At 41.7% G+C, this 141,390-nt stretch overlaps 11 protein-coding genes across 15 annotated transcripts in view; 7 read left to right on the forward strand and 4 right to left on the reverse strand.

Annotated features, from left to right (window-relative positions):
- Nucleotides 1–406, forward strand: part of LOC134882070 (plastin-1-like) — a 7,971-nt gene extending 7,565 nt beyond the window's left edge. The window contains 1 exon segment of the mRNA XM_063909742.1: nt 1–406. This exon segment is cut by the window's left edge and continues 185 nt beyond it. The gene's annotated coding sequence lies outside the window, so the exon portion shown is untranslated.
- Nucleotides 407–1,131: 725 nt separating this feature from the next.
- Nucleotides 1,132–21,185, forward strand: atr (ATR serine/threonine kinase). The gene is made up of 48 exons (XM_063909740.1): nt 1,132–1,288; nt 2,847–2,938; nt 3,617–3,769; nt 4,168–5,075; nt 5,153–5,295; nt 5,470–5,640; nt 5,779–5,942; nt 6,167–6,319; nt 6,491–6,689; nt 6,810–7,066; nt 7,208–7,404; nt 7,558–7,658; nt 7,810–7,981; nt 8,382–8,537; nt 8,610–8,804; nt 8,931–9,026; nt 9,127–9,216; nt 9,320–9,415; nt 9,584–9,714; nt 10,137–10,280; nt 10,980–11,073; nt 11,201–11,326; nt 11,712–11,918; nt 12,051–12,164; nt 12,275–12,390; nt 12,547–12,667; nt 12,751–12,888; nt 12,969–13,140; nt 13,249–13,415; nt 13,767–13,931; nt 14,198–14,289; nt 14,529–14,620; nt 14,952–15,129; nt 15,216–15,389; nt 15,728–15,887; nt 16,074–16,253; nt 16,597–16,739; nt 16,864–16,961; nt 17,263–17,492; nt 17,937–18,071; nt 18,527–18,727; nt 18,953–19,096; nt 19,373–19,523; nt 19,631–19,787; nt 19,926–20,079; nt 20,217–20,368; nt 20,534–20,642; nt 20,781–21,185. Exons 1-48 carry the CDS (start codon nt 1,236–1,238, stop codon nt 20,952–20,954), a joined length of 7,815 nt encoding a protein of 2,604 aa, XP_063765810.1. The 5' UTR covers nt 1,132–1,235; the 3' UTR covers nt 20,955–21,185.
- A 574-nt stretch (nt 21,186–21,759) lies between these two features.
- Nucleotides 21,760–28,423, forward strand: LOC134881076 (endophilin-B1-like). 3 transcript variants are annotated; one of them, XM_063908203.1, is made up of 11 exons: nt 21,760–22,456; nt 22,634–22,775; nt 24,110–24,238; nt 24,351–24,484; nt 24,987–25,079; nt 25,249–25,332; nt 25,437–25,460; nt 25,946–26,035; nt 26,148–26,248; nt 26,797–26,840; nt 28,100–28,423. In XM_063908203.1, exons 1-11 carry the CDS (start codon nt 22,400–22,402, stop codon nt 28,138–28,140), a joined length of 939 nt encoding a protein of 312 aa, XP_063764273.1. In that variant the 5' UTR covers nt 21,760–22,399; the 3' UTR covers nt 28,141–28,423. The 3 variants fall into 3 exon arrangements, 2 of the variants coding, with proteins under 2 accessions (XP_063764273.1, XP_063764272.1); XR_010167992.1 differs by lacking the exon at nt 28,100–28,423 and having other exon boundaries at nt 25,249–25,348; nt 26,797–27,034; XM_063908202.1 differs by having other exon boundaries at nt 26,797–28,423.
- Nucleotides 28,424–32,934: 4,511 nt separating this feature from the next.
- On the forward strand, nt 32,935–34,639 carry LOC134881972 (uncharacterized). Its single transcript, XM_063909591.1, has 2 exons — nt 32,935–33,129; nt 33,858–34,639. The coding sequence occupies exons 1-2, from the start codon at nt 32,994–32,996 to the stop codon at nt 34,484–34,486; spliced, it is 765 nt and encodes a 254-aa protein (XP_063765661.1). The 5' UTR covers nt 32,935–32,993; the 3' UTR covers nt 34,487–34,639.
- A 1,898-nt stretch (nt 34,640–36,537) lies between these two features.
- slc35g2a (solute carrier family 35 member G2a) lies at nt 36,538–41,111 on the reverse strand. Its single transcript, XM_063909395.1, has 2 exons — nt 40,782–41,111; nt 36,538–38,081 (listed from the first exon to the last, which is right to left on the reverse strand). The coding sequence occupies exon 2, from the start codon at nt 38,053–38,055 to the stop codon at nt 36,700–36,702; it is 1,356 nt and encodes a 451-aa protein (XP_063765465.1). The 5' UTR covers nt 38,056–38,081; nt 40,782–41,111; the 3' UTR covers nt 36,538–36,699.
- An 8,772-nt stretch (nt 41,112–49,883) lies between these two features.
- On the forward strand, nt 49,884–91,369 carry stag1a (STAG1 cohesin complex component a). Of its 2 annotated transcripts, none has more exons than XM_063909668.1 (32): nt 49,884–50,035; nt 76,260–76,484; nt 76,777–76,897; nt 77,120–77,275; nt 77,457–77,553; nt 77,679–77,755; nt 79,032–79,236; nt 79,412–79,563; nt 79,780–79,853; nt 80,214–80,337; nt 80,494–80,592; nt 80,712–80,791; nt 81,196–81,303; nt 81,496–81,610; nt 81,864–81,981; nt 82,212–82,315; nt 82,707–82,799; nt 83,526–83,819; nt 83,938–84,008; nt 84,114–84,282; nt 85,184–85,276; nt 85,617–85,791; nt 85,928–86,067; nt 86,489–86,590; nt 86,696–86,844; nt 87,671–87,799; nt 87,892–88,094; nt 88,208–88,376; nt 89,047–89,163; nt 89,297–89,411; nt 89,542–89,622; nt 89,914–91,369. In XM_063909668.1, exons 2-32 carry the CDS (start codon nt 76,456–76,458, stop codon nt 89,935–89,937), a joined length of 3,783 nt encoding a protein of 1,260 aa, XP_063765738.1. In that variant the 5' UTR covers nt 49,884–50,035; nt 76,260–76,455; the 3' UTR covers nt 89,938–91,369. The 2 variants fall into 2 exon arrangements, with proteins under 2 accessions (XP_063765738.1, XP_063765740.1); XM_063909670.1 differs by having other exon boundaries at nt 88,211–88,376.
- A 760-nt stretch (nt 91,370–92,129) lies between these two features.
- On the reverse strand, nt 92,130–98,031 carry pccb (propionyl-CoA carboxylase subunit beta). Of its 2 annotated transcripts, XM_063909544.1 has the most exons (15): nt 97,768–98,031; nt 96,745–96,864; nt 96,584–96,652; nt 96,428–96,484; nt 96,130–96,243; nt 95,691–95,801; nt 95,334–95,442; nt 95,127–95,247; nt 94,948–95,029; nt 94,724–94,847; nt 94,519–94,626; nt 93,947–94,047; nt 93,353–93,451; nt 93,159–93,258; nt 92,130–93,033 (listed from the first exon to the last, which is right to left on the reverse strand). In XM_063909544.1, the coding sequence occupies exons 1-15, from the start codon at nt 98,008–98,010 to the stop codon at nt 92,912–92,914; spliced, it is 1,680 nt and encodes a 559-aa protein (XP_063765614.1). In that variant the 5' UTR covers nt 98,011–98,031; the 3' UTR covers nt 92,130–92,911. The 2 variants fall into 2 exon arrangements, with proteins under 2 accessions (XP_063765614.1, XP_063765613.1); XM_063909543.1 differs by having other exon boundaries at nt 96,428–96,652.
- A 2,463-nt stretch (nt 98,032–100,494) lies between these two features.
- msl2a (MSL complex subunit 2a) lies at nt 100,495–106,199 on the forward strand. The gene is made up of 3 exons (XM_063908344.1): nt 100,495–101,505; nt 102,573–103,981; nt 104,262–106,199. Exons 1-3 carry the CDS (start codon nt 101,364–101,366, stop codon nt 104,562–104,564), a joined length of 1,854 nt encoding a protein of 617 aa, XP_063764414.1. The 5' UTR covers nt 100,495–101,363; the 3' UTR covers nt 104,565–106,199.
- A 275-nt stretch (nt 106,200–106,474) lies between these two features.
- On the reverse strand, nt 106,475–114,815 carry LOC134881187 (tumor necrosis factor ligand superfamily member 10-like). The gene is made up of 6 exons (XM_063908346.1): nt 110,924–114,815; nt 109,674–109,814; nt 109,211–109,256; nt 108,991–109,098; nt 107,722–107,951; nt 106,475–107,450 (listed from the first exon to the last, which is right to left on the reverse strand). Exons 1-6 carry the CDS (start codon nt 111,035–111,037, stop codon nt 107,241–107,243), a joined length of 849 nt encoding a protein of 282 aa, XP_063764416.1. The 5' UTR covers nt 111,038–114,815; the 3' UTR covers nt 106,475–107,240.
- Nucleotides 114,816–114,964: 149 nt separating this feature from the next.
- On the reverse strand, nt 114,965–120,082 carry LOC134881186 (neutral cholesterol ester hydrolase 1-like). The gene is made up of 5 exons (XM_063908345.1): nt 119,825–120,082; nt 117,739–117,994; nt 117,264–117,333; nt 116,913–117,084; nt 114,965–116,448 (listed from the first exon to the last, which is right to left on the reverse strand). The coding sequence occupies exons 1-5, from the start codon at nt 119,963–119,965 to the stop codon at nt 115,828–115,830; spliced, it is 1,260 nt and encodes a 419-aa protein (XP_063764415.1). The 5' UTR covers nt 119,966–120,082; the 3' UTR covers nt 114,965–115,827.
- A 9,045-nt stretch (nt 120,083–129,127) lies between these two features.
- The window catches only part of ppp2r3a (protein phosphatase 2, regulatory subunit B'', alpha), a 55,377-nt gene continuing 43,114 nt past the window's right edge, over nt 129,128–141,390 (forward strand). The window contains exon 1 of the mRNA XM_063909171.1: nt 129,128–129,351. The gene's annotated coding sequence lies outside the window, so the exon portion shown is untranslated. The remainder of the gene's footprint in view (nt 129,352–141,390) is intronic.

A 141,390-nucleotide genomic window follows, 5' to 3' on the forward strand; every position in this document is an offset into this window, starting at 1 on the left:
ATCCATTTTATGTCTATGCGCTTTCATATTTTTTCCCATCTTTTCCTCCATTGTGATTTCTTCACTTTGACCTTTAAGCTTTTTTTAAATCAGAGCAAGACATTCTCCTTCTGTTTCTCTTTTCATGCAAACAATAAGCCTCCCTAAAGTTGGAAATCACTTCTCATCAGCAAAGCCTCTTCATTTGTTTGCTATCTGTGATTTCTATAGGACAATCTTTTATTTGTTCTTCTTTATATATTTAATAACGCATTACATATATTTACTTTTTTGCTATATGAACAGAAAATAAGACTCAGCAGAAAAGAAAAAAAACGGAATCATGAACATACATATCATTTTTGTCTGTAAATGTTGTGCATTGAATATTGCTATTTAATTATTAAAGAAAATCTATTGAAATATATTGAGCAGCTTGTGTTTGTTTGTGTATTGTCTAGTTAAAGATGAACATAACAACATGTTGATTTAAAGATACTGAGCTACTTTGTATATATACATGTATATTTTTCAAATATACTACACTTCCCAGCTTCTCTTACCAGCATCCTAATTTAAAATTGGCCTTTATTTTAAATAACATTATATGTTTTCTCTGTATCACTTTGTCAATTAAGCCTTGATAACTTTCTAATTTCAAAAAAGTGTCATGCACAGGATTGAAATATGTATGTTTGTCTATATATTGGCAATATTGGACTGCACACTGATATAACGGGCCAAAATGATGAGTTGTAAACATATTTATCCTCAAATAGAATGGGCTAAGCCCGTAAAAATATTATTTTAAATGCATATTATTGTTTTTTGCACAATCCTATGACCTGTGACATACTCAAAATATGGTAACTTCTTGAGATTTACTAACAAAAAGCCAGACTCTTGTAGTACTTTGCGAATTAGTATTAATGTTACTAAACCAAATCGTATACATTTATTTTATTCCAAGGAAAGTCTTTCTATTTTTCCACTTTATTCGTCTTTACAGTGAGCAGTTCACATATGCATCGCCAGGGGGAGCAGTTTGGAATTCGACTCTAAATAAAAAGGTGTAAATGACCCTCGATGGCTGCCGTACCAACAAAAACAAAGTCATTTTGGAGCGAAAGTTTTCGAAGGATCTGTCAGGATGAACCGGACATGTGGGAGGGTGCTGGTTAAAACTACATTAGTAACATTTGATATTATATCTTGAAGAATTCGTGCCAAAACTGTCACACCAAGCTGCTGTAGAAATGGAGGGACTGGAGATGTCTGCGATGATACCGGCTCTCCAGGAGCTAGCGAGGCGAGTAAAGCGGCTAAAGTTGGTCAAGCTAACTCTAAACAGTACGTCAGACACGACGCTGAAGTTAGCATCCGATTTAGAGCTTCCGATTCGGCAGTTAAGGGGAAAGTTAAGGGATACTTAATGTACAGCGCTGAGCGACCAACCCTCCGTTTTTTGATCCTCTTAAATCGCTGCATAGCCGATTTATTTGGACTGGATTATCCCAGAGAGTCTAAACATTCTTTATAACACAGTTTTGGATTTGTGATAGCTTTATACTATTTGTGAAAATGCAAAAAAAGGGAGATTTCGCTGCTTTTTTCACATCCAGACCACCTTAGACCTGGTCCTGATCTAAAACCACTATACATACCTAAACTCATCGAATCTGGACTAGATTATCCCAGAGAGTCTTAATATTCTTTATAATACTGTTTCAGATTAGTGAAACATTTATTCTATTTGTGAAAATACAAAAAAGGGAGATTTCGCTGGGGTTTTTTTTTAGACCACATTGGACCTGGTCCTGGAATATTAACTAGGTAAAGCACTCCTCACATTGTTCTTTCAAAATAAAATGAAAAACTGCAGCCCAACAGTCCGCCGAGTGGCTGCAGTCTGACAGAAGTCTGACTTTATAGTCAGAATTCTGGGATGTAAAAAAAAAAGTGAGTTTTTGTTCATGTGGCCCTAATCCTCTTCTGTAGAATCCAGATGTGTTATCATTTAATTTACCTATTTTGAATCAACGTGTAGTGACATGGCCACTAGGCAATGCCTCCACGCAAACTCCGCCTATGGGGTCTGTCTGCAGGCACTCTGCACAACGATTTGAAGAGTGCTTTACCTAGTTAATATATATCAGGACCTGGTCCAATGTGGTGTAGATAAAAAATAATCCCGCTTTTTTTGCATTATCACAAATAGAATAAAGCTTTCACAAATCCTAAACCGTCTAGGTATAGTGGTTTTAGATCAGGACCAGGTCTAATGTGGTCTAGATGCGAAAAAAGCAGCGAAATCTCCCTTTACAGCATTTTCACAAATAGAATAGAGCTTTCACAAATCCAAAACTGTGTTATAAAGAATGTTAAGACTCTCTGGGATAATCTAGTCCAGATTTCTTAGTGTAGGCATAGTGGTTCTAGATCAGGACCAGGTCTAAGGTGGTCTGGATGTGAAAAAAAGCAGCGAAATCTCCCTTTTTAATATTTTTTACAAATAGAATAAAGTTTTCACAAATCCAAAACTGTTATAAGAATGTTTAGACTCTCTGGGATAATCTAGTCCAAATAAATCGGCTAGGCAGCGATTTAAGAGGTTCAACAAACTGAGAATTGGTTGCTCAGCGCAAAGTTAAGGGATGCTGTAAATTAAGTATCCTTAACTTTCCCCTTAACTGCCGAATTGGAAGCTCTGAATCGGATGCTAACTTCAGCCTCGTATGTCAGACTCTGAAACTGTTGTAAATCAAACTGAGCATTATTTTTGTATGGTTGCCACTTTAAGTTGTTAAAAAGCGTTCACCTGAAGCAAATAGTTCTGTAAATAACGTTTCACCTTGTTGTTTTTTCAGTGCCAATGCTGCTGAATACGACCAGGCTGTGCAGAAACCTCGACAGATCCTGTGTCAGTTCATTGACAGGATACTGACCGATGTGGATGTCGGTAAGGTTCACTGAATCTGAAGCACATACAGGAGGCAAACACAATAATAGAAACCCCTCACAGCACAGTAAAGACCTATAGTAGTAAATAACACCTTTTTTAAAGCTGTACAAGTCTTCAGTTTTTTGTGGAGACTGTCAAATGTTTTTGCAAAGTCTATTCCTCTATATTGCCTTTAATGTTATCTTTGAAATATTAGAAGCCTGCTGTACATACTGTTCACTTTCCATATCATTTCTTAACATAATTAATCTCCTAATGAATGTTAAAACTTTTCCCTCTTGCCCCAATTTTGCCATTTTTTGCAAAAAACAAACAAACAAAATAATGACATATGGATATATAACACCACATGTTATTGAAACAAAGGATGGACATTCTTTAAAAAGGCCAGTTGTAATTGGGCCGCACAAGGGCTATTTGGAATTACAGAGAGTGAAAGTGTCCGACATTGAGCAGTTCAATTAAAGAGAGGCTTTTCTATTCAGAGATTTACAGGTCTGCAGAGGAACAGTAGCAAGACATTCACACAAAGAGTAGTATCAATATGGGGTTGATTCTTTCTAACACTTTTATCATACTGTAACTTTTCAGATTAATCTTGCAACCAGGGAGGTTCCTGATCCTTAGATGGTGAATCAGTTCAATTAATCAAATCTGTTGTCTTTTCCCATCCAGTCGCTCTAGGACTGAATAAGAAGTCCAGTTCAGAGCCGGCCTGTGTGATGCTGCTGGACTTTGTGCAGCATATCATCCGATCTTCCTCTCTGATGTTTGCTAACCCTGCCTGCCGGCCCGCTGAGTATCCGGACACCACACAGAGCTGTACTGGTAAGCGCCTCTTTAAAAAAAGCAGCAATTTTGACTTACAGCTGCATTAACTTGGAATCAGGTGGATAACAGACAATGATACTCATGAATGAAACTAAAGAAACAAACACAGTTATACAAAGAAATGATCAACTTCTCATTGTTCATTTTTTATCTTTGTGTGGGAGGATTGCAAAAACGTATAAACTTTGTACGACAGTAATGTCTCCCATGATCGTTGCCAGTATTCTCTGAGTCTCATTTAGTTTCAATGTCCTGCTCTCATTCACTTCCTACTGTCTGCTTGAATCCATGTAAATAGAACATAGGAAACGACTAAAAATATTCCTATGTTTTGTTTTATCCTGCTTTTCTTTTCCCCTCCATCTCTGATTTTTCGTTATCACTCTCTCCATCAGACTTCAGTAAGTGGGTAGCAGTGCGTTTGCTTCGCGTGGCAGCTGCTCCAGACTGTGACATCATCCACGGCCGGGTTTCTGCTGTGTTATGCTCTCTGCTCCACACTCTGAGAGTCAGGGCGCCTTTCATCTGCAGCCGCCTCACTCAGAACCTCATCTTCTTGTCCCAGGAACTCAGCAACATCCTGTACGCTCACATTTCCACACTGTCAGGACACGGACACACTCTGGGCATTCACACACCGAAGCCATGGCCTGTAACACTCGAGTGCTTCACTATCTCCCCCATTTGTGCCACCTCCTACCTCACCCCCTCTCCTCTCGTACTGTCCTCGCCTGCCGCCTTGGAGTCGCTGACTGCGGTCACGATCGGTGTCGTTACTGACTCCCTGCGGGGAGTCTTCTCTCCTCAGGACATCAGCGTTGCCTGGGAGACGGCTTGTTCCTTCCTGGCTAATGGCAACACCAGGTTGAGGAAGATCTCCATGGTGATGTTGAGTCAACTGGCGGAGCTGGGAGGGTTTTCCGAAATGCACGGCCATGAGTTCTTCACGGCTTACCTTCACCTGCTAGAAACACACTCCTACACGCGCACAGCGAACTCCGAGGAGGAGGATCCGTACGCGGGAGAGCTGCTGCAGCTGACTCGCTCTGTGTTTCAGTCGTCCCCCGTCTCTCACACACACTTTGAGCCCATCTATCTCTCGCAGATGTTCGAGTGTGTTTGTACTCTTGGAGGGTCAGATGTCAAGTTGGGGGTAGAGGTTACCGAATCGCTCTGCTTGCTCTTCAGCTTCCTGCTGTCTGGTGCAGTGGTTTATGAAAGTGCTGCGTTGTTACGACGGCAGCGCATCACAGAGGTCTGCAGGACGCTGGCACGCACCGTTGGCACAGAAAATCAAGCTGAAGTAGGATTCTTTTTTCCTTTTTTTAATGTTGTCACATCATTAAAATTCCACCTTCCTCACAGTATGTGTATTTGCAGTGTGCAGAGGGATTTCTGAAAGAAGCACTGAAGGATGAGACCGCTGTGGTCGTGCAGAAGACCGGAGATGGAGAGACTGCAGCCAAAAAACCCCGCAAATCTACCACCAAGTCAACAAGCAAGACAACAAAAACATCAGCAACGTGAGTTCCTGATCATTCCCTACTGTGTGCATACTAAGTTATTTACATTTTTTAATATGCAAGTCTATTCTCCTCACTTTATCTGCACTTCCTGCTTTTCTCACAACGTACACCTCCCCGTCGCGGGACAGATAAAGAGTTTCTGATTCTGATAGCGTGTCTCTGTTTCTGAAGCGAGGTGGACATGCGTGTCGGCAGTGAGGTGTGGGCTGTGGTGAACAGTCGTCTGGAGGAGCTTCTCACCCTTTTGATCTCCGACGGCCCCGAAACCAAGCAGACTCTTTGCGCTCTCGAAGGTCTGGCCCTAATCCTCCACCTGGCCGCCCTCTGCTCCTCGCCCACCAGGTAAAACACAAACACTTACACCTGCTGTCCCTGAAGAGATCGTTCTATATCTTTTTTTCACGTCTTACACACAGTATTATTTGTTCTGCCTATCAAACACTTACTACTTTACTAAGGGCTCTTTCTTGTCGTTGACAGCACTTCTCCTCTCCTCTGGTTGCCCACTGAGACTCTGGGCAGGTCCCTCAAGAGCTGTCAGGCGGTTTTAGAAAGAGGTCCTCTACCTGCCTCCAACCAGGACTATTTTCACTCTGCTGTCCGGGCCACTGTTAGGGTCCTGGACTCTGTTATCTACCTGACAAGTAGGTATACACTCAAAGAAACCAACTTTACAGATGTTTTTCCTCTCAGTTTATTTGTTTTCTGTGTTTATTTCATTACAAAAGCTAATTGTCAGTTTTTTTTGCTGTAATTCCACATTAATGAGTGTGAAAACAGGAAGTTAATGGTAGAATCCCGCAGCACATCCTTCAGAGTACAGATCACTTTCGTCACTACTTCTGTGTGTGTATGTGTGTGTGTGTAGTGAGCTGCCACAGTGCGGATGGCCTCCAGCGGCGAGTGTGTGCTCTGCTGTCTCTTCCCTGGGTGTCCGACAACAAGACCGTTTCAGCCTATAAGAGTTCAGGATTCCCCTCCACGCTGCCCGCCTTCGCTCAGAGACTCAGCCTCTGTTACTGTGAGTATCTAACCTGCATACCATCTTAGGAACATCACGCCTAAATCAAATTTAGATGGTCACCTGTATCTGATTCTTTTTGTTGCTATAGAATAATTTGAAGTCATTTTACCAGGCCTTTTTCCATCATAACAACTTTGTATTTATGTCAAACTGTGTGTGTCTTCCCAGCGTCTGAGATCACAGCACACTGTGTGTCGCTGCTGGCCCTTCTGCGCCGCGGTGTGTGCGACACATGGCGCGTGTACGTGTTCTCCAAGACGTTGCAGAGTCAAGACGAGGTGGTGAGAGCAGAGGCCGTCAGGGCCTTCCCTCTTCTTCTTCACCACCTCGGAAGCGCACACCACAACCTCATCGACACTACTCTGCTGTAAGCACCTGTAAATGTATAAACAAGGAAATGTTCTCTTCAGCTTTAATGTCATTGTTTCATCATTCTTTTATGGTTTTATTGGGCTAATTTTAAGAGGTGAACTTTGACCGTTTGCAGTCCTATGCTGGAGGACAGTTCGGAGCAGGTGAAGAAGGAGCTTGCGAGGATCATCGGTGATCTGAGCTGTATCCAGTCAGAGCTCTCCCAGCTCAGTGGCACCCAAACAAATTCCACTCCTGGTCCTGAGATCATCTGCCACAAACTCAGCCTAGCAGCAGAGCATGCTGGCTACACTTTGCCATCCCTCAAGGCGACTTTTGTCAGACCTTTCCTGCCACTGCTCAAACCTCAGGCTCCAAGTAGTGTTAAGCAAGGTAATTTGGGTTTTCTGTGGGATGTTTTCTTCCATATGAGCTTTCAAAACATGCACAAAGCTCGATAAATGAATATTATACATGCGTACACTGCTGTGATTTCCTCCAGCTCATTTGCTTATTTCTCTTTCCTCTTCTCAGCTTTCCTACAAGCTCTGCCTCACCTCTGCCAGCATGTGAATCTGGTTGGTGGAGACAGCGGCTCCAAGGTAATTCTCTGTGCTCTGATTGGTCTAATGGAAGACTCGGATCCAGTGGTCAGAATACGCTTCAGCCAATCGGTGCGTTTCCTGCTAACAGAGACCACCAGAAACTCAGCACAGGGGTCCCTGAGTGAGGTGAGCACTTTCCAATAGTGTGACACAGAAGCCTTTTTTCTAATTTTGTGAAATAGCTTAACATTTTCTTGGTTTAGAGCTTTTTGGGGGTTGTGAGCTGCTTTTTTTGTGAGAAAATGAAGGAGATGTCTGTGTTTCTTCCCCCTATGCAAGCTCCTAGTGGCCCGTCTTAACGAGGCTTTCAGCAACGCTAAACTCAAGAGGGACGACGACCTGCGCAACACACTCATCCTCACCACCGGAGAGATTGGCCGGTAAAGAATAGCTACACTTGACATGTCACTCAAAGTGTGACTGATGAATAAGGCAGCGAGATGACTGTATATACTCTGTAAATTCATAATGTAGTATTTCTCCTTGATAATATTTCCTACATCGACTTTTATCCCTCTCCTCTCCTGTCAGAGCGTCTCAGGGGAGTTTGGTGTCGTTCTCTCTGCTGCGTCTGCTCCACTGTCTGCTGTCCAAGTCGTCCCCGGTGTCTGTCGCTGCTTACGCTCAGATCAGAGCTCTGGCCGCCGCCAAAGGACTCAAACTACAGACCCTCTTCAGTCAGTACAAGAACCCTATTTGCCAGGTATAAAATCTGTAATGCTGCTTAAATAAACTTGCGCTGTTAGCCGACGCTGATGGAGACTTTCATCGATCCTCAGGCCGTAATATTAATAATTTCACAACAAAACAATGATAATATTTTTGGGGGGACTGTTGCTAGGATTTTGGAGGTTTGAACCATTATCCCTTGTGTTTTTACACCATTTAAAATGCACACAGTCAGTATGGTATTAGTGGTTGTGGAGTAACAAGGCCTCCAAATGATTGTGTGTATTTGTTGTCGGAGAATAATTTAAGAAATATATTTTTTCCTCCAGATTTTAACTCTGAAAGGTATTGATTTAAAATACAATCAGAGCTGTGTGCAGCGATTCAAAGGCATTCTGTCTCTAATTTGTTCTTCCCCCCCCCCATGTGCTTAGTTCCTGGTGGAGTCGCTGCACTCGCGCCACGTGTCGGCCCTGCGGAGCACACCGGATCAGGGCAGCGAATCGGCCAATCAGAGAGAGCTCGCCCTGGACATCCTGGCTCAGATCGCACATGCTTTCGATTTCCCGGACCTCCACCGCTTCCTCACTGTAAGTCATATCCCAACACTTCACAAAATGAACACAGTGTACAATATACTGAATGCATTCTTTTGTGTACAGAGGACCCTCCAGGTGCTCCTACCCTACCTGGCAGCCAAAGCCAGCTCTACAGGCTCCGCCCTCATCCGTACGCTGGCCAATGAGCTGAAGGCAAACAGGAGAGAGATCCTGATCAACAACTTCAAATACATCTTCAGCCATCTGGTCTGCTCCTGCACTAAAGAAGAGCTGGAGAGGGCTTTCCACTACCTAAAGGTATTATAAATGTGACTAAAACGAGTAATATCTGTTGAAATGACGTCGGGAAAGGAATAAATAAACGATACAAAAGACAGATTTCATCATTAAAAGTCACTCACACTATAACTCATATCCTCCCAGAGTGAGACAGAGATTGAACTGGGCTCTCTGTTAAGGCAAGACTTCCAGGGTCTTCACAACGAGCTGCTGCTGCGCCTGGGAGAACACTACCAACAGGTCCACACACACAAATCATAAATCAATATTAGTCACATTTCAGTGTTTAATCCACTAATTTAATCCAAATTATGGTTGAATGGTTTAAATTTTTACGTAGGTATTTAATGGTCTGGCAATCCTGGCTTCCTTTGCCTCGAATGACGACCCGTACCAGGGTCCCCGAGACATCACCACTCCAGAGCACATGGTAAGAGTGTGCTGACTTTTTGTTGTTGGTATCCTCATGCATGTCTTTTTTTTTATAGCCTCCCTTTTTTCCCCTAACTTTTCTTGCTTCGATTGTGTGATAGGCGGACTACCTGCAGCCGAAGCTTCTGGGAATTCTTGCCTTCTTCAACATGCAGCTGCTCAGCTCCAGCGCAGGAGAGAAAGACCGCAAGAAGTTGGTGTGTGATCCACTACTGAAAAATAATTTGATATTTGAGAATGTTCTCAGTGAAAGAGTTCAGAGTTGATGCAGTCAATTCTGTTCACAGCAATATTGTGTCTTCTTCTGTCCACGGTAAATTACCCTTACTCGTTTAAGGTTAATGTTCTGGCTGTTTCCTGTGCAGGCTTTGACGAGTGTGATGGCTCTGATGCGGCTGATGGGCTCCAAACACATCAGCTCTGTCCGGGTGAAGATGATGACGACACTCCGCACAAGCCTCCGATACAGAGAGGACTTCCCTCTGCTCTGCTGCCAGTCAGTACACACTCACACACACCCCTTAAACAATTCAGCAAAATTATTCTACTTTCAGACTCCTGTGTCATTAGCTTGAAGCCCTGTGTGGCAGCGGGGTGTGGTTAGGGCGCCGGCTGCTGGAGTGGTAGGAGTGGCTCAGCCGGAGGCCAGACAGCTGATCGGGATCAGGTAATCAGGCACTGATTAAAGTCATGGTCGTAACCTGGTTCTGGGTTCTGTTGCTGTAGACTGGGTCCTGAGGAAGAACTGTCTCCACCTCCTACGCCAGACGAGAGCGACTAGCCAGCAAGAACGTTGTCAACGAGCTGTTCGGATATAAATATATTTTGTCTCAAAGTACCAGTGGTCCTTCCATCATTGGGAACCCAGGGGTGAGCCCGAACGCTCACACCCTGCCTCTGATTTGTGTTTTGATTCAGGACATGGGAGTGTTTTGTGAAAAGCGTGGAGCCGGCACAATTAGGCCCCCTGCTGAGTCATGTCATTGTTGCACTCTTGCCCCTGATCCCCCTGCAGCCCAAAGAAACTGCAGCTATCATCCGCTTCCTGATACTGGACAACAGGTAACACTCTCAAAGAAAAGTTTTAAAATGACCTCACTGTGCGTGTGCTGAAGTGCCAAATCTAATTCATTCTTGCTGGTTTCCAATGTTCACTCCAACATTTTATAACCTCAAAAGTAGCGTTTTGTTGGGGTTCTTTGTAGGGCTGAATGATTTTGGAAAATAATCTAATTGCGATTTTTTTCCTCAATATTGCAATTGCGATTTAATATGCGATTATTTTTTCAAGGTCCTCTTCTCATGTATTTTTCAACAAACACAAGCAATAAATCAATCGTGATTACAATGTTGAACCTCGTGAGGTAGCAACAGTAGCGAGGCACGTTCTGCACAATACCTGACGTTGTGCAGCATCTTCCTTTTTAAAGCCAAAATAATTCCACACAACTGACGTGCCGCCCCTCTTTGGTACCAAACTTCCAGCCGTGCACTCTTCTGACGAGCCTGAGGCCATTGTGCAACAGGTTCAAGCGCAGCGTTGACTTATTTCCCTGCCTGCTCGGCTTCGCTCGGCTCGCTTTCAAGTCACGTGACCAGTCAAATCGCAGCCTTTGCGGTTGGAAAATCTCATTTTGTCATATCGCGATATTATCGCAAACGCAATTAATCGTTCAGCCCTAGTTCTTTGGCACAGACAGAAAAAAGTACTCTAGTGATTCCAGACTCTGCAGTAATCTGGTTCACACAAATCCCCCACAGGGACGAAGTCAACGACTACCTCCATGAGATTTACTTTCTTCCAGACTACCCTGAGCTGAAAGACATCCACACTGTTCTGCAGAACTACAAGAAGGTCAGTATGGACAAGAGGATTAATACAATAATGAAGGATGCGGATGATGACGAGGATTATTAGTAAATGTCAAGGGTCTTAAGGTTGAAAATAAACACTAAGCAGTAATTCACACTGTCTGATCCAGCTGACAGCCAGCAGCAGTGACCTGGCCGCAGCGCTGCAGCTCTCCATGAGAGCCGTCCAACATGAGAACGTCGACGTCAGGATTCATGCGCTGACCAGCCTCCGTGACATGATGCACAGCAAGCAGGTACACAAAAACACACGGTCATGGAAAACCTGGAAGGGTCATGGAATTGTATACAAATCTTATATTTCTCTGTTTGTCGCTCCATGTTTGAAAAATGCTTGGCTAGTGGACAAATATGTTGTGCTTCTCTAATCATCAAAACTTGTTGTGTTTGTTTACTTTTATGTTGTGAATGATGATGGGAAATGTCTTATTGGTCTTCAAATCATTGAAAAGTTGGATTTTTGAGTGGCTTCTTGTCTGCACGTTCTAATATAATTGTCTACTATTTAATTACTGAATAGCGGAACTCCTACAGTTACATGTCGAGTAACTTTTATTATGTCCACTGTACCAGAATGATTCTTACTGTAGCTTAAATGTGTTTTGTCTCCTGTTACTGCAGGAGTGGCTGCTGCGTCATGTGTGTGCGAGTGAGGCGGTGGAGCCGGTTATCTCCAGCCTGGTCTCCGTGCTGCTGAAGGGCTGCCAGGACTCGTCCCCCGAGGCCAGGCTCCTCTGTGGGGAGTGTCTGGGGGAGCTGGGGGCTGTGGACCCTGGACGTCTGGACCTGTCACACACACACACGCATGGAGACCGCAACACCTTTGTGGTAATTTGTGGTGGAAGAAGCACTCAGATATAAGTGAAAGTAGAAAGGCAGAGTTTTGAATGTTTGACAGAGGATAATCTCCACCATATTGGAAAATATCTGTCAGAAACCAAATGTATTTTCTTTGCACAGAGTGGAGTTGATGATCCCAACTTCGCCTACGACCTGCTGACCGAGCTGACCAGAACATTTCTGGCTTACGCTGATGACGTGCGAGCTCAGGACTCTGCTGCGTATGCAATTCAGGTACTCGCACTTATACAAGCCCTGACTTCATGCTCCTACATTTGAGGGTGTCTCCTTTTTTTTTTAATGAATTGTCTGTAATATGTGCTTGTGTTGTTCCTGCACTGTAGGAGCTGCTGTCAATCTTTGAGTGTCGCGAGGGTCGAACCGACTCACCGGGGCGCCGTCTGTGGAGGAGATTCCCAGAGCAGATTCAGGAAATACTGGAACCACACCTCAACAGCAGGTCCACACACACACACACACACACACACACACACACACACACACACACACACACACTTAAATCACATATACACTCTGCTCTTTTCTACTAATTGACTCATACAGTTATTCATAAACTCAAATCCTGACATTATCTCTCCTCCCTCCCTATCTCCAGGTATAAAAGCAGTCAGAAGGAGGTCAACTGGTCCAAACTGAAGATGCCGGTGTATTTAAGTAAGAGAGGCAGCAAGTTCTCTGATTGGTCAGCCACCTGGGCCGGATACCTCATCAGCAAGGTTGCCAAACGGATCTAAAAAAAAAAAGTAGGGAAAAGCACTTATTTTTTGTATCTATGACAGCATAGTTTGATCTGTTATAGGTGAGACACGAGCTGGCCGGCCGAGTGTTCACCTGCTGCAGCTTCATCATCAAGCACGACTACAAAGTCACGATCTACCTGCTGCCTCATATTCTGCTCTACATGCTGCTGGGCTGCACCACTGCAGAGCAACAGGAGGTGAGGCAGATCAACAGAAAGGAATCCAGCTTTTGTCTCTTTTTTAAATGTGTAGATAATAATAACAAACCTCCTTCCAGGTAACACAGGAGATGCTGGCCGTGCTGACAGCAGGAGATGGGCAAGGAGAGGGCTGTGGTCAGGTGACGGCCTCCAGCCTATCACAGCTCAGCACTCAGACTGTTTTCAGTATGATATCTCACCTCACGCAGTGGAGCCGCTTTATCCTCTACTCCAGACCCAAACCCAATGGTAAGTAACGCCCAACATACACACAAGTCCCTCTGTTGAGTTTTCACTGCACACATCAGTGAGAGGGAAAAAGTGTTTGATTTAAAACCCTAAACCGTCTTGTTGCAGAGAGCGTGGAGTATCAGCGCGTGGTGGACTTCCTGAGAGGAATCCCTCAGGACGTTCTGGCCAAGGCCTCGCTGCGATCCAAGGCGTACACTCGGGCCCTCATGCACTTCGAAGCATACATCTTAGAAAACAAAGAGAACATTCAGGATCATCTCACCTTCCTGCAGGTCAGACAACACGCGTACACTCATTCAAATGGTTTTCTCTAGTGTCCTCATTTCCTCTTCTTTTTAAGTACGTTTTTTATATATATGTATTGTCATGGTACTGTTTAGAAACAATATGAATAAAGGTCAAGTTAATTGAACAATTTGAGTTACGAGCAGTCATGTGTTTCAGTAGTTAGACCTTCTTTGACTTATCAAGTTTATCAGTGTAAGCATAACCATTTCTGGTATTCTATAAAACTCAGTTTGAGACTGAAATGAGGACTAAGATAACAAACTTTTTCAAATCCTTTCTGAGAGGTAATGATCGTTAACCACTTTTTTTCCTTCTCGTATGATTGGCTGTTCCAGACCCTGTACGCTGCGATGCATGAGCCGGATGGAGTGAGGGGGGTCAACGCCCTGAGGAGGGAGGAGCCGTCGCTACGGGAACAGATTCTAGAGCACGAGAGCATCGGCCTGCTGAGAGATGCCACCGCCTGCTATGACCGGGCCATACAGCTGGAGTCAGACCAGGTGTGTACACACACACACACACACACACACACACACACACACACACACACACACACACACACACACACACACAGTACCTTATGTTACTGCCTTGCAATTTCTGCCTGCACTTTATAAATGATTGCTGATATTAGGATGAAAGCCTTTAAACACTAACCTAAAATACTACACTTAAACGAAGTGCGGTCAGCTTTTGTGTGTTATAGTATTACATCTGTCTCTAATTATTTCCCTTTTTCATAATTTATTTTGTCCCTTCTGTACAGATTGGTCACTATCACGGGGTGATGACCTCTATGCTCGGCCTGGGACAGCTGTCAACAGTCATCACTCAGGTCAATGGAGTCCTGGCTAACAAGTAAGACACACACACACACACACACACACTCGCACACATACTTTACACAGTGGCCCATATCACTCTTATGTTTTTGCTTTTAATTGGCTCATTTCTCCACCACTAATTAACCCGCAGGCTGTGTTTTATGTTCAATATCCTCTTGAGGTTTTCTTTAATAATGCACAAATGTATTTTATTCTTATAATATGTATGTCAATTAAGAGCCACTTAACTGATCTATTTATGTACACATTAAGGCACCAGTGGAAGTCTGAGCTGAACACCTACAGAGTGGAGGCAGCCTGGAAGCTGGGAAAGTGGGACCTGCTGGAAGATTATCTGAGTTCAGGTAAAGAAACACACAGACTGTCCTGAAAGCTGCAACATAGTGAAGCTTCTGTTGTAGGGCTAGAGAATCAAGCAGACTATTATCCTGTCAGCAACATACACAATATCTAATATCGCAGGAGGAGCAACATTTGATGAGGAGAAATGTGTGTCAAAAAATACTTGAATTTAGTATTTAAAGCAGCCTACAAATTGTATTCAACAGACTTTAAAAAACGTTGGCTTGGTTGAGATCCTCCAAATAAATATTCTTCCAAGGAAATGAAAACAAGGATTCAAAATAGACAGACAGACAGACAATCTTTTTTTTTTCATTACCATTGTGTCTCCAGACCTTCAGTCCAATACCTGGGGTGTGCGGCTCGGCCAGTTACTGCTGTCTGCGAAGAAGCAGGATGGCGAGACTTTCTATGAGAAGCTGAAGATGGTGAGGAAGGAGCAGGTGGTCCCTCTGTCGGCAGCCAGCTATGAGTGTGGAACCTACCAGAGAGGATACGAGTACATCGTCAGGTCTGTGGGACAACGTAATCTTCAAATCATTTTCGAGTCGATTCCTGGTTGTCAGAGATAATAACTGTGTGTGTGTGTGTGTGTAGGCTTCACATGCTCAGTGAGTTGGAGCACAGCTTTACGGAGCTGCAGAGGGAGAGCTCCTCCCTCAGCCAGCTTCCTCCTTATTTCACTGACCGCCTGGAGATGACCCAGAACTCCTTCAGGGCCAAGGAGCCGATCCTGGCCCTCCGCCGTGCCCTGCTCAGCCTCGGACCTCAGTAAGGATTTAGAAACACTTGTATTAAGATGTCGCTCCAACTTTCTCTGAGCTATTGCTCTTTACTCATTTACCACTTTTTATGGCTCCTCACCTGTAACTCATGTTAAGTTATTAAAATGAATAACCTATAAACATTATAGTGCCTTGACATCAGGGACAGTGCAAATGTCATCTCCCTGCATTATTTCAAGCTTCTGTGACTTTTTTGTTTACCGTTTAGAGCCATCAAAGGGCCAATAAAAGCTGTCCAAACGCCAAGTGTTAATCTAAAACAATCTGTGTAAATTTGTCAAGTCAAGGCCACTTCATAAATCACTCCCTGTGTTTGCTGCAAAGGCCTAGGAGCAAGGGGCTGGTGGGGGAGTGCTGGCTGCAAAGTGCCCGCGTGGCCCGAAAGGCCGGACATCACCAGACGGCCTTCAACGCTCTCCTGAACGCAGAGAACACAAACCTGGCCGAGCTGGTCACCGAGAAGGCAAAGTGGCTTTGGTCCAAGGTGTGATTCACTTAAAAATCCAACCAATATACAATAAGAAGCCAGTTGTCCTAAGGACTGTATACCATATCAAGCAGTTTGTTCTGCCTCGTGTGACTCGTTTTTGCATCTCCTTGTCTTAATAAAAATGTAGATATCTCTGCACAAAACTTCACTTATAAAACGTCTGCATTGATGTGTGGTCAGGGCGATGTACACGAGGCGCTGATCGTGCTGCAGAAAGGTGTGGCCCAGTGTTTCCCTGGCGATCAGCCGCTCACGGACCCTCGCAGCCTGCAGACTAAAAGCAGGGCCATGCTGCTGGTGGGACGCTTCATGGAGGAGACGGCCAACTTCGAGTCCAATGCCATCATGAAGGCATACAAGGTAACAGGCAGGATGTGAGATGTAGAGGGAATTAACAACTGAGGTCGTAATGCAAATATAATACTTTTACATTCATTATTTTAATGCAAACTAACCCAAACCTACCCTTTTCCACCTATTAAATTGTTAGAATTTCCCGCTTTTCTTTGCCTTGTGTGGAAATAAATGTAATTTCTTCAAGGCTCTTTCTGATGGGTGTTGATTTTTACAATTTTCTGACTTTCTTTTAGCCTAAGTAATGAACTAAATAATAAATAAAATGGTTTCTAAATGAGGCAATAACTCAAAAAACGTATTACTGTAGTTGCAACCCAGCTATAAAGTGTTTGTCGTTTTTTTTAAGGATGTGACAAACCTTCTGCCTGAGTGGGAGGATGGCAACTTCCACTTGGCCAAGTACTACGACAAAGTGATGCCAATGGTGACTGATAATAAGCTGGAGAAACAGGGGAACCTCATCCGGTACATTGTGACGTACTTTGGAAAGTAAGTTATTGTCTGAGACCCAGTCCTTTGGCCTGTGATAAAGCTGAGAAAATACTGTTACACCTGTCTTTCACCAACAACTCATTCATTTTGGGAATTGAAATCTGTGTCGTTTCCCTCGCAGAGCCTTGCAGTTTGGAAACCAGTACATCTACCAGGCCATGCCTCGCATGCTTTCTCTCTGGCTCGATTTTGGAGCCAAAGTGTGTGAGTGTGAGAAAGGTGGGTGGTCAGAAGCTACTGTAAAAGTGAAATAAAGATACACTCAGGGCAAAGGCATTCTTCCAGTGCCTGGCTGATTCACTAGCAGTTCCTACACCGTCAACGTGTAAGTTAAAATGTCCAATTAAAAGCAGTAGTAAAGAAGGAAATAATTCAGTTGTATATATTATTGATATTTATATTCAAAGCTCAATCAAGAACTAATCTGAACCTTCTTAAAATGATTCATTGTGAGCTCCAAATATGTTAGCGCATGTAAATAGTATCTACTCATCCCTCCCCCCCCCCCCCCCCCCTACAGCTGGCCGATCAGACAGGCAGATGCGACAAGAGCTGGGGAAGATCAACGCCGCGGTGAGCGAGCACTGCAACAACTTAGCGCCGTACCAGTTCCTGACGGCCTTCTCCCAGCTCATCTCCAGAGTCTGCCACTCCAGTGACGAGGTCTTCACCGTCCTCATGACCATCGTGGCCAAAGTCTTCCTGAAGTACCCCCAACAGGCCATGTGGCTAATGACTGCTGTCTCCAAGGTGTGTGTGTGTGTGTGTGTGTGTGTGTGTGTGTGTGTGTGTGTGTGTGTGTGTGTGTGTGTGTGTGTGTGTGTGTGTGTGTGTGTGTGTGTGTGTGTGTGTGTGTGTGTGTGTGTGTGTGTGTGTGTGTGTGTGTGTGTGTGTGTGTGTGTGTGTGTGTGTGTGTGTGTGTGTGTGTGTGTGTGTGTGTGTGTGTGTGTGTGTGTGTGTGTGTGTGTGTGTGTGTGTCATGAAGAACGTTTTTTTCCTTACCTACTCTCCTTAACTTGTTTTTTTATATCGTTTACAGTTGTACACATTCAAAACTCTTAGACTATATTTTGTGTGATTGATTGTCCAGATGTTTTAGCACTAGCATCAACTCGCATAACTACTTCCTTGCTTTTCTAAAAAATATGGCCTCATATTCACTCCTCTGTCGGTGTGGTGGTTGTTTTTTTTCAGTCTTCCTACCCCATGCGTATGAACCGCTGTAACCAGATCCTTAAGAAAGCAATAAGTCTCAAACAATCTCTGGACAAATTCATTGGAGACGCTAACAGGCTGACTGACAAGCTGCTGGAGCTCTGCAACAAGCCGGTACACACACACACACACACACACACACGTTTTATATGCATTCACATTGCACTATAAAGTGGCCTCGTTTAGTTTCAGCCCTTTGAAGGTTATCTAAACTATAGTCAATGAATGCAACATTTTGTTTTATAATGGAGTAATAAAACATGTGTTCACACTATGGCTTGTACTCTAGTGTAAGTTACTATTGATCTGATAAATGCATCTTGTTTAATAATACGTTTCAATGTATTGTTGAGCCTCAGCATGAAAATATAGCTGTTTACATTTTTCTAAAGCTCGCTATAAAATCTCTCAAGTGAATATTGACCAGCACATTTTATGGGATGATAAGATGAACATTTATTGATCTCCTTCAGGAATGGGTTTGCTTGCAGCAGTCAGTTAAAGTAGGCCAACAATACACAGATATAAAGGTTGCTGTAAATACATAGATCTGTGAATGTGTCCTACAGGTGGATGGTAACAGTACCACCCTCAGCATGAGCGTTCACTTCAAGCAGCTAAAGCGTCTGGTGGAGGAGCCCACCTTCAGCCAGATCCTGATCCCACTGCAGTCAGTCCTCATCCCAACACTGCCCTCTACTGGCGGGGCAAACCCAGAGCACGACGCCTTCCCCGGACACTGGGCCTACCTGGACAGCTTTGAGGACACTGTAAGAGACGGGGAAAGACGGGGGTGGTTGTTGTCATAAATATATTAGGAAGACGGTACCTGGTGATAAAAAGGGTTATTTTGAAACACGGTTATAAAGATCAATTTCAGGCACAGAGCAGAGCAGAGTCATAAAGCAACATTATCTGATTTTATTATCACAGAAATCTTCTTGAGGTTGTTTATGCCACATGTCTCTAACCTGTGTGTGTGTGTGTGTGTGAAGGTGGAGATCTTGGCCTCCTTACAGAAACCTAAGAAGATAAGTCTGAAGGGTTCAGATGGGCGGAGCTACACCATGATGTGTAAACCTAAAGATGACCTGAGGAAGGACTGCAGACTCATGGAGTTCAACTGCCTCATCAACAAGGTGCGGGATACTGTAGAACTGTACAATTTGTTACATCGGGAGTCATTGTAACATTTCTAAATAATGACTTGGTATCTTAAAAATGAAACAAAAAAAAGCGAGTATATTGGGAAAGTTTGTCATCAAGAAGAAAAAGAAGAGCAGCCTTTATTTTATCCCCCATCCCTTCAAAAGTTGATTTCTCCTTAGATTTTTCTAGATTTATTTTCTACCCAATACATTGGTAACTCAGCAGTGTTTATAGTGTGTGTACTTGCTCTGTGTGTGTGTGTGTAGTGCCTTCGTAAAGATGCAGAGTCGAGGCGGAGGGAGCTACATATCCGTACCTACGCTGTGATTCCTCTCAACGAGGAGTGCGGCATCATCGAATGGGTCAACAACACGGCCGGTCTTCGACACATTCTCACCAAGCTGTACAAAGAGAGAGGTACACTAGCACATCAAACACCTGCCAGCAAAATGCGCGTCGTGAAAATAAATACATTTGGTCGTGTGTGTGTGTGTGTGTGTGTGTGTGTGTTTGTGTTTTTCCAGATATTTACTTATCAGGCAAAGAGCTCAGGAAGCTTATTCTGCCAAAGACGGCCTCCTTTGAAGAGAAGCTACGAATCCACAAGGAGGTGCTTTGTGTTCGACACATTCCTGTATTCCACGAGTGGTTCCTCCGGACCTTCCCCGACCCCACATCATGGTACGACCCTACATGCAACAATTCACCGTTTCAGTTTTGGTACTGATTCGAAGTTTATGGGTGAAAAGGGTCCAGATCAATTTAAAAGATGCATTTAAGGTAAGGTTTATATTTGAACAATGTTATATGTTTGTACAGGTACAGCAGTCGCTCTGCGTACTGCCGTTCCACTGCTGTGATGTCCATGGTGGGCTACATCCTGGGTCTGGGGGATCGTCACGGAGAAAACATCCTCTTTGACTCCTTCACTGGCGAATGTGTTCACGTCGACTTCAACTGCCTCTTCAACAAGGTTTGTGTTTGCCTCAAATGGTCTCAAAATATTAACGTTAGCTTAAAATTGTAGAAATTTTTTGTATACATTCATTTTTCTGTTTGTCTCATCTTTCCCTGTATTTTTGTACTGCTGCTTCTGCCTTTCTCCATTAGGGGGAGACGTTTGACGTGCCTGAAGTGGTTCCCTTCCGTCTGACACAGAATATGGTCCACGCCATGGGGCCCATGGGCACAGAGGGTCTCTTCAGACAGGCCTGTGAGGTCACCCTGAAGCTAATGAGGGACCAGAGAGAACCACTCATGAGGTACATGCAAATAAATAAAGTACAAAGAAAAAACAGTTTTGAAACCCAGGGTTCGAAGCATAAACATACTTTTTAATTGAGGGTTTAAGGTTTTTATCTGTTCTAAACCTTTACACAGTGACTCCCTTTCAAATTAAACATTTCAATTTTTTATTTTCCTCCAAGTGTGCTCAAGACCTTCCTTCATGACCCCCTGGTGGAGTGGAGTAAACCAGCCAAAGGAGGACTTTCTAAAGCGCAGGCCAACGAGACAGGAGAGATCGTTAATGAAAAGGTGAGTGCAGTTTATGCCTTTCTCTTCAAATATGTTGACACGCCTTTAGAGCAGCATACATACTATAACATATACATGCCATATTTTGCCATAACTATAACTGTGTTGTCTATCTTTCACCCCCTTCTTCTCTGTCAGGCGAAAACCCACGTGTGTGACATCGACCAGCGCCTGCAGGGAGTCATAAAGAGCAGGAACAAAGTGCTGGGTCTACCTCTGTCTATAGAGGGACACGTCCACTACCTCATACAGGAGGCCACTGATGACAAACTGCTCTGTCAGATGTATCTGGGCTGGGGACCCTACCTGTAAAACATGCCTTAGTTTACAAATGAAAGGAAAGCATTTGGAATTCAGTCAGGAGAATTTAGGTCATTTTTTGTTGACTCCAATCATCAACGACTGTTTGTTGAAGACCTCGTTATAATGCAACCTTGTTTGTTCTAGTACTTTCTAGTACTTCCATTATTGTTAAATTTCCTGTTTCTGGAAGAAGAAAAAAAAGTATTTATTTCGATTCTAATAAAGAATGTGTTTTTCAGATTTCATGTTGTAGGTAAATGTGTCTTCTAATCTCTTAACCCTCCTTAGATTCTCTTTAGCAGTCAGATTGTTTTAATCCTCTGTGTGTGTGTGTGCGTGCATGCATGTGTGTTTGTGTCCTCTTTAGCATACCCAATCGTCCAATCAGCTGATCTTTTAGACAAGAGCACCAATTACAGTGAAGTGTTTGCTCTTGAAAGCCTTAAGAGGCTGGGAAAGCCTTTGTGAGTTTAACAGTGTGGGGTGAATAATGTGGAGTTTCTCTATGCAAGCAAGATTTGTGTTGTCTAGTCATGAGGTCAGATACTCAAACGCTCACTGTATTTTTTGTCATTACTTTTCTTATTTTTGTAAATGCCTGGCTGCTGTTTCAGCTTTCTTTTGGATAAGTCTTTGATGTTGTTTTTCTAAATGAGGAGCTTTTACCTGGATATATGGGCTATTTTTTTTAAGGATTTTAATGATTGACTGTTGTCTTTATACATGATGGCATATTGTTGTCGTGTCTCTTGGAACAGAAGTTGCATTGTGTAGATATATCACTTTTTAATGTATATTTTGTTGGGTCGCGTAGGCGCGTAGAGATTATGCTTTTATTTTGACAGGCTGTACCGGAAACTTGGCGGAATCTTTTTTGTGGTCATTATCGGAGATTTGAAATCATATTTCTGTCTTAATTTCACCCAGTTAAAGACATTTGTCAAATCCTACACTTTCATTAATTTTCTGCCAAACGCACTGGTATTCTAAGACAAAAACACGCAGCGGTGACGCTAGCATTTAAAGCAGCAAATTAAAAGCCCTACAAGGGAACTGAGATGACGGTACAGATAAACACCACGGATGTATAACGACTACATAATGTCTGTTGATGTAACTAAACAAAAAAAATCAGCCGATACAGCCAAACAGAAGCTGTAAACAAACAAACAAACACAGCCAACTCGTCAAAAAAGGAAGAAGTACTCCGCATGTCTCGAGGATAAACCCAGGATAACACGCAGGTGCCTGCTGCTGCACTTTGCGCCGTCTTCATGGGTTCGGTTGCTCGGTGATAACGGACCGTAATCTGACTGGAGGCTAGACGGTTGTTGCCATGGCGAGGTCAGCTGCTTGTTGCTGTTGTGGCTCTCTCGGCTTTTTATAGTCCTGCTGGACCGCTAACGTTCTGTAGGACAAACCAAAGACAGCGCGCGACCTTGAAGGACGTTGTCATGGATTTAACGCGGCTGGCTGTGGATGCGGGTCAGTTCATCAACCGGGCTGTTCAGGTAATACATGATCGGTAACGTAAAAAATAACTAATGTCACTCGTTATGATCGCTGTCAATTGTAATCTCACCCTAAAGGACGGTGTTAGGACACCAAATTACTGATAGCAGGTCCGTAAAACGATACTTTGAAACGTGAGTCTTAAGTGTCTTTGTTTTTCTGTGATTCCGACCCAGTACACGGAGGAGAGTCTTGGACAGGCGGAGAAAACGGGGTTGAACCCCGGGCTGGAGGAGCGCTTGGCCCTGGTAGAGTCCACCAAGACATGGACAGACCAGATCATCTCCCAGACTGAGGTTTTACTGCAGCCTAATGCAGGTGAAACACTGTAAAATATTATTGTTTTTATTCGTGGTATTCATTTTGTCAGCAGGTCCTGAAAGTATATGATGCATGAGAGAGGTTGGTTATTCCACAGAAATTCAGAGGCTGGTTAGCTCATATGTAAACCCTAATTTAAAAGGACCATAAAATACATCTATTTTTTAATTCATCTGTGCTAGCTTTGCCATATTAATGAAAGTTATGCTAACAAATATTTTACATTTAAAAAACATGTGTGTTATGTGAGAAACGTTTGATTACTGAGGTCTTATGAATTGATTAAACAATATATATTTTAATAGTAGATCTCAGATTTCATTTTATATCAACAGTATACATGTCATGCACACCGGTAAATATAAATCCATACCAGATGTTATTTCTACACTGGAAAAATAAATTGTTTTTATTATTTTCGAATATTTGTGTTACCATTTAGTGTTATCTAGTCTAAGTTATTTTTAAAAGCCGTAATGTGAATCTAAATAACCACAGAACTGTATTTTTAAACTGGACAAGTTGGACACACCTTATTTAATTTGAGTGTTTTTTATTATCATATTAACCTAAAAAAGTATGTATTGCACGTACATATGCCAAACATTTTGTTCTGATGAACACATCCTTATGGCTGCACCAAACTAAAACCAGTTTGAGACAAAGACGTGGGCTGTATTTCCAACAAATTGGTACTATACATTTACATTCTACTTTAAACCACTGAATGATGACTGTGCTGTTTGCCTCTGTTTGCCTTCCTACATTAGATACATCCCCTGTGTGCCCTTCTGTTTGCTTTGACTGTGATTGGCCTGTTCAGATGAATAGGGATGGTTGTTATTTGCCTCCATTTACCTCCGCTAATGGAATTATGAGTGGCTGTGGTCTGCAGTCTATCAAATAAGGGGGGCACTCAGATGCCGTAAAGTCAATTCATATGTTTGTTCAGCATCGGGGATATATTTGAAGATCGACCGAGGGGCTTTTAGTCTCTATGAACAATAATCTTTGTTTACTTTAGGATATACCTCATGGGCCTATTGCGAAGACCGGCAATTTGCATGCTGCCCACTGTTTCAGATTATATCAGATGTCAATGCTTAGCCCAGTAGAATATAGAAGCATGTTTAATTCATGCCTTGACAATATGTGTTTACAAGTGATTGGTATTTTAATTAACAGTGTTTTTTTAATCTTTCCATTATGTTTTTGACTTTTGCAGTTATTTCTTTCTTAATTGGTTCATTGTGCACAAAATATAAAAACAAATTCTCATTATTATTTAGAAAAGATTAAGCTAAATTAAGCTCCTGATCCTTGATGAACAGGAGCCCGGTTAGAGGACCGGCTGTATGAGCAGCTGGATTGGAGCGTGCCACCTCGGCCTCGTGCACATGAGGTACTGGGGGACCAAATGACCCAGGCTGGGCTGGAGATTGGATCCAACACACCCTATGGTGAGAACCCAGTAATGGGGAGGGTATTGTTCTCAATAATACATTTAATATGTCATCAGTAATAGCCAGTGTGTGTTCTTTAAGTAAGAACAGCAGTGTGTTTTGTGTTCAGGGACTGCACTGCTCAGGGTTGGAGAGACTCAAAAACGGTTTGGTGAGACAGAGAGGAATTTTGTCCAAAGCACTAACATCCACTTTCTCACCCCTCTGAGGAGTTTCACTGAGGGAGAATACAGAGCCATGCAGGTAACAGATACACACTCACACACATATACTCATTACCATTCTGATGGTTGGCATGTTATTCTGGGTAATTGCTTCTCTAATCTCTTCCTTTGTTCTATTGTTATTCATAGTTTACAAATTGTGTGTATATTTAATGGCACAATGAGTAGGATTTGCTTTAAAAAACAAACAATTTAAAGTCTCACACAAAAATAATCCCTCTCAATAAGCAGCTATGGCCCAATAGAAGTGTGTGGCGGTGTCTGCCTTTCCCTTTTCCTTTTTATTTGCTGTGTTCCTGACATTTCTGGGCTTCGCCCTCTATAAAAACATAGTCGCCTCATTGTAAACATTCATCAAATGGAAATCTAGGAGAATGACAGACGCATGCAAATTGCAGAGGAGACAAAATGAGAAGAATCTGAGGTAGACATTTCACCTGCTGTCGAAAACTGTTACACCCTGTTTGCAAACCACAGCCACCAAATCCTACTAATTGTGCCTTGGTGTGTGTTTATTATAGGATGAGCGCAAGATGTTGGTGAATAAGCGTTTGGACTTGGATATAGCTAAGACCAGACTGAGAAAAGCCCATGAAGCCGACAGAGAGGGCAGAGTGAGTAACCAGTCTTGACCTTCAATTTTACAGAAACCTTTAAGTTAATGAGTTTTCTTCAATACATTTATTATACTTGAATCAATTTAAAAACACACCAAATTCCTTCGGTTTTTTTCTGTCATACAGTAATTTTCTCATTCCACATTCCTGCTCTTCTCTTTGTCAGAACCTGAATGCAAACCCGTTGGAGGAGGACTACATGTCGCATGTCTCTTACATGTTCAGCTTCCTGCGGGTCAAATGGCTCAAGGTCAGCGAAGCTAAAGGTAACACGAACATTGACAGGCATGGCCGAAATTGCTGTTTGGTCACCGAGTGAGTCACTTTTCCTTCTCTGTCTCTCTCGCTCACCAGATGTGGGCTCAGGAAATCTCTCAGGTGAGTCCATGCTTATCGTTTCATGCACACAGGACCTGATACAAATATTCTTCATGCTGTAATAGGGTGACACTTTTTTAATAACACATTCAGGACATAAGCCCTTCTGGGAATTAGCTTTTGCTACAAAATTGGACATATCAGGAAATATATAAGTGGTTTTGTGTGTGTGTGTGTGTGTGTGTGTGTGTGTGTGTGTGTGTGTGTGTGTGTGTGTGTGTGTGTGTGTGTGTGTGTGTGTGTGTGTGTGTGTGTGTGTGTGTGTGTGTGTGTGTGTGTGTGTGTGTGTGTGTGTGTGTGTGTGTGTGTGTGTGTGTGTGTGTGTGTGTGTGTGTGTGTGTGTGTGTGTGTGTGTGTGTGTGTGTGTGTGTGTGTGTGTGTGTGTGTGTGTGTGTGTGTGTGTGTGTGTGTGTGTGTGTGTGTGTGTGTGTGTGTGTGTGTGTGTGTGTGTGTGTGTGTGTGTGTGTGTGTGTGTGTGTGTGTAGGCACAGATGGAGCTCAGTATCTGCCAGAGTCTGTTCGATCGACAGACAGAAATTACAGGACGAGTTGTGGAAGGAATCAGCAACACTCACGTATGTGCACACAAACACATACAGAATTCTGTCATATCTATAGTCTCTGTCATTCAATATCCCATCTATCTTGTGTTTTATGTGTCGTGTATGTTGGTTTCCCTTTTTTAAGACCAACCACATGCGGAGCCTGACTGACTTTGTGGAGGCTCAGTCCTGTTACTTCGACCAGTGCAACCAACATGCTCATGAGCTTCAGAAGCAGCTGGCCAGGTCTGTATTTATCTGCTTTACAACACCTACAGTTTTATATGAAGAAAAGTATAGGCTGCCTCCTTATTCTATTTCAATATAATGTCTGAATGAGAGTCCCGTTTTTTCCTAACTAGCAACCATTTGTAGACGTACAGGGGAAATGGTGATTTTGAAGCATCTCAATTTTCTGAACCCTTTGAGAAAACTCTACAATTTCTTCATCTCTAAAAAAAAGTAAGGTCACAAAACTGAACCTCATAAAAGTGTATTATTTGGGGTTTTTACAGGACACTGACGAAATGTCCTGCTAATGAGCTCTCAAGGAGTTAACAGACTTTTAGCCCATGAAAATAGGAACATGGTTTAAACTGTTCAATTCAGAAGCCAAACACCACTTCAAGATCTATGTAGTATGGCATGGGATCCACCTTTTTTTTTTTTAATTCTAAGCTATAACTCTGGACATCTGGTCTCCGAAAGAACACAAGACTACTGAGAGCAGTTTTAAAAGCAAATGAATGTATTTCGCAATAATGACTTGGTTATGATTTTGTTTTTTCTTGCAGCATCCCAGCAGTCCTCTGCTCCAATAACTGGCAGTTAGCAATTGGTAATGAAGTAACACAGCCGTCTACAAACAACCATGTAGCCAATGAGCCTGTCAGGTTAAATCAGGTCAATTCAGTTTCCATAGAAGTTCACAAAAACCCAGACTTCAGCCAGGATTCATGGACTGCAAATCCAGCAGCCTCGACTGAAAAAACTACAGCTTCCATTGTAACCACACAGCAAAATAACAATTACAACAACAACAACTTATTTTCTGATGGGCAAGCGACCAGCCACTGTTCAGCCATCAATCAAGAACTTCATCATGTCACTTCAGCTAAAATAACAAATGATGGAGGTACTGGGACTGCAACAGTACCCCCTCATCTCACTGGAAATGAGACTCACAATGTGAATGCAGTAGACAGTGAGACCGCAACAACTGCTGACATGACAACTGAGACTTTAACCACCAATGGCATGACAGCTGAGCCTCAAACCGCCAATGAAATTGCAAGGGAGCAACCCACCATTAACGGAGAAGATGTCCAGGAGCCATCAGCCATTCAGGATGTGGATCAGTAGCTGGGACTGACTTTAGACTGAACCTTGAGCTGATTTGAATCGGTTATAATTAGCAATCTTCTCCCAACAATCCGAGATTACAGTACAGATAGACTATCATTCAACAACATTAATTAATCCCATAGGGAAGATCACGTGGACTGGTTGTAAACGTGCTTCTTTTTCTAAACGTGAGATAGTGCCACAATCATTTTAGCCTTTAACCATGTTCATATATTATTCATGTTGTATGCAAACGATGACTGTTGTGTATCAGTCACCTCTCGTGGCAATGGCTTTGCTATTCTGGACTGAAAAAGTTGTTTTCAGACTCTTATTTTTTAGATAAATAACCAAACTAATGAAGCTTTGTGCCAAGTGTAGATTATCATTGTGAAAACATTGATTCTAAGTGAATCTGTGTGTTTGTTTCCATGTCCATCAGTGACCCATGTGCACACTGTCGCTTGTGTTTACAGCTTTTGCAAATCTCTTACACATTTAAGGAGAAGTGTGGTGTATCTGTACGTGACTCTGCCACCTCTTAGCTCTTGTTACTGCCAGTTGAGCTCATTTTCCATCTGAAACATGTTACTTACATGTGTTTGTGACTCTGGGGAGGCGCCAAACACCACGCTGAACTGGACCTTTATGCTGCAGCATGGGTTAAAATATGTTGCCTCATGCACAGTCTGGGTGTTTCCCCTCACACACAGTCAAATCAAAATACTCTCTTTTCCCCTTTTACCCCTTTAGGTGAAGTTTCCAAGTCCAGATGTTGTTCATTTTCTTTGTGAGGGCAGCAGGGCTCTACTGTGGTGTGAGTTCGCTCTGGGGACCCGGGATGGAAACGCACACATTAATGTAGCAATGACCCTACTGATGTAATCATGAATCAGCTCTTTGCTCTTTGTCGCAATACATTATAGATGTGTGTGTGTGTGTGTGTGTGAATGCATACTCACAGTTGTAGTTGCTGCCAGTTCTAAAACTGCGTGTCCATGCAGTCATGTTGTACGTTGAGCTGATGTCAGCGTAAGGTTTGATTCATGTAAAGATGTGGAAATAAATATGCAAACAGTGAGGTCATTATAATCCAAGGCAAGTGTGGATCTTTTTCTCTCCGGTCGAGGCGTTTCTGTCATTTCCTCGCCTTTAACTAGTGCTATTTCTTACACACACACACACACACACACAATCATTTCCCTGTTGAAGTCTTGATCATGCTTCCCGGACCAAGACCAAGTTATATTTGAAAAATATTTCTGACACTGTAATGCTCGGCTTCTTTCATTGATTGCATTATTACTAACATTGTATCAACCGGATAATTGGGTCAGATGGTGTGTGACATTCACCACAACCTTTGCACACACACTGAAACACTAATCCCATGTGTGTGTGTCATGTATTTAGCTCCCATTTCACCACCGCTTTCCTGTCTGTGGCTGTATAAACGGATTAGATCAATCCAGCAGCAGTTATGTGATATTGATCCGAGTACGGTCAGCAGACTCTCGGTTCAATAATGCCTTTATCACGTCGCTATATCAGCGATACATTTCAGAGTGGCCTCACAGGGGGCACAGCCAGACCTTAAAGAACAGATTCAATAGTGTTTCATTCCTGTGACTGTCCTCTTACTCAAAACCATTTTTTTCATTTTTTTTAATATCCGGTACAAATCCTGTCTGTCAGCAGATGCTGCAGCTGTCTCTCTCGCTCTCTGTCTCTGGTCTTGTTGTGGTTTCCTTCTCATCTGTGATACAGGAAGGAAGAGAAAGCAGAAATCATGGTTGAGTGAGTTATGAATGCAGAAGGGAATTGGGAAATTTGTAATTATATTTGGCTTTGTCGTTTCCTCTACCTGACGAGCAAAGACACAGACTGAGAACATTTCTATGTATAGGTAGACATATGTAGTTATTTCTTATTCAGGTAACATTAACCTGGTAATTCTCAGTGATGTTAGGAAGTGAACGGTTTTGCTTTGGTTAGAAATCTCCATCTGTGACAATATCCAGACTCCAAAATAGGTAAACACTGTGCCACTGCATTCATATTCAACAAATCCCTATATTTTTAATAATACATTTTATTTATGAGCGCCTTTCAAAGGACACCTTACAGAGCATAATTAGGAACAAGCAACAACAAAGGTCAAACAGTAATTCCAGACTTAAAAAAAACTCTAGAGTAATTATGGTTCAGAGTAGGCCAGTTTAAAAAGCTGGGTTTTCAGTCAGGATTTGAAGATTGAGAATGAGTCCATATTGCGGGATGTGTTGTGGGAGAGAGTTCCAGAGACGGGCGGCAGAGTGGCTGAAGGCTCTTGACCCCATGGTGGTCAATCGGGCAGAAGGTACAGTGAGTTGGAAGGCAGAGGAGGATCGGAGAGCACGAGAGGGAGTGTAGGTGTGGAGGAGTTCAGAGAGATATGGAGTTACAAGAGTATGAAGGGCCTTGAAGGCGAGTAGAATTTTTTTTAAGTCGATGCGGTATTTAACGGGGAGCCAATGGAGTTGTTGAAGAACCGGAGTGATATGATCCATGGAAGGAGTTCTGGTGATGATATAGGAGGCTGAGTTTTGGACCAGTTGGAGCTTACGCAGAGATTTTTTGAGGAAGACCAGAGAGGATGGAGTTGCAATAATCAATACGGGATGTAACGAAGGCGTGGATGAGAATGGCGGTGCTGTTGGGTGTGAGTGACGGGCGGGGACGGTTAATATTGCGGAGGTGGAAGTAGGAAGATCGAGTAATGTTGGAGGATTTAATACATTCCTCAAACTAAATGCCTTGATATTTGTCTCAAGTAATTTATCTGGTCTTTCCCTGACCTGTAATAATATCTTTATGCTTCCTTCAAACATTAGACACAACGTTGGTTTGGATTTATGTGCATTTAGCAAAAGTTTGAGATGGGTGACTGCTAAATACAAAAGGCTGAAGTTAATGTGTTGCATCTATGCAACAAGACCCCTAGGGATACAAAACTGTATCATCTGAAAAATAATGTATATTATTATATATTAATTCCATTTTCTTTAAAGGCTAGTATATTTATTCAAAGAGGTACAAATGAGGTACTCCGTTCAGTACAGTAAGCCAGTTTATACTGAGCCCATTGACTTTGACATATATACAATTCTACCTGAGAGATAATTGCCAAACCTGCAGTACAAAGCTATTCTTAGCTCAGATACCTACTATTTTGAATCCTAACGGAGCTCCCACTACACTGTTATAATAACATAGCAACCAATGAATGCACCATTTTAACATCATTAGACACCATTAGAAGTCTGCTATATTCTTACAGTATGCTGTATTTCGATCATGTCTCCATGGTTTCTTCCCCTTACCTACATATTGCGGCAATAAAAGGGATACACCCAGTTCTCATTAAAACCGGCCCGTGTTGGCAGACTTTGCTGTGTTAATGTTAGTTTGCGGTTTATTCATCAGTAAAGTCCTGTTGCTGTTTTTAGCCAATGAGGTTTTGCAACACCCAGTGTCCTAGCTCAAGAATCTGTGTTTACGTCAGAAGAAAACAGGCGACGGCATCTTTTTTCTTTTCTAATCCTCTCAGGTTTGAATTTAATGAGAGCTAATACACTAGAAATAGTCTCCCTTAATCCACATTTTTTCCTCTGTCTGTGTCTTTTAGCCTCTCCATCTTCCTCTCTCAGCTATGCTTTGCCAATCCTTCATCAATCATCACTCCTCCTCCTCCTCCTCCTCCTCCGCCTCCTCCTCCTCCTCACTGCCAGCTGGGAGTGTTATTTCTGACAGCTACAATGTAGGTATGGTGTGCAGACCTGGGTGGTAAAAAGTGTCTGGTGGCTGCTGATAAATGTGGTGTCTTATGGAGTCATGATCCTGACCCAAATAGAAAAAAACATGCCTCAGATGGGCACCAATGAGAACATGAGGAGTTTTAGCAACTATTTCTAACATGCAAACACTGAATTTTATATAACACCTACAAGTTATATTATATAAAAAAGTATTGCTTTCCTAAGGGGAATTATTGCATTTCCTAGTTTCCTTATTTCTCCTAATAATTGCATGTTATGGAAGTGGGCCAGGGAACACACACAGGTGCTGAGAGTGAGGTACTTTTGCTGCCACAATAAAATAAAAAATCTATTTTTCCTTCCTTAACTTTCCTCACCAACTATCCTTTCTTTTTCCAACACACTTTATGCCATTACGTCCCCTGCAGGTGCTCTCTTTTCCTGAGATAAACCTGCCAGTTTCCACTAGAATAAGTCCCTCTGCTCCAATTACAACCAGCAAACAGGTAAAAACAAACATAGTTACTGCAGACATGCTGGCATCTGCAGGGGAAGCTCAGTCTGGGGGTCTGCAGAGAGTACAAAGGTCAAGGCTTTTCCTCTAACCTTGATACGTCCTACTTCTGCTACATAGCGCTAACACCTGTTGACCAGAGCCCTTTGTCCATAAGGAAGGATAAGGTCATTTGGCCTCACTGAGAATTCAATAACCCTTACTTCTTCCGTGTTGAGTACCTAATCGACCAGGCCAGGCCACCAAATACAATCACATCCAGAAAAAATAAAACGTTTTCCAGAGTTGCTTTGCAACCAAATGTCATTTCAATTGCTAAAAACATACTTCATATTGGGAGCTTAAATTACAATCAAGTCTGAAATGTTGCAATTTATTTTGGTAAAGGGATCTGGTGCAGAGCACAGGGAGGGACACTGACTCACCAGCTAAAGGTTGAAAAGGCAGACACACCTAGAAAGAGTGTGTGGATTTAAATGTCCTGTGAACATCATGTAAACTATGACGGACTCTGACTCCGTAATACATTACACAACAATGGTATGCTTCTAGCCATAACTTAAATTTGGAGAGGTCATTAGAGTTTGGGCCATTTATATTAAAGAAGCAAATAAGTGTTGTTGTATATAACATCTATTGTGTATTTCTATATAGTTGAGCTTCATAAATAACTGTTAATTTTTCAAGTATTTAAGTACTTTTTCCTTTACTTCTACTACTGCTGAAGTATGTTTTTTATCTGTGATGTTTTCATTTTAAAACAAGTATTTTATTTTGTAGAAAGGTGTAGAAAAGTCATTAAACCCTGTTATATCAATTGTGAAGCAATATCTATCTAAAGTTTGATACCTTTAGCTAACGTTATGCACCATAAGCTCCTGAACAAATGAGGCTGTGCAGTAGAATGAAATGTTTCTACTTAAAAATGTGACTTAGTGTTGCTTCAAAGGGTTAGGGTTCTCCCCGTGTTAGGTTTATTTCGTCCTACCTGGTGGGTATTTTCTCCCTCCATGTTTTTCCACTTTTTCTGTTTCCTCTCCCCCATCATCCCATTTCATCCCCCCAAGCTTTCACTGTGTCACTGCAATGCACCCTCTCTTTCCTCATAATGCCCCTATTTCCCACTCAGTTGACTTTTGACATATTACCTCCACTGAAGCATTACTCACCCAACCTCCCCAGCACCCCCTCCTCCGTCACACCCTCCTTAACTTCCCTCCTTCTGAGTTTATAAGTCAGCAGCAACAGTTGGCTCAGTGTAAAGAGCTGTACATATAGTGAAGGGGGAGAAACTGGGTGACATCTGATATAAACTCTTCACACTCAGAGCTTCATCATGCTTGTGTTCGGGATGTGGCGTGTGCTGTGTGTGCTTGGGTTTGTTGGTGCATCCTTGTGTGTGAATGAAGTAGAGTTTGAAGGAAACTTTGCAGACAACTACGACAACGAGATCTCTCAGGATCAGCATGAGGGTGAGTTTTGTTTATTTGTCCTTTTGTGCAATATCTTTGTCTGCTTGTTTCAACAAATGGCTCATTGTGAATAATTTGTCCTCATCCGCCATGCCTGTTTTCATTCAGACGATAAAATAAATCTTATGTGCTTTGAAAAAGAATTCATGAACACACTTTGATTTATTAACTTTGGGTATAAGTAACAGGGTCCCGCAGGGGCCTATACTTGGTCCTCTTTTAATCACTCAATACGTTTTTATTAAATCATCTTAGCCAGTCCACATTGTCATGTATATTCTCATGCAGATGAAACCATCTTAAGCCTTTATAGAAGAGACTTGCGTTGTATATTATTTATGTGAAAACCTTTAATGGTAAAACACTATTTGCTCTCTCTCATATCAACTGAAAAAAGACTACATCCAACGTCATGTCGGGGGTTGATTTGATTTTAGATCCAAAGGAGAACCATTTTAAATATTACTATTTGTAATAAATTACAAAAAGGGAAATGCATTGCTAAATTAAAATGCTTTTATTTCTACAAACTTTGTTACTCATTCCATTTTAAAGTATTTAACACCCCTCCCTTAGCTTTTTAAAAACTTACATACAACTAAAGTTAAAATGATCTGAAACCTGACATTAAATGTACTCTATATTGATGTTTTCTTAAAGTGCATTTAAAATACATGTATTATATTATGGGAATGTATAACTGATGTATCCCTATTGTTGTTGTACAGGACAAACTCCAGCAACACCATGCCAGCTTGCAGATTTCTCCCGCTGGGACAAGCTCTTCATTTCTCTGGAAGACTCCCACATGAGACAGAACATGCTGCTGGAGTCTCTGGAGCAGTGCTGTGGAGGGATGGTCTCTCTCAGGACCCAGGTGGACAAACTGGCTAAGGGGACATGTCATCAGTGTGTACCAAGCCTGGAGTCAGTCTGCGGGGCGCAAGCCGATCAGACAAGTGTTAAGCTCCAACAAGGCTTGCTGAAACTCCACAATGAGGAAGCAGAGAGGGAGAGGAGGTTAAACACTACCTTGCACCAACTCATGCACATCGGCCATGACAGTAATGCCCGGCTGAAGCGACTTGAGGAAAGTAGAAGCGTCTCAGGAGCTGCAGGCAGCAGGATGGGGCACCAACCAACACCGAGACCCGGGGGTTTAGGGGCATTAATCGGCCTGGGGATGAAGCCATTCACATCTGGAGTGCAAGAGCAGGAAGTGACTTCTCCAATGGACATGGCCACGATGGAAAGGGCCCTGGTTGCCATAGCAACAGAGCTTCAGAAAGTTCACCTGCAGCTGAGCAGTGTAATCGAGCAGGCGGGATCACTCAGGAATAAAAGAGGGGACACATGATTCGCCCAGAGGGGAAAAATGAAATTAGAAATATGACTGGGGACCCTCCAGTGGTAATGTTTTTGCACATGCTTGTTTTATTAATGTTGTTTTTAAACTCTTATTATGTAAGCTTGTTTTTGTCTGATGATAATGAATCTAAATGTACCATAAATGTAGTGGGTTTACTATAAAGAATAAAAGCTAATTAAACAATCTAATCAGCCTCATGGAAAGGTTTCCTCCCTCCTCCCACTCAGTCATTTTTAGAACCAAAGGCTCGTGCGCACGCCCAACACTTTAATTTGTCAGTGCATGTGTTTTTATCCTTTCGTGCACGTGCCAGAGTTTACACCACTGCCTCACTGTCAGCGTAGATGTGCCTCAATGCAGGGCTTGTCTTCCTCTCATTAGTTGCTTTAAGAGTGTCTGAATGCAAAGAAACCACAATTTACAATGCTCAGGGTGTTTATGATTTGTGAAACCCTGCCAAAGCTATTCCTGGCACAACACACACACACACACACACACACACACACACACACACACACACACACACACACATTAAGTGTTCTAATTTCTTGCGGACTGGAGGTTCTTGCTATGTATTTAGCAGTTTCTGTGTGGTGGTCGTTGGTCCCAGATCGCCTCGATCGAGTTATTTTTTGGTTTTGAGGAGTTTTATTAGAGCTAGAGAGGAAATGATTACATGAGAAAGCAGCAAAAGGAGGAAAATGTGTTTAAAACTGAGGGGGGAGAATATTATATGTGAGAATATTAGTTTGTAGCTGGTCAGGAAAGTACTGATTTGAAATGTATAAAGTGGCCACAGGTTTGTTATGTCAGAGTTTAACCTGCAGAGTTACTTGTTACTACAGCAGTCAGATAGATATAGAGGGCTTAAATAGTATTGAGTAAATTATAACACATAAAGATTGAGTGACTGAATGTACATATTGCACAAGTTGGAAAAATGGAGCAATAAAGAGTTTTTGAATTCGGCTAGCCGTCTGACATCACTCCAGTATATTCACTAATGAAAGGCTTACAACCATGGCATTAATGTATACTTGAGCCCATGTGTGTGTGTGTGTGTGTGTGTGTGTGTGTGTGTGTGTGTGTGTGTACCTTTTCTTATAAATGTGCAGCTGAGCTGAGACATACGGCCTAGATCTGAAGGTTTTTTTCTGGCCTTTTTCTTAAATGTCACACCTAACAAGATGCAGTAACAAGCTGTCTCATGTCAAGACTTCCTACAACCCCTGTGTCATCCTGGTATCCAGCATGCACACACCGTACACTTCTCTGTTCAATGCGGGGGCAATTGTGTTCATGAGCCGTCTCCATCTGTGCAGTTTGTGTGAGGATTTTAGTGAATGGAGGCTTAGTCATGTCCTCTCATTCATTTTTTAGCAAAGAAAAAGAAAGCGGGAGGCTAATGCTGAGGGAAAATAGACGAGAAGAGGCAGAGAAAATAAGAATGACAGTGCTTCTGTGTCTGACAGGTAGTTATCAGAGGTAATGACTGCTCCCCACACACGTTTTTATCTGCCAGCTGGCCAGAAGCAGCACAATACCCAACCAACGTCAGCCTCCCTTTCTGCCCTGGCTTCCTCCTCTTTCATCTCTGTCATCTGCCATCTCTCCTTTTTCTCTCCGGCTTCTTATCTGTATGCCAATCCCATCATCTTCCCTCTCTCTCCCCCCATTTATCTTCCCTCTGATTATGTGTCTTGCTTCTCTCTCTTGCCTCCCATCTCCTGTGTTTTCTCTTCCTTGCCAGCTTCTAAATAGATGTCGTCTGTACTTGGCCAAACCTCAGCTGGCTGGTTAAAGTGATTGACATTACAGTGTTGTGAAATGTAGCCAATATATTACACATACAACAGAAACACACACACACACACACACACACACACACACACACACACACACACACACACACACACACACACACACACACACACACACACACACACACACACACACACACACACACACTCATCAGGAGGTGAGGGACTGATAGAAAAGTGCATTGTATTCATCAGAGAGTTTTAATGTCACGTCACATAGTCACTATAACACACAGCACAATATCGGCACTTTCTCAAAAGCAAAGAAGACAATACAAAATAGATTAAGCTCCAATAAACATTTAGCAGTCTCTTATTTACACTTGAATGATCTCATGAAGAGGGGGAGATAAGGAGGAGTTGTGAAGAGGTGAGATATGTCTATTTGATGGGTGAGTCCAGAATCTCCTCATACTCCTCCCTTTGACGCCGTCCTCCCCCACGAGCCGGGAGCAGCTTTATCGCCACAAGCCAACCGACGCTCAGAATGACCATCACGTTCCCGACGACCTCCGGCGCAGTGGGAGCCAAAGGCAGCACGGCCAGATGCAGCAGCATGGCCACAGGTACCTCCAGACTCTGAGAGGCAGACACCAGAGCCGGATGGAGCCGGGTGAGGGCGTGTGTCATCCCCAGGAAGGCTGCGACCGAGCAAGCAACCAGGCCCAGCACCAGACCCCAGGCTTCAGCACTCATGGGCCAGGACCAGCCCTCCTGAAGCAGAAACAAGGAGGCCGGGGCGAGCAGGCAGCCCGTCCAGCTCACTGCGAACAAAGCTGTGCCCACTCCCACCCTCTCCTTCAAGGAGCGATACCCCACCAGGGCCAGAGCCATCCACAGCCCCGCAAGAGCCGAGAGAGACCAGCCGAAAGCACCCCTCCAGAACGTAACCGGGTCAGTCTGTGAATCTGAATTGCTCTCGTCTGCCGTGGGAAGTAACACTAGCCCCAAACCACAGAGTCCTGCCACTATGGTGATCCCATCAGCCAATCCCAGCCTCTCCTCCAGGAGCAGGAAGGCCAGGATCACCGACAGCGCGGTGGTCGCCAGGCGCCAGGTCGTCGTACCATCACCAGGGGAGACGAAGGTTAGGGAGGCGTACGCGCAGCAGAGGGAGAGAGAGTAGGAGACGCCATAACAGAGAAGGCGGATTCGGTAGCCCTGCGGTCCCAATGGGTTCTCCCCCCTGTGCAGCGGTACCGCCACTGAGACAAGCTGCACGATGGACCGAACCAAAAGCAGAAACAGGGGGCCCAGGCTGAAGCTTTCAGAAGCCACGCGGGTCAGAACAATCAAACAGCCGTGAGCCAGTGCCGCGCCCAGCAGCCCCACCCAGGTGAGTCGGGATGCAGACACAGATGCCTCCCCGAAACTTGCCAGCTGTTCCCCAACGCCTTTCCCAGACACCTTTGCTGCTTTGGCTCCCCCCTCACTCCCTTCTGCTCCCCCAAGAGTTTGAAGTTTGTTACTCGTGTCCTTTTCTTTGGAGCCGAACAAAGTCAGACGCCACTTCCTGCTCTCCGTCAGCTGCTTCTTGTCTGACGTCTCCTCTAGGAAGGAGCCAAAGTCCTCAAAAGAGGGCGCGTCATCGTAGCCCTCGTCCCCCGGTTGAGGGAAGTGTGTGTGTACTCCAGGTTGAGGGGAGTATGGGGCGTGTGTGGCGTATTTGGCTGTGACGGTGTGAGGGTGGATCTTTACTCTCTTCTTGGAGCTGTTCAAGAGGTGAGTGGACTCCATTTTAAAGCTGCAGCGACGGCAGGCACCTGCGAGGAAGGAGGAAGGACACTTTTAGAGCCACATACAGGATATATTTTAAACTCCTGCAAATCCTTTCTCCGCTTTCTCCATCACGCTGTCCCTCTCTGGGATGCTGCATCATATCTCATATATCTTTAATATCCAGGATAATAATAGCAGTGACTCACATCTTTCCATGGGCCTGCGTGTTTGGTACAGATTGTGCGCAAGCTCTGCCCGTCACCAGTGTAATTGTTTTTCTCTGTTTAATGAGAGTTCGCATTAAGTTCATATTAGCAGAATCATGCAGAGCCATAATGGCAGGAAACCAACTCTATTATCACACCCTTAGTCTTAATGGATAACCTGACCTTCAAGGGTTGTCAGAGACTGTTTGCAATGTCAGTTACGTAAGCAAGAGCTTCCTGCCTCATTTGGCTGTTATCTCCCTCTGTCTCTGCCAATATATTTCTCCCCTTTTCTCTTGCCTGAGGCTGTATATTTAAGCAAGGAGTATCAGAGGAAGAAGAAGTGGTATTGAAAATTTCAGAACATTAGATATGTCCGTTTTCACATAAATAGCATTTATATGAAACCTATGTGCACATTATGTCTAATCTAATAACTCCCTTCTCCTTTATCTCCCTCCCCGTCTGTAATTCATTTCTCCATCTCTTTAACTTTTCCCTTCAAGGTGATGCTCCACGGATGACTAACTTTTAACTGATGTAGTAACAGCTCTCTGCAGCAGACTAATACGGCGATGCAGGTGCTGTATACGGCCCACACCCACTGCTGCATTTCAGGTTGTAAAACCCTCAACACAGCACTGGTTTCTCTGGGAAAGGGGAATACTTTCCAATTGCGCAATGTTTATTCATGCAAAGGCACATGAAGCTAAGTGCTCAGTTATTAGCTTGGTATACCTGAATTCACACACTCAATCTAGCATGTTCACAATGGCAATGCTTACATGCTGATGCAGGTATGTTCACTATTTTCCTATACTAGAACGATGGTGTAAGATATTTAACACAAAGTACTGCTGAGGCTGATGGTATAAATGGATAATAAAATGAGTTTTGAAGGTATTTGTTTACAAAGTATTGAACGCAAGGGGGGAAAAGGGAAAATGGATATCTATTTCATTGCAACATGTCCAATAGTTTAACACACACTCAAAACCGCAAAAGTCAACCCCATGATGGCACTATAAGAAACGATTATCAGAGTATGACTGCAGGCTGAGCAGAAAGCAGGTATAGTTGTGACAGCTCACTGCTGTCTCTCACTTCGTTGGTGGTGCAGTCCTTTTTGATTAGGTATAGGAAACGGGGAAAGCTGTGATTTAGTGGCTACATGTGTGGCCTTTACTCTCTCTGGAAGTGTGAAGTTGCTCCTTTAATCAGCCTGAATTGCCCTGTTACAAGTCACAAAGCGAGAAGGGTCATGCTGTGAGTGCTGCTTAGCAAATAGCTCATGAACTATTACAATAATGTTTTAAAGGACATTGTGCTGATTTTCAATTGACTCCATGCTAAAATGAAGCATGAATCAGGGTTGAATGAAAAATGTGTCAAACTTTCATCCTTGCACAGCTCGCTGAATAAAATGAATGAGTTTACACAGATGACATTTGAGAGGATCTAGTCATTTACTACCACCAACGGTTGGATGACACCCAATCTGCGGCTCTGTGAAAAACACAAAGAGTATAAAGAGGCCCGGATGTTCCAGTCCGACTCCTCTCAGTCGTAGTATTTACTGATCAGGATTGATGCAGCTTGCCTCTGCAATGCTGCTGCTACTGCTAGTTCCACAATGCTGCTCTCAAAAGCTTGCACACCTTACACAACATTAAAAAAGAACCACTATATCCAAACCTAGACAATGTGAAGAGCTTGTCTTTTCAGATCATGCTCTTCAGAAATATTATAACCTGCACACTTTCCACCTTGTTTATTGACATTTATCTTCTTGTATTTCTAAATTGAAAATAAATACATGTTTTTTGGCTGTTTGAAGGCAAGTATCTTTATAAATAGAACTCCTTTACTGTGTGTGTGTGTGTGTGTGTGTGTGTGTGTGTGTGTGTGTGTGTGTGTGTGTGTGTGTGTGTGTGTGTGTGTGTGTGTGTGTGTGTGTGTGTGTGTGTGTGTGTGTGTGTGTGTGTTAAATAGTGGGCGTCTGTATGAGAAGGGAGATTTTATTGTCAAAGTTATCAAAATTCCTCACTGATAACACCAGAGGGTTGACGAACACACACACACACACACACACACACACACACACACACACACACACACACACACACACACACACACACACACACACACACACACACACACAATTAATTGTCATTCATTCATAAAGCACCAAATATCTGCTGGTCCTAATACTGTATGGCACCTGCACGGTTAATGGTTCGATACCCGCCCCTGCTACGTATAGAGTCTTTTTAAGCGTCCACCAACAGCATGTTTGCGTATGATTGTTTAGTCTACAGTGACAGCCCGACCCGTGACCCAAGATGAATTCTTGAATGGACATACGCGCGCGCTCGCTCACGGCACACGGGAGCTCAATCAATGAGCCCCGGTTGAGTCCTTCCCAATTAATGACCTGCTTTAATTTGGTGTTATTGCATTAAGTCGTTGAATCAATAAATCGACGTGTGGGTTATGTATAGCTTGTGTTTAAAAAAAAAAAACCTGATCTCAATTTACCTGCTTTCGAGCGGAAGGTTGAACTTCACTCTCGGTCAGTTTCAGTCATTTACCGAGCATCTCCAAATATCCATCACCTCTTATTGGCCATATGTTCTTCTCCGTCCTCTGCTGCTCTCCTCCTCTTTCTCCTGCGACAATCGATAGTCTCCTCAAGGGCACCGCGACACGCCTCAGGCCGGCGGACCCCTGCGGTCACCTCACTTCACTCTGCGGGGAGAAGACTTGTGTTTTATAGCGTCCTGCTGCCCGTCCATCACGCTCTGAGCGCTGATACAGATGCTCCTCCTCAGCTTGATCAAAAAAGAGAGATCTAGAGAAAGTGAGGCGAGGAGGGAGGGCTAATCATAACGTCTGAGCATGCGTGACATCACTGTGCACCAGCATGTATCATTGCATGTTGTCTGTCAGAACAAAATAAAAGCCCACACTTGTAATGATGGTGAGTGCGTTTGCCACATTGCATACTTTATTCTGATGTTAGAAATTAATTTTTTTTTCTCTCTCTTCTTCGGTTTTTGCTATGGTAAACGTATCGGTTGTGATGTATAACCCATGGCTTGTACTGATTTGATTTATTGCAAATTAGTTTGGTAATATGCGACATTAAGTTACAAACTTGAACCCTGCATTTTTACGTGGGACAAATGTTCAATACAGTTATTATGAAAGACTTTCCTGTGCTCTTATGGTAAAATTGTCCATACAAATCTCCTTAATGTGTTCACTTGTGACAGGATAATCAATGTAGAGAGAGGGTTGTTGCTGAAGGAGTTTCAATAGATTGAGACAATCTTTCTTGCACATTTAGAGTACAGAAAGGGAAACATTTGGTCTGCACATTATTATAACATAGAAAATCATAACATCATAAATAAGTACTTGCACACAAGTTGCAAAAGAAATACCTGCCTACATTATTTTCTGTGTGCTCCATTGATGTTTTTCATGGTTTGGGCCAGACCGCGTATTTCCAATTAAGAATATTGTTATTGATAAACCATTATTGATGTACATGCTTTTTGAGACATTCGAGTGCTTCCTACTTGGTGGTCACAGTCAGGGTCTTTCTTGTTTCAAAATGACATTCACAGTTTAGTGTGGAACAACTTGACTGTCCTTCACAGAGCCCTGACTTCAACTACATCCAAAACATTCAAGATAAAATAGGACAATGACTTGAAGCCAGGCCTTGAAGACCAACCCCACTGGCCAACCAGATTAATGAATGAAAGAAAGCCTGTGTCTAACATCTTGAGGAACGTCTTGAAAAGATGAGTTATAGAAACATGTAAGTGTCAACAATTATAGCTGGGTGTTTGTGACGACCACACACTTTTATTCATGTAATGTAATGGTAAAAGCAGTGGATGGTAGGGGGGGGGGGTTTGATATAGGAGAGGCAGATATTGACAGAGTTTTTCCTCTATGGGTTGACTCATAAACACTGCACGACCCCACACACTTTCATCTTTTTGCAACCTGACAGTAATTGCTTTGACATTATTTTTCGCCATAGCGCTCGTGTGCCCTGCCCTGTCTCCAGCTGTATTAACCTTTGCCAAATGCTGCAGGGTTCAGCGTTGTTAGACTGGACCAATAAATATCAGCAACACTTCCTGGAACAACCCGTCTCTGCAATCTTTTTAGATATCTGTGGTGTCTAAATGAGAGAGTGGGCAGGTTTCCTTGCCAACTAATTTCACTTAGTGATTTCTCTAAATACCTCTTCAGGGATGAGGGTATGTCAAAGTAGTTATCACTGTCAACAGAACGGTTCTAAACTTGGAAACAATTATATATGATCTGCGCTGTAGACTGTTATCGAGTATTGACTATTGCTTTAATTAGGCAACTGTAGCAGCAAGCAAACACTTCCCTAATTGAACACTAGGCAGACACAAAACAATATTAGTATCTACTTGAAATTATGTCTCTGGCCACTAAACAAATGTAACTCCAATTTTAATTTGCCTTCAAGTTCTGGTTTAATCTTTTATAACAGCTTAGGGGAATGTTATGTCCCTTGAGCTGCTATATTTTTTACCATGTTGCTAGCAGCTTAGTTTTTCTGTCTGCTGTTTGGTGCTGAGCAGGAAGGTGTGGTTTATTTAAGGATGTACATCCTAAAACAGCTAAAAAAAAAACTGGTAGAAAATAATTAATTTTGCAGACGCTGAAATTGCAGCTATTTGTTGCTAAATTACTTTTTTATGCACGGCGGCTCGAAACTTAAAACCTCCAACTCTCTCAATAATGATCCTTTAAATCAAGCCACCCATTTAAAACCCATTATCTGCAAGTAATGTATTGCTCTGCAACGATGCATTCAAAATCTGGTGTCTAGCTCGAACATGCTGAAATACAACAGGAATAATGGATTTGAATTTTTTTCAGTTTGAGCTGAAAAAAAACCTTGCTCTTCCAGAATTAGATGTTAGTCTTGGGAGAACAGCACTGTGTAAATCAGTGAAGCCAGACTGTACGTTTGTACTGTTTATTTATTCAACACAACGGGGGTGATGTTCTCACATAATTATCCTGGAAATGGAGCCAAAATTAGCTGTTGAAAATCAGTTCAATATGGTCAAAATTGAGCACTAATAGAAAAAAAAAAGTACATTTCGTCATTTACTTTCCCTCAGGCTATTTTTATGGTGGCCTTGCTCGAAAAAAATGCACTTTGCTCGAGAATTCAACTGTCTACGTCTTTCTTCCTTTCTCTCTTTTTCTCACCCATACAATTGCTTTATGCTATGTCTCTGAGGATAAGGGGGAATATCTAGTGTTTCCATGGTTACGGTGAATAAGAGTGCATCCGACCCATCTATTTAGGGTGCCTCTTAAATCCCATCGTCTACTGTGCAGGCCGGCTTTTTTGGTAACAGGTTCATCATATCCAGACGGCAAGGAGGAGTTGGTGACTTGCTGTGATGAGAATATGCTAAAGGAAGCAGAGATGACAGCGGGGGAGAAGACGGGAGGCAAATGGGTCTGAGAAGGGTGATGTAGTGGAGAGAAGAGGGGGACGATGGATTCATAGAGAGAGGCAGAGAGGTTTTAAAATAAATTCAAGCGCATGTGAGAAGCAGAATTCAGAGGCTTGTATCCCTCGCTGCATCTCTTGGCACGATGAGATGAATTATAGAGTATGTTGAAGTCGCAGCTAAACTTGGGGTTTTCTTTAAGTATCGTTCACTGTCTGCTGCATCTGTGTTCTCAAGAGTTAAAGGGGCCCTATTATGCTAATTTTCAGGTTCATAATTGTATTTTGAGCATTTACTGGGACATGTTTACATGCTTTATGTTCAAAACATGCTTTATTTTTCACAGACTGCCTATCTGTTTTCACCCTGTGTCTGAAACCAGAGCCCAGTCTGCTCAGATTGGTTAGCTGGCCAGCTCTATTTTGATTAGTCAACCACTTAGAGATGTCCCGCCCTTTAGTCTATCACATACAATGTGTTGGAGATCTAGCCAATAGAAACACAAGTGTTACATAGTGATGTCATTATGTCACAGAAGCAAACAAAGGAGTCCAAGGGAGGGGTTTCAGTCAGGGATTTGGGACTTTAGCCTTTGCCAACCCTACATTCTCCAAAGCCTATATAACACACTACAGGAAAGGGAAAACCCAAGGAAGCGTAATCGAACCCCTTCAATCATTCTTCCTCAATCTGCGTCTCGAATACACACTATCTATGTCTGTTTCTCACTTATTCTCAAACACATTAGCACATGTAGGTTGGGTAATTTCTCTGCCAATTTCACACCTTTTTGACGCAGGAGGTTTGATGAATCTCAATCTGTCAGTCACATATTACCATTCATGAACATTTGCATTTAAACAGTTTCATCAACTGTGGGTGATTTCTATAATGAAGGAAACGAAGGTATTGACTCATTTCCATCCATTACTATTCCTCTCACTGTCACAGGGTCATTAAAAAAGGTCTGTTCTGGGCGTTCAGTGTTTATGAACTATAACAGGATATCATCATTCAAAGCGCCGGTCCTTGGATGTCTGAGCGCATGTTCTCATTACAGCAGGAGCTGATGAGAGCAGAAATAAGTGAACCGCAGCCTCAGACAGGACACATTCATCACCGAGTCTCTGCAGTGGAGGGGAGGAACAAGGGGGTTTAAAACAAAAAAGTGGAAAAAAAATCTCTGTAGAGAAGAATATGGGGATAGGTTGAGGATATGCTAGGAAAATTGAGAGCCTGTGCTGGTGGTGCTTGACACACAGCAAGAAAACACAAATAAAAACCTTGGCTATGTCGACTACCATCTGCGTGTGTTCCAGTGTAGGAGGCGGATGTGACGGACGATGACTGTCTGGTTCACAAAGTGGAGTTGTGATAGACTGTGATGCTGCTAATATAGCACTGCACCTCTCATACATGTTGAATTTTTGTAAAGTAAAGGTAGAGAGGTTAGGGAGAGAGAGCAAGCTAAAAAAAAACATGAGATAGACATGTGGAAAGAGTCAGAGATGGGGTGTCAGAGAGGTTGAGAGCAAAACATACAACAAAATCTGGAGTGAAAACGCTGCAAGCAAGGTCAGAGTGTAAAAATAGAACAGGCGTAGAACAACCACGCAATGCCTCACTGTAAGTCAACAGCCCCAGAGAGAAATAAAACAGACCTTCACTGCATAACTCTGAGTACGTCAAATGAGTGTGTTTTCAAAGCACCTCAATGCCCTCCCCCCGCCCACCCCACCCTTCCCTGGGCCTGTGTTTACCCACAGATTTAGATGTTTGTCACTGCTCTTGACTTTTTGAGTGATAACCTGCAATTACATCGACAGTATAAAAGGGTTTGCTTCGCCGATGCCGTGCCAGACATACTCTGTTGCCATGGTTACAGCCCCAGGAAAACTTTTAATATTATAGTGGATGCTTTGATTTATTGCGTTATGTCTGTGCAGCCGTGCATGGCCATGTTTGTGTGTGTGTAAACACAGTTTCTGACAAATTTGCATCAAAACTCTCAATACCGTGGCATTGCTATATGGATCCAGATGATGCAGACACCATGGAAGTCTACTGGTTATGTAACTCAATACTGCACCATGCATACTTAAGAGTAATGTGTAGTCTCAAAGAAATGCTGAACTCAAAACTGAGTGGGTTTAAGAGGGACTAACCTTGGCAAGTGTGTACAGGACGTGTATGATAGTTCATGTTGAGGATGTTGGCTCAAAGGAAGGGTGAAAAGCTTTAAAACCTAGAGCAAAACTCTGCAATATGATGCAACACCCTGCACAAACAGCCCCCTTTGTTTGAGTTTTACTGAATAATGTTGAAAACAAGAGGATAAACAGCCCGACAGTATCATAAACGGTGGTGTGTAGTGTGTGTTGTTTGTTTTACTGCCTCTGGGCTTGATTGTGTAATGGCGTGGAAGTGAGGAGAGAATTTCAATCCACGTTGTGGGAGGTTGAATAACCAGAGTAATAAATTATGTATCTGTTTATGAATGTATGTTTATTGCAGCCGACATAACTGCAGTGAGTCAATGTGTGTGTATGAGATCAATAACAGCCATAAAGTCGCACATTTAAGACATAGTATATAAATTACTGCATTATGAGGGTCAACAGCGAGAAATATAGCACGGCAATAGCTTGGCTCAAACACGTCTATTAGTCATAGTGGAAAGTGTTTTTAAATAACGTGCGGGCAGACATAAAATGACTTTTCAGGGACGTGAAACAGGTCCTGTAAATAAAAAATGGTACTGTACACATACCAGACAGAATTGTGTACAAAATATTGCTGCAGGCACTGATGATACACATGAGTAATACTCTGACAGGCACCAGATCCTGTTCCTCTATTGAGAAATAGTTATATTTCTGGTACTGGTGTAATTCAGTGTATTTTCTGTCTGGAGAAATATATGATGTTAATCTGTGAATGCTGCTGTTCTGAGCCAATTTCTTGCATATTTAATACTGGTGATCTATATTGACTATTGCACACATCACAGTTTGCTTTGAGAAGACATTTTCTCAACAGGACCATCTAGAAATTAGAGAAGGAACTCCAGTCTTAGTGTTAATTAAGGTTTATTGTTAAGGTTGAGAAAACAATCTGGAGAAACACTGAATTCCTCATTCCCTATTTTGCTTTTTCTGCATCTGACCTCGGACATCACAAAACAATCAAAGGAAAGAGAATGTGTTTTATTATGGAGATGCAAAATGGATCTCAAACGGAAATGTGAATTATTATCCCTCTGGTTTGGATGTCTTTTTAGCAACTGAAGATGGTGCTCAAGGTGAAGCCCTTCACTGAAGAGGCCTTCAGCACAGCGCTTCACCAAATGGCTCCAGAGAATTATGTATGTATGAAAATACCTTCTGTACTCGTGTAAAAATAGAAAATGATGATTATTACGATCACATTTTATTCACATTCTGAAAATCTTTGAGTGTTTCTCAATGAATGCATAGGGAGAAAAAAACTCAAAATAATACCACATTTATACATATTTGTGTGTGTGTGTGTGTGTGTGTGTGTGTGTGTGTGTGTGCGTGCGTGTGTGTGTGTGCGTGTCTCTGTTTTTGTGAAACAATCCTAAGGGGAGTGTCTGGTGGCCGCTTTTTTGGGGAGGACGTGCTGTTGCCATGGCGAACAACAATGCGTCCATCATTTAAAACACCACCAAGTACATTTAAGTGTGTGTGTGTGTGTGTGTGTGTGTGTGTGTGTGTGTGTGTGTGTGTGTGTGTGTGTGTGTGTGTGTGTGTGTGTGTGTGTGTGTGTGTGTGTGTGTGTGTGCACATCACTGCTTTACATAGTATAGATTATTTTTTTTTAGTACACAACATAATTTTCTTTTGTTTTGTGCTCTCTCACTCACACACGTAATGCAGGAGTTTGATTTCCTCCTAATGACTCTCAAGTGGGGCAAATGTAATTTGTTAGAACCATTTCTTTTTTTTGTGTCTCTATCTCTATCTCCTGGCAGTAGTGAGCAGGAGTGAGTAATGTGAGCACACCCAGGCTCTGTAATTGCGTTTATGCAAGTCCAATTTCAGCCAAAGGAACTTATGGAGACAAATGGCATAGGAGTTTGTCCGATTGCACACACTCACTCTTCTCTTCCTCTTACTCTGTGTAAGGTAGAGAGCCATAGATTATTTATGTTTTAAACGGGCAAGAAAGAGGCAGAAAAGCAGTAAAAATCAAAGGTCATTAATGATGTTCAGGCTATGTGATGTTAAGTGTTGTTAATTTTGGAAATATTATTCTAAATATTTACATTTCTATGCAGACATGCGCTTCACACTGAGTTTATTAAGAGCTAGTTGATTGAAATAAAGTTTTGATAATCAAGCAACAATATCCAACATGTACTGGTTTCAGCTTCTCCAATGTGAGGTCGTGTTGCTTTTCTTTGTCATGTAAGATAGTAAATAAAATTGATTTGGGTTTTTTGACTGTTTGTTGGAATAAACAAAAGATCTTTAAAAATAATGCAAAATTTGATATGTTTGTTTTTCAACTACTTTTTGACATTTCATAGATTAAATGTTTAATTGATGAAATAATTAGGAAACAAACAAGATAAAAACGTGGTGTAAATGTTAATATTTATAAAACCTGTAATGATTAAGAAATACAACAAGAAATAAGCATTTAAATATTTTAAATAGCAATGTATATTTTAAACTCCTAGGATATTGCTTAAGGATTTTGTTGTGTACTTTAACTGATAGTGGTTGCATTATATCTTAATATACTGCTGTGTTTAAAGTGTGAAATAATGTGTTTAGTTTTTCAAAAGTTAGTATTTTATATGTTGTTATTTCTATTCTCTTTTAAAGATATTTATTAAAAGTAAATAATGCTGATAAATGTTTTTATGTATCCTCATAGGTTGGTCAGCTAGTGTATTCAATATCTAATGTTGACATGTATATTTTCTTTATATATTTTATTACATTTTTAAGTCATGTGCAAGTCCAAGTTAACATGCTGCTGTGACAAAAAACATTTCTAAATTTGGGATCCAAAAAGTAAATCTAGTATAATCAAATGTAAGTATAATGAGTACATGGTTTTATTCACATTTGCAGACGAGAAAGGGAATACGGAGTTAGTATACCGTGCAATATTAATATGTTCTATTGCAAAGTAAATTCAACGCCATGCAGTTCATGTATTTAATTAGACAGTCTTGAAAAAATAATAATTGAACTGAGAGAAGGGGGGTGTCGACGTGGCACATTTCGGTTGTCATCATCAATATCTTTATTAATGATTTTAAATGACTATAAATATTGTAATTTACACATTTCAACAGATTTATTGTTTTTATATTTTTAGTGCAACATGAACATTTGACCTAACTGCATAATTTAATATAACTATTTGTATTCTATTTTTATATCTTCTTTTTGCAGGTGAAAACAGCAAAGAGCTGATAAAAGGCTAAATTAAACATTAAAATATGTTTATGTATAACACATAGAGTATTTACACATACAAAGATGCAATAAAGGTTAACAAAAATACACATAAAGTACACATGTCATCCATGGTAAGCAGCAGCATTGAAATAGTCAGTGAACATATAAAAGGATTGAAGTACCATTAACAAATTGTAAATTCATTGTAAAAATAAAGTGTGATGCGGTCTGTATTTTTGTTGGTTTACCAGGGACTTTGTTTGTTGTAGAGTTATTGTGTTCATATGAATATTATTATTCTAAGCACATTTTTACTGAAACATGAACATCTGCATCAAAAATCCTTTATGTCTCCTGTAGCTGGGACATTTGCAGGGTTGATTACATGAATATTTGTATCATACTTATTATTATTATTTGTTTTAATGTATTCTCAAAAGGAGCAGCTGTCAATAAACCTAATTAACCCCCAGAATAAATAAAGTATTTTGATTCTGATTATCTCTGCTCCTGTGCGCGTCCCCGTGAGTGTTGTGCTGGCGGGGTCTTGCGGTCCCTCCCTTGCCACGCTCGCCCCCCGAGGCGCGTGTCCGCCTCTACCCTCCGTGTCCGCCAGGGGGCGCTGTGTGTCGGTCTGAGGCTGCGCCGCTCGCGCTGCATCACGGAGAGGAAAATACCACCAGATGGCGGTTTAGGATTGCTGCTCTTCTCTCAAGGCGCGGTTCCGCTCGCACGGCCAATTTTCAATATTAAAATACGAACGATATTAAAACGATAATCGATTTATTATTTTGGAAGGTGATAATCGATTCGGCGATGTTCGTTAGAGGTGAGTGTCTTGTGTTTTTGTCGTGTTTTGTGCGGTGGGGAAGGGAGCACAGATTAAAGATGGTGGACACAGACAGGGAAGACTGGTTGGATGGGGGGATGGGCGTTAGCGGCTAACGGAGGTGCTTTCTCTCTCTTCCTCACTCACACTGTAGCCTAGCAGTGCCATTAGCTTTGTGAGCTAGCACCAAAAAATTTGCCAAGACAACTTGCTACAGAGGGCAAGTGGTTGTCGCAGCTCCAGCCTTCAATTTCCATCCGGCTCTTGAGTTTGGCTTGTCAACAAATAAAGAGCCATGCGGTGTGACGTATTTTTTTGCTCTTTGCAAGACAAGAATCAGAGCATCACCTTCTCTCATTTGCACAGCCGTATTATGATACAGTGCCATCCTGCCAGCTGTGCTTTCTTTGGTTTGTCATTTATGCAAATTCCACGTTGACTTTGTTGTAATCATCCCCTGGCAGTTTTTCTTTTTTCTTTTATCTACAATGTGATATGGGAACCTAGTAGCTACTTTTCCCCCTGTGTCAACATCGCCATCCCTTTCAAGTTTCTTAAGAGTAGTGGTGACTTTTGACACGGCTAATAAACGTGTTGCTTTTCCTAATGAATGACAGCTGGTGGATGCTTTTTAATATGCTTGCAAGGATCGACTCCATGCATGATAAACAATGTTATTATGGCGCTCCTTTCCCCATCTCCGCCCCCTTCTGTGCGGGAAGCAGGCAACGCTGAGCGGGGAAACATGAGTCACATTAGGGGGGATGGGCTCCACCATCTCTAAACAGGCATCAGTCCTGGCTGTCACTCCTGTCTCTGACCTATGTGCAGCTCACCCTGTGCAGGCTAGTGAGGGATAGTCGACAGTGGGTCAGAGAGCCTCCTGCCAGTGTGCATGAATCTCAGATTGTTGCATAACCGCTTTGTTTACAGTCAGCCATGTGATTTTTCATGCAGGCTGTCTTGGATTGCAATCTGCAGCTCGCTTGCCTGCCAGCTTATCTTCCATTATCACTCACTGTTTCCACTTCATCATGCACAAGCCATATATTTATTATATATCCCTCAGAAGCTAGGCAATACATGTTTAACATTGTTATAATTACAGTTGTATTGATTAAAATGTGGACGGCTTTCAAGAGATCTTATTAATCTAATTGAGCTGTTGACTTTTTTAGGGAATGGCAGCTGAAATTGAATTATTTGTAAGTATTATTTGTTGGGTAGAATATTTAGCCAAATTAAGGAACAACATTCCCATAACCATATTTTGAAAGCAGATGAAAAACGAAGCTTCTTTCTATTAAATGCACCAGAAAATATTCATTGTACATGCACATCATTTTCTATCACATTATCTGAAAAGAATGGTAATATGCCAATTATTTTCCCTCATTAAGAACATTTTAATTGATAGAATAAAAACACATATTAAAGTCTGCTCCAGGCAATGCTGAAATAATTGACATGTTGAGTACATGATGCAAATATCATATACAATTATATTTTTGCTCATTGATTGGCTAGCTACTCTTACATCATTGGCACATATGGTCTTTTAATTGTACATTAAATTGAGTTTAGTTTCCATGCCCGCATCATTTTATTCATTTATTCCACACATAAATGTCATTTACACTAACAAATGGCTACAGTCCGCTGCAGTGGAGCCACTACTGTTTTGCATGATTGTTAAAACTGATCCTGTTTTATTGCCGCCTGGTGTTTTTTTTATGGGAGTGTTATGTAAAAAGTTAAGAGCATGCAGTGTTTAACCGTTCCATACATTACCATTTTTGGTGACCTGCCAAAAGAGATCTTTCCTCTCCAAAAACACGTTTTCTGGGTTATTATGTCTCTCAAAATGTAGTGTGGGAACAAAATTGAAGGTGTGAATTAATTAAAAACTGCTGGAAGTGTCATCATGTTTGACTGGAAAATATCACGTGTGAACGCATTTCTGTTTGGGCATCTTCGAGTACACCCACACATACACTCGGTAACTGCTAATCTCTAGTGTGCTCTTTTATTACAGTGTATTGGATCGTAGTCTATGTGTAATGTTATTTGATTACTCCCACACACATAGTGACCTTTTGTTTGAATCCCAGAGCACACTTACAGGTATATTATAGACATCCACCATCAAGGAACGCACAGGATATTTAGCTTTAAATAGTTGGTTTGGATTGGTACAGCTAAAGAAGAATGTATATAGTTAGTCTGACACCCAACAGAATCGCTCTGTACCGTATAAATCTGTCTTTGGACCAGAAAGTCCACTTTATTGTCCAAGTTTCCACATGTGTTATACATAAAGACAAATTGAAATACCGTTTCTGCCAGTCCCACAGTGCAAATATGAAAGAACATATAACATAAAAAGATGAGAGCCTAGAAAAAAAAAGGGTGGGTGAAAAGGGGTATACTAAACAAGAATTAAGTCATATATACATATGTTAGACACAATCAACACAGTTTGACGGTAGTGCAAGTAGTTCTTTAGTGCAGAAAATACTTTGTGCAAAGTACATTTTCAGTAGCAGAGAGAAGAAGAAGTGTTCAGTGATATACCAGACTGTACTGACTTGGTGATGAAACCGGTTGAAGCTGACATGCAGTGCCAATCCTTTTTCTACAACATTTAAGGGTTAACAGAACTGGTGAATAATCGCCCTGCTTCTTCTGTCCATTAAATTGCTTGGCTCTTTGCCCTGGCTCTTCCCATAATAAGCCAATAAAGGGCTGAGAATCACAAAATGTATCGTATAAGCAGTGCACATGCTGCAGTGTGTTGTAATTTGAAGGTGGTAATGGATATATAATGGTGGTTTGTTTAAGGTAAATGCTTTCAGGCCGTTAAGCAAATGGCCTGTCCACATGTTAGATAGTATTGTTTGACGATGAATCCAATATCAAAGAGCAGACCCTGACTTAACTGGAGGCTCTTTCCGTTCAAGTGCAGTGGGCTTTTGTTCGAGCCATATGCTTATAATGATACAGCTCAAGAGATTATGTAATGTTGTTTGACATTGTGTCAAAGCCCATTACACGGCAACACTTGATTCAAGATGTTGGCCGTAGAAAGACCAATATTTCCTGGTCGTATTGTTGTCCTGCCTTTAGCTCTTTGCACCACAGTGAGAGGAGTGTCAAAGCAAAAGTCAATATGCCACCATTAGTTTGTTTTAACGTCTGTTTATCTATGTATAAAGTATTCAACACATCCCAAAACAACAAAACTCACTTAAGAAAAGCAGATTGATCAGAGATAATTCCACTCCCTAGTAATTATGTTCTGAATAAAGCCGATATAAATGGTTGCATTCAGTCAAATCTTCTAAAGGCATTTGGCATACCAGCAATCCTAGCATCTCCCTTTTAATATATTGGTCTTATTGAGCTGTATAATGTGTATACTTTTTGCTAAAATGACTGAAGTATATGGATTTCTCCCTATTTCATTTGTGATACATCGTAAAACAATGGTCCAATTATTATAGGTTGTTCTTCTTCAGGATAGCCCACAAGCCTGCTCGTATTAATATGCAGAGAGAGAGAGAGAGTGCGTACCACTTTCTAAAATAGTTTTGTCACCCTTGGCTGAGTTTAGGCTTTCATTGTGATGTGGTTTCCTCTTATGTATTTAGCTACATAGCTGGTGTCAGAGCTGTCACAGGGCAGCCCAGAGCAAGTAGGGAGTCAGACAGCCAAGTGGATTTAGCTTGTTTTTCTTAAGCCAGTAGAGATGAGGTCCATCCGTTGTTCTGAGCCTTTCTGTAATACTGTGTACAACAGGTGTAAACAAGATGCACTGTAGGCAAAATGAACAAACACAATACAAACATGATTTTAAGACACAGTTAAACTATAAAACATGTCAACATTCCCGACGTTAAAAGCTGGGCATATCGATTGCTGACAAAGCTCTTCTTTTGAAAGTTTTTATGACTTAAAGATTTTACACAAACAGAAAACTCCGACACCAGGAAGTTAAATATTGATTGTGTAGATGCGATGCCTTCTGGTCGATGAGTAACTTTCATCTATTATGAAAAGTGCATATTTAAGGGGAGATGTTGTCACTGACTGTAACTGACACTGACTACAAGACTGTCGCTGTTGAGTTTTTATCCAAGTAATACCATACATTGCCCTTAATTGTTCATACAAACCGTCACAGTTGTCAATAGTTTCTGAGTGCTCAAGTTGATGGTGGCAGCATTAAAGAAAAAACTTGATAAATATAGATTTTCTGATTTAAATGCAATTACCAAGGCTCAAAAAGGCTCACAGTATCAGCTGTTGATCGAGCACTGGCTTGGAGGTAAATGTTTGCACACATTTCACAACAGATTACATGATTTCCTGCCATACTGCAAGAGCTTGATTTGTATGTGCTAAAGCATGCATGCTAGCTGGTGGTTTGCTCTCATTTTTCACCACATAGCTAACATTATGAGTGGTGTAACGATGCAAATCTAGGTTGAGTATGTTGGAAATTGAAAGTAAAACTGCATGTTGTCAGATAACAAAGTAAAGCTTTGTTGACACAAAGATGGGTCAGACAACAAAACGACTCTCAATGAGGGAAAGATTTGTGCTGTAGGTGGGTATTAGTTGAAGTAGCCTAATGAGATTCAGCTGTCAGGCGGAGCAATAATGAGACTAGGTGTGTGTGTGTGTGTTTCAGAGGTTTGTAATCTCTCCCTGGTACTCCTTCACGGCTCAGTGTTTTCTCAGCTGAACCAGTGCTCTACCTGCAGCTGACGCACACGTGTGTTTTGCTGACACTGCGCTAACAACTGGCCTAGCCTCTTATAAAGAGTCAGAGATGGAAAGACGAACCAAAGCCTATGACTTTCTGAAGTAAAAACACATTTTCTTTAGCCTACTGCCTCCAGTTAACCAAACCATGTTGCTTCTCTAGTGTGATTATGACCCTTAGCTTCTTGAGCCAATCATTGGTTGCTTGTACTGCTTTACAAGTGAAATATGGCAAACTGAAATACTGACTGAAACGAGGCGGATTGAACTCCTCTAGCCTTGAAAAGGTGGCGTGTGCTCGTTTTCCACAGATCTCTCTGAAAAGATTTTAAAAGTATCAGTCTAACTGAAATGAAATTGATTTATTTTGCTCAAACATGATCATAGATCATCCTGTCTACGGTTGCAGCGGTATACCAGTTTGAAGATATGCAGGTGTCTGAAAGTGGACAATTATTACACCGTAAACATTTGCTTTTCCTCTGAGATTGATGTCGTACCTTGTAATATATCATTCTGTTACATCCCAAATCCTTTTAGGTACATTTCTTTGAAAAACAAAGGTTTTGCTTTCATGATCAGGGGTCTCAACAACACAGACTATTACACCAACACCCGTTAGCTTACCTTCTGAAGTCTCCCTCTTATCTAACTTATAAACACAAACACGCCTATTGTCTTGCACCCTCTCGCAACCACGTTTTATTATAAATGAATACATTTTACAGGACTTAAATACCAGGCAATTTTAGTATTTTGTGGGGAAAAACACAAATGATTATGCAAGTATTATAATGCGTCACTCACATGCATGGATGGATTTCATTTTTAATTCTGCACAATTAATCCAGTATTTTTCTTGTGCCTCTTTATGTTTTCCACCGTTGCCTGTGCACTCCTAGACACATGTACTGAATTATCAATCTCAACCACACAATGGCTCAATGGGATGTGAATCCATAGTGATGCAAGAGACAGAAAATGATATTGTGTGTTCACATTTTTCAAGTTGAATGCAACCAGCAACTTTTCTCTCACCGGGAGAACAATAAGTGAAACATTACGGAGTTTGTAATTCCTCCTTTTAACAGTCAGCCAATTCAAATGACAAGGCGCTAGTATTTCTTCACTCAACAATTCTGTTTAGAAAGGAATGAAATCACTTCTAAAATAAGCTCAGTTGCATCATAAATGTGATGGTATTTGGATGTGTTACTCTCAATGAAAGGAACAGCCAGTATTTTGTTAAAAAGTTATAAAAAATGTAATTAAATGATTGAAAATTGTGAGTTTTTGGCATTTATTGAAGAAAACCTGTAGTTCCCCACCTGGAGTTTTTCGATGGATGGTTTGTTTTCCCTCAGCTGTTGGGTCAGTGAGGAAGGCTTGCACTGCCCTGGTGTTACTGTCAGCGGTTCATTTCTTTTTTAACATCAGTACTTGAAAGTGGAGCTTTGTAGACAAGAACACCTTTTTATTAAAGACTGCACCTCGGAGAGACAGCTCAAAGGAAAGACTGCCACCAGGGCTTCTCTCAAATGAATCGCAGGGGAGAGCTTAAGGTGGTCCGAGCAGCAAGCCGCATCCTCTGTATATTATCCACAAATCAAGCAGTCGGTAAAATATGCTCTGGAAAAGACTTCTGAGACTGTGAGTAAAACATTTTGTTGTCTAACACTTCAGTTAATCATCCAACCCCACTGTACACTGATTGTTTATGACACACTGTCATTTGTTGTCTCCAGCAATTAGTGCTTATTGTCTTAACACGATAACTCCACCTGTGAGGCATCCATAAGTGTGTGCTGGTGTTTAACAAGTAATGAATGATAATATACTTTAATTATGTCTTCATGCTATAGTTGCTGATGAATACTTTTAATATAAGTGTTTAGAACATGTTCTTTTATAAGCATACAGTTGGATTATAGGGTGATGAACTCCTTATTAAGTGATTTTAAAGGTTAGCAAAATGACATAAACACTCAAATGATTTGAGATCTGGCCAACAAGAAGTTAAATTGACTAAAACAATGGCACTAAAATAATCAAATAGAACAATTAATGGCTAGATAACATTGTATTACAACAGGAATGCTCAGGAGGTAGTTTTTATAACTGTACATTTATTTCTCAGTGTTGAAATTATCATTTTTCTTGGAGCATTGGCTAACGGTACGTCTTTGTTTTTAATGAGATGTGTGAATTGTATGTGTATTCACCAAAAGTGCCGTCTAAGAGTCTTGTAAGGATGGAAAGTAGACATTATGATACATTATTGATGTATTTTGGGGGCAGTGAAGAGTTGCCTCCAGTTTCAGTTCCTGCTTATCGAGTCTCCAGGGTTTGATGTCTGCGGGATAAGTAAATCCTCACCTCGGCTTCGGAGGGGTTTTGACTTGTTTGGTGATTTAGGTGCTTTCAGAGCGGCATGATCTAAATTTGGCACAAGGCCAGCAAGTCCTTCAGGTGTCATTTATACAGGCGCGGTTAACAAACCGCTTCAAGCATCCGCTGTGGCAGTGTGTGTGTGTTGGCGGTCAGTGTTATTTGTACACACTCCTTACTTAATATTGATTTACTGCCCTGTGCCAAGTCAATTCTGTGGCTGTATACAGAGTGGAAATGAAGTAAGTGGTCGCCAAAGGAGGGAAACATATGCACATGTCTTGAAGTGTAAGTGTTAAATATGTATTGGTTCTGGAAATAAATGTTTTAGCATGTCAAAAAGTCCAATGAGAAGAAGTCTCTGCACGAAAATGGAGGGCTCGGAAAGCATTTTAGAGCCTGGAAATGTTGCTGTGACATTGGCTGCGTTATCTATGTTTCCATGGATTTCAGTTTAATCCCATCGAGGTACACTACAAGTGGAGATGTGGCGGGATAGATTTGCTCGCTGCCCTGAGACCTCATTAGTTTGTATCACTCGTACCCCATCTGCTCCTTCGGCCAGTGCGGAGAGGATTAAAGGGTTTCCCTGCCCGCACTGTCTAACTCCAGTGGATTATTTCCCCTGTAAACCTCTCTCCTTATCCCTTGCTGACTGCGTATTATCATGCCAGTGTTATCCACATGTAAACAAAACAGTCCAACACAGTGTCAGACAATCCCTCGGCTTACAGCTGCGGAAAACTGTCAACTGTTGAAGTCAAGGTTAGACGGACATTTATTGAGCACTTTTATCCTGCATAGACAGAATGAACGTTGGGATACATCATCAAACCATGTACTGTACTGCTATTGTGTTTCATTGATTTGATTCAGCAAGAGAAAATGTCCTTCATTCAACACAAATAATATAAACAGTTTTGCTTGGGAACCATGATACGTGTCGCCCACATACGGTGTCTTGGTTCATTTAGCTGAGTGTGGATATTGCTTTCCTGAGACTGAAAACATAACATAAGCTAGGAGCTAACAAGTACTTATCAATTATTCAAGTGAAATATCCAATATTGAGGAGACATGGCAACAGCCTGAATGCTTTCCAACATTTAAAGTTATTTCATTTGAAGTTATAAACAAACCAAAAACAACACACAAGCCCGCAGTGTTGCCGTCGGAAAGCTGGTGGCAGACATGCTTGATTTAACAACTCTAACTCATCCTCAAAATGATTAGAATGATAGCGTGTTTTGGTGATTCACATCCCTAATCTGCAGTCATTATTCACCTGTCTGTTGATTTCCGCTCTTGCGCTGGCTTGGAGTTGTACCGACTGAAGAGTCTCAAGACCAGCAAGGCTTACAACTTCCACAATCCACCCAAGAGTCAATAATATCAATGTCTTTCTTCATCGATCAGTCGGTTCAATAAAAGTCCTTTGTACAGCTCAAGTTGATGTTTACAAAGGTCTTGTTTTTGTCCTATCAGCTCTCTAAAACCCAAAGTATATTCAATAAACTATCGAATAATAGGAAGAAAAGCAGCAAATACTCACATTTGAGAGGCTGTAAAGTCAACATAAGATCAGAACATAACATAAGATTTGTGAGCAAAGGTGACGAAAGAGACCCGAACGTTAGAAGTGATGGAACAATCAAAACGTCATTCATTGCATTTTCAGAAAGCTCTCTAATTGCTTAATCAAATTTGTAATGATCTGTGGTCTGAAACACTCGAACAGTCCCCATTAGACAACACCGTGTTGTGTCCCACAGCAGGAGAGATTTCAACACATCAAAGATTCCAGCATTTCTTAAATCTTCTCTTTGTCTTGCCGTTTGTTGCGGACACCTGGCTGGGATTCAAATTCACTTCCTCTTTGAAGCACAGTTTTAAATCAACCATCTGCTCCAGTCGCAGCTCACCAGCCTCTTCTTCTGATTCCCTCAGCATCACTTTATATCCGGGCAGTCATTACTCCCCTCAGCTTTTTGTACATCATTGCTACACGTAACATCATTTCACTTTTGACATCTGCCTACACGGATAAGACGGCTTCTCTCGTGAAGTCTTTGACGTGCCGCTAGATCATTAGGAAGCAATAACGGCTGTTAGGAGTAATGGCCTCTGCAAGGGGTTGTGTGTCAGTCTCGTGTGTGTGCTCTTTCTCCCCCGTTATTAGGAGTGAGTGTGAGGCAGACTGAAAATGTGGGCCAAGGTGAGAGAAGGAGCCCCGACAGATGAGAGAAGAACAAATGAGTCTCCTTTTCTGCCCCACTCCCTCTCCTGCTGCTCTCCCCCTCTGTGCTGCTGTCACACTTTCTCCCCCTTCGTTCCCCCTCCTTACCCCTCCTCCCATTTACCCACCACCACCTCTTCTCTCGGCTCCATTTTGCGTAAGCCGAGCAGGCAGCCATTGCACAGAGAGAGGAGAGACATGGCTTGTTCCCTGCTTTATTCAGCCTCATTTACGCCCCTCCACAGCCTTGCCCTTTTTTCTTATGATCTATTTATCCCCTTCTTCACAGAGGTAGTTCTCAAGAGATTAGGAAATAAATCTATTTTTCAAAGGAAATCTTATCAGTTTGTGCAGTTCACACACAAGCATCTTTCCCCCTCCCCTCCTCTTCCCTAAGATCAGGCTTTGTGCTGCAGAGACTTCAGCGTACAGTAGTTTGTGGCAATAACAGATGGCTGTGTGTGTGTGTGTGTGTGTGTGTGTGTGTGTGTGTGTGTGTGTGTGTGTGTGTGTGTGTGTGTGTGTGTGTGTGTGTGTGTGTGTGTGTGTGTGTGTGTGTGTGTGTGTGTGTGTGTGTGTGTGTGTGTGCAGGAACATGACCGACTGACTCTCTCTGTCAGTGGGGTAATCTCCCGTGTGACATAATCATAATCTTGTTAAACCAGACGACCACAGTTGGCCTCGGGCTGTTCCACGTCGCACGGCCGAGGCTCTTCGGTCTTAGTTCGTGTGGAAGCTGGCAGCTTGATGAGGTGCAATTATTGTCTCGGTGGTTCTGCTCGTAGAGACGGCCCAGAGCGACCAATTGTGGTCCAAGCTCACAAGTTAGGCTCTGCGCGGCCTCACAGCGGGGCGGTTTGAAATGTGTCAGATTCCTGTTGTTCGGTCTTCACCGTTGTTCACAGTGTTTACAAGTTCCAGCTTTTTGTTTGGACTTCTATTATAAGTCAGGGTGTATGGTTGCTAACTCCTTGGAAGCAAAACGTTGTACATTTGTTTGCTTAAAAAACACACCAATTAAATGATTGTGTTTTTATAAAAATAATTTGCTTTAATAAAAAATAAACCTTAGCATTAGTTAGCAGCTTTTTGTTAGGAAGTAAATGAAGTTGTTAGCATGTCATAATTCACTTCCTATTGCCGCCACAACAACTTTATTTGCGTTTCATCGCCACAGATGACCTTTTACAGAATTACAAACAAACACATCATGATAACTTTTTTAGATTAAACTAAATAAAGCTTGAAAAAATCAAAATGAGTCCCAAAGGAAACGCGCTCTGTTAGCATTAGGTGTCCTTTTTTTCCCCAGCAAAGCAGGACTGAGCTGCACACAGAACGCTAACAGCTAATGCTAACTAGCTCTCCTCCTGTCAGTTCAAACACAGACCTGTTGTTTAAATGTAGCATTATCAGGTAATAAACTGTGTGGCCCCCCCCAGGTTTTCTAGTGCTACTTTTTTTGACTCTGGTCCAAAACAAAGTAAAACATGACACAGCATGCACGGGGAGTTATGTTATTGTGCATGTAGTATCAATGTTGCCAAAAACAACAGAAACGCCTTTTCCTTTTTCTTACTCTTACACCATGCTTTTCCAGAAGATTATACCAGGTGACAAACTTAATTGCGTAAACGTTAGGATCTAAACACAGGTGATTTGATTATTATTTAGCCGACACATTGTGCAAACACAGTGTCTCGTTCCTCTTTCACTGAAGCTCTGCAGCCACTGGTATACACATACCAATTTGGGTCTGCAACAATATTCCGGTGCTTGTTAAGTGATCAAACACTTTTTTTCCTGGTGGAAGTCAGACACCTTTTATATCAGTAACGACACATTCTCCACCTCCGGCGTCTCACCTCTGGCTGCAAGCAAATTCAGTGTTACATATGCCAGGGATGAATAAAGAGAGCGCACAGTGAAAGATATGAGAAGCAGAATACACTACTCTTTATGTGAAGGCTGTCGAGTCGAATGAGCCACCCGTATGCCTCTGCCGTGCTCGTGGAGATCAGTAAAGTGCACACAATATAATTTAATTAGCAGCGAATGAGTGATCATCACCCATGGCTGATATATCACCCGTCCTAATGCCTGCCTTCTGACTTAACTACATGTTCCTGAATTGTGCCGAGGTGAAGGGCACGTATTTCATATATTAGTAGTCCTGGATGGCAAAGCCGTTGACATCACTTTATTGCCTTTTTAATTTGAGCCGACAGGTGCTGTATTGAATGCTAAATGGGATTCAACTCCCAGATCTACCTTTCTGCAACACTTTATTCAACCTACAGTAGAAGCCTGATAAGAAAGCATGCAATTGATATGGCTGGGACGCCTACATTTCCTGTTGTTTTGTACGAGTGCATTATGTATAGATCATGCAGGTTACTGCCTGTCGTCATCCTCTGTTCACACACAGATCCGCTCTGTATACTCTTCCAGTGAATCATTATTTCTTGGGTTTGCATCTGTCTTGATATTTCTTCCCTCACCGCCTCTTTGTCTCAAATGTCTCCCTCTAACTAGCAGTGATTTCACGTGAGAACCATTTTCCGTTCGTAATTCACACATTGACAGACGTGAGTGGCCATCAGATTATTTTAAAGGCTGCAGCAGCTCAAGATAAAGCGGACAGAGAGAGAAGGAGAGAGACTAAACGCAATTGAATAAACTTAGAAAGCCGGTGAAGGAGCCAATTTTAAGGCAATCTTCTCGTATTAGATGAGTGTAAAAAACGATTTCCCCCTCACAGTGCAACCAGGGCAAGATAAGCAACAAATCTTCTCATAATACAAAGATTTAGAGTCTCTCCGTGTTTTACACATGCCTGCCTGGATGTTTAAATGAATAGCCAGCATGCCGCTTTACATACCGCATGTGAGCAACACGAATGATCTCCACTGTAATTCAATGCTGGTGCACAGTTGTTCTGCTTTTGTAAAACAGGAATCCACAACACACCAGTCGTCTCAATAACAAAATGCCACCAGTTTAACGGATACACAATCAATGACAGCTTGGCTTGAACTTTAGAAGACTTGTTAGTGAATATCTCCCTGTTTGCTTTATTTAAAGTCAAACATTTATTCTACTTTTATTTAAAGCTCTACCCTGGCTGCTGTTGTTGTTAGCGGTGCACCCTATCTTTGCTTCATCATTTGATGAAACTAACATTTCCACAGTCAGTTGTTTCTGTTTCAGGCTTCAAGCAACACTTTTTATTATCCGTTCATTTGCAGATTACTTTCACTTTGTCATTTGGTTTATTCAAAGTACAAGGTTATGTTTAAAAGTCTTCATTTATCGAAATCCAAGGTTGAATCTAATATCACACCAGCCAAAAACAGATAATCTCCGTATTTGAGAGGCTGATATGTTTTCTCTAAAGTCTTTTAATCTGTTATTTGTTATTTTCCTGCCACTCAACTTATCTATTAATCTGAGTTTAATTATTGAGTTTGAATTTACAGAAAATGCTCCCGACGGGTCTTTTCTTCTCAATCCACGTAATGGATGTAATACCCTGTCTTACTGAATATCATAAAAAAATGATGGAGATTTCTAGCGGTCTGCCATGCCTTTCAGACATAATCAAGTATAGTAATGAAATAAAAAGTCTTTAATCTCATGTTGTTCTGTTCTTCTCTGTAGCGGGGTGTATTTAACACACTGCTTGAAGGATTGAGTCATCAGTTTTTGTTCCTCTTTATGATTTGTTCATCTCCTCTGATGTATTTTGCAGAACTGATCTGTCACGGTCAACCAAATGCAAGCATGTAGAACAAGTACTACCCACTATCTCCTGGCTGAAGTTTTATTCATGACGAACAGAAAGTATGTAATATTTGAAGTTGGCATGCTCTACTCATCGTACCATTGAATGGGCCTTGTTGGCCTTCGACCCAGTAAAGAAATAGTAGTCTAAAATGAGAAACTGCTCTGATTCAGAGTTGAACTGCTGACTGGATGTTGGCTTCTCGCCATGGTGTTATGGGAACAGAAAAGTCCTTATGTCCCTGCAGTGGTTTGTCAGTACAGAGTATATACTGTTATATTTAATAACCCGAGTACTTCATATGTCAGTAACAATTGCCTTTCACTTGGATCCAAAACCATTCCTCTGAGCACTTCTCTCTGGGGTTATATTTGCTCAGCAGTTTACAGCCTCTCTCTGAGTCTCACAGGCATAATGGAGGCGACCTTGGCGAGTTCATTACATTTAATCTATAATATTCAATCTTAATATCGCTGTGAGAAGCTGTCTGAAAAATAATCAGTTTTTGATTGCTTTCCCTTTGCTTGTGCTCGTGAACCTCATTCATTAAAATTCTGCCTCTAGCTCGGACACATTGATGTTTACAGAAGCTTTAGATGTAATTAAGGATCAGCCACTTCATCTTTCACATTTACTCAATTGCCCGTGACTGAAGCTAGGTAATGGACATCTTTTACTTCCAAACTACAACATTTGCCTCTGTAAATTATTACTCAGAATCTGAATTAATAATTGATTAGGTTTTTCTAGATTGATTTTTGATTTTGTGTGCAGAGATAAGTAAATCAGTTCAATTTAAAGGCTTGCGTGTACTAAATTGAGCAAAAATTGAGATAATACAACAGCTTTAACCTATGTATTTGATTCAAATGCTGCTTTTGTTTTTAATAAAAGACACACAGGATTTCACATAACTGTTTTAGGTTAGTTGAAGGCAATAATATTACGTTTAAATAAAAAACATTAGGTTCAACTTAATAATATTGCTTTCAACTAACCTAATACAGTCATGTGAAATTTGTTGACATACATATAATTAAAGTCAACGTTTCAGTTTTTTCAGTGAAGTCAGCTTGGCATCGTTGACTGGCTCTCTACCCGGCATCTGTTGGGAATAAAAATACTTTGAATACATTTCAAAACATTACAAATAAGATGAGCGATATGTATCCAAAATTTAGAAATTCAATAGGAGAATACAGTTGTGTTAAAAGATGATTCCCCTATCGGATAACGCTGTGATGAAACTGGCTTCTTTTTCTTCATCTCAGTTTTACTCATGCAGCTGTCTGACTTGATTGCAGATAATTTGTCTTACTCTCAGCTGCTCTGGTGTACTTTACACCTCTCTCATTACAGGAGATGTCTGTAGGGCAGGTGGTGAGACATGTACATACATTATTGTCTATTTCCTTCCATTTAGCATTTGCAGGAAACGGCTAATTCAGCTCTGCCAGATACCATCAATCAATTCATGGATTTTTTTTCATCAACCTTGATCCACTCCAATCAAATGGATGTTCCTTTTGAGTAAAAAGCATTTGAACTAAACATACAGTTAGAGTAGCACAGGATGAGGCGTTTGCTGATTTCTTAGAGATTTCCAGGTGCTTCGACCTGCCGTCTGGGGATTGAATCTCTCATCTTACAGTCATGGGAGGATCCCTGAGGCCAGCAGGTCCAGGTTAATTGAATCCATTTAAATGCACCCGGGTTAAACTAGACCTCTAAGAGTAAACGGCATTCGTGCCTGACGCTGCTGCAGGGCTCTTTACCGCTGATGGGTGAAGAGAAGAGCAACCTTCTTACTAGGGATGGTCATAATAAACATTAAAAGACAATGATAATGTTTAAAGATTAATGCCATCAGATAAACACACAACATTTTTAAAGATCAGCCCACCTTAATTTATCACTAACTTTGTGGCTAACCAACTTTTACTTTAACCAGCATTGGGTAAGCAAGACACAGATCTTGGTTTGAGTTTTTACTTACAGTCAGGGAGATGCTCGTACTCCCCAGAGGATAACCAGGGACTGAGATCCCTGTTTGGCACAGTCTAACCAACCGGCTCATAAGGCACTTGTCTAGTAGGTTAATGATTGATGTCAGTGTTCAATTATTGGTCAGACATTTTTGTTCTGTGGTTAAAAAAAAATCCATTGAAGCGACCGCCCCGGTAGGAAAGGAGATAAGGCAGCAGGGTTTACAGTTGCAGATAACAGCAGAGGTTGGATCAAATTCACCACAAGCCAAGAGCTTCAAGATACATTGTTTTTGAGAAATAATACAAGTGGTAAATGGCTGTGGAGCAAAAAGCATTTTATGTTAGATTTCTGGGCATGTTGCTGCAGCCTTGTGGACCATCGCTTCACATGGGCTATCAACAGTTTTTGAATATCAGAGCCTGCCAAGTAATTACACAAACCACTGCTAGCTACAGCTCAAAATAAAAGCAGTAAAAGTGAATCCTCTCCAGCCAGAGCTCGATGTAACATCAGCTCAGCGGGTAGTCAGCGTGAAGAGACCCGAGAGACAAAACTTTGAACAGCCTGTGCATATTCACTCCTCCTGTGATTGTTGAATAGAGAAAGATATAATGTCGTCCCATCTTCTTCTAGTGGAGTTTCTTTAAGCCCAGCTCTAACCCAACTTTGATCTGCTTCCAGGACAGTGTTTTAGCTTGTGTCATGGTTCAGAATCTCTCTAATAAACTCCTCACTATAAGTGTACCACTGTTTCCTGTCGGTTTGAAGAGACAGAGAGGAGGGTTTTTATCTGTGTGACTGCACTCTTCACTAAAGAGTATTATTTTGTAGATGTTGGAGGTAATGATGCCGGGTATTTTTCATACAACGGAGTGAAACTGCTTCTTAGCTGAATGTCTATTTATTTATATTGTTCATCCATTGCACAGTTTATTGTTAAATGTATTATTAACTATCGCTCTTGAGACTATCATGTTCATTACTGGGGAACTCTAGACATTAGAGAGTACTCCCATATATCAGCTACTGAAGTTTGGACACAGTTCATTAGATAAGACATTGCAAATTGTAATTACACTTCTTCAGTTCAAAGTGTCTAAGCAGAATGTAGATTTACTGTAATGTCCTGTATTGCTGAATTGGTAATGCACTTGTTGGGAGTCCTCTTGACTCTCTTCCCTCTTGTGGAGCGTTTACTTGTTTCCCTAGCAGCACAACACTTTGATGTTTTATGTTGCAGATCTACCTGAGGGGACACAAACACAGTTAAACCCCCCTAATTATGTATTGTTGCTTAATTAACATGACAATTAAGGCGTTGACTTGCAAACAGCTGGTGACTGTTGACACAACACACTGCGATTCTTGTTCTCTGTGTGGCCTTTACACACCAGCGCACTGAATCAAATGAATATTACTTAGTGGGTTTCACAGCAGGAGGAAACATTACTCTAGGCCAGGTTGTCTGGAGTTGTTGGTATTATTCATCTGACTAATTTCCATAAACATGACTAATATATTATACAGTGGTTGTGTTTCTGGTCCAAAAGTGTTCGTCTTTCCTGTTATGTACTGCTTTTTTTTGTCCTAATTCCAAACATATTCCTGTATAATAGATATCCCCCAGTGGGAATAGCCAGATTTTCTCTCATATCGAGGAATATCGACTGTAGAGACAGAAATAGCACAAAGTCTTGATTGGCTAAATCAATAGCAACACAACCAGTAAGACATAGATCCGGAGAAACCTTTCTTCATTAACATCTTTGCTTTTTCTCTCCTGACTCTATTGATGGTGAATCCAGTCTTCTGTTCCCCGTCTCACTGAGTCCACGGTGTTGGAAACGAGGGGCTTTCCTCACATGCCGTCTCTGGAGATAAAGGCCAATTATAGCAGTTCAGGTTTTTACTTGTCAGAAGGATCGTCCTGCAGGGACCGCAGCAGCAGGAGTCCGTCGGTTCTGTGTGCACATATTCATGTCCTGGTGCTCTATTAAAGCATCGCTATGAAGGTAGCACGAGTGTCTACCCCCCTGACATCCACCTAGCTGAAGTGACATCATTAAAAGTGATGTTGAATCGCTGCCAGCCACAGTGGCACTGTAGTGTGATCGACCCTGCAGAAGGGGGGAGACGGGCTCCCTTTTGGGCATCAGTAGCAAAACCCTTTATAATAAGCTCTGTGCTGTAACCATCTCCAATGTTGCCATAATAGAGTAGATATTTTAGTTTAGGGCTGTTAAGATGTGTTGAAAGTGCGTTGCAGTAATTGGCGATTTCCTTTAATGAGATTGCTCTGTTTTTAACCCAAGACAAGAGGAGTGTTTTTAACGATAAAAGCCAGATTATTTGACACAAAAGAACATTTATATTACGTTTGAAGTGACCATAAAAGGCACTCACCAGAGCCTCTGGCACTGGAATTGATTTATCGCGCTCAATAAAATGTCATTTGTACGTTGTGATGGCACCACTACTTCATAACTGGATGTGTCTTACAATATCAGGTTGCGTCACCATCCCTAAACGCAAGTCTGTTTACAGTCTATAATTAGCTTTGTTATACGTACTGTTGACAGAAGTTTGGCTTTAAGAAAGGCTTTGGCTGCAAGCAAATGTGATGAGCACCTACAAGAGGAGACCATCGCCATGCAGTCGTTCTTTAGCAAAAGTAAACCTGTGTTTTTACTTAACAGTGGTAGCAAATTCAAAGGGACTTGGCTTAGGAACTGAAAGGTCACCGGTTCAAGTCCCACAAAGACTACCGATAAGTCCCTGAGCAAGGCATTGTTCCCTACATTGCTCACCGGACGCCGTTCATGTGGCAGCCCACTGCTCCTAACGCTAGGATGGGTCAAATGCAGAACTTGAATTTCCCCTCTGTGGGACCATTAAGTGTCCTTCCTCCTCTTCTTTACTTTACTTCTTAATCGTGACACTAGTGGTGAGGAAAAACACTTCACTTGAGCTAGTTTTAAAAGTAATAACCTGTGCGACACTAAAGTAACAATCACTGCGCCTCTTCTCAGCGTTCTCCGTGTTCTCTGCACTGTCCAATATAACTTTTTCTCTTCCTGGTGGCACATATTGACTTGTTTATGTATCCACTGAAACACCCTGATGCAGGAGGCTTTCAGAAAGTAGTACTGTTGAAGTTGTCGTTTCAGTTTTTCACTTTCTTCTCTCGTCAGGGCAATTACAAGAAAGTAGTAGAAAATAATGCAGGGCTTTTCCTCATGCTGCTGGATTGTGTTGTGGCGAAGTTAAACTAGGTTCAACTTTTTTGACCCAGTTTTATTAGTTTTCTAAGCGTTGAGGCCCCATTGAAATGAACGACGGGTCGGTGCCATTGTTTTATGTTTGTTTCACACAGTGCTGTCATGTGTCGGGATATCGCCCGAGGGGATGTTACGGGCCTGTGTTCAAAAATGCATGAAGCTGTATCGTTGGGTTTATTGTTTAAAGTACGATAGCATACAACCCAGTTTAAGTAAAAAGCAATGAGGGTTACTGGATCCTTATATACACTGTTGAAGTTGCAAAGTTAGTTTAACATTAAACCCTTTGGCCAATTACCAATATGACACCAGATTTTGGATAATATTGTTTGTTTATTTTCCTACTTTTTGTATTTTTCCGAATTCACTGACTGTTCGAGATGTGTGGTAACCACTTAGTCATTAAATCCACATTACTGATGATTATTTATCAATCAATTATATATAAAAAACTAATGATATTGAAGCAGCAGTATTTCAATGGTTCGTCTTATTTAAAGGTCTCCTATTATGCTCTTTTATGGCATATATTATAGATCTCAAATATAAATTAAAAAAAACATGTCTGACGTGTTTTGCTCTAAATACCAAACAGATTATTGATTTAAGCACGTCCGCTATCACTCTGTTTCAGCCCCGTTTTCGAAATTGCTGATTCTGTGACTGTCGCTTTAAATTTGAGCTGAGCTGAAGCTGGCCACGCCCCGTTGGAGCGTCATGATGTCTCTCTGAAGAGAGAAGTTTCTAACGGAGATACTCAGCTAAACGCTGCTGTGACTAAACCCCATATTATGTTCCAAACCACATCCAGCCTTATTTCTGAAACACTTCTCAGTGTTTACCACTAGAACAGAGACATTATCTGTATTATAGAAACAACAACTCTCAGTCCCTCCTGCAGACATCCTGCTGAACACACAGACACACAGAGGTGCTGCGGAGGGGATTCAGCTCACGACTGTATATTGGGGACGATAGGTTGAGACGTGTCACGTGGGGGGGACGTTGCCAGGAGTTCAACGTAAAGCCGGCCCACATTTCCGATATGACGTGATATCGGCAGCAAATCTGGATCATCTCGTTTGTACCCCGTTTTTAGAGATGAGGGTAAGGAGGAAAAGACTTTGTGAGTCTCCTTACACACCGGGGACACATGTTTATGTATAAAAGACAGCAGAAAGTGCATTTTGCATAAAAGGGGACCTTTAAAGCAAATTATTCTGTACTTTTCGTGTTGTTCTGAGCTTTATATTTTATTGCATTTTTTCCCTTGAATTCGCCCGGCCCAACGTTAAACCAAAACCGGATCACATGTATCTGAAAGTTAAACTTTTTACAGTAAGCTGATTGGATCTGTAACTGGTCCCCCCCTCCCCTGGCCATGGCCTCTCCCATCTGCCACACCAGCCAATCATATATGCCGGGCTTATGACCCACAACAGTTGCCATAGCAACGCCGTCCTGCCTCCTGGAGAACATGTCATGCATGTTAAGTGTTTCTCCGATGCTCACTCGTTGTCTTGCGCTCTCTCTCAAGTAGACACACACACACACACACACACACACACACACACACACACACACACACACACACACACACACACACACACACACACAGAGGATAAAGTGACTCGGTGGACCAGATATAGTTAACATAAGTGTTTGTTCTGAGGAAGCACTTATAACTGCACCAGCTTACCCCTCGGTGTGTGTGTGTTTAAGCATGAGAGGCTGCATATATCTGAATATCTCATCACAAGATACATTTCTTACAACTTGTAGAGTAAAGTGCTACATAACGGTGCTGGGTAACAAATCAGAATATAAATCAACTGCCTGACATCTGTGTATGTAGAGCATTTAACAGAAAAAAGTGTCCTTCAACTTCCCAGCAAATATTCTACTCCTGTGTTGCCCTCTTTTTTCAACCTATAAAAATCTCTTTTTACATATTTGATATTCAGTTTCTGGGCCATATGAGTTGAGATTTCAGGAGCTCACCAACTCCTCTGTGTCAAAACAAAAATAACCTGCCCACAACAACATTTACTCCGAACAAAATAGGTGCTATTACCGTTTATAGGCTGTTAGCCTCTAATGTTCCCCATAAACAAGACGTAATTTCTGTGGCTACATGAAGCTTTATGACTCCCGACTGGGCTGTAAGTTATTGTCGGTTTGTTTTGGGATTATTAGGTTCAGACGAGGGGAAGTTTCTGAACTCTTTTATTAGAAATCAAGCAGAAATGATCCAGTTTAACGCCCTTTTGAGATGAAATGATCAGACACCAAATAATGTGTAAACCACCTGGACTGTCAGGACAAATGCATTGAAATGAATAAATGGAGAAGCTGCCATCCAACCAGCCCTGTCTTGTACTCCTTAATGAAAAACAGTTAACTTTCCTCGCTCTGATCAATCTTTTATGCTGTGTTTCAAGGCTTTTGGGATAACCATGCTGACATTGCAAACAAGGAGGGATTTCCAAATGACAGGATACCGTTTTGCATTGCTTTTCTGGTTCTCTCAAGCTCTGTTTTTACTTGCAGTAGTGGATCAATAGTGAATCAGAAATCAAGTTAGGTAACTGCCATCTATGACAGTCATTTCTACCTCCGCTTAATCCGTTTATCAATCTATTTTGCCACTTTTTTAAAGCAAAAATGCTCCTTTTTGCTGCTCAGATGAGAATATTTATTAGATTTTTTTACTCGTCTGTGTTGGTAAAGATAATACCCATTAAACCTGAATGACAACCCATGTTGATCAGGTAACACAGGACAACATTTCTTCCTTTTTGCCGAGCCATTATATCATTCTACAGTTATTGTATTACTTTATTCCCATGTCAAAGTCCCCATTCCGCCGAAAAGTGCTTCTCTGAGTGAAGAGTTAATGGGCTGTACATTTATTATTCATTATTCTGCTTGTTATTTTAAGATTTGGGTTTATTTATTGAGGGAGTTTGTTTTCTTTCTTGCAGTTAGAGTGAATGACATTGCACGGAGAAAAAGGGCGAGAGAGGTGGAAACAGTCGGCAGCTCGTATCCTGTCTTCCAAAAAAATTGAAGAAACAGTTTGGGAGCTCACTGCGAATTATTCATAGCCTTCTGTTAAAGCTGCTACTGTGTGTGTGTGTGTGTGTGTGTGTGTGTGTGTGTGTGTGTGTGTGTGTGTGTGTGTGTGTGTGTGTGTGTGTGTGTGTGTGTGTGTGTGTGTGTGTGTGTGTGTGTGTGTGTGTGTGTGTGTGTGTGTGTGTGTGTGTGAGAACCACAGAGTGCCAGTGTTGAGAACACGAGGAAAGCCAGTGTGTGTTTATTTAGTTGTTGGTTGAGAGCGGGTCAGGCAGGCCCAGAGTTTTTACACTCTTTTCCTTTTTCGTCGAGGAAAAACTTTCCTTCAGAGTTGATTCAGATAAAGTTAGCTCCCCTTCCTTCGTATAAAAACATAATCTGATAATGAAAGGGAGGGCACGGACACGTTGGGGTCAAATGAAGCGGAGTTGTTACGGGGTGTGAAATGCACAACTATGGCTTCAATCCAGTTACGTCCCACATCCTATTATTAACTGGTCCTAGTACAGTGCTCATCACCAGTCTCAAGCTACTGGCGGAGCGTTATCATGTTGTTCTGAGTTTGTTCTCCTGCTACATCTTGATTATCTTCAGCTACAGCTGGCTCTCTAAATGAGGTGAGAGGTTTAAGTGGGAAATATCCGCTAATTAAATTCACTCAGACTGATTACACAAGATTAAATGAGGTGATTAGTCATAAACACAAGTGTCTTTGGCCAGTGTCCTCTCATTTACAGCAGGATTTACATGTTTTACATCATGGACGATTTTTGAAAACTGTTCAGACTTTTAGGGGTTTTCTTTTACCTGTTCTGACGTCGTTCACCTTGTTCTGTGTTTTTTGTCTATGTTTAATCAGAACTCGCGTCTCCATGTCCCAATTCAAATTAATTTGTTAATTGTACTATACATGTGCTTTTTGCCTTAGTGGCTGGACTTGGTAGGGTTCAAAATAGCCAGTTAGAGGGAAACGAGTCTCTTCTAGGCTGCTTTTATAATATACTGTAGGTACAAAAAGATGGTTTTAAAATAATTGTGATTTTTGTCGGCAAGTGAAGTATCATTTTTTTTATGAAAAGTCTTAAAGATGTACTTAAATGTAGCTAAGTAATTAAAATCTTCAATTCAGGGTTAAAAATATTGTAAAATATAGTGTAGATGAGAAATGAAAGCAGGTATGTAGCCTTTTATGAAAGCGTAATGGTAATTTTCCTTTCTTTTAGAATTCCTGTTCCAGTTATTTTCCAAAGTATTTGAAAATGATGAATTTATTTGAATCCAGAAAAGAGAAATAGTTTCCCACGTACAGTGCCGCTGCTAGCCATTTTGGTGCCCTAAGCATAATTCCTTCATGATGCCCTCCCCCCCCCTCAACTATTTGATCAATCTTATCTAATCTAATATAAAAACATTATAGAATGAGTTGCAATATTGTACACAATTTAATAATAATGTTTGCTTTATATCATTCATAATGGATATTTTATATTTATATCTTAACAACAGGAATAAAAGGAATAAAAGCAAAATGATACACCTTACACAAGACTATTAAACTCTACATTTAATTGAATACAATATGGTTAGGAGGGCATTTTGTTTACTACAAAACGTTTTTCTATTTCACCGACAGATGTCGTCCATGCCGATATAAATGCAATCAAAACGCCAGTTAATTTAGTCATGTATCTTCTGTCACTCTCAGATATAGCTAAGCTAGCTGTAGCAGTAGCTACAGGCTTCACATTATCACGAACCCTTTTCTGTCCCATTGCACATAGAACACCTAACCTTATTTATGTGAGACTGTAGCCTATTTTGCTGAATTCTACCGAATGACAATCCTAAAGATGGCCGTGGGTTTATTATGCATTGGCATTGCAAACTCCAAAATAAAATATACTTTCTCAAATGCTATGTAAACTTTTCTAAATGCCTGGCTAAACACTATTAATTTCACGCCACACAGTGATAAATGGTCTGAAGCCAGAATTGTTAGCCTACCTAGTGCAATGACTGCTAACTGTTACTGAGAAAGTATTGGCCACCGTCACGTCAAAATAAACCATAAACTGTCTACTATTCAATATCTAAAGTAAAGTAACGGCTAACTGGCATCAGTTACTTGCAAAATGCAGTTATAATTTTTAACAGCAAAATCTCAATTTAGCTTGCGCCTAAGTTATAACACATATTTGAGTTTGCTAACATTAGCAATAACGTTAGCTAGTTCAAGGTGTATGCATAGGCTAAGCTTTACACTAGCTGCACATATTTCCCGTATTTAAGAAAGATTAAACGTGGACACTTACCTGCAAGTGATGCACGGGCATCATCTCGCTGTTTCCTCTTTTTTCTTTTTTCTGCTCCTGACTCCTGTTGCCTTTTCATTTCCAAAAATGTCGAGTAATCCAAAAGACCACTGACAGCAAGGGCACCCACAGGGCGCTTGGGACGCAGATTGTGCAGATTGTGTTTTCGTTTGTGTTTGTGTGAGTGGGGAGGGGAGGGGGGGAGGGGAGAGGGGGGCACCATCGGTACCTTTGAGTAGTATGCCTAAAAAGTGCCTCATATTTCTATAGTCTACTGAAATAATTTCGGCCTTATAATTATTATGACGATTTTTCATTAGGCTATTTTTGGTGGTGCCCCCTCGACACTTGGTGCCCTACGCACAGCGCGTAATGCGCGTTATGGGAGCGGCGGCACTGCCCACGTAGCAGCTTCTTCAAGGCCAGAGGTGCAAGTCGTGCACAAATCCTTCTTTATCTAACTTGTTTACATCTGTGCTGGTGATAAAAACTTGTAGGCAGCCTTTGCAGGGCTGAGTTTATACTCTTTATACTTATACTTTATACTTGTACTCTCAAGTCCTTCTCTTTTCTGTGAACACACACAAGCCTCTTTAGTAACTTTTTCACATAAGACGTTTACAACCCTTCAAATTGGAACAGATTTAAGAATAGTTTGGGCTATATTAGCCTCAGAGTTCCTGTTGTATTCTGACTTAATTTACCTAGATGCCAGCTTTTCACATCACTCACATTTTATGAAATATCCCTCTCTGAATCAGAACGTATGTATGTACACAACAACATATTTACCTGACATGTACAGGTGTTTAGAAGCTGCTGGATCTGTCATGCAAGTGAAAAATCTAGCCTTGTCCATCCACATTTACGAATGCTCCCACAGAGACGCCCGGGATAATTTATTTTCTAATATGTGCAGCCATGTCAGCCGCATCAGGCCTCTGTATATCTTTTTGTAGTTTACTGTCCGTGCAGCAGGAATATCAAGTGTCAAAATCGATCAGATGCTCATGTGCATGCAAGCAAGTCAAATCCCAGCCGTCTACACATTCCTGCCACTGTGATCTCTGTCTTTTTGAAGTGTAATCATGAAAGTAAGAAGAGCCTGATTTTTATTTAATGATTTAAACCAACTAAACACAAAAAAGGACGACGCACTCGACTTAAAATAACCTCAAAAATATTTTTCTCTGTGTTGTTCATATGGCTGTGGGAGACAGATGATGATGGGTGTGTGTGTGTGTGTGTGTGTGTGTGTGTGTGGGGTGAAACGGGGGGCTTTCCTGCCCGTGCTGTTCCTCAGTACAAACACAGTGTGGATGATAGTATTTAAATACACACTCTCTTAGCCTGCCCCCTACTGTTGCCCAGACCTACTTTCAAACACACACGCATACACTCACACACACTCTGGGGAAAATACACCCTTAAAACACTTTGTAGATGATCAGAACTGGAGTACATCTGAGCTGTGAGCTAAATGAGTGTTGGGGATTTTTTCCTGACCCACTTCCCATCAGTTAGAACTCAATTAAGCACTTCGAGATCGACTTTGGCCAGAGGACTTTGTGGATCATACTGCCTCTGGTGGGGAAGAGCGGTATTGCTCCTCCTCTTGCTCTTTGCTCTCATTAGCATATGAAAAGATCAAAAACTAACGTTATAATTAACCTAGCTGTTAGTCTTCTTACTGAGGAATTAGCATCACTGGTAGCTGTGTGTTGCAAAGCATGTTGGGATTGTTTCATTGAGTTTGAATCATATGTGCCACCTGGGAATGTGTTGCAACTCTGGAAAGGATTTCTGAAATGCATATGAATCCCACGCCTTTTGTCTAACAAAGACATTGATTCTTCTCTTTTATTATTCACCAAATTACATTATAGCACCTCACAAACTTTTGTATTTAACTTTAACAAAGTTTAAAATGTAACTCTAAGTTGATTTTTCTCTTCAAGTAATATAAAAATCTTATTTGGTTTATATACTTCTCAAATTTCTGAATATTTCCAGTGGATAATTGACCTTTTTAACCATTACACCGCTGCTGTGTACAAACCTCCACTCAATATTTAGCTGTTGTAGTTCTCAAAGTGGCCAGTTGGTGTCCTCCTCTCCCCATTTCCCCTCCACATCCTGAGTGACAGATTGAGGATTTTCTCTGTGACATTTCACAACTGTGACACTTGGGAGGACGAGCCAGTTACACAAAATATAAACTGTCGTGTGCTAACAGTTATTTATCAGGGTTTAAGGTAACACATCATAAGCTTTTGAAGCCATTACTTCAATTCATTTAAGAGCTTCCCTTTTGTATATTTACGTCAGGCTTGTGTGGAACATTTTATGAATGTTTTAATAGTAATTGATCCTCTTTTTCTGTGTTTTTCTCCAGGAGCTGACGAGAGTTAAGTGCCGTGAAGTTGAGTGCAGTCCGTCCTGCAGCCTCTCCTCCCTGCCCTTCCAAGACTTTCCCCCCCAAAACCGAGCTGCTGTTTTGTGCCTCCCATCTTTTGGACCTGAAACACACTCAGTCCTGAGGTGTCACACACACACAGTAACACACCTCACCGCCAACCCCACCAACCAGGATGATCACCTCGGAGCTCCCCGTCCTACAGTAAGTCAAACACACAATAGAAACATTTTCAAAACACTCTTCTAAAGGTGTTCTCTATATTCTTTTGTACTGTTGGTCAAATGTGGATTGAAACATGTACCGTTACCTTTATTACAAACTTGACTTCCTTTTTGTCGTCATAAACAAACCAGGTGTTCAATATGGGAGTGTGTTATTCTTTATCCTTCCTGACAAAGTTTTATTTTTCCTATAGGTTCCTAAATATTCGTTCTGTGGACGAATAAAAGCTTTCAGATGCAAAGAAGTCATATGTGTTTCTGCTTTCTCTCAGGGACTCTTCCAATGAATCTGGGGCAACAGACGCCGTGGGCTTAAGTATGAGCATCAGTGAGATTGAAGAACCCGAGGTAAAAGGCAAGAAGAAGAGAGGGAGGCCTGGAAAACAAGCCCAGGTATGAGTCTCTGTCAGCAGAGTATGTGTGAGGGTATGACTGAGAGCAGCCTGACTTTGTGTGTGACCATCTCTGTTTTTGTGTGTATTTTACTGTATGAGCTTCCGCATGCATGTTTGTGTTGACGAAACAAATTGTCTTAACCCCCAGTTATCTGTTTCTCAAGTAAATAAAATGTGTTTTTCTTTCTTACCTGTGTTATTGACGTCCCTGCCTCCACAGTCAACCAATAAGAAGCCTCGGAAGGCACCGGCGGAGAAGTCTGTGAGCGTAGCACGAGGGCGAGGAAAAGCCAACGGAGTGGTTCAACATAATGGAGACGGAGGAGACCCCGTCACTCTGTTTGAAGTGGTCAAAATGGGAAAGAGTGCCATGCAGGTGGGTGAAATAAAAGCCTCTAAAACACATCACAAGATGCTCAAAAAAACCTGCATCAATTCTAGTGACATGCTTCAAATTTGTCTGATCTCATGCCACCCTACACTGCGATTTTTAAATGCTGATAATTCGGCACCTGTCTGTTTTGTACTAAGAGGTGTTCGTGTGTGTGTGTTTACAGTCTGTTGTGGACGAGTGGATCGAGTCGTATAAGCAGGACAGAGACTTGGCGCTCTTGGATCTCATCAATTTCTTCATCCAGTGCTCGGGGTGCAAAGGTAAGACTAGCAAACCCACAAAACAACAAGAAAAACCTACTGAAATCAGTCGTTTTGGATACCAACAACTGGCTTAACAAACATCCATCTGATTTAAATCCTGTGAATGTTTTCTCTGTCACCAGGCACTGTGAGGATTGAGATGTTCAGGAACATGCAGAACGCAGAGATCATCCGCAAGATGACCGAAGAGTTTGATGAGGTAACTTCAGACAGAGAGTGGTTAGAGTTGCAGGTGGTTGCTGTACTTATCATATTTATAAGCAAATCTAAGTGTGTTGCCCGTCTAAAGAAGCTAACCAGTGTTTGCTCTTCTCAGGTTCAGTGATAATCTACCACTATTTATGGCAAAAAAGTATGGAAAATAAAACTCACTTAATACAATTTAAAAAATATAAAAAAGCTTGAACTAAAATGCATAATAAAACACCAAAAAATCCCACTTATAAATAATATGACTAAGATCAGCATCTCTATTTGCTATTTCATGTACATCTACATCAGGGGTGTCCAAACTTTTTTCACCAAGGGCCACATACAGAAAAATATAGGGAGAGCTGGGCCACTTATAGAGGTGAATATTGTCTCATAAGTTAACTTATAAGTTAGCAAAACAAATCAAATGTAGGTGAATAATGCGCGATACTTGAAAACGCGTTCAGAAAAGAACAGCCTACATCCCATCTCTCTTTAGGGTTACATTAATTTTATTGGCAGCTCATTCCTTAAAACAGGAGCCTCAGATCGCTGATAATAAGAGTAAATATGAAGGTTCAATTTCAAGCTTGTTCTAGAAATAAGATATTGGGTTTTTTTTATCAACTAAGAATTATTAGAAAATGTTTTAAATTCAAAATGACTAAATATAGATTTAGAAATATAAATATAATAAATATATTTGAACATATATATTTGAGAAGTACAATATAAGACAAGCAAAAGTTTAATTTGTGGGCCATATTGCATTATAGTTTTAGAATTTGCAGAGGGCCAATTCAAAATGGCCTGCGGGCCGCATTTGACCCCCAGGCCGTAGTTTGGACACCCCTGATTCTACATCAATAAAAATGACATCAGTATTATATTATTCACATTGCATTACACTTTTTTTTTGTTGACAAAACAGAGGATAACAAACCGATAGAAGTGGTTTACCTCTGCTGATTGTCTTGATTGGTAACATTTTTTTTAACCTCAACCTGAATATCATTTCAAGCATCCAGAATGAGTGAATTTACATTCTGAAAACAAGTCAAACAGGATTCACACGTAATTAAAAGCAAATAATGCAACAGTTTCAAGAGACAAATCAGACAATGGTGTCTTGAAAAACATAACCCAGCTCACAGTGAAGCTTTATGGGTTGTAGGGTTTTCCAGCTGAAGAGAGACACTATTTTTTTTAAGTAACTCAGACACTGAAGTGAACGCCAGCAAAGAGGTCTTGAAAAACATAACTCAAGATGTTTGTGTCAACAGGACAGTGGGGATTATCCTCTCACCATGCCCGGGCCCCTGTGGAAGAAGTTCCGCTACAACTTCTGCGAGTTCATCAGCGTCCTGATCCGCCAGTGTCAGTACAGCATCATCTACGACGAGTACATGATGGACACGGTGATCTCCCTCCTCACCGGGCTGTCGGACTCGCAAGTGCGGGCCTTCAGACACACGTCCACGTTAGCGGGTAATGACGGCAGCTTTAGGGGGACTAACACAGATCTTTCACATTCATTGTAATTCCTGTGTTTTAAACTCGATATTGTACAGTTTAAATACAAATTGTTTCCTGGGATGAAAGTCTGAAGCCTTCACTTATATTTATTGCTGTTCCTTACATGTGCATTCTCGTGTCTGCACAGCGATGAAGCTGATGACGGCGCTGGTGAACGTGGCGCTGAACCTGAGCATTCACCAGGACAACACGCAGAGGCAGTACGAGGCCGAGAGGAACAAGATAGCCGGGAAACGAGCCAACGAGAAGCTGGAGCTGCTGCTGCAGAAGAGGAAGGAGGTCCGCTGATGTTTGATATTACAAATCAGAATCTAAAGCTTTTCACGCACACAGAGAGCTGAAGTTGTTGCTCAACTTAATATGTTACATTTTGATTGTCATATATTTTAAATACTATATATTTTTGATATTGGGTTCATCAATATTTTGTCAACAATTTCTCTTCTTTTTTTTATCACGGTCTTGGCATCAAACTTTGTGCTTTTGTCGTTGCAGCTTCAAGAAAATCAGGATGAAATAGAGAACATGATGAACTCTATCTTCAAGGGAATCTTTGTGCATCGCTACAGGTACATTTAAAGTTTAAAAGACAATGTATATATTCATATGAATGACTAACCAGTCGGGCTCAGCTTTTGTCATATGTTGTCTTTCCTAGCAGTTCAGAGACTGGTTCTCCACAATAATAAATGTAATAATTATGAGAGTTATTGTTAAAAACACTGACCAAAACCTGCTCTTTTCGACAGGCTTTTAACGTGTGATAAATGTGGTTTTATTTCTCAATTTTATTTTGACTTTTTATCTTGTTTTTTTTCTTACCTCTGTAAATCGTCTTTGAGCAACTTGATAAATAAAATCTATTATTATCAATAATAATTCCTATACTAATAATAGTGATGGTCGCTGTGCTACTCTTTGTTTTGTAGGGATGCAATTGCAGAAATCCGAGCCATCTGTATTGAGGAGATTGGAGTGTGGATGAAAATGTACAGCGATGCTTTTCTTAATGACAGTTACCTGAAGTATGTTGGCTGGACATTACACGACAGGGTAAGCACACAGCATCACCACCTGCTTTTCCCCTCAACAAGGCTAATGTTTTTGTGCACCAACACTACGTTTTATAGTTTGGATAATGTTTACACAAAGAAGGAATATCCCATCAGCCCACCAGGATCTTCTTTTAATGGTTCCTCTCTCTTTCAGCAAGGAGAGGTGCGTCTGAAGTGCCTGAAGGCTCTGCAGAACCTGTACACAAACCGAGAGCTGTTCCCCAAGTTAGAGCTTTTTACCAACCGCTTTAAGGTAACACCCCAAAGAGAAATCCTGACTGCTTTAAGCTCAAGAGCAGTACTGAGCGATTGTATGATTACTGTTGCATTCCAGCGTATTTATTCTTTTTCTTTCCCTGTTTAATATGACAGGACCGTATCGTCTCTATGACGCTGGATAAGGAGTATGATGTGGCAGTGGAGGCCATCAGACTGGTCACGCTCATCCTGCAGTGAGTAACTTCAAAGCTTTCACCCTTTTATCACACGGAAATATTGCTCTATCTTTAACACGGTTCATTTATAATTGATCAAATAACTGGCAAGTCATTAAAAGCACACGTCTAAGGTCACAGGTACAGATATAGACAGGATGCTTCAGAGCGGGAGGAAACGGCGTTCAGTTTGCCTGTAAATCCAGATCTTGGGGTCTTCTGAAGGGCCGGTTAACTGATCGACACACTTATACTTGTATCCCTTTATAGATGTATAACATTTCGTTTTATGTACCTCCTATTCTTTAAGTCCCAGAAGGTCGTACATTATTTTGATTCCAATACTCTTCTTCACTTTTACTGAGGAGACAAGGAGGTACATCTTTGTGTTGATTTTAACTCATTTTGATGATCTGTTGCAGGGGCAGTGAAGACGCCTTATCTAATGAGGACTGTGAGAACGTGTACCACTTGGTTTACTCGGCCCACCGACCTGTGGCCGTGGCTGCCGGAGAGTTCCTGCACAGGAAGTGAGTTCATCCTGGGGTCTCTCCTTGTTTCAGTAAAAATAATTCTGACATGAAATGATGTGAAGATTTACTTTTAGTCGGAACTACTTTTAGTTGGAATTACTTGTCGTTTTATAAAGATTTTGAACACCTGTCCTATTCGCCTTTCTAACTGTCCCTCCACTCTCCTCTCCTCTCCTCCCCTTTTCTCAGATTGTTCAGTCGTCATGACCCACAGGCAGAAGAAGCATTGGCTAAGCGTAGAGGGAGGAGCAGTCCCAACGGAAACCTCATCCGCATGCTGGTGCTCTTCTTTCTGGAGAGTGAGGTAACACTGATTCCCACATGATATGCGATGAGGAAATAATATTTTTAAATGATAAAGTGGAGTATTCTGGAAAATGGCCCATTCGCCATAACCGTCAGGGTGTCCGTCCTGGAAAGAGACAATAAACCATATAATGTGTTGAGGACCATTTGCTCTGCTAACCAGCTTTGTAGTTGAATAAAGCTTTGAATATCAGCTAGAATGTCACACAATTCTTGCTGATCGTGTACTGAGCATGTGTCTGTGTGCGTAGCTCCACGAGCACGCAGCCTACCTGGTGGACTCGCTGTGGGAGAGTTCTCAGGAGCTGCTGAAGGACTGGGAGTGTATGACTGAGCTGCTGCTGGAGGAGCCTGTGCAAGGAGAGGAGGGTAAGACACGCACGCAAACACACACACACACACACACACACATTAAACAATTCACTCCTTAAACCCTATGAAACAGCTTTAGGCCTCCTCTTCACATCCAGCACAGCATCGCCAGCTGGAAAAGATGACGACATGAAATCTTGTTCATTAAACCCTCTTTTATTCACTCTCTCTGTTCCTGACCTTTGCTGACAATCCGACTCTCTCTTGTCCCTGTGTGTGCCCTGCAGTGTTGTCAGACCGACAGGAGAGCGCTCTGATAGAGCTGATGGTGTGCACCCTCCGTCAGGCAGCAGAGGCACACCCACCTGTTGGCAGAGGCACCGGCAAACGGGTAGGTCAAGTATACACACTTTTTACTAAGTAAGCATGCCACTTAAATTCCTGATAAGACAGAAAGCTTTACTAAAAGCTTGTATTAGATTAATCCAGCATTACATTTACACATCTCTAACAAACACCACCTGTGTGTAACAGCCTTAAGAGTTCAACTCAGGTGCTCAACAGCTGGGTATCTAGCGGAGTGTGTTAGTTTGCTCATTAATACGTCTGCTTATTTATGTATTTGCTTGCGTTTCGATTTTCTGTCAGCAAAACTGATTTTCTTTCACCCATAAATAACTTTTTGATCATTATGAAAGGACAGAAGCCTCTACCCAACAGAAAGTCCCTGTTTATTTCCCTTTTTCCCGCATATTTTTACACATTTGACCTTGTGTGTCCAGGTGCTGACAGCGAAGGAGAGGAAGACGCAGATAGACGATAAGAACAAACTGACAGAGCACTTCATCATGGCGCTGCCCATGCTGCTGTCCAAGGTAAGACCTTCCTGAAGTCCTGCCCGCAGTCTGCACAGGGAGGCCCGCGACACTGATTAACGAGCGGGCAGGCTGACTGATCTGTTTGTCGAAATAATTGATCAGGGTGTTATTTATATGGCTGTGAGAAGTGTTATTGGATGTGTGCCAATCTGGAGAGGCATGCTGGCCAAATACTGGACTGAAGTGGAAGACAAAAAAACAGAAAGACGGGTCTGTTTTTGTCTTTCTGCCTCTGAATGTCTGATTATGACTTTTTTTTCTGTATAGATCAGGGTAAATAAAGCTTTTCTGCACTTGTTTACAATGTTCTAACTTATCTGATGCTTCTGTCAGAAAAAGATTTGTTTTTTTAAGATGAAAGAGTCGAAAAAACTGTAATACTCCATATTTCCAGACTGCTTATTTCCCCTTAAAGAGATAAAACTATGCTACAAAAGGCTGTTCCATTAAGTTTTATAAGATATACGTCATATTTATTACATTCAGCTGACGCCTTTATCCAAAGCGACTTACAATAAGTGCATATAACCATGAGGAAACAAACTCAAAAGCAAGAATCCTGCAGGTATATTTCCTATCTGTCAACCCAACCAGATTAAGTGCTACTGCATTAGCTTCACTTAAAGAGTTTTTTAATGTTATTTTATCATAAAAAGATGCAGTCGAAACACGTGAGTTCTCTCTGATTATCTAATTCCCACCTCTCCCTCTCCTCCTCCACAGTATCAGGCAGACTCGGAGAAGGTGGCCAACCTGCTGCAGATCCCTCAGTTCTTCGACCTGGACGTGTACAGCGCCGGGCGCATGGAGAAGCACCTTGACGGCTTGTTGAAGCAGATCCGGCTGGTGGTGGAGAAGCACATCGAGATGGACGTGCTGGAGGCCTGCAGTAAGACCTACAGCATCCTCTGCTCCGAGGAGTACACCATCATGAACCGCGTGGACATCGCCCGCTCGCAGCTCATCGACGAGATGACGGATCGCTTTGCACACTCTGTCGAAGATCTGCTGCAGGAGGTATGATGGGAAGAAAAACAGGCGTTGGTGCAGTAGTGGAAAAAATGATGCAGGAGTCCCTACATGTAATCCCCGCCTCCCTAGTCTTTATGACTGACAGGTGTTTGTTGTTCTGCAGGCGGAGGAGGCTGATGATGACGATATCTACAACGTTTTATCCACGCTCAAGAGACTCACAGCCTTCCACAAGTAAGAGAAGATGAAATATATAAGCCTTTGTGTTGTGCAGGTTAACAGAATACAGAACATACTCTTGTGAAATGTGATTCATTTACCTTTTGCTTCCTGTTTCAGTGCCCACGACCTGACACGGTGGGATTTATTCGGGAACTGCTACCGGCTGCTGAAGGCGGGCATCGAGCAGGGCTCCATGCCGGAGCAGATCGCTGTCCAGGCCCTGCAGTGCTCTCACTACTCCGTCCTCTGGCAGCTGGTTAAGGTCACAGAAGGAGCTCCCAGCAAGGTGAGGGACGCACTGACAGAGCCTGAACACCACACACTCAGATCCCAGGTTATCCTCAGTCAGAGCTCGGAGTGGCATCCCATTATTTCTGTATAGAGGGGCGGCTTATTTAATACTCAAATATCGCACAGATCCAATTGAACTGTTACTCCATGCAGGGAAACAGCTGGAGCTGCAGCTCTTGATCATTAATATATGTAATAAACAGGACATCTTGATATACTATGGCCTGCGGTGACGATTTGTGAAGAATAAAAAGAAAAAACAGAACAGAAACAAGACGACGGATGCAACAGTTACCAGTTTCATATTAACCATGGCACGCATCAAATATTAATCCTCATTTCAGCTGTGTGATTACAGCACTTTGTGGTCAATTTAGCAACAGCTTTCCAGATGCAGGCGCACAGGCAGCATGGGTTTGGTTCCAATCGATGAACACATGCAAAGGGGATCATAGCTCTATAACAGGACTAAATATAAAGTTTTATATGTTTCACAAGATATTTATAATCGAAAAGTTGCTAATTTTACTTTGTTTTTTTCAATATAGAGCTTTAAACAATAACAAAAGCACATTTTATCAATACCGAGATAACACTGATAACCGTGATCCTGTTTGTTTCTATATTTTTGACATAAAACAAGATCACCTTTATCAAACCTAGATCTTCATTTGTTGATTTTCATTAGACTAGATCTTGGAGTGGCTCGACCAGCGTCAACACAAAGTGTATTGATTCTTTAATTGGAGTTGGCAGATGATTTAATGTAATCATTTACTGTAAGTTCACTCGCGGGTGCAGTCAGCCATGAAACATGTAGCATGACAGATACTAGTGATAAATATTGATTTCCTCTAAAGTGCTCATTATTTGTGACACTTATAATGTGTGTGCAGGATGACCTGGTGGCCCTCAGGAGAGTGGTGAAGTCGTTCCTGGCTGTGTGCCAGCAGTGCCTGTCCAACGTCAACACACCGGTCAAAGAGCAGGTAACAACACACACCTGAAACAACCTGCTCACACCTTTAGGAAAGAATAATACAAATAAAGGTGTCTGGAGGGTGGAGAACAGTTGCATGACACAATTTTCTAGGGATGCTATGTAATCCTGGAGAGAATACAGAAGGATGGACAGATAGCAAATATAATTGTAGTGTTAAAAAAAAAATTGTGTCATTCAGGACAAGAGATTTTAGTTAAAATGGTTTCAAATGTATTTTTTCCCCCATTTGTTTATGCTAAAAGAGAACGTATTAGTAAGGGAATAGGTAGAAATGAAATTAGTCTTATTTGTATCAAATCCTCACTCTTCTTTTGCTTCTGATTCAGTCGTTCATGCTCCTCTGCGACCTGCTGATGATCTTCAGTCACCAGCTGGTTTCTGGCGGCAGGGAGGGTCTCCAGCCGCTCGTCTTCAACCCGGACAGCACTCTTCAGAACGAGCTGCTCAACTTCGTCCTGGACCACGTCTTCATCGACCAGGATGATGAGAGTCAGAGCATGGGTGAGAGTCCAAGGACGTTTAGAAATCATATGTAACAATGAAATAGGATCAACACAATGCTCCTCTTTATTTGATATTTACCTCGTCTTTTTTCCTTCCTTTCGCTCCTTCTACTCCTCTTCACTTCTAACTGTAGAGGGAGATGAGGAGGACGAGGCCAATAAGATCGAGGCTCTCCATAAAAGGAGGAATCTGCTCGCGGCTTTCTGCAAACTCATCATTTACGACATTGTTGACATGCCCGCTGCGGCCGACATCTTCAAACACTACATGAAGGTACCATTATCAATTTAAATAAAATAAAAAGGCAATATGAAACTGAAGTCAGCAGGTTTTGTGGTTCAATAAGATTATAGGTTTTGATAAATCTTTATTCTCAGGTCTAGATTTGGCAGTATTTGTCCTTTAGCAAATCTTTGATGTCCTAACATGATTTCATTATAAGGTATTTTGGGGTCCTTAAATGTGAAAAATAAGACTCTTCTGGGATTTATTTGTGTAAAAACGTGTTTAAATAAATAAGAAGGTCAATAAATCTTTCTGTCTAAACAAACAGAAAATCTACCTCAGATTCTCTGCACATAAATTCCATTTTTTTTTGCAACTGTTGAAGAAAAACATGGAAATGATATCATAATAAATGCACTGAACTGTCACCTTGCTTCGTTTTAACCCTCTTTTTTCCCCTCTGCTTTAGTATTATAATGATTACGGCGACATCATCAAGGAGACTCTGAGTAAAACCAGACAGACGGACAAGATTCAGTGTGCCAAGACGCTCATCCTCAGTCTGCAGCAGGTGAGGCTTTAAGAAGGACGGTATTACAACACATTACATCCATTCAGTTATTAGAGCTTTCATCAGTGCACACCCACAAACACTTTGTCATTGTGTGTGTTTCAGCTGTTCAACGAGCTGCTGCAGGACCAGGGGCCAAACCTGGACCGGACATCGTCTCACGTCAGCGGCATCAAGGAGCTGGCCCGCCGCTTCGCCCTCACCTTCGGCCTGGATCAGATCAAGACCAGAGAGGCTGTGGCCACGCTGCACAAGTAAGACCTGAGGGCGGTGTTTGGAATCACAGCTGGTATCAAACCGGAAGAAAGTGCATTAGATTTCATACAGTGTGCTCAGTCATGGAAGTGTATATCCCCTCAGCCCGACAACAACTTAAGAACGCTCTAGCAGAGGTTAAAGGGAGGCAAAAAGGGGAGGAAGAAAGTGTACAGATGACTTAGCTGTAATTTAGTGATGCTGATTATTTATCTGTAAATAGATTTGGTAGAGGGATTTGTTGCCATCAATTTATATCAATAAGACTTTTTGAAGAAGCTTATTCATATCAGGATCCTTAATTGCAACTCAAGTCACAAATAAGGGCTAAATATGTTACAACCCGTTCACATTTGTCTGTTAAAAAACAAAATCTGGAGTTCATTGTGAATGAAGTCAAATCTGTTTGTATCGGTTCAGTATTTTAGCTTCCATTACACACACAGGATGCTGTGATGAAATGGCTTTAATTACTTCAATCCCGAGAAAGAAAACATGTTTATAATTTCATACCGCCTTGGAAAAGTCCATTTTAGTCGAGCTTTCTTCACTTTTTTATTTCTCATAAACACAGGTAGTTGTGCAATGAAAATACATGGTACACGGTTCCTCCATCAATGCACAGACAAAAGACATAAAACAAATAAAAAAAAGATATATCAAAGTAGTGCTGGCAATTAAAAAATAAATAAAAATGTTTGGGTGTCTGGCGCTCATTTTGCGTTGCTTTCCATTCATTTGTTTTACTTTCCTTCTTTATCTAGGTCTCTCCTAATAACTTTTTCTGTCTCCGCTTTTTTTCTCACTCCTCCTCTCTCATATTAGGGATGGAATAGAGTTTGCATTTAAGTACCAGAATCCTCGAGGAACAGAGTTTCCTCCCATCAACCTGGCCTTCCTGGAGGTCCTGAGTGAATTCTCCTCTAAACTAATCCGCCAAGACAAGAAGACGGTGTAAGTTCTCCCTTTCATCTTTCTCTAATGTCATGAAAAACTCCTGTCACTTTGAATCCAGATTAAATAAATGATGCCTAAATGCTCCTCAGCCACTCGTACCTGGAGAAGTTCATGTCAGACTCGATGTCGGAGCGTCGGGAAGACGTGTGGCTGCCACTGATCTCCTACAGGAACAGCCTGCTGACAGGAGGAGACGAGGACCACATGTCCGTCACCTCGGGCTCCAGCAGCAAGGCCGCCTCCATCCGCAGCAAGAAGGGCCGACCGCCGGTGCACAAGAAACGCATCGAGGGTGAGGAGGCGGGGGCACAAGCAGAAATTAGTTCATCCATTTATACCGTGTTTAATCTGTTTAGGGAAATGCTGTTGTCTTAATGATCTCGCTGTGTTTGCATTCATTTTCAGAAGAGAGTAGCGTTGACGGCTCGTGGATGTTGCGTAACGACACTCTGCCGACACCGGGAGCGCTGTCGACTCCTCAGCTCACCTCCACAGTGCTCAGAGAGAACAGACCCGCAGAACACATGCCCGACCCAGACTCAGAACCCGGGTCAGAGAACGACTTTGTACACAAGTGAGTGAAAAACGCATAATAGAAGTACACTTTAACCTCAAGTCAGGGTTCCTACGCTCTGAAAAAAACTGGGAAAATTACGAAAATTGCTTCTTTTAGGCCTGGAAAGTTGCCTGGAAAGTTGCTTGAAAAAACATCAAATCCAGAAAAAATAGAAAAGTCATAGAAATTGGAACCAATTATCTTTTTGATTGTCATGTTTTTTTTTTCAATTCCGTCAAAGGGTACAAAAGGAAGACAGGATATGTACTATACATACACTTATTTACCACTAAACAATAATGATAGTTACATTGTTCATCTCTGATCTCTAGCAATCTGGAATGAGATTTATTTTTAAACTGATCTTATTAATTATACACCATAACTTCACACATTTTGTAATCATAATATTACTTGTTATTATATAGCACTTTTCTCGGTGCTGAAAGACACTTTACAGTCAAAGAAGAATCCTGGAAATTCCAAAGAAAATTGGTGTCAGGCCCCTATTTGTGAATTAATAGGTAAAAACTAATTGATCAATTACCTTTTACTCCTATACCCACTTACAAATACATATTGACACCTGACTGTAAACCTGTGCATTACTGATGTAGCGCCGCCTCCTTGTAATACCAGCTGCAAGTCATATCAAAATAGATAATGTTGACCCCGTGTTTGTCTCCAGTCCTCAGATGCAGATGTCATGGCTCGGTCAGCAGAAGATGGAGGAGGTGAACAGGAAGGACCGGACGAGCTTGAACTACATCAAGGCGCGCAGCAACCAGGGCGTCCGGCAGACTGTGTAAGGGTCGAACCAGCAGCACAAGACTGATCATGTTTGACGCCTCCGCAATTAGTTATTTTAAGAATGAAGAGCGTAAAATAGAGAGATTGTAAACGGTGTGTTTTTTTTTCTCCGAATGATTTCCCATCAGGCGTGGGTTGATGGAGGATGACGCAGAGCCGATCTTTGAGGACGTGATGATGTCATCGCGGGGACAGCTGGAGGACATGAACGAGGAGTTCGAAGACACGATGGTGATCGACCTGGTCAGTGACACCACTTTCTCCCAGCATGTTTCATTTACATTAAATGACAACAAATAATAAGGATCTGGTGTTCATTCAGTATTTTTCTTTTAAAATTAAGTTTCCTAAATTGGTATTTTGTCCTACCCAGCCGCCTTCGAGGAACAGACGTGAAAGAGCAGAATTAAGACCAGACTTCTTTGACTCTGCAGCCATGATTGAGGACGAGTCGGTGAGTAAAATGTTGAGAATTTGTCTCAGGAAAGTAAAATGTAAAAATGAATTGCTTCCAGCCTCTAATGTGAGCTTTTGGTGTTGTTGTTTTTTTTTAAATGTACCGTCTTCAGTCAGAACATTTTAAGATGTCACTTTGGGCTCTTGGATATTTTTGACGGGGTAAAAAATGACAACACTTAATAGGTCATCTGAAAAAGGCAGCCGTGCATACTGCTGACTGCAGGGTTGCAGCCCAGATATTTTCAGTATTTGTGTCTGACAGTCTCTGTCCTCTCCGTGTCTTCAGGGTTTCAGCATGCCCATGTTCTGATCCGGGAAGAGGTTAAAGATCCTGAGCTCAGGATCCACATCAGGAGACAACAGAAGGGAGGGTCTGGGTCGTCTAACCCAGAGAACCGGCCAATCAAACTCTTTAAGAATAGGAAACAACATTGTTGAAACACTTTTCTCTTTCTATAAGACGTGATGGAAGGATTGTTTGTCAGGTGGATCCGCTGATGGACGTCGCATCGGCCCGGATCTCCCCTGTGAGCAAGGAACGGCTCTGTTCTTACAGGCGGGCCGGAGGATCCAGAATCGAGTCCGGATTGTTCAAGAGCTTCGTCTTCTCTCTAAATCTTCCTCCTCTTTCTCCTTTCCAGCCTGTTGGTTTAGCTTTTGTTAGCGGTAGCTCGGACGGCCGACGAGCACTTACAGTTTTTACGGTTCCCCGTTACACAGATGTACAGTTGTTTGGTTCAGAGCAGCGTAACACTCTGTACAGCGCCCCCCCCCCCTATGGTGTCGCACTTCGAATCCGTGTGACATAGAGAGGATTTCAATACTAAGTGTTCTATATCTTTGCTCTTATTGCCACCCAACGACCCCTCTCTCCGCTCTCTGTTCGCCAACCGAGTCCTCGTATGTGGTGCTGGTGTGTGACGTGTGTGTGTGCGTGTGCGTGTGTGGTGATTGTTGAGTAGTGGCGTGACATCAAAGCAAAAGAGAGTGTTGACGTTTGAAGGCGAAGCCACCATCCCCTCCCCCTCCAAACTGATCTCGGAAAAGACCTCTCAGATCTCGGAAACACACCCTGGAGAAACGGCCTTTTGAAGTAAAAAAAAAAAAAGACAATAAACATATTTTGAATTCTGTAGCTTTAGTACTAAAGTTTTAAATCGAGTCTGTTTTTGTCTGATGTTTGTACAGCTTTTTTCTCGAATATGTATCTCGTTTGTTGCCAAATCGTGGCCTACATACTTACGGTATATTCCAGCCCCTCCCCCTACACCTGTGTCTCATATCTAACGGTTACCAAGCTCAGAGTGTTGCTGTGGGATGCCTCTTTTTAAGCGCTGTATGGTCTGATTGTAGTCGTTTCACAGTTCAGTATTACAGCAGACTCTCTGTTAAGTTTGTTCCTTTTTACAGGTTACATTTCTACGCCTGCTTCAGTGTTATCTGATCCAAGAAGATTTGTTGTTATTCTGACGGATTCCTGTTTGACAGATTTGTTTGAATGTGTTTTGAATGTTTCCAGCCATATCGTTGTTCACCTCTGTCGGTTAATCAATCATCCACCTCTCCCCCCCCCACCCCCACCCCCACCCCCCGGCTGGCTTGGCAGTCCCCCTGTAAATATCAGAGACAATTGGATCTTTTCTGCAGTGCAGTTGACATCAGTTGCCCTTAAATGCTCTAAAGGCCTGTTTTTTTTTTTCTGTGAACCTAAATTCTTTTTAATAAAACAAATCTGTATTCGATTTATGGACAAGTATTTGTGTGTGCCTTTGTTTCACAGTCTCAGTGGAGTTCAAAACAGCTGCTTTTAAATACAACTTTGCCAAAGTGTTCATGGTGAACTCTTGCTGTGTAGCACCTGACAGCTCATTTTTCACCCTGGATACAGTTTTTACATTTGACAAAACAGTCTGAACTCAAGTCTCTTGCTCTCAAACTGTAGATATTCAGAGTTTCCATGATGTTCTGTGCTCCTCTCATCCATGATGTCTTCACTAAAGTTGGCAGAATCCCAGCAGAAACGATCTCCCGATGAGGACCGTGTGATACAGTCCAAAGCGCCAGGAAAAGTAAGGGAACCTCGAGTAGAAAAATGTTGTTAAAATAAACGGTATAATAAAACCTGTTATGTCTTCATAAAATAGCTTTTCATTTTGAGATATCAAACCTCACTTTTACATTAGCTCCAAGGATTTATAAACTGCAGTGAACGCCTTAAAAGGATTTGTTTAACGTAATTTGCTTTTTGAATTTCACAACTTTAGCAAATGTATTAACTGACAAGCATGACGTCTTTTCATCAAGCTAGCTATCTCTCGCCAAAAAAGCTACGTAATTTCCCAAACTCTTAGGCATTAATTATTTTAACATTTCAGCTCTGAATTTCCAGGTCACTGACCAGAAACCGCAGCCACCCACTTACATTCTCAATATTATACTTGTAATTTCTACACGTACACATTATTGCATCGGTTAAAAGTGAACAAAAACAGCCACATGAAATTGAGTCCATTATTTATTTTACAAGTGGCAGAGGCTGCCAGAGAAGAAAGGCACAGTTCCAGGGTGTGAGGATGACTTTATCTTGATCTAAACAAAAAGGACAACACAAGGAGTGTTTCTAAAAACACTACGGTACACACCGAAAACTAAAACTAAAAATAGTATATGAAAACTTCGACTAACCTGAATCATATTGACAGTTCAGTTGCTCGTGTCCGTTCACCTTCCATCAGTGACACTTAATCTACACTTCAGATAAAATCTTGTTCTCAAAAAGGTCAAATCAAACCAACAGTAGTGTCCAATGTGGTCACTACTGACACAATTATCTTAAATGTGTACAACCACTTTTATCCTGGTCTGGTCCTGTAAATGAGTTAGGATTTTTTATATCAATATCTTGCAAATCAGTCGTGAAGTTGTAAAGATAAACCTGCTGATTTTGTTGACAGAGCACCAATATTTCCCCCAATAGTTTGAAAATGACCACACAAAGTCTAGAAGGATATCGAGTCTCATATCCTGATACGGTATCAACATTTAGCCCTAGTTGAAACATAATCAGATTTTTATGGATGCAACTACGCACAACAAAATCAGGTAGTGTATCTTTATGTGCTGCTTCAGTGGAGTGGTGAATAACAAAACAGACCTCTGCTGACAGGCTACTAACGTCCTAACCACAGGGAACTAGTGCAGTTCATCCGGATTTAAAGTCAGTATCGGGAAACTCCCACAGCGAGCACAGTCAAGAGTGTTGATGTGAAAACAGTTTGTTTGTTTCACAGAGGAATGTTGGCGTGTTTCTTCCAGGGGTTGCTCTGCTTCTTGCTGGCCAGCACCTCCAGATCTCTGCAGATCTTCTTGCGAGTTGTCGCCGGCTCAATTATGTCATCCACGAAACCTGAAACCAACATTTTCCAGGTCAGTACCAGGAGTGTATCATCCTTTATATTTGTGTGTGGAGTTTAAGCCAAAACAAGGATGATGTGGGCAGATTTGTAAGCGCAATAAAGACATGAAAGTTACCTCGGACTGCAGCTGGGAAAGGGTTGGCGAACTTCTCCACGTATTCAGCCTCTGCCTCCGCCTGGTTCTCCTTTCCTCTGAAGATAATCTGGACAGCACCCTGAGAGAGAAAGAAAGAAAGAAGGAGACCATGCACATCAAACAGAGGCAACAATTGAAAGACAGAACAACGGAAACAACGACGGCGTTCGTACCTTGGCACCCATGACAGCGACCTCAGCTGTGGGCCAGGCGTAGTTCATGTCTCCTCTCAAGTGTTTGGAGCTCATCACGTCATAGGCTCCTCCGTAAGCCTGGGACACACACATCAAATCCTGTCTTAAAACTGACTGACCTTAAATCACCCATATAAAAACACACACATCCGTTTGTTTCTTTGTACTTTGACAACATCATTCCCTAGCCCTAGGGTTTCACATCTTAAAACATCAGAATAGTTCTCTAATTTGCCACGTGTGATTTTACAATAGCTGCAAACAAGTGAGTAACCTCCAACTCACACAAACAAACATTGGACATTCATGCCTTGAAGTAATTACAATGCTTCTTTAAAAGTACTCCAAAGTCTTTAGTTATGAGATTTAAAATGTAGTGTGAAACACCTGCAGGAAGTGTCAAATTAAAGTCACTGGGGCTCACTTAGCTTAGTTGATTCCAACATCAGGTTTCAACTAAGACGATCTAATTCTACATTTTTATTTATCTGCACGGCTCAGGCAAAGAGCAAAAAATGTTTCTTGTACTTTTGGCCAATTTCGACCATTTCTCTGTTCACTTTGTTCACACACCTTTCTGGTGATGATGGTTATTTTGGGGACGGTGGCCTCAGCAAAGGCGTACAGCAGTTTGGCTCCGTGTCTGATGATGCCTCCGTACTCCTGAGCGGTTCCTGTTGACCCCCGTCACAGCGGTTATTATATAACAAGCTCGAGTCAAATGTGACAGTAGCTTCATTTCAATGCTATAATACTCTGTGCTTACATCTAAGGCAACCCAGCTTGTGTGTATAGTACATAATAAAGCCAATGTATGCATTATTCATGAGCTAGATCCCTGGCCATATCCCATACCAACACTGTAGTGCGTTTACTTGTGCCTATGACCTTCTGATCTCTTTCTACCTAGCTGGCAGCTAAATCTTAACCACCTTTTTGTGCAGGCAGATTGTTCTATTTGTAAAAAAGACTCACTACATAGACAAACACAATCTGCTTCTTGTGTTACTCACAGCAACAGGGCGACTCACAACCAATAAGTGGTACATTCCTAACCAGATTAAGATGTGAACTAGAGTATGGCCAATTACTGGATTACTCCATGCTTTGTATAGAATATGCATTTTGAGATTTTCGAAGAATACCTGGCAGGAAGCCCGGCACATCCACAAAGGTGATGATGGGAATATTGAAAGCGTCACAGAAGCGTACAAAGCGCGCTCCCTTCACTGAGGAGTTGATGTCCAGACAGCCTGATGAATGAGACAGACATTAGGAATGAATAGCAGGAATAATTCATTCCTTTCAAATTAGCCCTCTTATTGTTGGTCCTTCAAATATTTGACTCACCAGAAGCTACTTTAGGCTGGTTACCCACAATGCCTACAGTGCGTCCGTTCATGCGGGCAAATCCCACCACGATGTTCTTGGCGTAGTTGGGCATGATCTCAAAGAAGTCGCTCTCATCCACTATCTGAAGAGATGCATGAAGAAAGGAAGCGTTTACAATCTGGGCAGTTTGAATGAGAAGTGGTTTCGTATTTCAGAGTGTGTGTGTGTGTGTGTGCACATACCGCCTGAATGATGTCCAACATGTCGTAGGCTTTAGTTGTCTCAAACGGGACGATGGTGTCCAACGAATGTACAAGACGATTGCTGCGAAAGAGATAAAAGATGGAGAAAAAAACAAATATTTCCTATTAATGATCATTTCTTTTTTTCCCTGTAATTGAAGGTCAGGCTGATTGGTTACCTGCTGTCGTGGCACTCCCTGATGGGGGCGGGATCCTGATTGCTGAGCGGCAAGAAGTTGAAGAACTCTCGCATGTTGAGCAACGCTTCAACGTCATCCTCAAAAGCACGGTGAGCCACTCCTGAAAACAACACTGATACATTTTTTCAGATTTTGAACACGTCATTTCTAACTAGATTTAAATAATCTGTGACATCAGAAGCTAACCGGACACGGTGGTGTGAGTTTTGGCTCCTCCAAGCTCCTCTTGGGTCACGTCTTCATTGGTGACAGATTTCACTACATCAGGTCCAGTGATGAACAGGTATGATGTGTCCTATACACACACAGAATGGGGAAAGTGAGGATAAAATCTTGCATAATTAATTGTGTATCGCCGTAAACTGTAACTTTTGTGTCCATAATTAACTAAAATTAGCAGAATGCTGGCAATTGAGTAGCTATGAATCCTTTTCTATTGGATGTCTGTTGTGGCTTATAAATAAATAAAATATTGATCATTAGAAAGATATCATTTTAATATAAATGGATATGTGTTTTAGCTGTATATGTGCAGCTCCCTACCTTAACCATGAAAGTGAAGTCTGTCAGGGCGGGGGAGTAGACGGCTCCTCCTGCACAGGGCCCCATGATGAGAGAGATCTGAGGCACGACTCCTGAAGCCAGCACATTCCTCTGGAAAAGGAGAATTTTATGTGTCTACTTTTCATTCATAGTGCCCAAAACCCTATACCTCCAGCTGTGTGGACATTTATTTTCTTATTTGCTAAGCTAGAATAAATAAATATTAAAATGTCTTAACGTCTAGTACAGCTAAAATAGGAACAAGGACATATGACACAGGACTGAGAAACATAGCCAACAAATTGAATACTAATTTGTAAATTCAACAAAGTATTACATTCAGCCTTATACAGAGATCTTAATAACTATGATTTTTGATATCATTATTTAAGACAATGAACAGTGTGTTGCAAAACGTTCTTTCAGAAAATGACCATACCAGGAATATATCTGCATATCCGGCCAGAGACTCCACTCCTTCCTGGATCCGAGCTCCTCCAGAGTCGTTCAACCCGATGACCGGCGCTCCAACTGTCATGGCCTGGTCCATAATCTGAGCACAGAACATTAAAAAGTGTTCAGCAAAAAAAATGTATTTATTAATGTCTGAGCGCAAACAAGAAAAACAATACACCCACAGACGTGATTCCCTTTGTTGAAAAGGAGTTTACTGAGGGTACAGGCATCATTTTTGCTTTTTAGTTAGTGCTTGGTTCACACACAGAATTTGTATTTACCTTACAAATCTTCTGTGCATGGGCTCCAGACAAACTGCCACCAAACACTGTGAAGTCCTGAGAGAAACAGAAAGACGGAAATATTACACAGGTGATACGAAGCTTATATATTTTTGCCACACTGTAGCATAATTGCAGTATAGTTAAACATTGTACCTGACTGAATACATAAACCAGCCTGCCATTGATCCTGCCATGGCCCGTCACCACGCTGTCACCGGGGAACTACAACGGAGATCAAGACATTAAGACAATAGGTAAATTAAACCCCAGAGGAGAAGATGATCCAGATGTGTGTTCTCTGTATGAGCTGTTACCTTGTTCCTATCCTGCTCCATGCCGAAGTCAGAGCAGCGATGCTCCACGAACATGTCCGTCTCCACAAAGGACTCAGGGTCCAGCAGAAGCTCCACTCGCTCCCTGGCTGTTAGCTTACCCTGCAACACATAACACCAAATAATTGCACATTTAACTAGAAAGAAAACTTCACTACAGCAGCGTTTGTCGACAATACATTCAATCAGATCCTTTAAGAGTGCTGCTTTATTGCAATTTCATTTTTTTATACAAGTAAAATACATTTGTAAAGCCTAACTATTACATAAGATATACTAAACCTATGCGAAGGTATAAATAATGAAAAAGCAGCAATAGTATCCAATGATTCAATATTTTCATTACAAAATAAAACGCTACCTTGTATTAACAGTAAGTTGTATAAACAGATATTGAAAGTGTTAGAATTTAAATAGAATATAAATAACAAACAGTTAAAAACAATATAAAAATAGCACCAAATGACGAAATAAAAAAAGGAAAACTAATATTTACAAATTAACTGTTGTGCAATAGGAGTGCTATAGAGTTTCGAATTTTGTAAATAGAAAACGTTGGTGATGGTAGGAATGTGTGTATGAAAACATATGGAAATATGTCACAATATGCTGTAAATCTCATTTTAAGTTATCTGATTTTTCTTCATAACATTGGACACAACTTCATGTATTTCATAAACAACTATGGGAATATATTTAGGATTTGTCAACAATTAAACTACTGCTACCTGGCCTGAGGGGAGCAGGGAAGTAGTAAGCTACTTTGTTCAAGTTGTTAACTAAGTTAGGACATTGCAAGGTTTCTGAAGCTCCACAGACCATAGCAACATAAGAAAGTTGGTTTAGCCCAGTAGCAACCATTGACTTTGAGCCTTTGGGCCAGGCAACTCAACCACTTAAACAAACACTGCATATGAAGCTTTAAGTCATGAAAATCCGCACACATTTTACCTTTAATGCAGGCTAACATATAAAGGATATCAAATCTAAGGTAGCTTATTTTACCCTTTTGTGTTGTGCGTCTATTCTCTGTTGACCTCCCCCGACCAGCGCCGCCGCGCGTTTCTTGTCAATCCTCTCCTTAACGGACAGGTGGCTGACAGAATACCGCCGGCAGTCCGGGTGCAGGCTCGTATGCAGTATTGCAGTAGCGACTGCGCCATGTTTAAGGGGAGTCAAACTCCTGAAAGATGTCCTAAACCCGTTTAACAGACCGCAGCTCATTCGAGCCACACTGAGAGCCGCCATCTTTGCGTCTACGCTCTCGGGTGACAGTTTTGGCAATTTATGAAAGGCAGAATTTTGGGCCAATAGGGAATGGGGGGCGAGCCTTCGCAGCCAATAGTATAGAAGAAAGGTGTTCCATCGTTTGGGGGGCGGGACTTGGAGAGGATCCGGTTTGTTCCTGTGGTTTATCGTGGCCGGTAACCCTGGCTGCAGCCAATATAGTCAGCTTATGATATTTTCTTGCCAGAATTTTGCCTTGATCGGTAGGGCTTTTGGTAATTTCGGGGCTTCTCCCACTGCTATCCATCCTCGGCATTAAGCGAACACCAACATTGTTCCCTTTTGACCGTTTGACTGCATGCTTATTGTTGAACTGGACTATATTATGTTAAGTTATATTTGCCCAACCAATTGCAGGATATAATTATTGAAACAATTATTGAATTATTGAACAAAAAAAGTTAGCTTTTGAATGTGTTTACACAATCTGGATAATTGTACTTTGTTAAGTTATCATTTAGTTCAAAAACAAACAATAGGTGTTACATTTAAGATACTTGCTTTTGTAACTAGTGTGATACATTTCATTTGTTATTTTCGGCCTTTCTTCTATTAAAACTGGTCAACGTGTTGATGCGACATGTTTATTATTGTTGTTATTTTATAGGGACCTACTGTGTATGTTTTCATGTGTACTATATGTGTTTCTTTCTTATTCTGTTGCTGCCATAACACCTGAATTGCCCTACCGGGACCAATAAAGGTCCATCTTATCGTATCTATGTTTATTATTTTGGTAATTCCAGACGCTTTTCTTACCATCTTCTTGAAATAATTAATTAATTCATTAATATTGGAAAAAATAATCAGTGAACAATTAAAAGATTTCTTAGAATCAAATAGTATTTTATATAACTTTCAATCTGGCTTTAGGAAGCAACATAGTACAGTTACTGCTGCCCTGAAAGTTTTAAATGATCTAATTGAAGCGCTTGATTTAAAAAAGGTATGTGTGGCCCTTTTTATTGATCTTTCTAAGGCTTTTGACACGGTCGACCACGAGATATTGATCAGTATCCTGAAGAAACCTTGAAACCTTGAAAATTGGCATTTCTAACCAGGCATCTACCTGGTTTGCTGACTACCTGTCTAACAGGACTCAATGTGTTCAGATGGCCAATGCCACATCATCTTCACTAGAGATCACTAAATGTGTGCCACAGGGCTCGGTCCTAGGACCCTTACTATTTTCTATTTATATAAATGATCTTTGTGTCAATTTGTCAAATGCTGCCTATCATTTTTATGCTGATGACACTGTTATTTATTCTTGTGCGTCTTCTGTTGTGCATGCATTTGAGATGTTACAGTCTGCTTTTAATGCTGTACAGGCCCGCCTGCAAAGTCTCAAACTGGTTCTAAATGCCAAAAAATCGAAAATCATGGTTTTCTCAAAAGCTCCTTACTCAAATGAAAGTACATCTGTAATAACTGCTCGAGGTAATCCAATCGAGGTTGTCACCAATTACAAATATTTGGGTTTCCTTTTAGATCAGGAGCTCTCCTTTAAATCACATATTGAAAACCTGGTAAAAAAAAAAAACTCAGTCTAAATCTTGGCTTCTATTACAGAAATCGCCTGTGTTTTTCTTTGCGAGTGCGTAAATTGCTTGTGTCGTCAACCTTTCTTCCTTTAGTTGACTATGGAGATGTGCTGTACATGTATGCTTCGTCTAAAAGCCTATCAGCTTTGGACACTGTTTATCACAGTGCACTGAGGTTGTTTACTGGCTGTGGCCGCCTCACTCTCACTGTAAGCTTTTTTGCCGAGTCTGGTTCGCCATCATTGAGCACTCGCAGAGAAACTCACTGGTTGCTTATGATCTATAAGGCTCTGCTTGGCTTGGTTCACTCCTACGAGGAGCAGAAACCCGGTATGCCTTACGGTCCAGCGATAGTTACTGTTTGTATATCCCACGAGCTCGGACGGAATTGGGGGAAAAAGCGTTCAGTTTTGCTGCCCCATCAACTTGGAATAATTTTCAGGCCGAACTAAAAATGTCTGAACTTGTATCTTTTAATGTCTTCCGCCGGTTCCTAAAGGACCGACAACAAAAAATATTTGGACGGTGCCTCTGCTCCTAATTATTTCCTATGATCGATTCCTTTGCTCTTGCACTTTGTTGTTATTTTATTCACTTGGCCCTATTTATTGTAATGTATTTGTATCTTGTATGTTGATGATGTGTGCTGCTGCCTTCTTGGCCAGGTAACCCTTGAAAATGAGATCACGATCTCAATGGGTCTTTTACCTGGTTAAATAAAGGTTAAATAAATAAATAAAATTGCTTTTGGCAAATGTGAAGTTGTTGTGGTTGATGGCACTGAGGAAAGCGAATGAAGCAGGAGAGGGGCTGTGCTGTATGTACCCTCCGCTCCGTACACTACGGTAACCAGGGTAACTAGGAGAAATCTCGCGTGATTATCATGTCTGTGGAGAGGGGCTGATGCGAGGAAAAGTGGAAAATCGAATGATTGATGCAATTGTAAAACGGATAGTTAGCTATGTTTCGATCGCTCCTCGCCAAGTATTATAGTAAAACGTACCAGAATCGCAAGATTTCCATTTATACCTTGCATTTCCCTCCTACACGGGAGGCATAAGGCGGCCCTAGGGGGGTTATTGATACGGTTACATTTTCGCTAGCTGTTTTGGCTAGCCATGCTAACGCAAGCTGGTTAGCTTTGTTTACATCAAGTGCGCGCCTGGGACATGTTAGCTCGTTGCTAACCAAACAAATGTGCGACATTAGGAGCAGCTCTCCGTTCTGTTAGCTATCGACTAGAAGACATCGTTGGATTTTAAATGGGCTCTATGGCTAACATCTACCATCGCTCTTGTAAAACGTTTGGCTGATGTCGTAAGCTAACTCGAGCTACAGAATGCTAACCTTTTGATCATGGATCGTGTGATCTTTTGATTCAGTGTTAGCTGCAAGGCAGCTTTGGGGATAATGTGAGTAACTATAAGCTAGGGTCTAATAGGTCCTAATCAGGAACTCAAGTTGTGATTAGAAAGGTCTCATTGGTGTATAGTAACTACTATTATCCGGTGATGCTAACTTTAGCCAGCCGCCCGCCAAGCTAACTTGCGCGTTCAATGGTTCAGTGATACCCGCTTCAGCATGTTCGTTGTCTGTTGTTGTGTCTATTATTAATTCATGTGCCTGCATTGACACACTGGAGTGGCTCATTGTTGCTCCACCAGACCAGTTTATATTTCCTCCATCCACCTTGACACTTGGCTATATTTGGTTTCGACTGGCTGGATTTTTTGCCCAGGCCGTGCTTCACCGAGGCTGCGGAGTACCGCTATGAACCCCGTTAATGCAACCGCTCTGTACGTGTCCGCCAGCCGGGCCGTGCTGCAGTGTGACCCGCGAAAGCCTCACACCTTCGCGGATTTGTACACGCTACTCCCCTTCTTCCGACAGTCCCTCGCATGCCTTGTCTGTGGTAAGCATCCTTCCAACCTCAGTGTATAATAGCAATGCCTATCGCTCTGTATCACTGTTGTTTTGTGTCACCTCACTGCAAGAGTGTCACATTCTTCGTTGTGCACTAAGTTTCAGTTTGCCAAAATGAATAAGTGTTTCATAACCATACTATCCATATTGACTGTGTGTCAATGAGCGTGCGTGTGCTCGCAACCGCTGACACGTTTTGCCGTGCTCACAACCGTGGTCTCCTTAGCAACCGAGGCTGAGCACCAGTCATCTGTCCTGTTGTCATGATAGATGACTCCTCTGTTGTTGTGTCTGCTCTGCTGCAGAACCATGTGTTCCCTATTCATGCTTTATTTACTCACTCCGCTTAGCTAGAGGAATATCAACACCGGCACAGCTTGCATTGAGAGATGTGCGATAGTGACAGAATGATTTACAATTTCTGACCTCAGCCGATTATATAAGAGTGTTTCTGTCATGATCATTTCTGCTTTCATGCGATATTTAACTACAACTACATGTTTGGTGATCTAAGTGGAAAACAGTACATGGTGTAAACATATTGATTGTATAGATTGGAGACTACCTTGTTTATATAAATACATATATAAACTGGGACAGATACGTTAAGGAAAAAGCATGCGAGAAACACAGACATTTACGGTATAGAAATCTAAAATCCAACGTCATCATTTTGGTAGTACATTTATTGATTTCCTTTTATTGGCTTGAGTGCATTGGTACTGAAAATGATTTAGCATCTCATTTGGATTGTCTGACTATCAGAACAAGCACGTTATGTTCTGGAGAAAAATGTGAATGTTTTCTTTTTATTGTTTTCTAATGTATTTCATCCCAAATTGATAGACACATAAGTATCAGATTAATAATGGAAAAACGTTTCTAGAGGTATTACATAAATTCCCACCCTGCAAGCTAATGAAGGACTTCTGATTCGTGACAATGTAGATTACAGCAATGACTGTAATCCAGCTAGTTGATTGTGCCGTAGTGGCTTCACATTGGTGCAAAGTGGATAAACACATGGATTAATAGCTCTTCCTGTTTTTATTTTAGGTAAATTGCTCCAGGATCCCATTTCCCCAACACATGCAGAGTGTCAGCATTTTGTCTGTTTGGGCTGTAAAGGCCAGAAAATGCAGTTAAGGACGCCGTGCAGCCGCTGTAAAGACTATTCCAGCTTTGAGGAGAACAAACAGCTCTCTTTGCTGGTGCAATGCTACAGGAAGCTATGCCTCTATGTAACTCATTCGCCAATGCTGCAGTCAATCAGCACCCATCTGGGAGGGTCTCCAGAGGTTATGGCCTTGCTGGAGGAGGTGCTAATGTCACACGAGGAGGAAATGGAGACAGATGACCCGAGCCTAGCACAGGAAGATGTGAATCCATCGGCCCCTGAGTCCCTTACCCCCACAGAGGCACCACCTGCTCCTGCAGAGCTCTCAGCTGTGCCCCAGAGCTCCTCCTCTGACCCTCCCCGTTCCAATGGACCAAAAGAATGCAATGGAGAGGTGCTGGAGGACCTGGATCCCTCTTCTCCTGAGCTTGAAGTATGCGAGCTGGTAGAGGAGCAGCCACAGGCAGGCCTGTCTTTTTCCAATACTGGTTGTGGTGGTCTGGAACTGAGTCTGACCACTGGACCTTTAGCCCCTACTCCAGGCACTGTGTGCTCACTCAGGGATGGGGAATCTAGCAGCAGGGAGCTGGAGGAGGGGGAGGTGTTGCTCCTTAGTGTGGAGGAGGTGTTACAGACTTTGGATCCCCTTCAGCCCGGTCGAGATTCTCCTCATTCACAGCCAGAACGTATGCACACTCACACACGCATATCAACGGACAGAGCACACGCTCAAATGTACATACAGCTAGATGCTGCTCACAACTACACACAGATTCAAGCAGACAGGACTAACAATACGGGGAGCCATGGTGCTCACATACACCCATCCTCTTTCGTTCCCCCTCAGACGTCCAAGCCCCCGCCAGTCCGCCTTAAACGCAAGCGTTCTCGTTCAGAGAGCGACAGGGAAAAGGTGAAACCCCTTCCCATTGCGTCAATCCTACAGAGCCCCTCCTCACATTCACACACTCCAGTCCCCTCTCAGACACTGTACATGCAGCCACCTACACCCTCCCTAACGGTACCAGCACACACATACTCGTCCCTTCCCAATGGTGGGCCCCCTAAACCCAGTCGCCCTGCGCCAAATAACAATAAAGGTGCCAGAAAGCATGTCGAGGCCGGCCCTAAAAAGCCCCATGCAAAGGCCCGCAGTGGAGGCTCCAAAACCAAGGACGGAAACAAAGAGCAGAGGTTGATGTCCGGCTGCCTTGTGCCCCCAGCGCCTGCAAGGCCTCCGTATAAGAAGCCAGTGGAGAAAAAGGGTTGTAAATGTGGCAGGGCTACCCAGAATCCATCTGTGCTGACCTGCAGGGGGCAACGTTGTCCATGCTACTCAAATCGCAAGGTAAGAGCAATCTTTAAAAAAAAAAATGTTTTGCCTTTATTTTGTGTGGTTGATATTTGGTATAGATCTTTGTTTTAAGTTACTAAAATATTATTTTTGTAAGAAGAAAATTCCTCCTGTGATTAATGTGATCTAAAACATGTAATAGTGTCATATGCTCATTAATCACTACTACTGTTCTACATCCTCAAAATTACAACGGTTTAGATTAGTCATTTGGCTGCTTTTACCAGACATTGGTGGGATGAAAATAGACTAAAAACGTTGTCACCTTTCTCAGGCATGCTTGGATTGTATCTGTCGAGGTTGCCAGAACTCCTACATGGCCAACGGGGAGAAGAAGCTCGAGGCCTTCGCCGTGCCAGAGAAAGCCTTGGAGCAGACGAGGCTCACGCTCGGCATCAACCTCACCAGCATCACTGCTGCAGCGGCACTCCGAAACCCGGCCACCACCAGCATCCGCACTAACACCCTCCTCAATGTCGCCACAGCAACGGGGACCCCTGTTACCACGGCCTTCCTATCCCCCAGCCCTCCGCAAGAGCCCAACTATGAGGACAGCCTGGAGCTGCTGATTGGATGAGAGGCTGGGACTCCAAAAATAGACGGCTCGATGCTGATTGAATGTGATGGCTGATCATTGTGTCTGTCAGACAACCTATACCCCCCCCTCCTCTCCAGAGGGGAGGCGATCTAAGGCAGCTATGGGTCTGTCCTGTTCTGTAACCTGCTCTTCTTCTGTGTTGGAAAGTGCTGAGTAGTAAGACTAGCATGGGTGTGCCAAAGCCTCCTGTATTGTGCCTGTGTGCCGGTGTGTATTGTTGCCTGTCTGTAGTTAATCACCTATACTCGGTTCCCAGGCTGTCCTGTACTCCAGAGGTGCTTTTTGTTCATTAACCACAGACATACTGTAAGAGGCAATAGGAACCCATAATACCAGGTTTTGTGTTTGTTACTATGTGCGCACCATAATATATTTCAGTGTGCGCATCTGTGATTTCTGGTGCATAATGATACCTGCATCATCATATCTCAGTCACCTGTCCAGTACATTCTCCCATGTGTGAGTATTACTCCATGTATGTTCAAGAAATGCATCCTTGGTATCAGGACGGCCCTTACTAATCCTTAACCCCTGTGTGTGTTCACAGCGTAATTGTGAATGAATCTTGTGACTAATCTATGGAGAAGTTATGTCCCACACAAGTCTCTATGCCTTTTTTAATCTCATTAACTCACTCAATCCAAGTACTGTCGGCCGATAATGAATTTGTCTTACGAACTTGACTGATGCAGGCATTGTACAGGCAGCGAGATAATGTCAAAGCACTTGGCTGGCTCCACGGTTTCTGTGTGTGTGTGTGTAAGAGTGTGTGTGAGTGTGTATGCGCCTGCTGAGATTTACTGTAATGTCAGTGCGGAGGTGGATGGTGGGTTGTTAGCACTTAGTCTGAGTGATTGGCCAAATTACAACTGAAACCATTCTTGGTTACCATAGCAATAGGAGCATCAACAAGGAGCCTCCCAGCTCTGGTGCACACATGCAGTCGTTTACAGTATTGCCATTTATAAAGACTATACATGACTGACTTCTCAAACATATTACACCATTATGGTTATGACGTGCGCGTGTTTAGATCAACTGAAGCCATAGATTGTCATTAACGAGACAAAATATCCTCTGCGTGTGCATAAACCCACCCCCAGTTGTAGTGTCCCGACCGATTAGCGACCAACTCAGAAGCTATTTTTGCTACCAAGTATTAGAGATTTGGTACCACTGTCTTTTTTGTGTTTTGGTTGAAGCACCTTGAAACCCTCCTATAACTCGAGGCTGTGTTTTGTCTGTTTGTGTTTACTGTCTCAGCTGTTACTACAACATGTTTGTCAGTCCAGTCACGGCGACCAAAAAGAGACTGAAGGAGAGAGCGGGAGGACTCAGGCTGACCAAACTTACACCTTGGTTCTCAACTCATAGACCAGGAAGTAGCAGGTGGATTACAGTACGATCAGCGGATCTGATCGATCTTCCTGCGCGTGTGTATGTTTCAAAATGTATTTCTTTTGGGCATTACTTGAACCCTGATTAGTTTTTGGTATTGTTTTTTTAATGTAAAAACTCTTGTTTGAGGAGTGACTCTTATTCTTGCTGAAACATTCACTGCCATAATATGGAAACATGTAATACAACATGAATTAAATGATAGTTTTTTACTTTTTCAGTTTTGTGGCTTTCTTGTGCAGAGGGGACATCAGCTGTCAAACTAATTATGGGGATTTGTTGTTCAGAGATAAGGGGCTTTATTTTCATATGGCAGAAGCTAGAAATAATAATGATGTCAAGTCTCTTGACACAGTCACATTTATCCTGCCAATGCAACAATTCTCCAAGTTATATTGGCCTGATAAATATGGCTGTCTCCATTACTATAAATTATATGATTTCCCAATCAATTGAGAGTGATAACAGAAGGAAAATGCACCACTAAAGTCTTCAAATTAGTCAAAAAGACTTGGAAAAAAGGAGCTTTAATTGTTTACAGCAACCATGTATCCAGCATTTAGAAATGTATTGGTATCCCTTGGATATAAAGTGTCAATGTGTCAGAAAATACTTGAATAATCAGTCTATTCCTATTAGATCAGTGCGTCTCTTTAAGGCTACAGGACATCATGATCTGCGTCACATTTATAACAAGAATATTTACAAAGACGAAGTTAAACCAAAAGAACTGTAAACAAAAAGGACTAGTCACTCATAATACAGAACATCTTGAGTCTTCTTTGGCATGTTTGAAGCTTAACCGTCAATTCTTACGTGAGGATGAGCACTTTACCTGCAGGCAAATGAGTTTTCTCTGTCCTCAAAAGTAATGCTCACATTGGAGTCTAACTATGACTCTGCATCTATTGTCCTCCCAGTTCCCTGTACTCTGAAAGCACTGCATAATCCAGATGGTCTGTCAGATGGTACATCCTGGAACACAGAATTATTTACCAGCTCAGGTTTAACCCTCTCTGCAGTTAAAACACAGCAATGGCTCTTCTTTGCCATGTTTGGCAACTGGAGCTCCGTCTGATCATATCCTTATAGCTCCTTGGTCCTGAAGACATCCTTTGCACTCCTCAGAGTCCTTCCTGAACCCTCGGCAGCTGCTCGTATTATAAAGCACACCCCTGATCTCTGGGGCTCCTTCTGATGATATCGATATCAAGTCAACCCAGTCCCGGACACTTCAATCCGGAAGGTTTTCTCCCATTATCCCACAAGGAAGGCCCCAAAGTAGCTTGCCCTCCCGTCCATCTCCATGGTGCTGGCGTTGCTAACCGTGATGAAGAGGCGGTCTGCGGGCTGTAGGAAGGCGGTACCAGCCTGATGCAGAGAGAAGAGACCAGGCTCTGGGCCTCGAGGCCAGCAGACACTCCGGGACGACTTCATCAGCAGGATTGGCACCGTGTAGGAACTCATCTGTGGGTCAAATACAAAGTCAAGATCAAATGTTTCCTAAAAGTACACTAACATAAGCATGTACACATTATATGATTATATTGATGACGGAGTGATGTTTAAAAGTGACTCAAAACAAAACCATATATAACATTAAATAGAGAGGAGTGGAAGTGGCTCAGGGCTAACCAATGCGCCGTCCTGCGAATGTTATCTTTAGTTGACACTTGAAGCACAAGAGGATCTGTTCTTGTTTTTCATGCCAATGGATTATGAGGGGGAAAAATAGTACCTTCTTGTAGATATACTGGATAAGCTGTGCTCCTTCTTCCTTTGCCTCCCCCTCTGTCTCAGCTGTGGAGGGCAGTCTGAAGTACGTCTGGCCGTAGATGTAGTAGAGGCCTGCTCGGGGAACCAGCAGCTCTCCCCCCTTCAGCTCCATGTTCTGCAGGAAGGACAAACCCCTCTGTCCCTCCCACGCTCTGATGCGCTCTCCCAGGTACCCTCTGCTGCTCCGTGGGCCTGCAACAGCACATAGACAAAAGATGTTACAAACACAACAATTAAGGCCATTCACTATGATGCAAGATCATTTTAGTGTTACTGATCACAAGGAGTCAATGCATTTCAAATAAGAAACAAATGTTAAAAGAAAGTCTCTGTGTAAATAATGCTCACAGATGTGCTCAAAGACCATATGCTTTTTATAGTTCATTGACGACAGCCACATGTTTAAAAAACAAAGAGGCACAAACACATTAAATCCAGCCGTGTGTGTGTGTGTGTGTAAAGAGATAATGTAGGTCAACCTTCTAGCTTTATGACAATCCGATATTTATTTAGGATGTTCCTTTTTTTTTATTGTCCTCAAATCCCAAAACAAAAGCATATAAGCTCAAAACGATTTGAAAAATGCTTTGAATAGACTGAAGCTATTATTAGCTTGTATTAAGGGACTTGAAGTTATATAATTTTCCCCACATCATTAGAGGTGCATGTTTCCAATAAACGGTAACGATACAGTTTTTCCTGCATAGAATGAAATAGATAAAAAGCTAAGGGCGTCGGGCCGAGTGGTGTAACGCATATACTCTTGTAACTTAGCCCTTTTTTGTCGCATGTTATGCTGTTTCTGTCTAATATCATCTCCAAAGGGGGAGCGCTGCCAGAAATGATCAAAACAATATGACAATTGTTTTGGATGAAGATTTTCTGAAGATGCTGCATATGTTTGGTGACAATCCAAGCTTAGTGGGAAACTGACTGGTAACAAAGACAACTATAAGACATTTTTGACTAAGATAAGGCAGCTGCACATCTGCATGTCCTGACAAACATGTAGGTATGAAGATGTTACTGAATCCTGGGAAGCCTTGAAGCACATTCCTGACCTCTGGCCCTGGAAATATATCAGTGAAGCAACACAGTACTTACTGCTGTAGGAGCATTGTGAAATTTCGTGATGAAAAACACTATGTTTAAGTTATCAGTTATGCTTTCCAGGACTCTTACTTAGGATACACTCTGGATATTATTCCTGCACTACATTTAAGAGCCTCACCATCTGCATTTGAAGGCTCTGTGGATGAGAGGACACCGGTCACATGGGCAGCAACTTTAGGGAGAGGGACCCCTGGGCTCAGGAATGGCAACACTCCTGTTAGCTTATCTGTGAAACCAAAAGCAGATAAGAAACACATACAAGACTTTTTTTTGTGGAAAAAAACCAATAGTTTACTCCATGGGTAGCAACTGATAGTCAATGGAAGCATTGTTCTCACTTGTCATGGCTGTAGATATCTCCTTCTGGAATCTGTCAGCCATCGTCTGAAAGAAAAACACCCAGAGAGACAGAATGGAAAGAGACGGGGGGGGAAAGAGAGGGTGAGTAGGCGGCAGGTTACAAGTATCTTGACCTCTTCAGTTATTATGGCTGTGGATATCTTTAGATCTTAATTGGCAACACCGGGGACCTTGTCACACCCATGAATCAACAAATATGTCATCTGTAATAGCGGTATTCCCCATAGGGTGATTCAGTGTTATTTCTAATGTGGAGTTGCATCATTATTCAAGGCAAATGTCAAGTGATTAGTCAAATTTCAGAAAACGCTGCAACGTTTTGGAAAGAATGTCCTGGAAAACGTTGACACTGGTACCCTTAATAAGCTAAAAACAACTTCCTCACATATCATTTTGTCATAATGAAACACAAATTGAAGTTAGATTAAATAAATCAAAAACCTTCTCTATGCGGTAGTGGAGCTGTTTCAACACTTGCCAGCAGGGGTCGCTCTTCTTGTCCTCCCCTGAATCTTCGGCCTCTGAGTGCAGATTTGCGTTAATCAGACAGGAAACGCTACTGCGGGAGAAACTCTCTTGCATCTGCCAAGACAAAGCCACAATTTTACCTATAATTACTTTCATTGTCGATCTTTTTTTTTCTTGATTCATTTATGAGATTGTTTCTATTCTTCACACGAGATTCCAAAAATAGAAAAATTTAAATTATATGATAAATAATTACATTTTTAAGTGACTTAACGTTTCAGCGCTACAGTACCACACAAGTAAAGGTTAGCAATCACAATCAACACGTTTGTTTTTCAACAGTTCAATAAGGCACAATGCAAAATCTTTTTTAGATAATTTCTACTAAGCTAAGTTTCATTTGGCTTTTTGCGTCCAATTTGTTTGCAACACATAAAGCAAACACACATTTTCAAAACGTATTTTAATCGTGTCCAATTAAAAAACCTTTGCAAGAGAAATATAATCTCTTGGTTATTCAGCCGAAACAGTGGTGGTGGTGGTACAGGTGGATGCCAATTAGCTCATTGACATGCAATTGAGCCTGAAGTGGTTACATGTGATGTGGGCGTTTTTTATACTTCCTAAGCCAATCAGAGCTTAGCATCAGATCTATCAGCTCTTTCTACTTGTCATAATATCAACTCAATTTAGAAAAAGTCTAACTTATGGGTGTGAATTCCCCTAAAGTCCTTAGTAGTCTAATTTCCTGCCATTGTCTTCTGTTATCTGCTCTTGCAAATATCGCCCCTCTCATTGTCCAGCTTCATAAATTGCAGATTTGTGTTTACTGGTAGGCTACTTTTTTACCTCATATCACCCAGTTACACGACTATAAAATATTAACCCTGTGAAGTTTAGTCCCTAAGAAACAGGAAGTAGTTGATCATTCAAATTGATGACCAGGTATGACATATGACCATTTTATTAAAACTTCCAATACTGTTTTACTAGGGTTAGATATTAGTCTTCGTAATAAATGGTGGTGCATTCAAAGTCACATTCCTGTATCCGTAAGTGTGTCACTTGTCGGTATCCCTGTTAATTTCATGGTAGATTACTTTGAAGTGAATTTGGCTTCAGTAAAAATAGTGTCGAGTCTCGACTCTACCCTGTGAAATGGCAGTGAGTTAGCTGTTATCATTATCATTTCGATGAAGAAGGAAGACAAGGGCATTTCTTACCGTGCTCAGGACTTTGTTAAAGTAGACAAAACTGACCGAAACCGCAATGGTCTGCAGGAGGATTGCTGCGAGCAGGATGAGCCCCAGACTCTGGAGAGAAACAGAAACAGCCATATCACAGCGTGAGCGTTGCACTAAAATCAGTTTCCGAGAGGCAAGAAATCACTTCCAGCAGCAAGGACAAGTCAGATCAGGCTCTGCTGCATTTCTGCTTTACAGGGAGAGGGAGAGAGAGAGAGTGGGAGACAAACAGAGAGGGAGGGAGGGACGGAGGAGGTACGGAGGATTACAACAACCTCAAGATGTCACTGTTATTAGAACGAAATGAGCTGGGAGCTTAGTGCTGCACATGCAACTTCATGTCGCCTTCAAGTGCTCTTGGAAAAGTGGAAACTTGTTAAAAGTGCATGTAGATCACAAACAAGGGAGACCTTTTAAGTTCTTACATGGTTGACATATTTTACTCGAATTTATGATTCACTTGCCATTAAGATTGAAAACTAGTATGACAGATTATTTAATAATAGGTCCATTTATAAGTAAATATTTTTCGAGTAATAAATCATAGGTAGATGCTATTGGCAACAGGGGGACTATAGTGAACAATGCTATTTGCACCTGGGTGTGTATGGCATGACAGATACACTGACAGTGCCATTTACACCCAGGCATACATTTGATTGTGTTATGTTCACATCATCTTCATCAGTAAATGGAGTTTCCCCAGTTATAATTGAGTTATATGTGTTCAGACTTCCTTTTCCCCTGAACACTTCAAGGACAACTGGGCCATGTTTAGTTTCAACGTTAAGATTTAAAGTTTGTTTTTACAAGGCTTACAATAATGACACTAAACATAGGCCTATACAAAATAATCATACATCAAATCTAAAAATGTTTAACATAATTGATGTATTTTTCATGCATATAGAAGTTTTACATTTATAGCAAATGTTAATGGGCTTTATAGACCACAAATTCTTCTTCTGAAGTGACATCTTTAAAGTGTCAAATCCATTGAGTTATGTGTAGCAGATGCTAATAAAAGGCAGAGGTTTCTCAGTATTTGAAATTGTTTTGGCCTTCCTGTTGTTCAAAGTATCGTTGTTCCACTTTAATGACATTATCCCACATCTGTTGTAATTTGTAATTTGCTTAATTGAATTATTACTTCCAGTCAAATCGTTTTTACGACTACCAGACTTCTAATTTGGAGCCACAAAGGCAGCTATGTTGTTTGTCTGAGGCATTTAAGGTGAGCATTGAGGCTTTGGTCACACTCAGGGATGTGATATGAGATAATTGTTTTGCATTTTTTGTCCATTTGAAAGGGTGTTGCTAAAACAGATAAAACAATGTCATGGTGTCATAGGACCAAAAGCACTTAACTGCTGTGCAGAAAGCAGATAATCAACATCTGAAAACAAGATGAAAAAAGGCTTTTCTCTTCTCTTTCCTGCTATTGTGAAGTGATCTGAGAGCATGCTATACGATAAGTGCCAAGTGACCCACCATTGTTTTTGCTTATGTGTAGCCCTAAGTAGTATTTTTCCCAGGGGAGTCATTCAATCTGCAGAGCTTAACCTTGAGTGATTCCTGGTGGTTCCTTTACTTTCATTCCTTCACCTCTAACCCTGCGCCATTGTCTGTGTGAGGAAGTGAGAGTAGAGCTGAAGAAATTCAAGGCTCCTGGATGTGCACGGCCCTCCCAACAATCAGGACCATCATTAAAGCATGTGCTACACATTCACACTGGCACACATGCAGTTGTTAAGTTCACACAGGTTTAGTCCTGTAACAGGTTAAATGAAAGTGTTGGCAGGGTAAGGAAGTACAGGAGGAATTTAAGTATTTGGTTAGTTTCCTTTACTGAATACAATTTTCAAAAAGCAGAACAGACAGTGATAAAAGGCTCTTGTGTTCCCTCAGGTGCAACAATTCCCAGGCTTGTCAGAGAGAAGCAGGAAAGAAGGTGAGTGATATCAGAAGACTGCCTGGCCTCGGGCAGGGAAGATGACACCCTGAGAGACATGCCTGTCTACAGTCCCATGGCAAACTAACACAGAGAGATTGAGAAGGTATGTGTGCAGAACTGAGTCATTTTACGCCATGTTTAAACTTTTTTTTCCCATCATGGTATATTGGTATTATTCCTCTTATTAGCCAATCTGTCATGACTCTTGAACTCTGTCCAACACGTCAACATGCAGCAGGCCCTGACTGGCTTTAAACCTCAGGTGTTTTAAAGCTTAAAGCTAATGGAACAACATTTTGGGTAATGTGCTCATTTATTTTAGTAAAAAGAGAAGGTAAACACCACATATACACGCATATGAACCAGTCAGAGTCCCAGTTAGCCTAGCTTAGCATAAAGACTTAAAGACATGGACAAACCAGCAACTCCAAGGCTCATTAAACAACATCAAACCACACTGTGTTGCTATAAAGCTTTGTTTTTTGTTACATCCGCTGTGGGGAGAGAGAACAGTAAGGTGATTGTTTTTGTGAATCTGCCCTGAGTTTGAAGGAAATATAAATCAATTGCTGGAATAGCACACTCTAATCAGCAACTGAAGACCAATTTATATCAAAGTTAACTAAAAATGTCAATCCATGTTCCATCCCCAAATGATCAATTATCTCCTTTCGCTTTGGTTTGCACGCAATATTTTAATATATATAAAACCAGAAACTCGTGATGACACTCTGTTACCAAACCTTAACATCTGAAATCAGATGAACAGGGAAGCAAAGGGGAGTTGCTTATTTTCTGGAACTGAAAGCAGCTTCTCCCTTGAAGTTCAAAGTTTAAAAAGACCCCGATGACTTATAATGGGTTTAGATGACGGATCATACTCCGGGCATCATCCTCTGTCATGCACTCCCTTCTTCACTCCCCCGAGGCTTCTCCTCCCAACGTTCCTCTCGATAAAGTCATGGAATCCCCCTAAATTCCCATCTGAGCACTACAGCTGCTCATTGTCTCATTTATAAAACAAAGACTAGTGCTGAAAAATGCTACGGTAGCACAATTGCCACTGTTAGTGAGCGTGTCAGTGGAAGGGTGTTGACCTGGTAGGAAACTACTGTATGTGAATGCGGAGGCTTAGAAACAGAGCCAACACATAGGTTTATATTTAACTCACAATACTTCACTTCTAATATTTTACTTTTGATCAGTGGTGGAATATTTCATTACAAGTAAGGTCTAGCATTTGAAATTTTATTTAAAGGGGCCTATTATTGTTCATTTTCAGGTTCATATCTGTATTTTTTTGCCTCTACTGTGATATGTTTCCATGCTTTAATGTTCAAAAAGCTCTTTATTTCCCTCATACTGCCTGTGCTCCAGCACCCCTTTTCACCCTCTGTCTGAAACCAGAGCCCAGTCTCTGATTGGTTAGCTGGCCGGCTCTGTTGGGACTCTGTTGGAGCGCTAACCACTAGAAGCATGAGTGTTGCATTGTGAGTCACAGTTTGCTTGTATCAGTAATAGTATAGTAAAAGTACAATATGCCTCTGAAATTTAAAGTAGCATAAACCTCAAAGTTGTATTTAAGTGCTGTACTTATAAGTAAGCAAAGTAAGTTGCAACTGTAGTTACTAAATGTGTGTTAGATGAGGCTGTAAAGTTTCATGGTGTTCTCAGTCCACTAGAGGGGGGTGATGCATTGATTATTGCTGCGTCTGGGTTTTTGTCCAAGGAATTAACCCTGAAAATCAAAAACATGTCTGAACATGAACATGATTGAGAGCTCGTGCAGATGTAAGGGCCTTGGGGAGTTCTCTAAAATGGCAATGTAGAGGACATATGCAACACAAAAGATCTATGTTGCAGCTGCTTAATCAAAACCACCATGTTATTAAACTCTCTCTGCTGTATCAAAACAGTTTTATGAGTGGGTGATTATTTAAGATAGCCCTGTAGAAACTCCTTTCCTTTTCGTGGTTCTTATTAGGGTTAGATAAACAACTTTTAAAACCAATAATCACTTCTTCTGCAATTTTGGGACTGCTTCTGTCAATTAAACTTGCAACAACGGTGATTCATTCAAGTTTAATAAGTGCATTCAGGCATTTAAATCACAAAACATTGATTTTATAGTAAGTGCATGTTCTGATACAAAGTGTCCCGTAAGTTAAACACAATGTGAATGACACATGGGATAAACTAAGTAGTAGTGCATTTTTAACATTGATTGTCAAGGAATTTGTAAGGGAAGACATTATTGGGGGACATTACTTCTTGTAGTGCAGGGAGCACAAGTTGTGTTTTCTACATTTTGAGAACACAGAAAAAATCATTTTTTGGGGCACATTCAAATTTTAACCCGATAATTTAAAGTTAGGAGATCACCCAAGTTATATTAAATAACTCATGAAGGATGATAGTTGTCATCACATTTCACTCAAAAACAAAAATGTCAATTTTGTGGTGCCGCTAAAGGTCAGAGAACCACTTAAGTCATTAGGATGTATCCCGTGTTTACAACCTTTCATGGTAATCCATATAATAGTTTGAGATCTTTCAGTCTGGACCAAAGTGAGGGACAAAAAGTTAATTGTTGGGACCCATAATTACATTTCTATCGGGGAAAAAAGGTGCATCAAGCAGTTTAAATGAAAGTTAAATATAAAACAAATTAAAATCATTGTGAAATATATGGCTTAATTGTTTGTGGTGTGGCTTAAAAAGTCATTGAAAAGCTTGTGGCTGTGAATTTGAGTATGTTTGTAAGCTGGTCACAGTGTTAGCCATCTTAATGTTAAAATATGTGCCCTTCTCTGCTGCCAACTAGATGTGTTAGCCCTTGTATGATTCATAAAGCAAGGACTAGTGCATTTGTATCAGTGAAACACTCACTCACTCACTCGATCACTCGATCACTGGATCACTCACTCTCTCACAAGTTGTTCTGCAGCCAGTCGAGGTAACCTCTGACTGCTCTCTTCCCTACATCAAATTCCAGCGGCCAGGTAATGAAGCTGAAACACCCGTGGAAGCCGTCCTCATAGTGATCGATGGTGACCGTGACGCCCGAGTCCTGTAAGCGCCGTGCGTACATCAAACCATCGTCCCTCAACACGTCATGCTCGCATGTTAGGAAGTACGCTCGGGGGGTTTTAGCCAAAACCTCGGGTCCTGCTAACAGCGGAGACGCCCTCACATCCAGGAGCCCCGGCACCTCCTTTGCCGCTCCCTGTGAACCTTTCTCCACAACCAAAGGCTTGTAGTTCTTTTTGTGTTTCGAGGGCAGAAGGACGGTCCAGTCTACCCGCGCCCGCAGCTCTGGAGTGATGTTTGAGTGGTGTAAGGAGCTGTGGTTGTTCGCCAGCAGCTGGGGCAGCAGGGACACATCAGCACCGAAGTACTGCAGCCAGAAGCGGACCATGAGGGGCCGGTAGAGGATGGGAATGTTTTGGTTCTGCAGGTAGGACGGCGTGTTGAAGTCCAGAGCCTGGAGCACGGGGTAGATCAACACCTGGACGCTGAATTTCACACTCATAGTGTCATCTGTTGAAATCTGTGAAAATGAAACATAAGGAACTCAATCCCTCAATACCTATGGCACGATATCAGTGGTGGAATATCACTTAGTTCCTTACCTCAATCGTAGTTAATGGCTTTACGTAGCCAAACACATGATATGCCTACATATGATGCAGTACTGTAGTACTAAACTACCCAGTATGTTAAGAAGAAACCAAAGTTTGCATTGACAAACTACAACAGCAAAATGCTCTTACATTTTATTTTACACAATAAAACTAAAATAAATGTTCTATGAAAATATAATACTGTGACAAGTGCTGTCCTGCATTTTGATTACTTTTACTTTTGCTATTTTGGATACATTTAATTGATAATCCTTTTACTTCAGAAACATTTTGTATTTAGAAATGTACCTGTCATGCAGAATTTAAGTATTTCTTCTTTTACTTAAGCAAAGGTTCTGACACACATTTTTACAGGAGATGTGGTACGTACCTCCTGAGCGACCGCAGCAGCCAGGTTTCCCCCGGCACTGTCGCCGGCCACAGCTATGCGCTCCGGGTCGATAGCATACCGGGCCAGAATCTCTGGAGACAGGAAGTGTTTGGCAGCAGCGAGGCAGTCTAAATATGGCACTGGGAAATGCACCTCTGGATACAGACGATACCTACACACACATTGGTTGATTTACAACTTACAGGAGGCATAGAAAACTTTGACTTTTGACTACTGGCACTCTTTCTGAGGTTAAAGGGTTTTCTAGAACTGTCTACAGTGTGAGTTCACACACTCATATATTTTTATATTTTCTGAAGTTCTCAAAGTAGATTAGTGTTGAGCACATACTCAACAGAGACCACAACGGTGTTGAGCTCGTCCGACAACATCCGGTTGATTAGATCATATGACCCCTTCTCTGAGGATGTGACAGAAAGATGGAAACGTTAACAAAACAAAAGTTGCTGAAATATAATTTTTTTTTGTTTAACAGCACGGCACAAAGACAAACGTTACTACACAGACTCACTTTGTGAAATCCAGAAACGTCACTAAAGGCAGAACATTTTACATATGACATAATAAAACAAGTAAAATCTGAGGATGTTGTAAGGGTAAATTTAAGATCTTGTTAATGCATATACAGTTGCACTTATAACCTATTTAGTATACAAAAAGCTTCTAAACTAGCCTTTGACCAACTGAAAACCGAGGTAACAGATCAAACCACCAGCAGAAGCATCAAAGGAAATATGCCCATGGTCTTTTTCAGTTTCAATTTTCTCTATTTGCTCTAAAAGATGAGAGGAATGTCCAAACTCACTGGTACTGCCGAGGGCCCAGCCTCCTCCGTGGATATACATCAACCCTCTCCTCAGATGACCCTCCCCTCCAGCGGGGGGCTCGTACACACGGACAGGGACGCCGGCGAACGTGATGTCGCTGACTTTAACCCCGAGCATGACCCCTCCTTCAGACTCAGATCTGTCCAGCCCCTGCATCATGCCATCAAAACCTTCTGACGACTGCCTGATGGACTTGATGTAATGATCAAAGCCTAGCCAAGCTTTTAAAGAGGCCTGAAGAGAGAGAAGACATTAAAAAGGGACATTTAATGACAATGTTCAGGTGTTTGTGACTTGTGCCTCTACTGTGACATGTTTACATGATGCAATGTTCAAAAAGGTCTTTATTTTTTCATACTGCCTGAGTTGCATTTTTCACCCTCTGTCTGAAACCAGAGCCCATCTTTTATTTACAGATGTCCCGCCCCTTAGCCGATCATGTACAATGTGTTGGAGCTTTAGCGAATAGAAGTGTGACTGTTAAGTAGTTATGATGTTATTTGAACAAAGAGTGAAAAAGGAAATTGGTGAAAGATCAACTTCCTTCCTCCCTTGGCAGAAACTTGAGACATAACTGTCTCACCGTTGTCCTCCTGCACTTTATGTTACTGATGTGTCTCAGTGCGTCTGCCCTCCTACCCACAAACATCTCAAACTGTCTCAATACTCAGGTTCAACTAAGGCCAGCAGACACAGCTGTTGGACCCATTGGGGGCTCACAGCCATGCAGCCACACTGAGACATTTTGTCAGAGGAGATATTTGTTGTTTGAATTTCCAGCCTTTGACCCTGAACCCTGCCTTTATCTGTTCCTGGCCTTGATCTGTACCTGCTAGCCTGTAAGCTTATGTATCTTTGCTTCCTGAATAAATGACTAAACTGTTCCTGTCTGCCTGGATTTTCTGCATTTGGGTCCTTTCCCTTCTGCCTCCACAGCTGTATCCATTTGGGTTTTTTTCTTTTAAAAAGGTTCATCGTACGTTTATTTATTTGTATGTATTTTAGAAAAGCCGGAATAAAGGCCTTCATTGCAATTTTCATCAACATTTTAAACATTGCTTTAATGCTTATTTAATGCTCTTTTTCAGGTTAGTTTATATTATTATTTTTTTGCATTTGTTGTGTGTCTTGGTGAGGCTGCAATTGTAAATCTAGTCGACAATTAAGGTGCATTGTATTGTATTATCAAAAACATACTTCACTTTTTATAACTCCCTGATCCCCAATCATAGTTGTTGTCACAGTCTGTTCCCTCACTCATCTATTTTCTGCATTAGTATTTCTAAGTCACCTTAGTCACCTGGTAGCCACACTCTGTTTCTCTCGCACACTCTGTTACACCCATCAGATCCACTAGTATAGAAGGGCCCCATTCTGTGAGTAGAACATTAAGCTGCCTCTATCAGTTTGGCCACAGTATCAAATCTGGAACAAAGTTGAGGTGAATAGCATGTTGCCATAGCCGGAACAAACTATCTGATGGCTGCTTTGCAACACATTAACAGCGTGGAAACCGCCCTACTGCTTCAAAATCAATCAGTAAATGTCCTGAAAAAGCTCTTTCACAACGTTTGCACATTTCTCCCTGCTGTTGCTAAAGAGCCTTAACTGATTTGAGCATGACACAACCTGGTAAAGAGAAGCACTGTAGACTCCATAACAGTGCGTAATGCTTGGTTGTGGGAAATGGGGAAAGGTACTCAGTATGTGTCAATACAGGAAGGCTACATATTATGACATCTAAACTGAAAAAACACTGCTTAACTGAAAACAAATTTTAAGACAAGTGTATATTATATGCATTAATAACTATAAAGCTCAAGTCAGTCATTGTAGGGTTAATATTATTCAACACATGGCATAGTGGGAAGGATCAGATTCCAAGTGTGCACACATTGGATGTGTTACTGTGTTATAACATCCAGTGCAAGAAATACATGTATTTTTCCATCTGGAAAAGTACTGCTGTATATTATTGTTTGTGTGCAGAGTAGATCATAATCATTGCTGAACTTGATAACAGCACATGCAGCACAATGCATTACTTATGAAAAGATCTCTCACCAGGTGCATCGTTGTTCGGAAACCAGCATCCAGCATCATCAGCCTCCAGGGCTCCTGGATGGAATCAGGCAGCGGGATGTAAACATAGTAAGCGATTGCCACGGTTAGTGACAGTGTAACAGTAGCTGGCAGCAGCCTCATGGTGTGTGTGTTTGTATGTATGTGTGTGTATGTGTGTGCCAGCTTCAGTGTCTGCACACTGACTGCTGGTTGCAGCCTGTCAATGCAGGAACAACCAGCCTCCACTGTTGGCACTAGAAATGACTTTATAGGACCTTTTAAGGAAAATAACTTCCGGAAAAAATCCTTCAAAATAAAACCTTTATTGGCATCCGTTTTACTTCTAGTCTGAATTAAATCGATCAATTAATGAATGGATTGATTGATATTTCCTTAGTCACTGGGTTTAAAATTATTCAGGTTTGACCTTTTAATAAAACATATTTTTCCATGAATAAAGTAGTTAAATAGTATAGTTACACGTTTCCTTTTTTAACTCACTGTTCATCAATTGTATAGGAGGGAGGTAGCCCATATCACTAGCTTATATCAGCCTACAGTTACATCTTTTGAATGCTTTATTTTAACTGCTACATTTTTAGCTAACTAGAAAAATAAAATCCACTGTATTTTCGTATTCTTGAACCCGGAAGCCGTTTCTTCATTAATCCTTGCAGCTGTTTGGTACACAGTTGTATTACATGGATGTGTCCACGGAGGGGCACAAGAGAGCTGCAGATTGCAGAGACGCACAGTACACCGTACACAGGCCACATATTGGTTCATCTATAGTTTAACATTGCAAGGGGAAAATGTTACGTCTGAAGTTGGCTAGAAAACTGAAAGCAGATTTAATCCAATTGTAATCATTTCATTTTTTCTCAAATATCATCTCAGATGGTGCACAATGTCATTGCTGACAGTTTTAAGGCACATCTAGGTCTAATTAAACCACATTTATACCATTAAATTAAGTTTCTGCTCAGAAGCGTGTTGTACCTTCCAAAGAGAAAACAGTCTGTTGTTTGAGAAAGTGAAGCAAAGACTGGTAAATGCATGCCCTGTGTGTCCGGTAAAGTCTGAAGTGCAACTTACTATTGATGTCTTTATGATTGTTCAAAGGCTATTGATTCTTACGCCTCCGATTTTTCTGTCTGATCAAAGGTTTTTCTTTTCTTCTTTTGGTGTGGTTATAAATATTAACATAAAAGAAAACCATAATCCCAAATATTTTGACACCTTGGAAAATGAATATCAACCAATCTCCTTGATTTAGGATTTTTTCGGGGTCAATTTTGCTTTGATCTGACAGAGTGCAAAGAGAATCGGGAAAGATGACTTCAGAAAGAGAGAGGGTTTCATCAGCAAAGGTCCCCGCAGGCCAAACTCAAATCAAGGACGTTGCAATTACATGCCATGCATCTCAGACCAAGGGTCAAAGAGTCTGGATGTCACTGTCTCACTCTCCCTCTGTGCTATTTATCACCCTGTTTCTTCCCACGGTTACATTTTTAAATGAACACTGTCTGTCCCTGATGGCCATGTGGGAGAATGTAAACAAATATCAGAGATGATGAGGATCTGACCCCCACACTGCACTGGTTTTTCCATAACAAAGCAGCTGGACCACCAGACCAAGTCAGATTAGCTCGTCTGAAGAGCTGTGTGTGGTTCTCAGGAGAAGGCATGGAAAGGGCTGTGGAAGGTCATAGAGATGTCTTTACTTTTGGAATAAAAATAAACCACAAATCTTGTAATATTAGAATTCATAAATTGAGTAGATTGTAAGTGTACCAGTTCAAATTTTTGCTAAAATAAGTGCAAAAATAATATCAGATTATGACCACTCTCTAACTCCAGATGGGTTTCCAGACCTAGAATCTGTCCTTTCAAAATAAGGCTACTGTAGCGTCTTATGACTATACAGACATGAGAGTGGTATAGATCTTTTTATCTACCACCATCTAACAAAAAGAAAACAAGTGAATTTTCCAAAATGTCACAGAATTATAAAGGATTGAATCCATGCTATATGCTATTTTAGGCACACAGTATCAGTGTAATCTGTTATAGAGAGAACAAGAACATGATATAAGGGTGAGCAGCAGAAGGTGATTGTTTGTTTTCCCCCTTTACTGCAATCCAAACTGGTCACCATTGCAACCAATACACTTAAATCTGACCACAGCTGGTGTTCCTCATGAGTCACCCGAAACTACAACTCTTTAAGGTCATGTTGAAATCCTACATCCTGCTGGGTGTCGGTGTTTCACACTTAAAAGATCACTTTAAGTCCGACACGAATGCAATACCTGCTCTCTTTCCAGAAAGCCGTATGAATGAGGGCATCAGCTAATGTGATTAATGTGATATATGTGCGTTGTGTGTGTGTGTGTGTGTGTGTGTGTGTGTGTGTGTGTGTGTGTGTGTGTGTGTGTGTGTGTGTGTGTGTGTGTGTGTGTGTGTGTGTGTGTGTGTGTGTGTGTATGTGTGTGTGTTTGAAGTTAAGAGTGTGCATTAAAATTCCCTCTTCCTGCGACCCCCCTCTTCCCCTTGTGTGTTGGTCTGGCGTCTCACTCCATTCTGTGGTATGGAGGTCAGAGACTCAACAGGACTTAATGCATGAAGTTTTCCATCTCAGACCGTCCCGTCTCGTTGTTCTGCCTCTTTATTGACACTGCCTTTACATGTGTTTGAGCATGTCAAGGTTGGAGTATGGTAAACGATTTGACTCATAAACAGGAACTTGAAGAAACTGCTCTGCATCTGGTATTCAGATTTTCATGGGCTTGGAAAGACCCAGAAGATGTTAAGCAACAACTGCAAGACGAAATGAGAGAATGCAAACGAATTGGAACTGCTTAAAATAAAATGTGGAGGAATTTTTTGTCCCCATTTTTGACACAAGCACTGTTAAGTCGATTAACTTCAACAAGATCTCTTCTGTTTTCACTCGTTTTTAATCTTTTAAAATCTGTTTCAGCAGTGACCAAAACACATTTGCAAAGATCCTTGGCATTATCTGGATAACGTGCATGCAAAAGCAGGAATGTACTACTGCACATGAGAGGGAGAGACCATAAAACCGGGATGCTGACGGGGTCTAGACGACTGTGTCTGGAAAGGGATGAGTTCATGTCAGGACGTATGTCAGCCACAGACCTGTGAGGTAGAGCTTTACTTCCATTCCTTCGTGTCTTCTTTGATGTCAAACGTTTAAACAGAAGACAAGTCCTTGTGGGAAAAGCACAGGTGTAAATAATTTTAAATAATAGCAGCCGAATCATTGTCAGACTGTCTTGTCTTACTGGGACACCTGGTTATAAAGATATCGTCCTTAATGTATCGAGTAACAGCTGTGCTTTTTTCTAATATGACAAATCATTGAGCAGGCAATATCCCCACAGGAACCCTTTCATGACTATAGGTGAGTTTGGGTAGAGTAGCCTCGCACCAGTGTTTCATGTGTAACCACTTCGCAGGTTGAACTAACCCGAGGGTAAAGTGATTTTACACCTCAAAATGAAGTGGGCAGTTCAAGGGTTTTCCACAACCACTGTGCTTTGTAAAGGAGGAAACTACCATCTCTCCTGCTGACAGGAAGTGAGTATTTATTCTAAAAAATGGAGGTTGAAGTTTGGTGGGTTTCCTTTTCTTTCTTCTTTTCTTTTGAAGTGTCACTGACATTATACACATCCTGATAATCAGAATAATTGATATATTTCATTTTTGAATCGTTGAATAAACCAGAGATGTGGGCAGTGATTCAGACGAGCAGGCTCTTTATCTTTGAAATATTTTAGTCTATGTTGCCATTTAAAAAGATTTAGAGCAGCGACATTTCTGCAGACCTTTTGTTAAGAGAACCTGAATCAGTGATGGAAAGTGGTTTAGTACATTTACTGACATAGAGTACTTATTTTGAACTTTGAAGTATTTAGCCTTTTCTTCAGACTCTTTGAAGTTTAAATGGAGGACTGTAACTTGTTATTGAGTCTTTTAATACTGTTGTACTGGCATTTGAGTAGGGCAAATCTGATTAGGATCAACCTTCCTGGAGAAGCACACAGACATGCACATTTTTTTGTTTTTCATAGTGTGGCATCTGTGTGGTATAGAAAGCACTGAACCGGATCAGATTATTGGTTGCTTCTTACTTTATTTTATAGATCATGTTACTCATATCTCACATATGGATATGGGGCATTGTCTGCTTGTGCTTGTTGGGACACACTCGCCACACACATGTACACAGTGACAATAATGTATTGTGGTATTCAAGAATGTCATGGACAGTGGGCCAGTTGGTGTGCTTCATCTGCAACATAGACTATTTCTGAAATGACAAACAACAACCTGTTGTTTCTGTGCCCTCTGCAAAGAAAGGTGTTCCGTCTGAGAGAACGGGAACAAAAGCAGCTCAGTTTTGTGCTGGGTGCCCGGCTGTTGTCGGTGTGAAGTTCAAGTGCTTATTGGTTGAACGCTATTGGCTCTGCTGCTGCTTTATCATCTATGCAGTTTCAGCAAACGCATCATGCTGTGATGCTGCTAATCTGCTACAAAATGCCACGAGTAGATTGTTTACACTGTCTTAATTTGTCTGATGTCTCATTGAGTTTGTGTGGCATGCTACAGAATAGAAAGGAAATGAGCACTAACTCACCAATTGGTCTCATAATCATGATATTTGAACACCTTGTGCTCGGCTATTAGCACATGAGTAATGAGGGTCTACTCTGCTCTGTGTTCTCTGACTCATAGTGCAAGCTCTAACCAGCTAACAACAGGTTGGAGAGATTTTCCGAATCTCATTTATTGTATCGAATGCCCACACAAAATAGCCAGAAGCAAAGAAAGGATCTGACTAACAGTTTCTTTGGGATTTAATTAAAATCTTTGCATTACTGTAAAGGGGAGGAGGAGATATTGAAAGTCAAAACAACTTCTGCTCTGATTTGGTCTCCGCCTGTCGGAGAGACAATAATTCATTCAGTTGTAGAGATGGGAAAAGATTTCACATGCTCTTCATCACCGATTTCACAATTTCTCTCCAGATTTTATTTCCAAACCTGTCCACCACCAACTCCAGCTCATATCTAGCTACTGTCAGACACAGTCTTTCCATTGAGTCAGTTCTTGTGTGTCAACTACATGGGCCAGATGCAGCCATCAAACAGGCCCGGGGGATGGGGTTTGGCACTTTAAAAGACTGATGGTGGAGCTGCATTCAGTGAAGCCAACAACAGATAGCACATTAGTTCCATGAGTCTTTGCATCCCAAAGTCTGGAAAAAGCATCAGGCTGGCAGCCGGTCTTGGCATGGAGCGAGAGGTCAAAGGTGAAGTGTCAAACCGGGACTGATGTGGACAGCCACATGCCTCAGCCCTGACCTTTAACCCCGCGGTGTAAGAGGACAGTGCTTCACTGTTCTGCAGCAGAGATCTGCAGCCTTCACACCCCCACAAACACTTCACTATGACTATAAAAAGCGGCAAATAAAAAACAACCACATTAAAGACAATACAGCAGGGGCTCAGACGGCTGCAGGGATTAAACATAGCAGCTATGATTCAAGATGCATTACAAAAACACTCATGCAGATGAACATGCACACTCACATGACCTCCCACTTCCTCTCATGGCATACTCGGCCAACGCCCCGTCCCACTCCCACGAGCCTCACTCTGGTCCAAATAGGATCCTGATGTGCTGTTAACCAAAACCCCTCCCCACGTTCCCTTCAGCCAGAACCGAGGTTGTTAAACGCGGTTTCACACTCCTCCCCTCACCCTCAGCTGCTGCACTGTAACGATGACAAGAGGCAGCTGTTGTGGCGGTGAGAGGGTGTGATTGATGCAGTAGGCACCAACCAGAGCAGATACACAGATAAATGGGCAGATACTCAGACATGTGGTGGGGGTCACTTTGAGAATCGACACTATAAATATGCAAGCGATTGCCAGTTTATCAGCCCTTGAATCTGTGGTTGTTGGATTGCTTTAAGCTAATTTGTAGCTTGAGTAGCTCAAACACGCTGCGATTAGAGAACGTTTGGACACAGGAGCTGCAGCGAGGACTTTGAGAGCAGCTGAGGAGTCTGGCAGCCTGAAGACAGGAAGAAAGCTTCTTGGTCTGGAGATGGGGGCCAGTTTAGACAGCTGGTTTCATGTAACACTAATAAAAACTCTTCTCCTTTCACTGACATTTCCCTGTGGGGAGAAAAACCCAACTCACAGGGTCACACCAAGATGCAAATGTACGGGTGATCAAGCTGATAATGAGCACAGACACACATCCGAGGCGAGAAGGCTCACCTTGTAAAAATGCACGTGCAGTCGAGGGTTTTATTAGCTGTGGCTTCCTAATAAGCTTGCCTCTGTCTGCCAGATTCAGCCTGGATAGTTAGACTGTGTTGTCAATGTGCGAAAGTGTGAGTGACCTCTTTGTCCTTGGCTCCATACAATGCTGTATTTCTGGCATCTGTAGCTTTCAGCAGAAGCTTAGATTTAGGTGCCTTGTCCTGCAGGCAAGCTCGTATGTACATCATATACGTATGTGTGTGTAGTGAGTGTGTGTTGGTGTGTGAGAGGTGTCGAGTGAGACTCCCTGTTCCATTTTGTCAGGATGTGTCAGCACCATCATCGCCTTTCCTTTTTACCCTTCCAGCCCTCTGTCCTCCACCTCCCTCCTATGCTCTCACCAGGATGGCTTGGTCTTTTTTTAAATGTAGTCTAGGTGTTTTTCTTTTTTCTGGAATAAAGCTCCTAGTCTGCTCCTCAGATTTCCTGTCCCAGAGGGCTTGTTAACACTTATTATGAAAGAAATCTATCCTTCAGCTGCTTTTTGGTTTCACTAAGCATAGCAATTTATTTCTTGGAAAACAACCGACTTACATTTTCTCTCTTGATGTGACAAAAAATTAGCAGGCTAAACCGAGTGTAACCTTTTAGGTACCATTCTTAAGACTTTGACTCAGAAAGTGTTTGGTTTTGTCTGATCCAGTAAGGAAGTTTGATTTTTGGTTCCAGCTTCTTCAAACTAACAAAATGTTGCTGAGCTAAGCTTATATTAGATGCTAAACTATGGTGCAACAACATTTGAAAACATGAACGGCAACATGTCGTTCAAGTAACAACCAGGAAAACAATTCTGGGCAGTTGTTGCTTTATATTTTATTTTTACAGTGACGTTCAATGCTGTGAGCAAAACAATAATCAATATTAATGAGGAAGAAACACAAACCACAAAGATAGTGCATCTAAGAGCTGTGCAAAACAATCCAAATCACTCTTTGAGTTGTGAGAAAATGTGTGGGTTTTATGACTAATTTGGGTGAATTAAAGCTGTAAAGTGTAATTGTACAACTGCTCTTCACTGTGTTTAATACATGTGGCAAGGTATTTGTTGGAATATTTGTGGGAATGGCAAATTACATTAGATACTGATTCTGCTCTCTGCTGCCATCAGGGACTTGTTATGTAGCCTAAAAGGGTTAAACATTTAGGGAGCTTCTTGTTAACTGGTCCTCTTTTTGTACCCCTGGACAGACTCCTCCACTAATTGGGTGTTAGTGTTATTTTTAACCTGTACACACACACACACACACAGGTCCAAGAAGTATAAAGACACACACACAAACGATGCCTCCTTGTCATGCGACGCGGGCCTTGTGATAGTAATGTTGTTATAGGAGACACATTCCATCAGGATTTGGAGGGGGATCCTGGGTGTGTGAGTGTGTGTGAAGAGCTGGGGTGCTTTAAATCAAATCCAGCGCACATCGTTCATCAGCAGGTCTTACTCTCACTCATCAGGCACGGTAACTTCACACCACCAGCGATGCAACCACAAACCATACCCCCTTTTTAGCTGGTTTTCCCCCCCTTTTTAGGTCATCTGTTAAAACCGTGGTTTCATGACTACTTTTAAACGGCGCCGGGTCTCAACCCCTCTCATAACATTGATGGAGGACACAAGTCATCACTTTCTCTTAACAAAACATATAATAATAACAGGCAAATCTGCAGTGCAGGCAGAGTTTTCCACCTGAAATCATTGCTGCTTATTGTATCCATATTTAAGCTGCATCAGGATGTGCTGTCTGTGCTTTTACACGACTGTCTGGTCTCCATAGAAACTCAGATTTTGAGCACAGAAATCTTGCACTTGCACCACATACGTTGTGTTTAAACCCTCAGCCTGATGTGAACACTGTGTTTACCTTTTAATAATTCATAATTCTTTGATCATTAAAGGAGGCACAAGGCAATAACTCTCACACACTTGAAACAAGATCGATTGTTTCATATACCACTGAGGGTTGAGAAAATGCTCCATACAAAAAGCTACACTCAAGAGAGGCGCATAAATCAACATATTAAGTGGCCGTTGAGTCCATTACTTTCTGATATAATCCATAAAAGCGCCTCAAATTTCAAATGTACAGTATGAGTCAGATTACGATCACCGTCCTTCATTTTTAGCTAAAACCAGACATATTTCTTAGTCCTGCTGGGTCTCATATGTCAGTTCTAGATTATATATAAGACAATTAAATATTTCCACACCTCTTTGTTTTACTCTTGGGCAAGGCCAGAAAAGATGAGTCAGGCTCCCTTTACCTGATTTATATACGCAGGTAAAACTGATCATACCTGTATCTGTCACACAACTGTACATTTGAGAAGTTTGGAATGTTTTTGTAAGCTCTGCAATCATTTTCATAAATTCATTTTATGTGTTATAGGCAAAAAACCCAAAATTCACTTGTTCCACCATCTCAAATGTGAATAATTTCAATGTTCCTTCTATTTGGGCATTTTATAATACTAAAATTATGGATTTATTATGAATTAAGGGCAGGGGCTAGGGCAAAAAAATCATCATCAAATTGATCAATAATGAAAATATTGTCAGTTGCAACTTTAATTTGTAGCAATGGCATATGACCTTGCTGTAAAATGATCACCTTGTATGTTTAATGATATTTGCATCAGAAAAATTGTAGTAAACTTTAGGACACTTATCACAATATTAAGTAGCTACACCAGCTTTCACTTTATATTCAACAATATAGACTTCATTAGGCTACATATACACAAATTGGGTACATTTATTTATTTGTTTTTTAATCTCTGCGCTGGTAATAAACTCTGGAAAATAAATACTCCAGAAATGAGCTGTGAACCTAAAAACTCTCCCGCCTGTCACTCTCCTGGAGCCCCCGCCCCGCCTGCCTGTTAACGGGAACTCCCCCTAAGTTCCCCGGTTGTCCTCTCTCTGCTCATTCTCTCCATGAGCTGTCACACACACACACACACTCACACACACACACACATCTTCCCACACACACACAAACACTCAATCACACTGAGTCGCTGCATGTTGGAGCAAACGAGTGAAGGCTACTCTGCGCTGCTGCCCGGTTACCGAAAAGCGGCGTTTTGATTTCGCAGTCTGCGGCGAGCCTCGTCGTGACAGAGTTTGGAGACGGCTGAAGGAGCAGTGAGGAGCGGGGGGAGGAAAAGGTAAGAGATGGTGTCAAATCAGTGTTTTCTCCTCGCGCTGTTTGGAAACTTTACCGTGTGTATGCCGTCTTCTCCCTCTGTATCGTCAGCTGCAGGTTTTTTAAACTAGGGCGTGTTTATCGAAGTGTTTCTGTAAGGGCGTGCGTGTGTTTGTGCGCATTGGAGAGGGGGGATCCTCTTGTCGTGTCACAGGAAGTTTGGAGATGGTAGCGGACCATTGAGGAGGGCAACCTGCTCAGTGCAAAAATGATCCAAAATCTCATGTGAGTGGAGTCTTATTTGTCCTTAGATAGAAAGCTGGTCTTGAGGTAAACACAGGTAACTTGATTTTTTGAATTGAGTCAGGTGCCAGTTTGAAAATCTAGCCGTGTTGTTGTCCAGACTCAAGAAGCAGTGTGTTGCAGAAGTATAATAGTGAGCTGTGATTTGAATCTAAGCACATAAAGCTGAATTTCTTCTCAACTAACTAATTTTCCACATTCATTTTGATATACTTTGAGAAGGTAAAGCTATTTTGGGTGTTGGAAATCCAGTATCATATTAATGTAAGTCTAAAACTGTGATATCTGACTTTAAAGCACAGTTAAGTCCCTGTACTGCTCAATGAGACAAAGCAAGTTTATTTCTATAGCATCTTTTTTAAACAAAGGCATTTCATAGTTCTCTAGTTTACACAACACAAAGAAAAGTATTTAATGGCATTTACAAAACACAATCAACTAAAACGTAGGTGTGGCTACCCAACATACTGCCTGTGTGTCCCCTCTGCACGCACAAGTGTGTGTATGGACTTCGACACACCCATCATTTGTTTGTTTCTGTGTGTGTGTGCGTGTGTGTGTGTGCGTGCGTGCCCGGCTGGTGATATCCTGTCAGATCCTATGAGGTGGGGGTCAGTCACAGGGTCTCCCCTCTGGAATTCTCTGAGAATAGATGCACCAAACACTTACACACACGCACACACACGCACACACCTTGAGTACATCTTCAGTCAGCTTAATGTCCTTTCTTTTAATGATATGTGTGCAGTGCTCTGACTGCATCGTTTGAAAGGGTGCTAAGCTCCACGAATAGAAGGATGATGGCAACTGTGACAGAGTTAGACTATACTCTTCTACTTGATGCGGACATTACAATCTTTGTCACAAGCAGTTGTTTAATCATTTAATGTCAGTACCTTCCATGCAAGTTCAGTGCATGTGGGCATATTTTATTTGTCGTGTTATTTGTAATTTTATTTGCTTCTGCATTTGGTTCGGACAGCTCAATAGGTGTTGTTTTCAAACCTGGGATTTGACCGCTGATTGGCTATTCTTTTTCTACTCCTACTACTACTACTACTACTACTACTACTACTACTACTACTGGACAGTGAAGGATAGCAGCAACGAGTCAGAGTATGGCACATTAGGAGAGCAACAAACCACTGCTCTCTTCCCTTTCCTGTTCGAATGATGGATGCTTGAAAGTGTGTGTGTGTGTGTGTGTGTGTGTGTGTGTGTGTGTGTGTGTGTGTGTGTGTGTGTGTGTGTGTGTGTGTGTGTGTGTGTGTGTGTGTGTGTGTGTGTGTGTGTGTGTGTGTGTGTGTGTGTGTGTGTGTGTGTGTGTGTGTGAAGGAGAGAGAGGAGCTTTTCTGCCGTAACCTGAGCCCGACTGGACACACTGACTCTAGATAGGCCACAAAGCCAGAACTGCATAAAGTCTGGGGAATGTGGAGGATTGTGTGAGAGAGTTATAGGTCAGCAACATCCCATCAACCACCAACACATTAACACACACACACATACTCAACCATTGACACCATCATAGTAATAAACCCAATCAAGGTTTAGCCAATGGGTAAGGCTGTCACTTACAATTCCTTCCCTTATTGATGATCCTGCAGATGTTTGTCTTGGTTCCCCTTTTCATTGTTTGGTCTATAATATTTTCCGAAACAAAGTTTCCTTGGTGTTTTTTCAAATAGCCTTATTTATTGGACTATAATACTCAACGTTTCCTGTCAAGAAAAAGCAGCTAAACCTTCCAAATATGATGCTGGAATAACGGAATGTTAGTCATTTCTAGGAATAAAGGATAAATCTACTCTGAACTGCATGACAACATTTCTAAATTGAATATTTCTTGGTATTATACACAGTGCATGAGATATAACTGGACATTTGAAGGTGTCCCTTTCTTCCTTCGGTTCTTCCTTTTGATGTTTTCTATTATCTGGTTATAGACCAAATCATGAGTACACCGTTAATTGCATCGCTATTTTTTCATTATGAATTAAAACAAGTGAAAGACTCAATTCTATTTAAACAAAACCTTACTTGCAGACTTAGACAGACCCTATTTTGATTCTTTTCCAAGTCTTCCTCCATATATTGAGAAAAGGGCTTTGGAAGTGTGATTGCGTATGCATGAGAGGAACTGTTGCAGAAGTGTGAAACATGATGTTCTCCTAGCTCGGGGCCATCTACTCTGTGTAAACTTATCTCAACCCACTGGGGGAAAATGAGTAAACTCACACTTACAGTTCGCATCCTCGTTCATCCAGTGATCCGCTCTAAGAGTGTTTTTGCTCTTATGTAAGGATTTCAGTGCACATCATCATACCCGAGCCAGAGCTGTCACTGATAGAAAAAGGAGGACATTTTATTCACAGATGTGTGCCTCATCTATGTTTAAGGGCCACTGACATCAATTGAATCCATTAAAATGACTTAATAATAGCTTCAGCCCTTTTATTTGAACACCATTTCTCTTCTTGTCTCAGTTTCTTCCTCTCCCCTCTCCTCTTCTTTCATCTACACATTGCGGAGGAGGTTTTTCTGGCGTTTTAACTTCCAGATAAGTTGACTGATAAGCAACTGTTGCTTTCCGGCTCGAATGGATGGTTTGTGGGTGGATGAGTGGGCGACAAAGTCTGTTTTGGAGCCGCATTTATATGAGCGATGGTCTCTCGCTGTCCCTCACAGATGTGCGTCTTTTCACAGGTGCTCGTTGTTCCCAAGCAGTGTGTGTGCAACTCTGTGTGTGTGTGTGTGTGTGTGTATAATGGTGTGCATGCACGTGTGATATTAATCTGGGTTTCATCCATTTCTCACATAGGTGTAAAAGAACAGTAAGTGCCTGGCAGAGATTTCCCATTGGAACATATTGGGAATGGCCTGATGTAATGGCTGTGGTTGTGGGGGTTTAGTGCAGACAAATGTAGGTGGGATGAGTGGACTGAGTCACTAAACGTTGACTTACTACGCCCTTTTTATTCATGTTGTGGACCAGTCATGTTTGTCCTGATCTGCCTAAAGTTAATAGTGTCAATTAAACTGCACTTTAAACGCCTTTCTTTTCAGAAAACACACCAAAGATTTGATGGTTTTTAAAATGTGAGGTGTTTAACAATAGGGTGGTGGTGGTGAATCTGTGAGTGCTGTACTTTCAATTATGCGTGGAGCACTGTGCAGTTTTCACAAATGTAACTATCTCTGTTGGCATTATAGGAAATGTGACGTAGTTTAAGAACAAATATTTGGTTTGTCTCTATTAATCTCTTTTTATTTACTTCTCTCTTTACAAATAGTAGTTTAAAGGTGGCAGTAACATAACCTTCGCTCACTGTTTTTCTTATAAAGGGAGAAGAAGCACAAACAAAAACAGTGACATAGATTCAATAGATACAGATGTTATGAAGCTGTGAGTGCAATACTAGCACAGACATGCAAGGTAACATAAAATAGGAGAGCAGTCAATAACACAGAGTTGTATAACAGCAAAATAAAAGAAGTGGAAACTGTGTTTGAACTAAAGTGGACAGACACACCTCTTTGGTTAAGTCTGGAAGTCTCGCAGACAGCTCCTGTGTGTGAATAGGTTTGTGTTTTAAGAAAAGGGGGTAATAAAAAGATTAACAAAGAAAGAAGCACATAAAGAGAAGACAGAATCCAGTAAAATACAACATTAAGTTTCATTTTTGGATTAGTTTCTTGTGTAATTATGAGTTACATAACGCCCACACCCTCAGTGTGTGTGTGTGTGTGTGTGTGTGTGTGTGTGTGCGCGTGTGTGTGTGTGTGTATGTGTGTGTGCGTGTGTGTGTGTGCGTGTGTGTGTCTTTCCGTCTGGATGTGTGTGAGTGTTGTTTGGGTGTGGTGTGTCTATAATTAGCAAGCATTAAACTGTGTACCAGGCCACTGACTGCTGTAAGACTTCTCACATTTATGCTTTCTAATTGATTCAGAGTGAGATTTATGAGGCACTCCACACCCAAATTTGTGTGCCTGCCCTCGGTTGTTCAACACACACACACACACACGACACACACACCGGCATGCACTCACATACACACTCGGAAACACAAAAGCTCTGAGTTACTCATCACTGCAGCACAAGGCACTATTGTATTTTGCGTGTCCATGGCACCTTTAGTGACACATTCATTCACATTTCCCAGCAGCATATGTGTGTGTGTGAATGTATGTGTGTGTGTGGGTGGGTGGTCGTCTCGTATTCCATGTAACACTGCCGGCTGCTAAAAATGAAGACGTGACAGGGAAAGTGTGAGTGTGATAGTGAGAAGTGGGTGTGTGTCTGTTGGGAGGGAGCAGGGAGCTGCGTCTTAATAAGCTGGGGTTACATGCTCTGCTCGGTTATCTCTGCCTTTTGCCATTAGTGTCAAAACAGATTTTCTAACTCCTCCATCAGATCTGTTTTAGATAAACTCATACTGGTGGCCTTCATATTACAAATTCAAATGAGCTAATAGGGAAATGCATGAAAGGTAATACGGCATCAGTGAAGGGAGGTTGGGAATTTCAAAGATAGAGGAGATACTTCAAAGTTACGCTACAAGCACTTCACCTGTTTTTACATGTTGTGGTTTGTGGCTAACCATATAAGAGGTATACTGTTAAAGGAAACAGGTTGGATAGGGTTGATGCATTGTCTGTTTTGGCGGTAGCCTAAAGCTTACTTGAGGTAGTTGTGGGAGCTGTGGGAAGAACTGCTTAAATTGTTCCTGGTTTTTTGACAACATTGAATTATGTGCATCTTATCAGGGCATGTGTTGTCTGACTAGAACAACACACACAAGTGTACACATAGCTAAAGAGTAAATCTATTGTAACACCAACTCTGGTTCTTATGTGAACCTTGTTTCAGTTCTTATACAGTTGTGATCGCAAAAGTCATTGCTGAAATCTGAGAACGCAAGTCAGTTGGGGCAGGACACATGAGCAGCAATATGATGAGTTTTATCAAATCAATTTGAGTTTAAAATCAAGTTAAAATCCCACAAACCCCAGAAAACTAATGAAGCTAGAGAAGAACAAAAAGGGAGTTAAAGAGATTCTTGTATCTTTTTATCATAAAATAGTTCCTGTTGGTCTTCTGCTTTTAAGTGGTTTGGAAAAGTAAAGATAAGACGAGTCTCTGGTTTAGTAAGGACGAATCTGTGGAAAATGTGCTTTATCGTAGCGAGTTGAGTAACCCGTTAAGAAGCTGTTATGATGAGTAAAATTTACTCGCCCTCTCAAGCAAACAAAGTTGACAGATTAGTAATAACTGAGCTTTATGTGGCAGTTAAACTGAAGTGAGCGCACATTTTGTTGGCAATAATCCTTCATTGCTCAGGATAAGTGTAAGCGTGCTCAACTATAGTAGATCAAAGGTGAACCGGGATGTTTTCGATGACACTTTACAAGATGTAGATAATATTTAACTCATTTATATACCTCTGACATCTGAATCAGAGAGAAGTAACATACAACAATATTCAAATATTGTTCAGTTTTATTGGGAATTAGCTGTTTTTTGTTGTTTTTTTGCCTATTTTACTATGGACTAAAACAAACTGCAACAACTCACATGTTGGTTGCATGTGTTGGTTAAAGAAAAGTGTAAGAAATAGAATCCAGTCCACAATGGTGTGATTCATACATGAGTGGGAGGTGGACTGTGCTCGATGGCCTCTTCTAAGCACCTTTTAAACAATGAGAGATGCACCCTGGGAAAAAGGAGGAAAGGGAGAATGAAAGAGATGGGCGAGAGGGCGAAGATTAGCGAGACAGGGATGAGGAGCCGGACACTTTGATTCACAGATCTCCCATCATCCTCTGCTGCTCATTGACTGGCTCCATTGTGGCCGCGGTTTAGGCGTCCTGATTGGTCGGTTTGCTCTGAATGTCACTGCTTCTCGTCCGTGGACTTTGGAATTTCTGTGTGTGTGTGCGTGTGTGTGCGTGTGTGTGTGTGTGTGTGTGTGCGTGCGTGTGCGTGCGTGTGCGTGCGTGCGTGCGCGTGTGTGCGCGATGAGTTAATAGCTATCCATTGAGTGGTTGATTGTGTTCTGTTGTCCACACTGGTTCTCTTTGTCCGGCCTCTACACACACATACACACACATGTGAATCTGAACCAGGCATTCCTCCAGTGGAAGGACACTTGCCAAGAGAGAAAGAGAAGAAAAAGTACTAAGTAACTAACAGTACCATTCATAGTCATGGCACTGTGGTTTCTCCTGGCTCTGGTTCGAGACATGAATGGGTCTGAGAAGCTAAAAATATTTTACGGCTGCTTTTAATGCTCCTTTTGCCCCTCCTGCTTCTTTCATTACTTCTCTCTGTTGTGTTCTCTCACAGTGGAAGCAAAAGAAGCCTGTGCTGCATTAGGATGCTTTTAATAGCGTTTCTGTTTTTATGGAGTCAGTCTGTGGTTGCAGTTCCTCGAGGTGTAAATTTGTGCAAGTAACCCCCTGGGTAAAAAGCATTGTAGACGGAGGCTAGAAAGATAGCAAGTAAAGCGGATCCCACCCTGCAAGAAAGGTCATGAGTAATCCAAACTTGTGACATCATAATAAGACGGTATGAGCGCTTTTGCCCACCGAGGCAGTGGGGCGTCCTGGCCTGCATCATCCTGAGCTGTATACCAGACATGCGGACTAAATGATAGAGGCTAAGGGCTGCTTTTTATTGGTCAGTGTGGCTAGACCATGCGTCTCACTGCCTACCGCAAACCGAGAGGAAAAAGACGGAGAAATGGCGAATCTAGAGCAACAATTTGTAAAGGAGACACGAAGGTGAGGCGGCAGACACAGAACTCACAGAGAGAGGGAAGTAGAAAGGCAAAAAAGTGGGTAGATTATTTGATCCAACATTTGGAATTCGCTTCACCACCGAAATACCTCCAGTGCAGCATGGGAAACAGGGGGCGGGGGTACTATTTTCAGGCTCCTGTTTGTTATGCCAGCCAGCATCTCGGGGCAGATTGAAGGTTTTGCAGAGCGGTAAGTACATTAACATGTGAGATGGGAAGAGGGAGGAGGAGGGTAGGAGTTTCTCTCAATGGGGGGGAGAAATTACCCCATTGCGCCAGTGTGTGCCCTCTTGTTTTCTCCCTCTCTCAGTTCAATCTAAACCCGTTCAAGAGGCTTTATTTGCAAGATAAGATTGCTGTGACATCGCCCAGGCTTAAGTGCCTCTCTCTGGTTGGACGAGCAGGAAGTACAGTAGGCTGGTAGTGAGAGAGAAATGACGGCCTTTATCTCGATCAGTAAACACAAGTCAAGGGAGTCCCTACATTGTTTATACTGTGTATTTAACTCCCCACTCCCATGAATACACACTTGGAGGAAACTGTAACACAGTCGCTCATACAAACACACACACACACTTGTATTTATGGATACGAAGGACCGCTCACAAAGTCAAGGTCACATGTAGGCACACGCATGCTGAAACGCCGGTTGGACGCAGCAGCGGCGTGTGTTTTGTGTGTGTGGTGGATTGTTGGCAGCCAGTATACGGTGCACTGGTCAGATCCCAGCACACAAGCTTCCCTCCTGCCTGCCAGTCTGACCACTAGTGTGTATGTGTGTGTGTGTGACTGCTCTACAGCACAGTGTAGTTCCATAAACCGAAGATAATTTCATACAAAACCTTCTGTGGATCTGCTCTGTATTTTTCTCTTGTCGCTGCACATTTGGCATATTTTATGATACTAAGAAAATATCTTACATGCCCACGATGCTTTTTCTTTGTTTGCATAAGTTTGTGTTTGCAGCTCCTTCAAAGGAAAGAAAGGCTAAATATTGAAATTCCAGAGCTGTTGCTGTTTAAGGGCACTGAATCGAGCATAAATACAACACAAAAGGGGGAAAAATAGTGCATTACTGTGCACAAATATAGGGATTTTAATGGCCTCTCTCTTTCTGTCTTTTCGCCCCCATCTTTGCTGTCTTCACCGCCTCAACGCCCATTATCCGTCCTCTGCTCACCCAAGTGAACCTAATCCAAATGATCCATCTTTCTCCTCACAGGCTTGCAACGATTTGGGCTTGACTGATCATGTCTGTTATAAAGCAAATGACCTTTGTCTTTTCACCCCACTGCTATATGAGGTAGCATACAGCGGCATAAAAGGAAGGAAATAAATACCAATCAACCTCATGTATCACGGTTTGATTGTTTATTTATAAAGGAGGGCTCAGTGCTTTCATGTTGATGGCTGTAGCTGATGAATTAGACTTGTCATAACCAGGAGACTGCTAGCTTGAGAAAGGCAGGGCAAGCTTGTACAGGCGTAACGTAAACAGGTCAAGTTGCCCTTGAACACTTTGAGTTGCTCTGTAGCCAACAGCAGGAGATTAGCTGGGCCTCCATCGGAAGTGAATGTCCTCAGCTGTCTTTCCCTACAAAAAGTTTCTTTCCTCCACAGCACAAGTCACAGCAGACTCTTGAGGACGCCAATTCTCTTACTTTGATCATGGTAAGAAGGTGTTGGATCAGTGTGTGGCATTGGTTTAATAAACCATCACTTCCTCTGAATTTAAGCACTACGTCCTTGTAGTTTCCATGGCTACAGACACTGCTGGATCCCCGCTGCGAGACAGACGTTCACCAGACAGATGAATGTAACTTCAACCGGTAGTTAGAGCCGAGTCGTGCTGAGAGCTGAGACCCAAAAAAAGCCTCTAACAAGGGTCTCTTTTTGTTGTTGTCTCTTCTTCTCATGTTTTGGAATAACATCAGAGACATTTCCGTCTCTACTCTGTTTCAGCAGAGCTACAATTTATATCAAATCTCACGCGGTTCAGCTCCGTCGCACAAAATCCCCCAAAACGTCTTGAAATGTTCTCTGTGTTTTCACACCTGCTGCTTGCACTTATTAACGTCCTTTTCTACTTGTTTGGATATTGTTATGAGGATTCATATTCAAATAAAACTGCATCCTTTTTATACACTTCTAAACATTAGAGGAAAGGATGAATTATGAGCAATATTTTCTGACAACTTTGTCCTTCCCATTGTCCTTGTGGATGTTGTTTTCAGGAAGCGTGTTTATTCACTTAAGCCCAGCTGTTGGGAATGAAGGATTTTAGTTTATTTTTTTTGTGACAATTTGCAAGTTTACTCAAAATTCCCTTGACAGTTTGATGGAAACATAGCTTCTCCCTCCCCTTTCTCTGTTTTGTATATCTGTAAGCAGCCTGAAACACGGAAGGACTAAGCACTGGTATGTTTTAGTGATTTCTTTTTCCTCTCTTCTCCCTACCTGTCTTCTCCATGTCCTTCATCTGTCTTCTGATCTCTTCAGGCAGACACTTTCCTCCTCACTTTCCTCCCCGTATTTTCCTCCTCTAACTTCTCATCTGTCCAGGTACAGGCCCCTCAGGGGGGAAACACCAGACACTTTAGTGAGTCGCTTATCTATACTGTACAACTGGATTTATCTGTAAAACATTTGTCCATCTTGGGGCTCAAACTCCCACACTGCACCTTTGCCATTTATAATGCTGGTATAAATATCCTCATACTTTCCAGTGAGAGAATATTTCATTGTGTGTGTCGGTGCCCGGTGCCTGGGAGAGCTAAGATGTGGTAGTTTGATATCATTGGCGCTCTTTCATCTGTGAGGTGATTCTCCTGCTATGTGTTTGAACTGAATCAAAGACAGCCTGTTGTATAGCTGCAGCTGTAGCCACATCACCTGCACGCTGAATCTGCTGGACCTTACTTTCTCTCTTTCTTTCCCCCTTTCTTTTCTTGCTTTCTTTGTAGCTTTCTGGGCTTTGTTCATTTTTCCCCCTCGTCTTTCTTTCCCCAAGGGTTTATGAGGTGGGTTCAGAAGCTAACCAGACGACGCTCTCTTTCATCCATTATCAGCCATGTGTCACTCTTTCTTCAGTTTGCACTCACTACAGCACGTATTCTATCTAATATTATATATCAAGCTGTATTGAGAGTTTTTCAAATTCCCTCTTTGTGCTCACGGACAATGTCTGCTTGTTAAGTCAGTGTGTGAGTTATTTAAAGTGTGAGTAGCTGTCCTTCATCCTTCATCTTCTAATTGTTATATAATCACTGACACCATGCAACACCTTCTTTTATGAAGCAGAACATTCTTTATAGAAAGATTAGGGCAGGGATAGTTGTGTGGCACTTCACTCTATGGCCTTCTGAAACTGAATCATTGTCTCTTTTATATTAGCATTTTGATGTAACTGCAAGAACTCTATCTGTATTAAAATGAGCTCTTGAAGAGGACATATTACGCTCCTTATATGTTTCATATTCATTCCAGTTGGCTCTGATTGGTTAGCTGCACGGCTCGGTTATCATTGGTCAACGGCTTAGAGATATCCCACCGCTTAGCCTATCACATACTTTGGAGCGCTAGCCAATAGAAGTGTAACATGGTGATGTCACTGTGTTACAGATATAAACAAAGGAGTCCAATCGAGGCGTTTCAGACTGGGGTGTGGGAGAGAAACTTTAGGATTCAAGCCTTTGCAGACCATTTACATGCACAACAACTTATATAAGACACTACAGGAAAGGGAAAACCCCCCAAAAGCCTTTTATTTACCTTTTTAATTTGTATATCTTTGAATCAATGTCTGTACACTATCTCTCAGTGTTGGATGTGTTAGCATTTCCATCTTTAATGGAGAGTAAAGCTTAAGAAAGTCTTTGCTAACAGTAGGTAACTATTTGTTGGAGTGCAGCTCGAGGAGGGTCAATCTGTTACTCCTGATTATACAATGATAAATATCTGGATTAGTTTTGGAGTGCAGGGATTTTGTCTTTGCTTGTTTTATTTTTCTAATGAATTGACTCTAATTCCTGTTCTATAAAGTTAGTGTCTATGTTTTCAACTTTGTTATGACCTTTTTCCACACATGCATGAAGTCGTCATAAAAAGGATTCAAGAAGGGGTCATGCATCTTGATTTTGAATAATGATTGATGTTTTCCCTCTCTGTGAACTATATACAGTACTCCTGCCACAAACGGTGACGGCTCAATATATCTCATTATGAAAAGGAAAGAAAAATGTGTTTCTGTTGAAGTTTCTACTCATCGCTCTCCCAGAGTAACATCTTTTGTTATGTTTAGAAGTTGCAGTGTTTTTACAATGTCAACATGCTGCACTACAGGGTAAAATTAGTTGCAAACAAAATGAGAATCCAATCCCTCTCTTTGATTTACCCAGTCTGTACTTTATGATTGTGTCCTGATTAAAGACTGAGTTTTAAAGCATTCATCTCAGGAAAAAGAGCGACAGGACCAGCCCTCGTGTTGACTACACTGATGTGGCTGGGGTGTGTAATTATGCTGTAATTTCACCATGGTAAGCTTGTGATTAAACAGTGATTTACTGCTTTATTTGTAGCATCTTGTATAGACTTTGACAATAGAGAGAAACACAATCCAATGACAGTATGCTCATGGGAACCAGAGGGGCTTTTAGTGGTCGGGGCCTTGGGGACCCCGACTTGGACTTTGTTGTTGTTGTCGATAAGCTCACTCCCACAGTTTAAGAGCCAAAACATACAACACACCCACAGACACACACACACACATAATCGCATACAAGGAAAAAAAAGTCCCTGCCTGAAAATCACTTAACGATGCAGTGAAATGTAGCATGATTTATAATATCAACTTTCAGGACTTTTCATAAACTCATGCACACGCCTCACATGCTTATGTTAACATACAATAGGCAATAAATACATTTTGAGTACACACACCCACACACACTTATATAGATGCA

The sequence above is a fragment of the Eleginops maclovinus genome, chromosome 19 (genome assembly GCF_036324505.1).
Source record: "Eleginops maclovinus isolate JMC-PN-2008 ecotype Puerto Natales chromosome 19, JC_Emac_rtc_rv5, whole genome shotgun sequence".
NCBI classification, from domain to species: domain Eukaryota; kingdom Metazoa; phylum Chordata; class Actinopteri; order Perciformes; family Eleginopidae; genus Eleginops; species Eleginops maclovinus.

Excerpts from the sequence above, each read along its gene's own strand:
- atr (XM_063909740.1), top strand. The coding sequence starts at position 1,236 with ATGGAGGGACTGGAGATGTCTGCGATGATACCGGCTCTCCAGGAGCTA. Across the intron at positions 13,416-13,766 it reads ATCATCTCACCTTCCTGCAG|ACCCTGTACGCTGCGATGCA; the intron begins GTCAGACAACAC and ends TGGCTGTTCCAG. Across the intron at positions 20,643-20,780 it reads GAGAGATCGTTAATGAAAAG|GCGAAAACCCACGTGTGTGA; the intron begins GTGAGTGCAGTT and ends CTTCTCTGTCAG.
- LOC134881076 (XM_063908202.1), top strand. The coding sequence starts at position 22,400 with ATGGATTTAACGCGGCTGGCTGTGGATGCGGGTCAGTTCATCAACCGG. Across the intron at positions 24,485-24,986 it reads GAGAATACAGAGCCATGCAG|GATGAGCGCAAGATGTTGGT; the intron begins GTAACAGATACA and ends TGTTTATTATAG. Across the intron at positions 26,036-26,147 it reads AAGGAATCAGCAACACTCAC|ACCAACCACATGCGGAGCCT; the intron begins GTATGTGCACAC and ends CCCTTTTTTAAG.
- LOC134881972 (XM_063909591.1), top strand. The coding sequence starts at position 32,994 with ATGCTTGTGTTCGGGATGTGGCGTGTGCTGTGTGTGCTTGGGTTTGTT. Across the intron at positions 33,130-33,857 it reads CTCTCAGGATCAGCATGAGG|GACAAACTCCAGCAACACCA; the intron begins GTGAGTTTTGTT and ends GTTGTTGTACAG.
- slc35g2a (XM_063909395.1), bottom strand. The coding sequence starts at position 38,055 with ATGGAGTCCACTCACCTCTTGAACAGCTCCAAGAAGAGAGTAAAGATC.
- stag1a (XM_063909668.1), top strand. The coding sequence starts at position 76,456 with ATGATCACCTCGGAGCTCCCCGTCCTACA. Across the intron at positions 79,237-79,411 it reads ACACACGTCCACGTTAGCGG|CGATGAAGCTGATGACGGCG; the intron begins GTAATGACGGCA and ends GTGTCTGCACAG. Across the intron at positions 88,377-89,046 it reads GAGAACGACTTTGTACACAA|TCCTCAGATGCAGATGTCAT; the intron begins GTGAGTGAAAAA and ends GTTTGTCTCCAG.
- pccb (XM_063909543.1), bottom strand. The coding sequence starts at position 98,010 with ATGGCGGCTCTCAGTGTGGCTCGAATGAGCTGCGGTCTGTTAAACGGG. Across the intron at positions 95,443-95,690 it reads ACTTCACTTTCATGGTTAAG|GACACATCATACCTGTTCAT; the intron begins GTAGGGAGCTGC and ends GTGTGTGTATAG. Across the intron at positions 94,048-94,518 it reads TGTGCCGGGCTTCCTGCCAG|GAACCGCTCAGGAGTACGGA; the intron begins GTATTCTTCGAA and ends GGGGGTCAACAG.
- msl2a (XM_063908344.1), top strand. The coding sequence starts at position 101,364 with ATGAACCCCGTTAATGCAACCGCTCTGTACGTGTCCGCCAGCCGGGCC. Across the intron at positions 101,506-102,572 it reads CCTCGCATGCCTTGTCTGTG|GTAAATTGCTCCAGGATCCC; the intron begins GTAAGCATCCTT and ends TTTTTATTTTAG. Across the intron at positions 103,982-104,261 it reads CATGCTACTCAAATCGCAAG|GCATGCTTGGATTGTATCTG; the intron begins GTAAGAGCAATC and ends CACCTTTCTCAG.
- LOC134881187 (XM_063908346.1), bottom strand. The coding sequence starts at position 111,037 with ATGGCTGTTTCTGTTTCTCTCCAGAGTCTGGGGCTCATCCTGCTCGCA. Across the intron at positions 109,099-109,210 it reads GATATCTACAGCCATGACAA|ATAAGCTAACAGGAGTGTTG; the intron begins GTGAGAACAATG and ends TTGGTTTCACAG. Across the intron at positions 107,952-108,990 it reads AGAGCCTTCAAATGCAGATG|GCCCACGGAGCAGCAGAGGG; the intron begins GTGAGGCTCTTA and ends GTGCTGTTGCAG.
- LOC134881186 (XM_063908345.1), bottom strand. The coding sequence starts at position 119,965 with ATGAGGCTGCTGCCAGCTACTGTTACACTGTCACTAACCGTGGCAATC. Across the intron at positions 117,334-117,738 it reads CTGGGCCCTCGGCAGTACCA|AGAAGGGGTCATATGATCTA; the intron begins GTGAGTTTGGAC and ends TCACATCCTCAG. Across the intron at positions 117,085-117,263 it reads ACCGTTGTGGTCTCTGTTGA|GTATCGTCTGTATCCAGAGG; the intron begins GTATGTGCTCAA and ends ATGTGTGTGTAG.